Source organism: Toxotes jaculatrix, chromosome 2 (assembly GCF_017976425.1).
Source record: "Toxotes jaculatrix isolate fToxJac2 chromosome 2, fToxJac2.pri, whole genome shotgun sequence".
Taxonomy (NCBI): domain Eukaryota; kingdom Metazoa; phylum Chordata; class Actinopteri; family Toxotidae; genus Toxotes; species Toxotes jaculatrix.
The window spans coordinates 3,856,986-3,974,005 of record NC_054395.1 but is presented as its reverse complement, the minus strand read 5'-3'; the positions used below and the strand labels follow the sequence as shown (position 1 = coordinate 3,974,005).

General features: G+C 42.9%; 8 protein-coding genes across 11 annotated transcripts; 4 read left to right on the top strand and 4 right to left on the bottom strand.

Moving 5' to 3' along the window:
• Positions 1-4,710: 4,710 nt before the first annotated feature.
• gpr173 (G protein-coupled receptor 173) lies at positions 4,711-6,707 on the top strand. Its single transcript, XM_041063541.1, has one exon. The coding sequence runs from the start codon at positions 4,716-4,718 to the stop codon at positions 5,898-5,900; it is 1,185 nt and encodes a 394-aa protein (XP_040919475.1). The 5' UTR covers positions 4,711-4,715; the 3' UTR covers positions 5,901-6,707.
• Positions 6,708-16,743: 10,036 nt separating this feature from the next.
• Positions 16,744-23,257, bottom strand: LOC121199085 (histone-lysine N-methyltransferase SUV39H1-like). Its single transcript, XM_041063555.1, has 6 exons — positions 23,215-23,257; positions 21,863-22,008; positions 20,478-21,137; positions 19,491-19,637; positions 17,974-18,103; positions 16,744-17,119 (listed from the first exon to the last, which is right to left on the bottom strand). Exons 1-6 carry the CDS (start codon positions 23,231-23,233, stop codon positions 16,986-16,988), a joined length of 1,236 nt encoding a protein of 411 aa, XP_040919489.1. The 5' UTR covers positions 23,234-23,257; the 3' UTR covers positions 16,744-16,985.
• Positions 23,258-24,782: 1,525 nt separating this feature from the next.
• On the bottom strand, positions 24,783-31,586 carry si:dkey-16n15.6 (organic solute transporter subunit alpha). The gene is made up of 8 exons (XM_041052166.1): positions 31,573-31,586; positions 29,441-29,508; positions 28,034-28,185; positions 27,866-27,939; positions 27,606-27,761; positions 27,262-27,373; positions 26,207-26,459; positions 24,783-25,222 (listed from the first exon to the last, which is right to left on the bottom strand). The coding sequence occupies exons 1-8, from the start codon at positions 31,584-31,586 to the stop codon at positions 24,783-24,785; spliced, it is 1,269 nt and encodes a 422-aa protein (XP_040908100.1).
• Positions 31,223-37,417, bottom strand: LOC121198450 (protein-serine O-palmitoleoyltransferase porcupine-like). Of its 3 annotated transcripts, none has more exons than XM_041062632.1 (13): positions 37,393-37,417; positions 36,490-36,649; positions 36,004-36,196; positions 35,570-35,613; positions 35,116-35,297; positions 34,894-35,024; positions 34,033-34,158; positions 33,749-33,849; positions 33,220-33,296; positions 32,591-32,654; positions 32,419-32,504; positions 32,005-32,115; positions 31,223-31,909 (listed from the first exon to the last, which is right to left on the bottom strand). In XM_041062632.1, exons 2-13 carry the CDS (start codon positions 36,623-36,625, stop codon positions 31,808-31,810), a joined length of 1,353 nt encoding a protein of 450 aa, XP_040918566.1. In that variant the 5' UTR covers positions 36,626-36,649; positions 37,393-37,417; the 3' UTR covers positions 31,223-31,807. The 3 variants fall into 3 exon arrangements, with proteins under 3 accessions (XP_040918566.1, XP_040918574.1, XP_040918557.1); XM_041062640.1 differs by having other exon boundaries at positions 36,490-36,632; positions 37,393-37,409; XM_041062623.1 differs by lacking the exon at positions 37,393-37,417 and adding an exon at positions 37,144-37,285.
• Positions 37,418-41,449: 4,032 nt separating this feature from the next.
• On the top strand, positions 41,450-56,401 carry myt1a (myelin transcription factor 1a). The gene is made up of 21 exons (XM_041062220.1): positions 41,450-41,504; positions 42,249-42,291; positions 42,388-42,456; positions 43,766-44,028; positions 44,704-45,834; positions 47,111-47,230; positions 47,587-47,677; positions 48,043-48,156; positions 48,239-48,456; positions 48,925-49,127; positions 49,215-49,430; positions 49,546-49,694; positions 49,968-50,030; positions 51,665-51,733; positions 52,610-52,672; positions 52,773-52,856; positions 53,300-53,521; positions 54,733-54,824; positions 54,935-55,038; positions 55,301-55,444; positions 56,258-56,401. Exons 1-21 carry the CDS (start codon positions 41,450-41,452, stop codon positions 56,399-56,401), a joined length of 3,657 nt encoding a protein of 1,218 aa, XP_040918154.1.
• A 1,256-nt stretch (positions 56,402-57,657) lies between these two features.
• On the bottom strand, positions 57,658-79,617 carry asxl1 (ASXL transcriptional regulator 1). Its single transcript, XM_041062164.1, has 11 exons — positions 79,283-79,617; positions 75,770-75,853; positions 73,723-73,842; positions 73,145-73,340; positions 70,649-70,818; positions 70,256-70,340; positions 69,300-69,466; positions 65,634-65,730; positions 65,085-65,190; positions 60,847-61,822; positions 57,658-60,753 (listed from the first exon to the last, which is right to left on the bottom strand). Exons 1-11 carry the CDS (start codon positions 79,337-79,339, stop codon positions 58,126-58,128), a joined length of 4,686 nt encoding a protein of 1,561 aa, XP_040918098.1. The 5' UTR covers positions 79,340-79,617; the 3' UTR covers positions 57,658-58,125.
• A 3,550-nt stretch (positions 79,618-83,167) lies between these two features.
• On the top strand, positions 83,168-89,599 carry LOC121198478 (zinc finger protein PLAGL2-like). Its single transcript, XM_041062663.1, has 2 exons — positions 83,168-83,302; positions 86,321-89,599. Exon 2 carries the CDS (start codon positions 86,768-86,770, stop codon positions 88,061-88,063), a length of 1,296 nt encoding a protein of 431 aa, XP_040918597.1. The 5' UTR covers positions 83,168-83,302; positions 86,321-86,767; the 3' UTR covers positions 88,064-89,599.
• A 4,923-nt stretch (positions 89,600-94,522) lies between these two features.
• On the top strand, positions 94,523-109,763 carry mfn2 (mitofusin 2). Of its 2 annotated transcripts, XR_005896333.1 has the most exons (19): positions 94,523-94,870; positions 97,770-97,951; positions 98,604-98,739; positions 98,863-99,025; positions 99,195-99,319; positions 99,971-100,079; positions 100,287-100,394; positions 100,997-101,150; positions 102,023-102,090; positions 102,898-103,019; positions 103,162-103,288; positions 103,465-103,569; positions 104,625-104,727; positions 105,080-105,300; positions 105,619-105,774; positions 106,117-106,313; positions 106,480-106,614; positions 106,800-109,427; positions 109,504-109,763. XR_005896333.1 is itself a non-coding variant. In XM_041062274.1 (18 exons), the coding sequence occupies exons 2-18, from the start codon at positions 97,774-97,776 to the stop codon at positions 106,867-106,869; spliced, it is 2,277 nt and encodes a 758-aa protein (XP_040918208.1). In that variant the 5' UTR covers positions 94,523-94,870; positions 97,770-97,773; the 3' UTR covers positions 106,870-109,763. The 2 variants fall into 2 exon arrangements, 1 of the variants encoding a protein (XP_040918208.1); XM_041062274.1 differs by having other exon boundaries at positions 106,800-109,763.
• Positions 109,764-117,020: the final 7,257 nt, after the last annotated feature.

Genomic DNA, 117,020 nt, shown 5'->3' with positions numbered 1-117,020 from the left:
ATCTGACATATAGGATATCATATGCGTGTCTGTGTATATATATATATATATATATGTGTGTGTGTGTGTGTGTGTGTGTTGGGGGGGGGGGGGGGGGGGGGTTCTCTGCTGGGGGCAGTGGGGAGGATCTGCCCACATGCCCCTGAAAAGCTTCCGGCCGCGCCTGTCCATGGAACATTCAGACGGGATTAAAATCACTGCTGCCGATACCAGTAGGATTTGCCTGTTTCCGACCGTCGGATGCTGCGTTTACTCCTGAAAACCTGCCCAACATCCAGCTCTCCCTGCCCCTGGATACAGCCGCGCTACCACCCGCCAGCGACACAGCTGCATTTAGGATATTTCCACCCACCATGTTATTCCACATATCTGCCTGTCTGTGAGACGCCTAGCCGCTGACGGGCTGCGGGACAGAATGGGAATTGGCGTCGGTGTCATCCCGCAGCCCAAACCTGCCTGTCTGCCCGGGGCTTTCTGGCCTCGGTGCGTTAGCTAGCTAACAGACTTTATTATTATATTTTTTTAAATGTATTTTTCTGACTAGAAGCCCTTGGGTTGCTTCGGCATGCTAAAGGATTTCACCAACAACAAACATGAGTTTTCTCGCGGCTTGACTGGAACAATGCGAAAGGAAGTGCGGCGGCGGATCGACAGGGTTTCCGAAAACTACAAGCAGGAGATGCTCCACAGGGCGTCTGCTGGCGTCTGTCCGCGCCGAGAAACTATGACTTTTCACACATGCCACCACAGGAGACTACCGCTGGATGTTTATGAGAATTAAAAGACGAACTGACACCAGACACATCACTTAAAAAAAAAAGAAAAAAAAGAAAAACAAAACCCTATGTGAACAGGGAAACAGGGATGAACCCACATTCTGTGCTGTCACCGGGACTCGGGATCTACTGGCACGAGCTTCTGTGGAAAACACGGAGACATGACATGCACAAGAAAAAAGAGGAAACGCAGCTTTGGCTTCTTTAAAGTCCTTGTCTTTTGAACGAAGTCCGCAACAGGCTTTCCCAAACACCTTTTCTTTTCTTTTTTTTTTTTCGGAAGCCGTTAACGCGGTTGTCAATGCACCGCCGCCGCGCGCTGCTGTCTTTCCTATTTACCAGTGGTTTCCGGTTATTCGTTTTTCTGTGGGAACAGCCAGGTGGATCAGAGGACCCTGTTGTGTTTCATGTACACTGCAACAGAGGGCCTGCCCGCCTGCCGTAGTCTGGAGGACGAGCAGCCCACACAGCAGGTAGGCACCACAACGCGACTACCATTTTGTAGAGCCTACAGAACGTCAGGCTGCCTGCCTCTGCATTCCTGCATGCCGTTTATCCCAGTGTGATGCGCCCGTCTAGCATCCTCCCGCAGGCCCAGACTATTGCAGCTCACAGCCACTGTGTGCCTTTTGTCTGCCTGAGCCAATACGCGGGGGGTGGGGAGGAGGGTCATCTAATGAGGGGCCGCATTATGTAGAGCAGATCCTAACATTTGATGCATCATAGCAGCACACGATAAATCTGTTACAGGGTTTCCACCAGCTCCAGGGCCTTGCTCAGCACTGGGACAAGCCAAGTGATTTAATATCATTTGTTGTAATGTTCCCTCTAGAGAACATAGCGCCACCTCTTGCAAGGAGCACAGGCTATGTGGTGTAGGATTAAAAAAAAAAAAAAAAAAAAAAAAAAAAGCCATCCAAGACTGCAGCAGCAGCAGCTGGTGGTGGTGGCTCTCCAGTCCTCAACGGACCTGTATATGCTCCATGTGAGGAGGCCTGATGCTGGGCCCCCACTGTCGGAGACCGTCTCTTGTCTGCATCTCATCCAGTGAGCTTTGTTGCCTCCTCCCACCGACATCAAGCCAGAGGTATTGGGCTGCTGTTGCTACCCAGTTCCTGACAGTGACTCTGCCCTCCACCGCCAACCAACTTCCAGCTTTGCAAAGCCCCTCCTTCGAGACACGCAGCACCCTCAGTTCCCCCACAGCTCCCAGCCTGTGGAGCTGCGAGGGCTGCGGCTCTTAAAATGACCCGATTAAAAAGCATGTGAAGTGGAAACTGATGAAATAATTCGGTGTTTTCACTCGTCCTGTGAAGGAGACTCTCCCTCGTCTTCAAAAACAGCTGATGTGACACTACAACTGTCAACATGAGGATGAATTATTCATTCAGACATTCATTGTCCATTTTACAGTGGTTTCAGTCTTGAAAAGGTAACACCAACATCCACCCCTGTTTGTTTTCATCACTATTCTTGATCTTAGAGGGCTGATTCACCCAAATTACTCCACAGCCCCCACTAGCAGCTGCATGAAGCTGCACTTAGGTACGGTGGCTCTTAGAGCATGCTAATAACATTTTACAGGTAATGTTTAACACATCCACCTTGTTAGTTTAGTGTATTAGCATGCTAACATTTCCTAACTAGTACTAAAACTCAAACCACTGACAAAGTGATAAAAGACTGGGTTTTGAAAGACATTTGTCCAGTGAAAAGCTACCTCTAAATATCTGGGACAGATTCACCAGAGGGAAATGAGGAAATATGTTTTGTAGTTTGGGTGAACTGTTTGGGTCAACCTTTAAGGTTGAACCATTACCTTTAAGTCCCGACTTGCTACCCATATAAGCCCAGCAGTCTCTTCCAAACAAAAAACACTTCTTTATTTAAGGTCCACCCACTCACTTATTTTTCAGCTTTTAAGTGCACCTTCATGAATTTATGAAAATGAGTTCAGTTGTCACTTACAATTCCAGCTGCACTGAAGACAAAAGTTGAACAATCCATATGACGCACAGGTGAAACAGTTTCTCAGGGTTAACAGCAGCCCCAGTGCGGATACCTGCAGCTGAGGTTTTTATTTACAGTTCAGCATCTGATTCTATCCCATTCAAAACACCCCCAAGACGTATGCGTTGTTCTCAATCAGGCCACATTGTTGGTCATTTATACTCCCCCCTGCAGTAAATATGTTTGCGTTTGTTCATTTCCTTTGTGAGAGCGACAGTGAGCTGCGCACTACTGGAGCTATATCCAGTAAGCTCTGTTTCTGCTAAAATTAGGAGGCTGCTGCTGCGTAATGGGATGGTTTGCAGTGGAGGTGTCTTTGTTAGATGTGAGTAGCAGATAACTAAGTCAACATGCTTCATGTTATTCTCGAGCTTGGGTGCTTATCATGGTGTTAAGGTTAACCCCTGTTTGGGAATATTTAGGGCCCAGATCTGCGGATGATCCGGGTGAGCCAGCCAACATGAATGAAGCTGTGGGGAGCATCTGAACAAATAATCAGCACAACAGGAACATAGTCACCCTGCAACACCCCCAATAACTGAGGTGATGTGGTGATCAGGTTCACTAGAGCAAAGGATGACCCATTACTTTTTGTTTGTACTTGTAGACAAAGGATTTCATTATTCTGTTTTTTTTTTATTTATCTTCTCTGTTGTTACTCAGGTCTCACCAGGAAATAACTGAGCATGAGCATTAATAGTCAGGGCTGCAGACAGTCTTCTGCTCTGTTATTACTAGGGGTTAGTTGCTGTGTGACTGCTGCAGTGTCTCTCACTTTGTAATGTGGAAATAAAGCACTCAACTCATCTGCTTTACCTTTACAATGCATCTGGAAAACTAAGTTCATACACTCACTGAGCTCTGTGTTAGGAGCACCTAACCTACTTAAAGTCCTGCAGATACAGGTCAGGAGCTTCAGGTAATGTTCACATCAAACAACAGAATGAGGGGGGAAAAATGGCATCTCAGTGACTTTGACCGTGACAGAGACCACGTCAGGTTTGAATGTTGTCAGCTGAGAACAGAGATCTGAGGCTGCAGTGGACACAGATTCACCAAAAACTGGACAGATGAAGACTGGAAAAATGTAGCCTGGTCTGATGGATCTGGACTTCTGCTGAGGCTACAGATGGTAGGGTCAGAATTTGATGTCAGCAGCATGAACATGTGCAGGTTCCACATAGTAAAAATAAAACTAATAATAATAGTTAATAAGACTAGTAATGGGGGGCAGTAGGTGGTCCACAGCAGCAGATCCAGACTCTACAGCTCTGGAAGCAGATGAACCTGCAGAGAGTGACAGGAGAAGAGAGGAGAGAGACAAGAAAGAACAAAACTACAGGAAAGAGAAGAAGCTGAGTTAGTAACGTATTAATGGGAAATGAATCCAGACCCAAACAGGTAGATGGCTTCACAGGAGAGGAGCCTGAGGGCTGAAGGCTTTGCGTCCTGTTCTACTTTTGGAGACTCTAGAAACCACAAGTAATTTCAAGTAGATTCAGGTCTTGAAGGCCAGGTCAGTCTTGAAAAGGTTTTATAGTCTGCACCAGAGTGCGACTGACAGCTTTCACAATAGACTTGGTTTGGTGTGGTGTGTGTGGCGTAAAAGTCCAAGTTACGGAAGCCATTTCAACAAACGGAGACATTTGAACTTCAAAATAAAAGTCAAGTGTTTCATTGTTGACCTGGTATGGTTTGTCTTATGCTTTGTCTTTTTCTGGATATTTCCAGGCTCCTGGAGAGGATCAGGAGGTGAGACGGCACAATACACCAACAGAGGGACCCTGCTCGAAATGGGGCAATGTGGATTAAGGTGTTCCTGTTCCTTGTGAACTGCAAAAAGGAAGCAACCACGAGGACGAAGGAACAGCTAGCAGACGGAGGAGGCGGTGGGGGGGTGGTGGCTTTGGTGCTTGAAGAAAAGGTGGTATGGGTGGGGGGACATTCAGGATGGCCAATGGAAATGAGAGCAGCGAAGGGCCAGCTGGGCCCATGGCAGCAGTGGTGACTACTGTAGGAGGTATGGTAGCAGAGAGTCCTTCCTCTACTGTCTCTACCTACATCAAACTGGTGCTACTGGGGCTGATCATCTGCATTAGCCTAGTGGGCAACCTGGTGGTGTCTCTGCTTGTACTGCGGGACCGGGCCCTGCACAAGGCACCTTATTACTTCCTGCTGGATCTGTGCCTGGCGGACACCATTCGCTCAGCCATCTGCTTCCCCTTTGTGCTGGTATCTATAAAGAACGGCTCAGCCTGGACCTACAGTGTGCTGAGCTGCAAGGTGGTGGCATTCATGGCAGTGCTCTTCTGCTTCCATGCCGCCTTCATGCTGTTCTGCATCAGTGTAACACGCTACATGGCCATTGCACACCACCGCTTTTACTCAAAGCGCATGACATTCTGGACGTGTGTGGCAGTGGTGTGCATGGTGTGGACACTGTCTGTGGCGATGGCTTTCCCGCCTGTTTTTGATGTGGGCACCTACAAATTCATCCGTGAGGAGGACCAGTGCATCTTTGAGCATCGCTACTTTAAGGCTAACGACACACTAGGCTTCATGTTGATGCTGGCTGTGCTCATTCTAGCCACACACGTTGTATACATGAAGTTACTCCTCTTTGAATACAAGCATCGCAAAATGAAGCCGGTCCAGATGGTGCCTGCCATCAGTCAGAACTGGACCTTCCACGGGCCGGGGGCTACAGGCCAAGCGGCAGCCAACTGGATTGCAGGCTTTGGCAGGGGTCCGATGCCGCCTACTTTGCTGGGTATCCGGCAGAACGTGCACAACCAGAACCGGCGCCTATTGGGCATGGAGGAGTTCAAAGCGGAGAAGCAGCTTGGCAGGATGTTCTATGTGATCACCCTGCTGTTCCTGGTGCTTTGGTCTCCCTACATAGTGGCTTGCTATTGGAGGGTGTTCGTCAAGGCTTGCACAATACCACACCGGTACCTCTCCACCACCGTGTGGATGAGTTTCGCTCAAGCCGGGGTCAACCCCATTGTCTGTTTCTTCCTTAACAAAGACTTAAAGAAAGGGCTCCTTTCCCATCTACCAGCCTGCTGCAGGACTAAACCTCATCTGCCACGAGAGCCTTATTGCGTCATGTAAGCGGAGATGATGATCTGAACGTGGAGAACAAACCAAGGGCCAACCAATAGATGTTGTTGTGGGAGTGTTTGCTTAAGTTATTATGGTGTTTGATTCAATGCAAGCTCAGCCTGGACCTACAGCGTGCTGAGCTGCAAGCAGCTCAGCAGCAGTGGGTGTAAACTAGTGAGCGTAATGGTAAAGCATGTATTTCCATCTACCAAGCCCCTTTTTTCACTCCAAACAGCAGCATACGTGGAGTCAGACGACTCTCAATAACGAGAAAAATACTTAATAACAGCAAAACATGCAAATAATAATGCAGTCGTCATGGAAACCAAGCCAGACAAATAGCCACCAACAAATCCCATAAGCTGCTTCAGAAAGAATGTCAGAAATGACTTGATAAGGATGTTTGAGTTGTTTGGGTGACGTTAAAAAAAAAAAAAAACAAGGGAGACAAAGAAGCTACGTTTCTAGTCTGAATCTAAATTTTCTGAACATGGATCAGTTAAACAAACCAGATAATGTTATTTGTATAGTGACAGCGTAGAGACGAGAACATGATGTTAGAGGGATGCAGGTTTGAAGCTGGGACGCTGGCGGTCATGGGAGGCATCTTAGCATCTTTTATTAAAATTTCATTTTTAGCATTTGACAACATTAATTAAAACCTATAATTCCAACGATCTGTGAGCACTGTACACTATATCCAAAGACAGTCTCATTTTGTTCAGTTATTTACTCATGAAGAGACACAAAGAATCAAGGTTAATCTTTTCTAAGCAGTTACCTCAATGTATGAAGTCAGTTTTAAAGTTAAAGGGAATGGGTTGAAATCATAAAAGAAATGATGTCACATTCTGGCTTTAAAATCAAATCTGTTAAGTCTTTAGAAGGGGTGGGGGGGGGCGCTTGAATGTGGCTGAGCAGCCTCAAAAAGTCAGGTTCCTGAATACCATGCTGGGATCCAGTCCTTTGACTCAAGGACAAGTTAGATGGTTTAAACGTAGGTTTGTAATGAAACAGAATTGCTCCAATGAAAGCCCTTCACTGAACAAGGAACATAATGTTACTGTTTCTTTTGTCTGAAGCAAACACATCAGTGGCAGGACCTCCAACAAAGTTCTGCACACCATCTTTTATAACGATGACAGTGATGATGATGATGATTTCCTCTGATCTCATCTTTGTTGAGCAGTTATCCACATCTGCTGTTTTTCAGTCTGTCATGCGACTGTGGGCTTTTAAGTAAGATGATGATGAAAAGCTTGGTTGAGCTTGGTTCACAGTCAGGTGGAGGTAGGCAGAGGAGTTCTCTCACTAACAGCAGCTTGGTCTTGGCCTATGCTTTGAATCTGAACACAGTGCCCAGTTGCATAAAATATGGCAGGAAGTAAAAACTTTCCTCACCTGACCGGAGCACTCACATGTGATGCAAGACTGAGGATATGTTGGGAATATGTTGGCCACCAACTGCACTTTATTTACTTTATGCTGTCCAGATGTTTAGAATGTATGTACTATAGTTGAAACTGTTGTGGAACAGCTGTAAACAGCTACTTTCAATGGAAAGTAGCTAAAACCTGCTCAAAAACTCATGTGGCCAGATGACATAATACACTGATTAGCATATTTGTGACATCATCACGTCATATTTGCATCCCGCCTGGTTTCAGCTCTTTCTCCGCTTCTCTCCTCCTCTCTGTGCTCACGTATACAGTCATTTAACTCAGCTGAATTCACAGTGAAGCTGTTCTCTCTGACACGTTTCTCTGTTTCTGTGTCAGACAGTGGAACGAGTATGAAACAGAGACTGAAACGTGGCCCATTAAGATCCATGTTAACCAGCAGCCACCTCCAAGTTGCTGCTAAAACCCTGATTTTTCTTTAAACCATGACTTCGTCTGACAGAATCACCACAAACGCCAGTTAAAGACAACAGTTGTGCTGTGATTTCAGATAATATGTAATGATCAGTCAGTGATAAGCACCCCCTGATGACATACAAACTCTTCTCTTCAATGTCTTTACAAAAAAAAAAAAAAAACACTCAGCTGGATGACCAGTGGTGTAACTTCATCACTCAGTCAGTCAGTGACGGACAGTCACATTTAAAGTGTAGTCCAGCCAATAATCCAATCACTGAGTACCCCCACTGTCCACCAGAGGCGGACCCGTTTTGCCAGAGATGATCTTCCATCATCCTTGCATGTGGGGCTGATGTCCACCACCTCCTCCTCTCAGTGAATGTACACACACCATTTCACTCACAGTCATTTCAAAGGGTGCTGCAGTGTATTTGTTACCATGTTAATCATGTGACCTGTAATTCCCACAGAACGCAGGCAGAGTGGTTTAGCAGTTTCAGTTCACATAATTTCCTTTGATTTGGACTCACTGTCTCTTCAAAGGTCAGAGACGTCAAGACAGTTTTCCACTGGTTGGCCAAGCAAATTTGAAGGTCGGAGTTCAAAACACTGAAACTCCAAAATTCAAAAGATTTGTGTGGATCTGCTGATTACAGCACATTCATTGAAATTTCACCCTAAAATGTAGCTGCCTTGGTAAAACAGCCCCCAACTGACAGTGAAATGCATTAATCATGTACTAATAACTAATAATTAACAGTTCCTACTTAAAAAAAAGAAAACATGGCTCTTTGAAACAAGGGGGTAAAGAACTGGGTACCTACAGGAGAGTTTAGGAAAAATGGTGTGAACAGCCTTGTCTCCGAATAATTCAAGTTTACGCTCTTGTTCCTCAGAGCCTTGCTTTCTTCTACTGTACCTACATTTAAGTTCCAGTCAGAGCTGGTCAGTGTTTCAATTACTTATTACGCCAAAGTAAAACACACACCGCAAAGTAAATGTAAGGATTTGAGGACAGAATGTGGCGTGACGTGACTGACAGGAGAACGAGTGCAGGATTTTCTTGTACCGGTCTTCTGGCCACACCGGTGGTGTAGTTTCTGTTGTAGACAAAACCTAATTTGTACTGGATTTTCTTGCCTAAAGGACAAGTTACATCTGTAAAAGAATGTTTACTGAGTAAGTAACTGGGCACTGAGAGTGGGCACAGGCCAGACGCATGAATTTCCTGTCGGCTCTGAGTCAAACTATCTGGATTCTTTTGATATTGGCGTTACTGCTGTAAAATTGGGGGCAGGGGTTGATGTAGAAGCCTTAAATCTGGAGTCAGTACCAACTTGATCGTCAGATCTTTCAGTAGAACCTAAGTGAAGTGAGATCTAAATCGTCATCATCATCATCATCCTCATTTCACCCAGAGGACAGAGGGGATGAAGATGCAGTAGAAGGCACATCTGCCGCTTTGTTTTTGCACAAATCTAGTTAAATCGATCTTTGTCCTTTCTCTCCGAAAATGATCTGTAGCTTGAAATGGAGTTGCGGTGGAAGTAAAAGGACAGGGCGCAGAGATTGTAATTTGTCAGAGAATGTCGAAAAAACATGACGCGGTTTGCTAAGATCGAGGGGAGGTGGTCCCTTTTTTTTTGGGTGGGGGGGCGTTGAGGTGCCCCTTTTGTCTCTGCCGTGGCATATGTGACACACCCAGTAACAGCATGCCGCAGAGTTGCTAATCTTAGTTTTATTTTCCAGAATTATGGCCTTACTTCATCAAAAAGAAAACTAAACTATATTTAAGAAAAAAAAGTCAGACCAATGCAACAAAGGTTGGAGAAGTGTGTCTCTTCTGTTCACTAAGAGGAAACAGGACACTGTGTACACTACTGACATTTGGAAGACTTGTTGATCTTCCCATCAAAACCTGGAGGGACTGTGGGAGGTCATGGACTGTTGATGGGGGGAGGCGGGGGAGGGTGGGGGGGGGGGGGGGGGGGTGCAGTAGAAGGAACTTTTCTACCACAGACTGATGATCTGAGTGAACCTGGCTCTGGATTTTTGTGGAGTAGTTTTGTTTGTTTTGGGGTTTTTTTTGTTGTGTTTTTTTTTTTGTCTTCTCTGAAATCACCTTAGGGAATGAAGGGGGGAAAAAAGAGAGGTCTTTCCGTTTTCATTTCTGAGACAAAGCCAGAGGAAGGTGTGGATTCACAGGTTTGATGCTGGAGAGGCCTGACAGTGCTTGTTCTTTTTGTTTGTTTGTTTTTTTTTTAGTTGCCTCAGGCAGATTCTCTTTTGTAAATTTTACTGTGACCTCTGTACTATTTAGTGTGTATTATACTGACAAGCAAACTAACTTTGAAATGCAACGGAAGAGTTCTTCATTGTATTTTTACTGTGACTGTGTGTGCGTGTGGGTGTGTGTGTGTGTGTACTATAGCGTTGACATGGATGACACAGCAAGGGATGAGAAAGCAAGAAGGAGAACGCTGAACGATACATTTAGCATTTTGACGATACCATTACTGCAGATGCTTCCTCAGTATTTCTCATGTTTGACCCTTTTTCTGATACAATGATCTGAATGTGTTTTCAAACCAATGAAGTTTTACTCTAAATCCCTCTTTAAAAAAAAAAACTCATGCTAAGATTATTATTAATTGGGTTGGAGTTTTTTTGTACATATTTAGGGACAATGAAGGTTTAAAAAAAAAAGAAAAAAGCATCCGGACAGGCCAAACATGACTGCGTACGCTGGCGTCTCTCTGAATGTTTCATTGAAGAATTAACAGATAAAAAATAAAGTGTGTTAAACGACAGTTTTCATGATGATAAATTACAAAAAAAAACAACAAAAAAAAAACCCTGTATATACAACATTTGTACATCAGATCAGCAGAATGAAATGATTCAGCTTGGGTTTCGTCTCCATCGTCCCACCAGCTGGATATCGCAGTCTGAAAGGTCCAAGAGACACGAGGAAATGATTGGACAGGTTGGAAACAAACAGTTTATAGACCCACTTCCTGCATCAGTTTCAACTGCTAGTTGCTAGTTTGTTGTCCTTTTAATGAGGGACTGTAAGTCACATGTAAGGCAGACTTCCTTTCACTTTGACCTCCTTACAAACTAAGAACCTGGATAAACCGTTTCCAACCTTCCTGATCAACCACTCCAGTTTCTCTCTCGTCAGACTTTAGTTGCAGCAATGTTGCTGCGTTCCCAGACCTAAGAAGTAACCAACAGTCATGACTGCTCAAATTACAGGAAAAAAAAGTAATAAAAACCCAAGTTCTAATTAAGTGGAATTATCCTTTAATGTTTGCCTTTTGTCTCAGAGGTTTAGCTCTAAAACAGCCTGCGTCACACCGGAGCATCACCAACAGTGGCCAACTGCCACAAAAACATACTGAATCAAAGTGAAGGTTTTATTCTGACAGAAGAATTTTTGGAAAACTGATCAAGCTGATTTCCCAGAGGAAATCTCATCTTTCAGGACTTCCAAGGCTTTGGAATTATGATGGCCGCCATTATAAACGTGCCTCTTTACAGAAGCCAAACAAAGTTGAATCTAGTAGTTGTAATAATTCCACTGCTTGTTGCCGTGAATGCTGGTGGGCCTCAGCCTTCAGCGGTAAAACAGAGCCAGATACCAGTTTGATGACTGAATGTCCAGATAAGTCTTCAGTGGTCTTGCTGTGTTACTGTGACACAGTAAGTACCCACAGTCACAGTCCATGTCTCAGATGGGGAGGGGGGGTGCCTGGCCTACGAATCCTACGTAAAGGGTTTCATTTTGAAAGTCTTAAAGTAGAACAACGAATGTGGAAGGTAAAAAGAAAATCTCATCTCGTGCATCCTGGAGTCAGACATCACACATCAGAAATTTCCCAAGGTTTGAAGGATGTGAAAGGAATTTGTCCTGACTGCTGAGAATCACGGAGGCAGGTCAGACATTCCAGTTCCCCTTTGTTCTGTATTTCTTTTCTTTCTTTTTTTTAAAGTGGTTGAGCTATTACGCATGTATCTGGCAATTTCTGATTTTTGTTGTCAGTTTTGTAATGAAAATAAATTTCATTTGAAATGATTATTATTAATAATATTATTATGATTATCGTTCTCCCCCAGAATTCCCAGGTGTGGTGTTGTGTCATATGTTTGGGAAAAGGATTAATGATGACAGTGCCATTGTTCTGGTTTATAATTTAAAGGGCCAGTTCACCCAAACAACAAAAAACAGACTTACCTCTTACCTGGAACCAATCCCAGCAAAGGAGGGGGGGCACACACAGGTCTCCAGTCTATCACAGGGCTGACATACAGAGACGAACAACCATTCACACCTATGGACAATTTAGAGTCACCACTGAACCCAGTCTGCATGTCTGTGGACTGTGGGAGGAGGCTGGAGGGAACCCACACAGGCACAGGGAGAACATGCAAACTCCACACAGAAAAGCCCGGGTCAAAGGACTCGCACTCTGGTCAGATACTGAATAGGTGACACTGATCTTTGATCTTAATGCCCCACCTGGAAACTGTGGTGACTGTATTGATCCTCTGAGTTTCTGGGTTGAGGATTTAAGTCGACTATTCAACTTCCTGCGGGACTTAAAAATTGTAGTCCCCATTGTAAGACATCTGAGCCTCTTTTCAAGTGTTTATACCTGCGTTGTCAGGGATACAGAGACCAATTCTACTTTCTTTGTAAAACTGAAACGTCTCTAGATTTTAATCACATCTCAGAACTTGGCCAAGTAAAACCAAAACTACCTGCATGGCTCAAAGTCTGGAACATTCAGACTTTCATAGTTTACAAAAGGGCATGGAAACCAGAGACTTCCTGCATCGTACAGATAAAAACCCATCCAGCCATACACTCGTACAGCCTGTGCAACATGTGGAAACGGTCAGCTACAGCCTGCAAACAGATATGGTTTATAATCAGCTTGTTTCTATGTAAATTTCTCATGCGTTTTCTGCAGAGAACATCAATGCAGGGAGTGGAGGGTGTGTTTTACAGAAGAAGGGCTGTGACGCTGCGACACGTTGAGCCCGTAATGTTGATTTAAATAATTCAGACTGCTGAAGTCTTATATTAGCTTCACTAGAACATCCCCGTCTCTCTTTCATTTGGCATTAGGAAGGAATTTCTTTGCTGCCAGTATAAAGAAAAGGTTCGGGAAAAACTCGAATCTGTCTTTGGAGCTATTCAGTTGGTGTTTCCCATCACTAAGAGGATGCAGACATCAGACAGCACATCACTCAGTCCAGGACTAAGGGCTCCAATCGTTTCCTGAAAACACCGTCAGGCTTCATTTGACCCAGACACCAGCCATCTGGCTGATGTGGCTTATTTACCTTCCAGTGACATCAGCCACCTGTGTCTCTTCACTTGGAGCTCACAAAGTCCTGATCCTCCACAAATCCAAAGCAATCCCTGGCACACAAGCTGAGGTGGATGGCAGCCACTCTCACAGTTAGATGGTTGGCTTTAACTGAGGACGCTCTGAATGCCGCTCTGGCCTACATGCAGCACTGACAGGACCAACCTGATTTACAGAATTAGGCCAGAGTCCAGTGTCATGACCCCCCTCCCTTCTTTCATGCTAATTTGACTTACTCTTATTTTACTTCAAATAACAGTGTTTATCCTGGTTCAACACTTACCAAAAAAAAAAAAAAAAAAACTATGGAGAACCCCCGTTACATATATTGTTTACAGAGACCCAACATTCCCCCATGAGCAGGCAGCAGCAAGGAGAAACTCACAAGGGAATACAACACAGTGCAGGATCCACATAAAGATGTATAATGATAATAATAAAACTATTAATAATAAGAATGAAAATAAGATGAACCAAATCCGTTAATACGGGTAGAAGGACCCGTATTAACGGGTCCTTCTACCCCAAATCCAGGGGACCCAACAAACACAAGAGTCCTTGGATGCGGTGTCCAACAATGCAAGCAGATTTAACTTAAATCTAAAAACCACCTAGACACCACCTAGAGGCCAATATGCAATACATTTTGTACAGAACCTCAGCGTAGATCGGACTCACAGCCAAAAAGGAGTTTTTTAAAAAGTAGGTTTTGGGTGTGGGATTTATTGTAATAATGTGGGCGTTACCTTGATTACAGCACCACCTGCTGGTGGACGTATGTCATTTTTGCTGTCTTGACAGGCTTGGATCAATTGTGGCAGTGGGTGTTGAGCAGGATCATGGGGGGCAGTAGGTGGCCCACATATCCAAACTCTACATCTCTGAAGGCAGATGAACCTGCAGAGAGCGACAGGAGAAGAAAAGAGAGAGAGATGAGAAAGAACAGAACTACAGGGAAGAGAAGAAGCTGAGTTGGTAACGTGTATTAATGGGATATGAATGAGGAAAAGATGGAGAGAAAGAGAGAGGAGGAGAGAGGAGCTTCCCATTTTACTTTTGGAGATTCTAGAGACCAACAATCTGCGTTCTGGGAGGACAACTTTGAAAGCCAGGAGGAGGATTCTGGATTTTTACAGGGAGCCAATGCAGAGAAGCTAACACAGAACAAACATGATCTGTTTTCCTGGTTACTCAGTCAGTGTTCATGCAGCAGCATTTTCATATTTGGTATTTTTCACCTTGGTGGAGGTTTCACTTGGTTTGTTTGTCCGCAGAGTTGTGTAAAAAAGCACTGAACCGATGTGCACCAAACTTGGTGTAGGCATGGGGAATGGGCCGGGGAAGAATCTGTTCAATTTTCAGTGCAGATCAAGGGATTTTTCTTATTACTTTCCTTAACACCTGAGTGCCATTCTAGTTTATTTCTGTAGAACGTAGGTAGTTTTTTTTTTGTCATTGCTGTTGCATTTTATGACTGATATCACAGTTATGAATAAGTTTCAAAAAGTGAGGAGGAGGTTTCTGAAGTTTAGCTGATAGCAACCAACAGAGGTGAGACAGTGATGGTTCGTACAGGTCGAGACATTTCTTTGCTGCAGGCCTGGATTAAAACCTATCGTCTCAGGAGAATTACTTTGTGGCATGTTTAACTAGATCATTAAACTTTGTATGGAAAAAGTCTTATTAGACATAAACATGTTATTGAAATGTAACGTGAAGAACAAAAAGAAATGTGTTCTTGTGTAGGAACAATACCAACATGAATAAGCAATACAGGTAGTAAACACACCTGCTTCAGATTCGTTCATCAGTTACTCTGCACATAGAAATCTAAATGCAAACCATTGTGCTCCTTAATATAACAGGAGGAAGTGAAAGTATTCAGCTATTGTTTTTCAGAAGCACCATCTAGTGGCAACATGTGTGTGCACACTTTGAAAGTGAGGATTGAAAAAAAAAAACAAAACAAAAAAAAAACCACTCAGCTCCATCCTGCACATGTAAAGTTACGTAAAACTGCAAAAATAAAAGCATGAAAGTATCACTGAACTTTATAAGTATTTATTTACATAATTTGTGTTCTCCACATATAGCACACTGATTTAAAAACAAGTACTCATACCTAAAATGTTTAAATATATACACTGTAAAATAATCAGGTATCTGACCACAAACATATTTTACAGAAAGGAAAGCTAACTTAAAAGGTCAGTTTATCCCAATCACCAGAAAAAAAGAAAAAGAAAGAAAAAGAAATCACCTGTCCCTGATGGTGTTTGATAGTTCCACCTGCTGAAAATGGTAAAAAAAAAAAAAAAAAAAGTTTTTCTGTGACTGAAGAACTAAAACATATCCTGAAAATGAATTTCTGTGATGTCCCCAGCCTTCCAAACACAATGAGCAGCAGTGTTGGCTCAGCTGATGCCCCGTTTCCCTGCAGTTGGTCTGCAGGTTCCAGTTCACTTCATAGTAAGTTACATCTCTGGGGAGGTCAAAATGATGTGCTACGTGTTGATTGAGTGCTGAGAGCCAGTTAGAGATTCTACAGACTTGCCTTGAAAAGAGTTGCTGTTGCTTGTTGGATCGGCAGACTGTGGCGAAGGCCATCTGTTTCCAACAACAGACACTCAGCTGATGGAGAGAAGACTGAGAGGCAGTGGGACGCAGCCAGGTGGAGAATGTGACGGTGGATTCTTCACCTTAGCTTCAAGAGTGGACATTAAAAACAGCTGGAAACACAGACATGGAAATGAGGCAGCACCACTGTATGAACCGGTTCTCCGAGCATCAGGAGCATGACGAAACACACGTGACAAGACCGAAGGTGAAAGAAATAAAAAGCACTAGAAGTTACATAACAACTAAATCTCAATTCAGAGAAAATAATTTCCCATTTGATCCTGGACAGCTCGTTCCTGCCCAGAGACAATGAAAGAGTCTCTGCCAAAGGACAACATGGACAACAAACTGGATGACAGTGACTGGGGAGATGTGAATGGTGATGACAGGAACTTTGGCTGCAGTTTTTCAGCTGTATCATTTTATTAAAACATGGCGACTGTTCTGTCCCAGAGCCTTCGGTGACACTGTACAAGCATTCGATTAGACAGATGAGTCTTAACCATCCATCATTTCTTAGAAACTCAACAAGTTGACAAGAAAGATGCAGCCAGACGATCAGACAGATTGGAAACACAGCAACGGCTTATCAAGATTATTTAAAGTCATTTAAAGGTCGACCTGCAAGTGTGAATCCTGCAAGTCATTACTCACTCAAACATTCATTACACGACAGTAAGATAAGTAGGTCCAAGTTGAAGCGGGAAGTGGGTCTGTGACAGTTTGAGTCAGAGTTTTCCTGTTCATCTTCTAAGTTTGTGTTTCTAACCTGTGTGATCGTCTCATATTTCTTGACCTATCAGACTTTTTTTTTTTGTTTTTTTTTTTTAAGCTGTGTTCCTTGATCTTAGGCGTTGTCATGAGTAGAAATAACAGACTTAAAACCCAAGCTTCATGAGAACAGAAAAGGTTTCACTCTGGTACTGCACATTCTGTAGGGACGGAGCAACATATTTTAAATGATTGGAAGCACAGGAATAACGCACTGATGGTGGGTCTTCAGTTTGCTGGAGACCTAGAAGCTCTACATTCTGTTGAGGTAAATCACATATATAAAACTTTTTTCTTTTTTTTTTTGACTTGGGGGAGTTTTTCATGTTCCCACGATGAAGTTGATGGTGGATTTCAGCTTTCATAAAACCAAAAAGAAAGTTAAAAAAATCATTTAAAAAAAAAAATCTGTACAATTTTCCACATCTTTACACAAATAATTGTGCTGCGTTCCCAGCAGTCCCTTATCAGAACAGGTACTTTCGACAAGAGTCTGATCCACACCGACACTCCACTCGAATCCTCTTCTTTGGAGAGCCGGGGAGTCCCGCTAGACTGAAACTGGAGTCCATTTTGGTGCTTTCTGTATCGAACGGATCAACTGGAAGCAAACACAAGCCAGGTCGGTCAGGGTTCAGTTGAAAAGCCAGATCTTATCCGCTGTTAAAAAAGCTTTTAACTGCTGTGCCTGTAACCATCTCCACTGAAACACAGCTGAATTAGTATCAGTGCTGCTATTTCTATGGTTGTCTGTCCCACTTACAGCCTAGAAACAGTGCATCCTGCAAAAGTGATGAGGTGAGTGCTGCTGTTTCCTTTTTAGTGGCCTATATTCAAATGATCTCAGTCAGTAAATACAGCAGAAATAACCTTGTACTTCATCTTCAGCATCACTTTACACTGAAATGTGACACGTTTGCTGAAGTAAAAAAAAGTCTTAAATGAGGGGAACAATGAACTAATGGGCTTGCTGTGTTCAGCTCTAAATTCATCACAAACTTTTATCTATTTTCATTAAGTTTTAATAAAGAGGGTGATGTTCACTCATTGCTTAAACTAAGCAGAAAACACAGCCCATTAACCACAAACATGTCTTACATATTTACCCAGATATTCACTCAGAGGCTTGTAGAGAGAGAGGGGAAGAAATGGGGCAGTAATTAAGATCATTTTAGTTTAATTAGGGATGTCCAGATCAAGTTCCATGCTTGTATTTACCTAAATGTAGATTTAGTATGTATCTGACACAGACGGAGCGGAATAAAACTGACACAGCTCACGTTTCCTAAGCCCAAATCATCAATTTTTCACTCTTTAATTTTCACTCACATATGCAGAGATGTGCTTGCTTTGCAGCACGCAGAAAGACAAAAGTAGGACAGTAGGACTTCATGCCTAAAAGCCTGTTTAAAGCTTCGTGCCTAGGTTCAAATCTGCTGAATCAATGACACTTACTTTGCATCTTGTAGTCAAAGGTGAGCTCCTCTCCTGCCCGAATAGCCCGCGTTGAAAATAAAGCGATTCTTGGGAGCCTCTCGTCAATGTTGTCAATGAACACGTTGAACACCTGCAGGTTGGGGTTACACTGCAAAAAGAGCACAAGACGTGTGTCAGGGGACATGAAGGTCTGCGTGATCGCAATTTCATCAAGTCTGCAAAGGTTCTGCTCGGACATCTGCGGGCAGCCCACAGTCTGAGCAGGGACTGTCTCCACCACGAATCCAACAAACTGCATATGCGACCGTGACGCAGCAAGTGAAGAGTGTGGCTTTGGACTTTGGCTCTGTCCTCTGGAGTGATTTTCACCAAATAGGGACAAAGTTGTGCCCCTGAAAACTGAATATAAATAAAACTGAATTGAACTGGTACGGTTGTGATGACTTTTTCATGTTGTTCTGCCAAATACAAGAAAAGGAGCTCTCGTTCTTGTTGTCAGGAGGTCACCATGTAGTGCGCATGTTTGGAACATGTCTGTGTACACATACCCCACGACTACAGAATGTATAGAAGCGCATGCATGTGCAAGCCCACAGCCATCCACATCGGCCCAGGAGTATGATCAGGGTTTCATATGGAGCTTGTTATGTCAACAACAATTATGATGAGCTACAAACAAATGAAAAATTGTATGTGATGGTGGAGCTTATTTAATAATTTATCTTACACTTAGCAACACCTTCAGTGCTCCACACCCACATTGTGGAAGCGCTTCGAGTCCAACACACAATCACTGCAGTAACACACATAAAACATGGAAAATAGAACTGGAGCATACGAATACGCTTTGTGTTTATGAGCATATAGTGCAAGTACAACACAAGCCATGACATGGCCTGTATAGACAGGTGGATTGATTAAAATAGGAGTGTAAGTATTCTGTCAGACAGCCATGAGGCTGGCAGCTGAAACACTTGCTGTGTAGAAACAACCAGCTAATTTCAACCAGCAGTGGCTGCAGAACAGTGTCTCTCTTCATATGAAGAGCATAGAGCTGTTTGCCAATTTAGTGTAAAAGACTTGCACACTCTCTCAGCAGTGAAGTAACTATTAAAACTATTCATTAGTCCAACAAAAAGAAGTTATCCTAATGGTTTATGTAGCCCATACATGCTTACATATAAGAATCCTTATTATTATTATTATTATTTATTTTCCTCTTCACATTTTTGTATTTGTTTGATTAAGATCACCAGTTATTGTATCAGCCAGAGCAAACAGATAATTATTGGTTATTGTTGTTGGCCCTTATCGCTACATCTCTACTAAATACATTTAACAAACTGAATGTTTTCTCCAATATCATATATAATTTACCCACATATAAACAATATAATACTATAAAAGGCAATAATAAGGAAGAAAAAGCGTTGTTTTAAAGTTTTGCACACCACTAAATAGATCTAAATAGAGCGCATAGTCCTGCTTCAACCAAGCTGCCTGCTGTTTATTCTGTGCAGTTTAAAGACACTCACGCTGTGGTTGACAAAGTGGGAGATGTTGCCTAGATGAGCAGCATCCACTGTGTACACGTCCTCCACATAGTCCAGATCAAACAGGTATGTAGAGCCTTGGCGGTCGTACACCTGACCTCTCCTCTCTGCTTCATCTGTTGTAATGATCTGGAGGAAATAAGACAGGATATCACTGGAACCACAGCGTTAATGTAATGTGTCATTTTCAGAGACAATATGACTAATTTAAAAACTCAAATAGCCCCTCATGATTTTTACTAACAGTTTCAATATCAGTACACACAAGCTTAGCCCCAAACAATGATATCCGTTTTCAAAAGCTGATGCTGAGCACCACTCATATAAAGAATAAGTGGCATCAGCAAATGCCCAAACATTGACACTATGCAACCTAACTGAAAAAGTACTGCATTATACAACTCTGCCATTAACTATGGCCTTGAGCGGGCGCTGTCTGCTGGCTCCCACTGTGTCCTGACTCTACGCTGACAAGAAATTTTCATATTTGATAATGTTTAAAAAGGTGAATTCATCAACCAACAAAACTGGCACTGTAAAACAGCACCCAATAAAGATGTGCCAGGCAAGTTTTTCTGGCCCCAATCCAGATCTGAGCTCTTTAAAACTGGGTTCCAAGTGTAATCAATTGATTACATATATATCTAACACACTGACATGACAGAGGTACACTTTACATGTGGCACACCTTTTTTTCTTGAGCTCTTGGATTCTGATTTTATTGAGTTGATAAGATTAAATTAGTGATAGCATATTAAGCAAAGTTTAACTGGAAGATGTGACTCCTGACACCGTTTGCTTTGAAGCTAAATTGAGCCAGTGGGAACACAAAAGCATAAAAAAATGTAATGACTATTAGCTAATATATCATCATCAGATTTTTCAAATCCTCAATATCACAGCCATCCCCCCCCCCCCCCCCCCCCCCCACCCCGTCCCTGTCACCCTCAAAGGATAAGCAGGTCTCACCTCTCCTACATACTCCATGACGAACGTGTTCCTCTTGATGTGCTGCAGTGTTCGGACGCCCCACCCCCGGCCATTCTCTGTCTTAAAGATGCACAGGTCGAACTGTATGCCTTTCTGCACCACTCTGTTGGGGCAATCATGGCCACAGCTGCATCGGGTGTTACACTCGTATATGGGCTGTCCAGGCCGGATCCGGACCTGCCCCCTGTCGTTGTAGGCCATGCGGTGCAAGGAGGCCCCAGGGCAGCAGCCATTCACCGGCTCCGCTAAACAGTTCTTACACTCACAACCCACAGCCATCTCATCGAGCACGATGCCCTGGCCTACTTTGTAGTTGTTGATGTAGGTGAAGTTTTTTGGGGGGCCCTCAAAGTCTACTTCGTTCACGACAAAAATGCGACCTGGGTGGTTGCGAGTCTGATTCAAATGGACCTCCCAGCGCTGCAGACTCTGACGGAGTTTGGCTTTCTGAATGATGACTGAGGCAACCTCCTTATCCAGCTTTTTAGGAATGCAGCGTCTGTTGTGGCGCCTAAGCTCCTGATCAAGGTCCAGGTGGAACTGCTTAATCAGTTTTGGGCATCTGAGGTTCCTCTTGGGTTCCCAGGTGTTTTCTGACTCAGGGAACCCCCTCCACTTAACCAGGTAGAACTCCTCCTCCTGAAACACACAACTTCAATTAGGAGCAAAGATTTTTGTTTTTCAGTTTCTAATTGATGCAGCCTTTACCCTGTCAACGTAGAGGACAGATGTTCTAAACGTTAGCCCCAAACCAACAAGAGGAACAAAAAATATGATTACATGATTTATGTTTGTATTCAACAAAATCATTGGTCTTCCTCACCTAATAAATTCCAAGTCAGCCCTTTTCAGAGCTCAGTTTGCTTTCTCCAACGAGTTGAGCGTCTAGTCTCTCTCTGGCTGTTACAGTCTTAAACCTCAAAAGCTTAAACCTCCATGCCTGGCAAAAATTTCCAACCTACACATGTAGGTCAGTTCATTTTCTTTCAGAAAACAAGATAAAGCACTGTAAGTCTGCACTGTGTAATAGGACTAAAACCCTGCATCATTTTATAAAAATCCAGTATCATCATAAAGTAGCCCTGCTTCACTCACACACCTTAATATAAGAAGAAATACAAAAGGAACAGATGCCACAGTGTAGTATGGAAAAAATGTAATTGTCTCAATGTATGTCAACTCTAGTATTAATATTATTGGGAAAATGTTAAATTGTTAGACAAACAGTATGTAGTTTTTTCCTATCCTATCTGCTGCACTGACAGTACATTAGATAAAGATCACAAGGCATGAGAATACTTCTTTACTTTTATTATCTATCTAATAACAGTAAATAGCAGTGTGTTATAAGACAGATTACTTACCTTAGTCTTCTTGTAGTCACAGAGGAATTCCACCTCGTACTCATTGGCGTTGGCTCTCTTCACCCCGAGCTGTTTACAGTGGAGCCTCTCTCTGCGACACTGGGCTTCCAGCTCATCAAAGGACATTTTACACGGCACACTGCAATCTGACACAGCAACTCTCTTTAACTCAGTTAATGTCAAACGCACTGAGACAACAGCAAACCCCACTTAAAAGACATTTAATCTGAACTGGCACTGCTTGTTACTGAAGATGCAAATAAGTGTAACATCATTTTTGATAGGTACTACATTGTCTGGACGCATGACCTTAATTCAGCATACATATAATCCAGGGAAGAACATTTTTATGCAAAAAAAAAAAATCTTAGAACGCTGCTTTCCACCACCAAACACAGCACAGGAGGATGATACAGAGACAGACAAAAGCATGATAGAAGCGGAAAGATTACTGAAATATGTAGCTGTTTAAGTTCACAAAAAAAAACTGGGAGGCAGACACCATTATTCATTTTACTATCATCATTATTATTACTGCTGTTATTATTAATACTACTTGGCTTGGTACTGTCATAATTAATAACATTATTACACCCAAGTGTCACTACTGTCATGACCATTTTAACAAACAGTCTGACTGCTTGAATACAACAGTACGTACAGCTACCCCTGCTCTCTCTCTTTCCTCTCTCTCTCTCCACCCCGAGTGCGGTTCTGTCGGAGGTTTCTTCCTGTTAAAGGGAAGTTTTACTCTCCACTGTCTCCACTTGCTCATCACGGTGGGAACTGTACAATAATCCGTAATATTGTCAGGTCTTGACCTCGCTCTGTAAAGTGCCTTGAGATAATGTATGATTTAGCGCTATAGAAATAAAACTGAACTATTAATCAAAAACGCGTCATAAATATAACGCCATTTAAACATTTAAGTGACGCTGCATGGCGCGTGTAGCTTGTCGAGTACAGTTTTGCCCGCTAAACTACAGCAACTGCCCCTGCAATCCAAAATGCTCGACTAACTTCAGAAACTCATTCATTCGTGCTTCCTACATTAGGTAGCACTCTTCTAAGCTTATGTACAGTTACTCCGAATCACAAGCGGAGAACTACCTCCTAAACGAGCCCAGGCTGAACTCCACAAGAAGCTAACGTTACTTAGTGCAACTAACTTGGCTTCCTACAGTCACCATGATACACAACACCACCGTTGTATTAATGTTATGTGAACTCGAGGACAGGAGAGCGTACATATTCGATGTCTTGAAAGGGATTACAACCGCACTAAACGAAATAACAACAGTAAATAAACGCACAATGGGATATTAAAGCCATATATAGTTCTCATGAGTTACCTTTCAAATTTTCCGCCATGTTTTCCGCACAGCCGCCAAAATAGGAGATACTACACTGGTGGGAAGGACCATGCAGCGGAATACACTGTAGCAGCTGCTGATTGGATGAGCGTCATCTGTCAGTCCTCTCATTGGTTCAAATGCAATAAGGGGAGGGTTCGGTCGGAAGACAATAGATGTCTTTACGTAGTTACTCTTATTCACAAAGAAGTTCCGTAGTTCCGCAGTTACAGCAGTTCGCTCGCTGTCGTGCTACGTATTGTAGACGCCACCAACGTACCAGAGGTATATCACAGAAGCAAGTTAGACTGTCGTAGACCCGAATGGGTTGTTGAGATCCTTGATCTTGCTGAAGAAACCCTTTTGAAAAACCACATTATCAGTCCCAAATAACATATAAGGCTATGCTGTTGCACACTGTTGCCCTGCCGTAATACAGACGACTATTGTCTTAATCCGTTTTTGAATGTAACTTAGTCATCAGGCTTCAGACTATAATTGTTTTTGAAATTTGTGCAAAATTTATACTTTTGTGTACAGTTTTAATTTGTGTACTTTAGTTTTAGTTTAATTAAATCCACAATGTAGTTGTTCTCATTTAAATATATTTTTCTGTTTCTGTTGTCAGCCAGCTCAACAAGCACAACATAGTGATTTAATCACAAACAGGTGAAGCACAGTTATCAGAACATTGCTCAAAGAGCTATTTCATGCTTGCACTGCGTCTGAAAAAAATCAGCATCAGTCCATACTAGTGACAGCAGCTGCATTTGTGATCAGCTATATAAATGATCTAAAACACGGGAGCAGGGTCTGTGGATGTGCCTGTTTGACGTGGATGGAGGATAGCATGTGATGTCAGTGCTTTATGCAAATACAATTTGAAATGAAATGATTTTATTGGCTGTATGCAAGGAACTCCTCTATATACAGAGCAATAGAGAGAAGCAACAACCATATTCTGACACACAAATACTGTATATATAATGTCAATTTTCTGTATTGATTTCTGTCAAAAGGAGAGTAGACGACTGGTGGTGTGCACAACAGATATGCATGCTGCAGCACAACATGCCAAGATGCTGTACAGTGAACCTGTACATTGCCTTGCTGCACATACCTGCCAGTTATTTCCTATGAATCACTTTGTGAGATATAAACAACTGCGAAACAAAAAACAATATTCAGAATAAATAAAGAAACAGGCATGTAGGGATTTGACAGAGCTAGAAGCAGAAACATTTTCAGTTACATTCATTTGCACTTATGCAACCAAGTGGTGAACACTTCCTCATTCTGCTGCAGCATGTGGCAGCAGTGTACAGTTCAGAAAGTCCAAACCTTAAAAACATGACTTAAGAAGTATTAGTGAATCTGCACCATGAGGAGGAGGAGGATTAACACCCTAACACAGCTTCCTATGTGTTAGGAAAGTATGTGTGTCTGTTTATGCCCTATTTATCAGAGCACACAGGTATCACCAAGGCCAGTACCAGCTGCAAAGCTGCTGGTACTACTTTGCCAGCTTGGCCTAATTTAGTGTTTTGTTAAAAGTCTCCCATTGTTGGTCAAACCACAGTGACATCCTTACAGTCCTCATAGTTAATATCAGCTCTGACAGTAATGTGGGTCAGCTCTACAGTTGGTTCCTCTCCAGACCCGGGTTCCACTAGTTCTGGTCTGCCCGACTGTTGACCCCTGGCCTGAGGGAAGGGGAAACCATCCAGGGGGGCATGCTCTATCCTGCACAGGCTGTCCTCGCTGTCACTATTGTAACCGGGATTGGAGGCACTGACAAGGCTGCGGGCGGGCCAAGCCTCCTCTGAGAGCAGACCTGGCTTGTGCTGCATCACCTGAACATCGTCCGTCTGAATGGCCTTCTCCGCCTGCCAGACACTGATGGGCACCTCCACGTCCTCCACCACGCTCGGCTCCACCTTGCGGAACGTGCAGCGGGCATACAGGCCAATGCAGAACATCTCCACAATCACACAGTAGTGGTATATCACTGAGGTTGAACAAATAACACAAGATACGGGTCTGAGGGGCAGCACACATGTATCGTTGCCTCATGTTCAAATTTTTTAAGAGAAGTGGCATTTCAGTTTTACAGTGCAACAGAATTAGCTTTGGTTAAATTTCATAGGGCTGATTAAAGAAACCAGTCATCGTTTAGAAAATTAAAACTTTTAGTACTCTAGTGCCATGATTTCCTACATTTCCAAAATTGTTAAGCTCAAATCATATTTTACGTGTGTGTGTAGACATGAAGTCATTGTCTGTCCATTTCTACATTTCTACAAGTGTTCATGTGAAGCAGCGTGCAAATGCAGGTATTGTACATGTCAATAAATGTGTATGAATGTTCACCTCTGCACTCAGTGTAGTGTATGAAGAATACATTTCTTGCTTCCTTAATATTCATTGTTACTTCTGCTATATGTACTTTATTTGAACAAATCCACATCTTTTATTGCACTCAGGTTTAAAATAGTTAATGGATTTGTCTAGATTCTTTCATGTTTGCCTGATATTTTCAAACCCAGGGTCTGAGGAAAAAAATATTTCATTTAAACTGAATGAAACATCTTTTATGTTTTACGTTGCTACGAATTTGTTGGCAGTGAGCCTATTGGCAAAGTCTGGTGAAGTCTGTACCCAAAGGCAAACCTTCCATGAACAACCCTGCAGACTTGAGAACCTGGGTAAGACTGGGCAGCCTTTTGGGCTCTAGGCTTAACTAGAAGACATCCATCATCTGCTTATCTGCAAGTAAAGGGAAGCCTAGATACTTTGATTCAGCCAGTATGCTGGATGGATTCTCTGCCATCCCTGTGGTACCTTCTGATTGTGTTGCTTCGTATGTATTTGTTCTGTGGGGAAAATTTTGCTTCACCTTTGGTCTGAACACACCTTAAGGCAAATAGAACATCTGGTAAAACGCAAGCACTAAGCCAGAGACTGGAAGACACCAGATGTGACTGTGACTTACACTGGGACCTGGTCAGGACAGAGAAGGGTGGTGTGCAGGGGATAACCTCCAGAGCACCCATGGTCTCTAAGATGCCACTCTGCAGTCCACACAGCACCAGCACTACGATGATGCAGATGAACTTGGCTCTCAGTCCATAGCCGTGCAAAGCGCTCTTAGTGGCTTTGTAAAACAGAAGGTGGCCATAGAAGGACACAAAGGTTGACACGCATATGATGCCGTTCACATACAGGTTGGGGTTGACTGAATCCACCTGGAGAACAAGAAGATGGTTTTAGTGGCCGCATTAGTTGTGACAGGAACAAAGGAGGATGTCAGATGATGCAGTATAAAGAGTGACATAGTCCATGTTAGGAAGATGGACGGGTCGATGGGACTTCCGCAGACTTTCATGGGGGACTGTTGTTTGTTTCCCATCTTTGCTGTTTCTTTTATCCATGACCCTAGTTTCAGTAAGTCACTAGCAGGGCATTCGACTTTTAAGGCTTCATGAACTAGTTCATACAAATAACCACATCTGCTGTCAAAGTGGTTCTAGCTGTTGAACCATCCCCTAGTTAAGCTGCTATAAGCCTAGATTACCGGGAGACTTCCCATGATGCACCAAGCTCCTTTCTCCTCCTTTCTCTCTCCATCTTTTCTCATTCATATCCCATTAATACTACTGTTACTAACTCAGCTTCTTCTCTTTCCTGTACTTTTGTTCTTTCTCATCTCTCTCTTCTCTTCTGCTGTCACCCTCTGCAGGTTCATCTGCCTCCAGAGCTGTAGAGTCTGGATTCTGACAATGTACATAATATTTTGTCAGTGTGTGAAAATATTTTCATATTGATTCAGTTGAGAGAAATATATGAAACCACAATAGGACTTGTGGTTAAAGAGCACTTAAAAACAATCTGGTTTAAAAAAACATCCTTTAACAAGTGCATGTAGAAGAAGGGCTGGGTAAAATCCAACCATAGAGTACAATCCATTACACCACCACAGACTACAGCCTGATGATCAATGCTCATTAGGAGAATAAGCTCAGATTGAGGTCTGAAGAAATGACTTACATCACCGTAGTCGTACTGTTCGTCTGTCCACAGGACCAGAGTGACAAAGAACAAGATGCTGCGGACAACAGAGAGCTGTAGCACAGCCGCCATCATCCAGCCGCGGCTGCTGCTAACACACAAGAGAGGGGCTGAAGCCTTAACATGTTAGCAGCATGTCAAGTCACATTGTCTACACACTATGTTTCATACAATCATGCAACTAAGAGGACTTCACACAAATACAATCAAATTAAACCACTGAAAATACATATATGCAGAAAGCCCAGGTTTGTGCAGGTAGATAACTGTGGCACACAGTGGAGCTAACAGTCACCAACACAGATGTCTCACACAGCGTCTACCTGTTGATGGCTACCATTGGGAGACAGCAGCAGCAGCAACATGGGAAAGGATCTGGAGACACCTGCTGTCCAGACAAAGCAGCCAGCATACGAGCTTTCCCTCCAAAGAAGTCGGTGATCAATCCCATGAACTTCAGCAAGGTGATGGAGTGATACCTGCACGGACGCACAAATTCAGACAATGTGCAGGACCAGCATGCAACAGACGTGATGACAGTCTTTAATTACAGTCTCTCATTACAGTTTTTAATTTGACTCACAGTGAAGCGATGAAATTACACAGTGAAGAAGAACGTGGCACGTACAGTGCTATAAGGGAGGTCAAGGCAAATACCTAAATTAAAAAGAAGATTCAAAGACTCAGGCACGATGCATGGGGTGCAGGCTGGACCAAAACACATTCACGATTCTTAAGATTTGGATGTTACCGGGTACATTCCTAATATCCACAGGTAGAGCCGTTTTCGTCTGGCTGAGGAAACATGGCGCAGGAAGAAGCCCACTTCCTCCAGGAACACCCCTAGTAAAATGACAGCCAGGCCAGCCGGGATGAGGAAGAGCCACAGATCATCCTTAATGGCTGAGAAAAGACAGTCACACAGTCTGATCAAGAAAAACACACCGTCACACTGAAGAGTTGGCCATAAGTCAAACATTTAAGTTTACTATGTTCAGAATCATGTCAACAATGCATAGCACTGATTAATGACTGGGCTGAAAGCAACACATGAGGGGTGATCAAAACGTTCTTGGTTCAGCTTTTTGAGTGACTCTGCAGAAAGTTTGAAGTTAATAACTTTTGCGGTTTATCTGTTTTGGGTAGTTGAAAACTGCAAGTCAGCTCTGTCTGAGAAAATGGACACATCGGCCTGCAGTCATCAGCGACCTCAGTCTCCAGGGCTTATCATCCAAGGAGGTCCACCAGGACAAGGTGGCATCACTAGGTGAGGGAGCCCCTGCTTGTAGCATGGTGAACAAATGGGCTACGGAATTCAAACACGGCAGAGAGCATGCAAAGACGACACCCGTCCTGGAGGGCTGGTCTCCGTCACCCTTTCTGGAGGTCAAAGATGTGTTGACTTCTACAAAGAAGTCACTATGCATGTTCCACAACGACTGGACTAAAAGTGTTTGAATGTAGGAGGGAGCTATGCTGAAAAATACATGTGCTAGGTTTTCTAAAATTGTCTCCTCCTACCTTACCAAACTTACCAATCTCCTCTCGCAGACTACACCACTTTTCACCAGAAGTGTCTTGTATTCCTACACACACAAACGTTTACCAAGCCTGATAATAAGACTTTCCCTTTGAACACAGTTTCACTGTGATTTAAAAAAAAATGCTCAGAATATATGGGTCTAATTTTCTCCAATGCTGAGATGATGCAGGTTAAACATTTTTAGTTTATTAAATTTATTTTCCTGGTGTTTGCCCTCTACAGTTTATCCCAAAACAAGTGTTCTCCCATTTGTAAATTACAAAAAATGAATGAATTTGTATTATTTCTAATGGTGTTTAAGAAATGTTTTCTGTGTCCAAAATATTCTTCTTTTTGTACAAATCCTTTCATACAAGCAGTTCAGAAAAACATATACACATCTTTTCAAGTATTTAAGAACAGTGGCGTATTATTCCGCCATTACTGCTCAGTCCTGGTTCCATTCAGCTGCTGTTAGAATACAAATGAAACACCCTCAGCCATCTAAGAAAAACCAACACTTATTTGCTTAAAAATAATAAAATAATATAAAAACCAAAATCAAATAGGGTGAAAGGGAAAACATTTATAATTATTATTTATCGACACCATAAGTAAGAAGAGAACTTTACTCACCACTGAAGATTTGTGAGGACAGAGGGATCTCAGGCCCAATCCAGCTACAGTTGTCCCCTCTTCCCATTCTTATTACAATACAGCTCTACACTGTGCCCTCCGGTCACACATCAAATACATACACAGGGACAAATTTATTACAGCCAGCTACAAACACTTGCTTTTGAATATGGGCCAGCCTGACGGCACAGAACCAAACTAGCCTCGTAACGTTCCTGGATCAGGGATGAGAGGTTGCTCAGAACGATTCCCACAGACTTTAGTCCTCCTGTTGTTTTCCGTGTTGGCCTGAGCAATTCCTGTTTGACTGGAGACATTAATGATTGACTAGATACAGGTAAGAGGACAGGTGTGGGATCCAAGTCCATCCAAGAGGCTAGAAGTTCCTCAGGAATGAACAGCTCATTTAAAAAAAAACACACAAAAATGTATAGGTTAGTTTAAACAAATCAAAAGAAATCAATATTTTTATTATGGACTGTTGACACAAGGCAGGTTGGCTCCATGGATTCATGCTGTCGACCCTACCATCTGCAGCCTCAGCACAAATCCAGATCCACCAGACCAGGCTACGGTTTCCCAGTCTTCAACTGTCCAGTGTTGGTGGTTCTGTGTCCACTGCAGCCTCAGATCCCTGTTCTTGACCAAAAGGACTGGTTAATTCTGAGACACTTCTCTGCTCAGCACAGTTGTACAGAGTGGTTATCTGAATTACCGTGGCCTTTCTGTCAACTCCAACCAGTCTGACCTCTCACATCAACAAGGTGTTTCTGTCCTCAGAGCTGCTGCTTCACTGGATGGTTTTTGTTTTTGGCTCCATTCTGAGTTAAGCTCTAGAGACTGTTGTCTGTGCTGTGTTGACCTGTATCTGCTGGACTTTATTCTTTGCACTGCTGCCATATGATTAGCTGATTGGACAACTGCATGAATATCTGCATGCAGATGTACAGGTGTTTTAGTCACACTGTTTGGCTTTTACAGCACATGTGCTGAAGCTGTTTTCAGAGAAACGGCTGTAAAACATCTCTGTCCACTACCTGCCACAGTTTAGTCCCCCACAGCCCCTGGCTTGTGACCTACTCTACATTTACAGGAGATGATTCTACATGAATTAAAAACTGTTAATAAAGTTTTAATAGAGATACCTCTGAACAAGTGGATCCAGGCTGTCAAACTCTGAGGACAGCACAGAGATCAGAGCCTGGATGCTGCTGCTCGTTGTTGAAGCAGAATTGACACCCTGGCCTTTTTTGTCCTGATGTTAGTGCATGCCTTTCAAGCATCTGGGTCAAGAAGCGCCCTGGACCACAGACACGCACACATACATCATATAAATCACAGTATCAAGAGGTGGAACCAAAATCATGGATGTAACTTGCTCCTGCAATCATTTGCATCACCTGTATTTATGGCCCCGTTCAGACTTGCCATTTAGGCCAAAGACATACAATGTTCACAGCATCATTCGGTCGAAATTTGTGTAGATTTTTTTGAAGATGAAGTCATCCAGTCATCGTGACAGAGAGTCGAAATATTTCCTCAGAATGGATGTTTCAAATTCAAAACAGCCTGCTAGCGCTGATTGCCATACATCGGTTCCATTTGGCCTTCGCAAATGGAACCGATGTAGGTGTTTAAGTTGCATAAAGCACGGAAGTGAGATCTGATCACAAGTTTCACTTAAGACAAATGTGGAGACATGCCCATTAGTACCTTTGTACTTGTCCTTGTAAAAACACATTATAAATAATGTGATGATTATTCACTTTAATGAGTGTTTTTGAGAGATGTTTATTGAGGTAGGTGACTATAATAAATGTGAGAAAAAAAGTACAGTAAAAAAAAAGAAAAACAGATTCAGTTGTAACAGAAGAACATATAAAAATCATGTATGTGTACAAAAACATGCTGAAGTGCTGAAATGTTTTTGGACATGGACGTTGTCCAACACCAACTTTACAACAGTACCATTAAAAGGTCGAGCTGACCCAATACATGTACCTTTCTGCAAACAGCTGTCTGCAGGCCAAAGTAAATGCTGAGTGTTCTGGTCATATTTTCAATACACTGAAATTTGCAGACTGATGCTTTTCTGCAGTTCATCTCAATATGTTCTGAAATGATCCTCTCACCCTGCATTCGGCATCTCTCCTCAGCAGATTGGTCACAGTTCCAAACCGGTCAGAGGACGTTTCTACATTAACTTTGTCCTCACATCCAAAGTGTCCCTGTCTCTGCCTGTGAGAACTTACTTTAGCCTGCCTCTCACAACAAGTCGTTTCCCACTTCAGGTCCTCATGCTTCACTCCCATCTGATAGAAACACCCTGATATCCACCGATACAAACCCGTCCCATCTGCTCCACTGTCACTGAATTAACCGGTAGAAGACCCAGCAGGCAAACACAACCCAGTGGCTCGCCCAGCTCAGTTCAGACCACCTCTGGATGGTGTGGATGGCAGTGTAGCCCTGCAAACAGGAGAGACAAGCACACATGTGGAAGGAAATGCATCACACCAAAGGCTCTCAAAGGTTTTTTTTTCCCATGACCTCATCTGTCTTACCTCTTCTACTTCCTGTTCATCAACTCCAGGATCAAACATGGAGCCCAGGTAGGTGAGGTGGAAGATGGCCAGGAGGCTGAAACCCAGGTTCAGCACCATCACCCAATACCCCTACAGACCAAAACAAAACGAACAGACATCTTTACAGCCCATATAGAGACTTTCCAGTGAGCTGAAACAATTCCTTGACAAACTCCAGTAACTCTATTCCAGCAGGATAATGCTCCATGTCACAAAGCTAAAAGTCGTCTCAGACTGGTTTTATGAACATGAACAGTGAGTTCAGTGAACTTCAGTGGCCTCCCCATGTCTCCAGACCTTTGGGATGAGGTAAAACAGGAGATTGGCAGCTTGAAAGAGGTGATGAATCATGTCAACATGGAGCAGAAGCTCAGGGTGAAGGTAGAGTTGTACCTTCTTGTGTTGATGGCTGCAGCCTGAGTTACAGGGCCTGGACAGGATACAGGCACTGAAGATGGATGCAAGCTTCTTCCTCAGAACTGAGGATGAGAAAGAAAATCATCAACCTCCATCATTCAAGTGTCAGGGGGAACAAATCAGCTGCAAGAGGAAATGTTCTTCATACCGTGTTCAACATATGTGATGAATCCCAAAGAGAGCAGAACAGCTCCCAGGTGAAAACTCAGACCCTGAAGAAAACAAACAGCACAATTAGCTGAAGTAGTAGAACACATGTTCACTGGACACATAAGTCCAGTTTTTGGTTGATGGCCGTTTTTCTCACGATGACAATGAGACTGAAATGAAATAAAAAAGCGTCCTTTTGAGACGAGGACTATGGTGAAATGTTTCATCAACAAATAAAAACAATGTACAAATAAATAAAAGAACATTTTAACGCAAAGTCTTAACTCAATGGCCTGCATGAAATCACACACCGTAGCACCTAAGCAGTAAAACCATACACACCACTACGTCCTGTGGATCTTACCCTCAGTAACATTCAATTATTAGACATGAAGCTGCAACAAAACAGCTGAGACAAACTACGAAAACATGCAGGTAGCACGCTGACATACATACGTAGTTGTAGTGATTAGGATTAAACTGACTAACCACGGCAGCTGTTACACAACAACAACAACAACAACTACGGCAACAGATATTGCCTCCAAATGCTTAGACAGAAAAATACTAACTAAATCCGGTGTCAAAAAGAAGACTGCGGATAAAAGTGTTGGTCGTCATACTAACATGCAGTAAGGCGCTGGCGGTGTATGTCACCAGGATGGCTGGAAAAGTCCCCAGCTTCATGGCATTTTTAAAGACATCTGAAGAACATGGAAGACAGAGGACAGTAAACACTGCTAAACATACAACATCAATAACAACATATAAACACAGCTTTTTCATCATAAATTGTAAACACACGTTTTCAGTGTGTGTCATTTGTCAGCGTGACAAATGAGGTTGGACTTAAACTACATAGTATCAGCCAGATAGTGTAATTGCCAACAGGGCTGCAACTAACAACCATTCTCATTACCAAGTAATATGGCAATTACTTCTCAATTCAATGTTTAGTTCAAATTATTTTACTATTTTGTTAAATAAAAAAAAATATAGCATTAAGAGTTTCTGCTAATGGCAACAGAGGAGTGAAAATATTAGCCCTGATCGTGTTTGAGACCATGAGCAGCAGTTTCAGAGCTAAGTCCTGCATCTAACAGGGTGAATACTCTGTGGGCTGCTCGGTGATCCTGGAGCGGAGGCTGGGACTCACATGTTTTCAGCCATCGGGACATGGGGATGTTCCAAGATGTCACCACCAACACCATGGAGCGAGGCATCTCCACGCTGAGAGGCTTCACCACACTCATGTCCCTGCACCACACACACAGGACGAGGGAATTACAGTATTAGGCATTCACGCATTCAGCGTATGTAGTTGGTGTTTTGAGAAACGTGCTGATGTTCTTTAATGTAAATCTCCATCGCATGGGACCCATTTAGATGTATTACACCCATTCTTGCCCTTCTTCTTCCCTCAGGCCCAGCTGAACTTACCACCTGATGTGATCCTTTTCTTCAGTGAATCCTGCTCCTGCCAGCATGCTGGTGCCTTCACTGAGGTGACCCACAAAGTAGTTGCTGAAGTGGAAGGACACTGCATTCTCATAAGCACGCAGCCACCTGTACAACACACACACACACACATTATGCTTGGTTTTTTTGTTTGTTTTTTTTGCCCCCAACTCCTATTTCAGAAATATTCACAAACACAGGCACTTCAGTCTTCCCGATATCAGCCCGTATACAATCATGTTAGCCTGTGTCCCCTTCATCTCCTTTCACTGTGCTCACCTCAGCACCCTCAAACTGATATGTTACATGACAAGACATGTATGATATTCATATCCGATTATTACTTGTATTTCCTGTTGTACTTCACAGCTTTCCTTTAAAGCTCCATACACTTAGGTTTCAACTAGATATCTGAACCATCTCCATGACAACGGAGCAAACTCCATCCACTGCCTGAGGCCCTTGAGATGCGTGGACTTTTGAGTTCAGAGTGTTTTTGTCAAAGTACCAGGGGGTGGATTCAAGTACAGCTTCGCCCCACTGGTGCTATGATGAAGAACAGTGCCCTTAAACTGGAGAGATGGCCATGTGCTTTCTAGCACTATGAACAGCAGCATTGATGGGAGTAGATTAATCTCCCTTATTCAGGTGTCGTTGTAAACACACTTCAGTAGGCGTATGGCAGCCTTTAAAGAAAGCCTTACCTTTCTCAAATGTATCTTGGAAGCAGGGAAAAAAAGACAGACAATCTGCTCTCAAACCAGTGTGTTGTAAAAGTTGTTCTATTGGCAAAACGACTTCAGCTGCAGGAGGACAACGATTTAAATAAAAATTTTGTCTTACTTCTGCGTGACTGTGTTTCCATGGATGGGGATGAACAAAGGGAAGAGGTAAGGGGCGACGCAGGTGGATACCAGCAAACAGATCTGACTCTTCAGAAGGCAGATGGAGGAGTTCAGCAGCCACGACCAGCTCTGAGGGACAAAACAACTTTGTTACCACTGCAGCGCTTACACAGGAAGAACAGCATGAAGGCAGAGGAAGCGGGAAACGCCAACTGCTTACCAGCTTTCTGCCTTCAATGGCGTTCTTGTAACTGGAGAAGGTGATCCAAGGGCCGAAGACAACGGTGCCCACGAAGAGAACGTAGCCCAGGAACTCGGCGGGGGAGGGCAGGCTGCCAACTGCTCCTCTGTCCAGGTCAAAGGCCAGAGAGATGGCCTTCATGGCCACCACCATCTGAGAGCCTGACACACAGACAGAGAGACACACACACACACACACAAAATCACAGTCAGACAATCTGAGTAAGTTCTTTTCAGTCTATGAACAGCTTCAGACAATGTTATAGTATTTTCACTATTTTTCTGACACCAGTCGTTATTCTGTGTTCGCACTGACAATTCAGGCTCCAAAGTAAAACATCAATGCAGCAAAAGTCAGTTTATTTGTCAGTTTAAAAAAAAAATAAACAAAGCTGCCATGGAAGTATTCTCAGACCAAATGATGGAATATTTACCTCTTATTTTATGCCAGGTCACCATGTCAATTAAATGCAACTCTCTGAAATGAAGAAGTAGGAAAAAATTAATAATATTACATTATATTATAATATTACAAGACTTAAATTGTACAAGAGAGACTAATAGGTTTCCACGACTACGTATGAAATGAATTAATGGGGAATTTGCACAAAATTACTGAGGAAATTGTGAAACTACCTCCAGGAAGTGTAGGTGTTGATACAAACAGACACACACCTGAGCACCAAAAAGAACTGACAGTGCTGTTCTGTATTTATTTATCATCCACATCAGCGCCCACAGCATGTGCGACTCAAAGAACAGGAGGAGGCTGTACATACCATGTGTGAGCACATCAACAGTGACTACAGTCACTGCTGTTTCCAGGAAAAACTCTGTGATTTTTTTTTTTTTTGCAGTATTTTCTCACCCAATGAGGAGGTAGATGAGGATGACAAGTGAGAGGAAGAGGCCTTTGGCGCTGGAGTCTCGACTGAGCAGCAGAACCAGGTAACAGAGCGCACAGAGCAACAGCACCCACAGCATGTGCGACTCAAAGAAGAGGATGAGGCTGTACATACCAGCCAACGCTGACACTACATGCTTCACAGTGGATACGCCCACTGTGGAAGACAAGCAGGAAAACACTTTGAATTACAATCACAAGTCTGACAAATGAACTAGTTTGAAAAGTATTTTTCTCTGTTTCATTGTCACTTGAGGTAACAAGGTGGAAAAGCATCCGAGTACAATCTTACACTGAACTTGTGCTGGAATCAAGGAACATTATCTCAGTATGTCAGTAAAGACAACTTCCAAATTTACTTTCAGCTATGTCAATATCAAAAATAGCAAAGATGAGCTTTCCTGTGAAGGCTCCTGCTCGCTGACATGCAGTGACTTTAGTACAGCTCACCCAGTCTGAAGCAAAGTCTGCAGAAAAGGCAGAGCAGCAGCAGCCTCCAGACCTGCTGCAGACCCTGTTGGACTGTGCTGAGACCACAGCTCTCAGCCAGCTGGTGCCAAACCACGAGCCTGCTGGACATGTCCATCCTGCAGCTGCACACCCAGAGTAACTATTAAGAAATCCATTACAGCTTTCATTAAGGTATGCAACCGATGACAAGAAACAAAGTCAAATGGACAAATAAATTATCATATCTAAAGGACTATCTCGTCTAATACTTAGATTAGATTTAGAGGTAGATTTCAGAAGATTGCAAAAATGCCGAAAACAATTTCCAAGGTGACGTCTCACTTTAAAGACAATTAGTTAAAAAGGAGAAAGGATGTAAAGAACATCCTCATATTTCGTGCTTAAAAATGTTATTACTATTATTGCATGCTAACTTCTTTACACACTCATAATATGTTATTTTAAGGCGTACTACCAAGCTGTGCATTTGAATAAATAATTAAATAAATAATTTCTTACTATCTAGCGCCATTCAAACTAAGCTTTAACTTCAACTTTTCGAACTTTATAAACACTAAAACTCAGCGACAGAGTTGCATAGCGTTAACCAATGTAACCGTAGATGCTTTGAGATATTTGGCTGACTAACTTTACCGGTAACTTAGTTAAGTAGTCGTGGTTAGGCGGATTTTAGCTCGCGTTAGTTGAGCAGAACAAATCAGAGTAGTTCAGTGAAGTCTGGCAGAGCCTATCGTTTCAGCCTCAGTTGTAGTCTGAACAGAGCCGCAGTGAAACAAGGTTACGCTACGCTACTCTGGGTTTAACGAGTTGAGCTAACGTGTGTTTAATTAGTTAAGTTAAGCTAACCTGAGCTGTGGCGGCGGGTCCAGACCTGATACTTACCGACGTATCACCTTCTTCTTTTCTCCTCCTCCTCCTCCTTCTTCTTCTTCTTCTCTGGCAGCTGCTGCTGTTACTTGCGCTTCTTCTTCTTCTTTGTGTACATTAGTGGCTGGGAAACCAACTCTAAAGGTGCATACCGCCACCTACCGCGTCGGAGTGTGTAAAATCATTGATTTAGATCAACTACAAGCACAGTTGATGTGTTATTGTGCAGTTCCAGTCACATATCTGGACAAACTTGATGATGTGTTTGTGACTGGTACCTTCTGCTCATTAGAGCACAGCTGTCTTTGTCTGTCTCTTTATGTTTTATCACGGTTTTTGTATAGAACCATGTAAGAGCCACAGTGGCGCACTAACTTTGCTAAACTTGCTCTACGTAGACCAGCTCTGCAACTTTACACCGAGTATCACGCGACGAATTCATACAATTAGACAAATGACCATAGCACTTTGTATATTGTCCTCCGACCTTGCTCCTCTTCTTCTGCAGGTTTAATGTAAGTTAGGCACCATTTTGGCGCTACCGCCACCTACTGTATTCAAACATTAGAAATAAGCTCTCTCCGACCTTGCTCCACTCTTACTGCTGTTTAAATAAATATGTCACCACGAAAAGATGGCGTGAGAAAAAGGCATTTGTGGCATGACATCGTGAGATCTGTAGAGGTTTATCTCTGGCCTTAAAGAAAAAAAAAAAACTAACCTTCCTACCTCCTACATTTCTATATTTATATTTTTATTTCTTATTCTATTTTATTGCTATTTTCTTGTTGTTGTATTTATAATATTTAGGTGTATCTTACCTTACCTTACCTTACCTCTTACCTGTTCTTGTTGGCTTTACCGGGCCCTCAGTACCCAATTTTGTTTTTATTCACAGCCCCAGCATCTCTAGTGCATGTGCATGCTTGTGTGTGTGTTTAGTTCACTTGGTGTGGGTAAAATGCAGGGAGTAATTTCCCCAGGGGGGATCAATAAAGTAATTTAAAAAAAAAAATAATAGAAATGACAATAAACCCCTTGAATCCTAAACTGAATCCTAAATCCTCCTTTGGTGGAATGCTTTTACTGTATGTTTTGTATCATTCATTGTATTTGTATATTTGTGTAACTGGGGTTTCAGTGTCATCCTCTAAGGGTGGGTTTCCTCCAGGCTTTATCTGCCAACTCTCCCCAAACAACAGCCTAAATACAGAGGCTGTGCTGTCATTGTCATCATCATCGTATGCTGATGTGTGCGTGTGTGTGTGTGTGTGTGTGAGAGAGAGAGAGAGAGAGAGAGAGAGAGAGAGAGAAAGAGAGAGAGAAAGACAGAGAGAGGAGGAGGAGGAGCTATTATCCCTCATCAGCACCATTATCTGAAGTGGTCTCAGGAGCTGAGAGGAGCAACATGTGCTGCCCATCAGTGACCAGGAGGAGAGGGTTTCAACAAACACTGTCTTTCATGGAGACAGGACAAGATCAGTGAAATTCAGTTGATCCTGCTTACTAAGACCAGATGAGATAAGAAAGAACCGTATTCATCCTCAAGATGTTAAGATGCTTACTTATGTGCAATGAATAAAACTACGTTATCATGTGGCACTCTTGTACTGTAAACTGTACACGTGTTGCATCCGTGTTACAGATCTTTTAGTATCAGACAGAGAGTGGATATGGGGAAGATCTAATTCACACTTTTAATTTATTTTGTATGTATTTGATGATAAATGTAGAGTTTGTTTGAGGGTATTGTCACCTGTCATTGGCTGTTATGGGACACAGGAACATGGCTGTGCAGAGGGCAGTGAGGAAGTGAACTGTGACTGACTGATAGATGACTTATAATGTATATTATACAGTACTAATGTATGCTATACAGTACTATACAGTAAAGTTAATTAATACTACTACAACTAGTAGTAATAAACGAGTAGCCTATTGCTGCAACTGTGGCCCACTCAGCTGGTTTTAAGTAACTATGTGTTTTACTTAAGGAGAGAGTTGGGTGAGGTCCTCTTCCTCCACACCGCGTCCTCCAGCTGGTTTGACGACCGGTCCAGCAGTCCACGGACCGGCCTCCATGATTAGGCCGAGGCCGGTTGCAGCTCTCCTGTGCTCCTGCAGGAGGCAGTGCAGTGGGGCTTCTGTCCATGGTGCTGAAAGATTCGGCTGGCCCTGTCCGGGGTGCTGAACAGCTCAAGGGGCGCTGGGCTCAGTAGGAAGCTGCCGTGTCACCGACTCGCTCCCTTCTGCTGTAAGCTGGTGCTGTATCGTCGTTGTAGCCACCGTGGTGTTCCAGCGACCGTCTGTCCGCCAGCCCGGTGATGTCGGAGCGGAGGGGGAGGGGAGGGCAGTAGTCTCAGCGTAAGGTAAGGCTTTATGTCTCCGTGACAAAGAGCGTGAAGCGGAATTACTTGTCGGTATTTTCTTGGGCCCTGGCCGCGGGCCTCACGGTGGGTTTCACACTGAACAAGGGTGGGGGGGGAGGAGGTGGGGACGTGATGAAGCGACATTAAAGATAGCCCATCGCGGATGTCAGTGTGTTTTCTGGCGTTTGTCCTTTGGTGGAGAATAATTGAAGCTCGCTCCGAACGTGCAGACGGTCGGGCTTTTAACCCGATTATTATTGTGGGTCGTTATTTCCGGCCTCCACGATGGCGGCCCGGTGTCGGTACAGGCAGTTTAATGGAAAAAAAAAAAAAAAAACAGAAACCGCTGATGGCCGTTTACGGCGGCTGTTTGTAAGGTTTTGTGTTTTGTCAGTGTGCCAGGTTAGGACAGGAGACAGGCCTGTTCCTCATTAGCAGCTCGGCCTACATCACTGCTGTCAGCAAGAAGCCTGTTACCCTGTACCTGACACTTGCGTTCTATTTTATTATTATTATTATTATTATTATTATTATTATTTATTTTTATTTTTTTTGTGTGTAAAATGTTCCGCATAGTGAAATGTAGTAGCGGTTAATACACATTTAAACCGAGGCCGTTCTGAGTCTTATCGATACCATGGCCTCCCAGCAGCCACAAAGTCAATTTAAACCTCGTCTCTCGTCTGTGACCCTGTTCGAAAATTCCCAAACTGCCATGTCCACAGCTGACTGCTGTCAGCTCAGTCCATTTGGAGGTGTCTCTGTGCTCAGAGACTCCAAATGGAATAAATTAAGATAATATCTCTCTAACGTATGTATGTTTTTTGTAATTATTTTTAATTTGAATAAAATATGATTGTGGAGGTTTTTTTTTTTCATGTAACATTAAATTATATGTTATGCTATAGTCAGATAATGTTACATTAAGACTATGGTACTATAGTACTGTACAGTTATATATATTTATAGTCCCTAGTATGAGTGAAACCCCAAAAATGCACAATCCTACGTTTCCCACAATGCAACCAATAGTATCTTTTCCTTAGACTCTCCCTGTCTGGCAAATGTACCAAAATCTTTCATGTCATACATGCGCCTGTTACAATACATAGTCTGCAAGCCCCTGTTGGTGTAACCCTGATAACTGCACTATGAAATGATCATATTTTCTCAAGACTCGTTCAGTGTTCTCCACAGCTGTTCTTACAGACTGTAGCCATAAAAAGTAAACTATTGTGTATGATATCAGTGGATTTTTTTTTTTTAATTAACTATGTGAAGAAATGTGTTTGTGTTTCATCCAACAGAAAATGAGTTCAAAGGTCAGATACTGAGCCAGCAGTGGACCGGGGAAGAACCAATCAACCAGAAAAGGACAAGCCTCAGCATCAAAGTATTCTATCTTTTTGCCTGCCTGACTGTCTACATACACTGTTGCCCATAAAATTGGAATTATTTTGTTTTCAGACACATCCCTCTTTTTATTCCTATTTATACACATCAGTAATCACACTGGAAGAGACGGATCAGTAACGTTTTGAGAAGATATACACTTTATCTATCAAGAATAAATCACATTGTCACAATCAGGTAAAATCTATTTTATTCCAACTTTATGGGCAGCAGTGTATATATCTGTATATCTATCAGCAGTGCTGTGCCTCATCACTTATGAATCTTGCTCATGTCCCTCTGATACCCAGATGAGCCAAGACGTTACAGAGGCACGAACACGAACCCGCTCCAAAGGCATCCGGGGTCAGTACAGACAGACAGACACACACACACACACACACACACAGATTGGAAAAATGAGCTGTGAGCCTGCACATGATATCTTGTCAAGGATTTCAAAACCAACTAGTTATAGAATACTACCTGGCCCCAAGTTTCAAATTAAAACTATACAAGACCCCTTCACTTTTTTTCACATTTTCTTTTGTTGCAGCTTTTTTGCTAAAATTGTTTAAATTAATTTTTTTCCCCTCATCATTCTATACTCCATCCCCCAGCCAGTGATAATGAGTGGTACTGATGACAGAGCGATAACAGAATTTCACAAATTATAGCAAATTTGTTGAAAAGGAAAATCTGAAACATCACAAGTATCCAGACCCTTTACTGTGACAGTCGAAATCAGCAAGTGTTGCAACCACTTCTGTCAAGTCTGGGGTCCAAACCAGTTGTTCAGTGGTTTGTCGTGTGGTCCTAATGCACCCCCCACACACACAAAGGTGCTTCATCTATGTACTGAATAAAGAGTCTGAATACTTAGGTCAATGTGATGTTTCAGTTTCTCATTTTTTATAAACTAGCAAAAATTAAAATTTGTTAACCCTCTGTCATTATGGGGAATTGAATGTATATTGATCTAAATCTAAATGTTCAATGAGTAAATAATCTTTCCCACAAAATAAAAGCATTATTGCACTTATTACACTTACACTTCTCATTTAACTTTTATTTTTGCATCTAATGACTATCCTTCTGCTTGACTCTCAGTGCAATCAGAAGTTGTGGGACAAGAGATGAAGCAGGAGTTGAGGTAAGTAATTAATCTTATGCTTCAACAGAAGACTGTCAGTACGTATAAAGCCTGTCTTGCGTGTATGAAGTGTGTGTTTGTCTCGCTGCATGTCAGTAGCAGCTGTCCCACCCCTGGATGTGACGGCAAAGGCCACGTCAGCGGAAGATACTCGCGACATAGAAGGTAGGATTCATATATTTCATCAAACATTTTCTGCACAACAGCTTAGCTAGCTAGTTAGCTTCATGCTGTGTCACCAATACTCAGCCAGAGAAAAGGCAGTTGAACAAACATGCAAATTCAGACGACTGTTGTATGTTTCCTAATGTGTAATCATTTTACAGAAAACCATATATGATAGTTGAAAGGGTCTCTAGCACTCTACTGTAAAAAATACCATTGTATGGTGGGACATTGAGCTTCCCCTAAGGATGGAGGCTGCTGCATGTTGTACACACTATAAAGCACCACAGTATGTGGACTGATGTGTCCACATACATTTGGGCGTATAGTGTAATGACGTTATATCAAGATGCCAGATCAAGCATGTAGCCAATATGCAGATGTACTAGCATTATAATTTTCCATATTATGTCACATTATTTATTATTTACAGTTTGCAAACTGAGTCAACAATCAGAATGTCTGTAAATGCAATATCTCACATGGGCTTTAATGACAGAAAGGGAGCAGCAATGGTGCAGAGATATACTTGCACATTAATTCAAACATATATAAAAGACTAGTTAACTAGTTAAGACTAGGTAACTAGTTAAATCCCTGTCGCCAAACAGGAGAGATCATGTATTAATAATTACACACTGCCTACAGTTACACCATAATCCCACTGTGTCTTTGATTAATTCAGGGTTTTGTATGTTTTTCTTGTCACTCTTTTTTCATTGATGTAAGACAAAAAGACTTTAGATATTCATCAGTCCATAGTCAGAAAAATAGGTCTGTCTCTAAATGGACATGGTTCAGTTCTGTGGCTACTCTCCTAGAAGTGGGCATCCAGCTAAGATGATGTCAAAGGTACAGTACAGAAGCCTCAGCAATGTCCAACAAAAGCCAGCTAAAGGCTTAAAGCCATCAGTGGAGCTGGTTAGCATCTATAAGTCTACCATACACCAATAATGGTTCATGGTCCAAGCTTATCCAGGTATCTTGCGGGATGATGAGAGGGTGGCTGACCACCAGCTGAAGCTCAGCAGAAGTTGGGTGATGCAGCAGGACAGTGGTCTGAGCCCAGACCTTAATCCAGCAGAGATGCTGGATGAAGCATGTTCACAGCACCTGTTCACAGCAGACATGCTAAGAACATGGCTGACCTGAAGCAGCTCTGTGAGGAAGAATGATCCAGAATTCCTCCAGAAGCTGCATTTGTTACATCTCACAATGTAAAACTGCAAAACAAACAAACAGTTGTGCTGTTTTGTGTTAGTATGTTGGATGTTAGCATTCACTTACATAGCCGTCCTGCTCTCCTTAGTGTTCTGGGATGCCCGATTGTGAAGAAAAGGAAACTCGAGGAGGCTGAGGCTGAGGAGAGCCAGTCCGCTCCCAAGAGAAGGAACCAGCCGGCCAAACAGGCAGCCGACGATGGCTTCACCGCAGACAGTGATGCAGCAGAAGAGGAGGAGGAGCAGAAGGAAGAGGAAGAGGAGGAGGAGGAAGACCTCAAAGAGAAAAGAAAGAACAAAACAAAAACCAGGCCAGAGTCAATACAAAGTGAGCAAAACCAAACCAGAAACAGTACCGTGAAATATTGTCATTACAGTACAGTACTTGACGTTGTTTCATTTAAATGTACTGGTAGATAATCTGAGAACTGAATCAATCGAATCATTCACTAAAAAGATAAGATTATAGAAATGTCAGAAAAAAAAATCAAATACATTTATGTAGCAGAAGTGACAATGTTAACATGCTCATGTAAAGCAGGTTATGTTTATCTTGGTTACCACTATAGGGTAGGTATTATAGTTTATCATGTGAGCACGCTGTTGTTAGCCAGTTAGCACTTAACCGCACAGATGACACTGAGTTTTGCAGGTAAGCAAGTATGAATAATATGTGGAGTATAAACAAGTATGCTTATGCCTTTCACATGTCTGTCCAACTTCATATAACTCACAGTGTTAATGGCAATCTTGAGTCACGTCAGCCAACCCAACATGGGATGGATTATAAAGTGAATATAAAAATATGTAGAGCTGTGGTATTTGGCGTCTGGTCTCTGACCTAGAGTGAGTGTAAGCAGTTGATTTGAGTTAGCTGCCTGAACTAGCTTACTCCCCTTCGTTAAGGCTAAATGAGACACAGTCACAATGCATGTTACCATATGGAAATGACAAAGATAAGCCATTTGTGATTATGACTTTCATTTGTACTTTGAATCCACCGCAGACTGCTCACTGGTGACAAAAGAGGACACAGAGACGGCAGAGACAGCGGTTTGTCGTCCGCCTGAGGACGACAAGAATCAAAGTGTCTTGTCAGAGGCTGGGAATACAACTGACAGTGAGAAAACTAGTGAGGAAGTGAAGCCGGTAACACTCACTGATGATCATCAGCAGGAGGAAACAGAGACAAAGGAGAAAGAGGAAGGTCAACTGCTGACTAAGGACCAGGCATCAGACCAACCTGAAGAAGGGATGGGGGTTACTGAGCTTACACAGACAAAAGAAGAGGAGGACGAGGAAGCAGCAGCAGAAGAACAAGGACAAAAGGAAGAGCAGCGAGAACAACAAGAGAGGCAAGAGAATATTGCAGAGGAGAGGGAGGTAGAAAGACAGATGATAAGCCAGGAAAACTCTGATCACCAATACTCCAGTGGCGACTACACCCATCAGGTCAAAGAATCAACAGCGGAGCAGAATAAGAGGGAGGAACAAGAGGAGGAGGAGGAGGAAGAGGAGGAGGAAGGAGAGGAAGAGGAAGAAGGGGAGGAAGAAGACGAGGGAGAAGAAAGGGAGGTCCACCACGAGGCTGACACTCCCTACACTTTGAGTCCACACACTCAGGGATCTGAAGCCGAGGTGTCACTCAGGGAAGAGAAGGTCTGCACCCCCATGACTGAGGAAGGGGAGGAGGATGAAGAGCAGGAGGAGGACAGAGAGGAAGAGGAGGACGAGCGGCACGGGAAGGAAGCAGGCGAGGTGGTAGAGGAGGAAGAGGAAGACCCAGACTCCAGCAAAGCCTCTCCGACTACAGTGGTCATAGAAGTCCACTCTGAGGAGGATGACGAGGAGGATGAGGAGGAGGAGGTGGAGGAGGAGGATGAGGAGGAGGAGGAAGAGGAGGAGGAGGAGGAGGAGGAGGAAGAGGGAGAAGAGCAGGACCGTGCTTCAGAAGGCTCAGGAATCACGGACGACTCCGAGAACTGGGACATGACTCGAGGGAACCTGGGGCTGCTAGAGCAGGCCATCGCCCTGAAAGCAGAAGAGGTGAAGGGGGGTAACGAGGCCCGGAGCTCCCCAGAATATCAACCATACAGCACCTCCAGCAAGGGCTCTGAGCCTGCCAATCTGGCCCGCCGCACTGCTCACTACAGCAAAGGTACACTCACTGTTACCACAACCAGACACAACAACCGCTCACAACTGATTCTATTTTGATACAACTCTTAAGACCAATAAGACTTTACCTGGCACCCAGAAAAATAGGACTCGTACTGTTCGCCTGTAAACACTGTTTCCCAGCATGCCTCACTATCTAAATGGTTCAGTGGATATATGAGGCCTTAGAGGTAGAAGTATTTCTTTGCCACAAACAAAGCAGACCAAAAAAACAATGATACAATAATATACCATAAGATGAGAAGCACCAGATCATTCATGACCACATAACTGATCTGCCTTTAAACACTGTGTCAGTTTGAGGGTGAAATGATCTCATGATGCATTATGGGTTGTGTTGGTAAAGACGTCCATGTGTTGACCCCCCCCCCCCCCGGAAACAGAAAAAGCTGTTTGTCCAAAGGAGGATTTACAAAAGGACGCTCCTCTCATTTAATACACAATACGGTGTGCCTTCAATTCAATCACCGTACAGTTAGACCAAGTTTAATGACAACAGTTTACGCAGAACACTTGTGTTATAAGGGATTTCTTGATGGGGATTTGGCTCCAAGAAACTGATTTCAGTAGCGTTCTGGTCCCATGGCAGGTTTTTTTTCAGTGTCTTTATGGCAGTGGGTGGAGGTGAGCGCTCATGTCATGTTGGTTGAGCTGTTTAGAACATTATCATCCTGCAGATAACTCACAGACAGTCTTGGTCTCGTCACAGGAAAGCTAAAATACCGTCACATCCATCACTTCCTGCATCTGTATGACTAGCATAACCTCCGTCTGCTGCCATCTTTAATGAGTGCAGGTCTCAGGACACTGTTTTGCATAATGAAAGTGGCTGCTCCCTCTGCAGTGCACACTATGAAACAGATGAGTAAAAACATGGATGCTTGACTGCAGCTAGCCACTGACTTCTGTTCTCTTTATGACAAAAATAAAAAGTAGCCAGTGAAACAAGACGATACAGGACTCAGTGTCCTGAGAATACGTCCTGTATCAAATTCAGTTTTTGTTATCTGTTGTTTTATTGTTTATGTGATAACTGTCTTGTGTTGCAAGGCTGCATTAGATGACATCATTAACAGAGAAGAGTGAAAATGTTTGGCAAATCCCTCAGCGCTAATGAAAATGTATTCAGAAGTCCATTAATAATGCTTCAAACTCATTAAACATCACAGCCAATTAGTCACCTTTAACCATGAAAAATATTACTACTAATGACTGATGTGCTTTAATTCATTATCGCCTCTCGCGTCTCTATTCAGAGAAAAAGGAAGTGAAGTGTCCTACCCCAGGGTGTGATGGGACAGGTCACGTGACCGGGCTGTACCCTCACCATCGCAGTCTGTCTGGATGTCCTCACAAAGACCGAATCCCTCCAGAGAGTGAGTGCACGTTGATATTACACCGTGTAGACCAGCGGTAGACAGATCTGACACTGACGCATCTTCTGTCTCTGTCCTAGTTAAAGCAGATGATGTTAATCAGCTAAAGACTGCTCTAGTTTAACATAGACCATTTTTATTCAGACATTTAACAGCTTAGGGGCTTTGAGAGTAACTATTATTACTACTATTACTAAGAAAAAAGTACTAATACTACTACTTTTATTGCCATTACTGCTTTTTCAGTCATTGTGTGTGTTGCACAGCTAATCTTTTTACTACTGCTGGTGATGTGAGACCATCTACAGCAAACTAAACAGAGCTGACCTGAGTTTATGTCTGCTGTGTGTCTGTAGTCCTGGCCATGCATGAGAACGTCTTGAAGTGTCCGACCCCTGGCTGCACAGGCCAAGGTCATGTCAACAGTAACCGCAACACACACCGCAGGTTAATAAAACACCCGTGGACACACACACACACACACGTCCTAATTACAGATTTATTTTTTATACATTTTTTTTTTGAGTTTTGAGATTATTATGAGGATTTTTCAGATTTCAGAAATCCTGATATCATAGTGTCAGTGGTCTAAATATGGAATTGGCCTTTGGAGTCAAATTCAGCAATAACTGGACCGTGGAAATGATAAATATTGAATGAAACCCTGAGAAGAATCAGTCTCATCTAATACTACTAACACATACTCACACTGTCTTTAGAGGGCTTATCAATAATTCAAACATCCTGCCTGGGTTTTAAAGTTTGACCTGTTTGTGAAAGTTTAATTCCTTTAAATGTCTCCCCCCTGTCAGTCTGTCCGGCTGCCCCATCGCAGCAGCAGCTAAACTGAACAAGAACCAGGACAAGCAGGTCCATTTACAGGCCTCAGCCAGTGAACCCTCTTCCAACTCAGACAGAGTGCTCAGGTGAGACATGATTTTCATGATTTTATTTTCAGTCCATGTCACTGCGTGGATAAAAACCTAACTGAAGGACTTTTTCCTCCAGGCCCATGTGTTTTGTGAAACAGCTGGAGATCCCTCAGTACGGCAGCTACCGGCCCAACACGGTGACCACCACGCCTCGAGCTAACCTGGCTAAGGAGCTGGAGAAGTACTCCAAGGTGTCTTTTGACTATGCAAGCTTTGATGTCCAGGTGTTTGGAAAACGTATGCTCGTTCCAAAGACACCTAGCACTGCTGAAACATCACCCAAAGCCTTCAAATGTAAGACCTGCACACGTTCACCTCAATGCTCCACTTCTCCATTTGATTTGGATATTTCATGTGTTAAAATGCAAAAACAAGCCCATAGATTTTGAATCGCACTGGATTTGTTAGCTTTTCAACAAAAAAAGATTGACCTGAAACAAAGAGACGATGTTCTCAGTGGATCTCCTGTAGGTTTGTCTCCTGTCTGTTCGTGTGTAAACAACACTGAACCTCAAATAGATTTCAGAATGTCAACAATACATTTCATGCTATGTTGTATTCATTTGTATTCGCACACCACTATAATTCCAGAGAACAACTTAGTTCATTCAGTCTAGTCATGCTACTGTAACTACCAGCAGCAGCTAGGCTAACTACATTTAGCTTTACATTTAGCATTGCACACACATGGTGTTAGGCTCCTCAGTAGTCTGCTCTCTTGTTCTTGTTCTGGTAAATTCATTCTGCTCCTCTCCCACACAGCTAAATCATTCCCTAAGGCCTCCTCCCCCAGTCACAGTGTGTCTGGAGGATTTTCTAAGAGCACCTCGTCCTCCAGTGGTTATGACTATAGCCAAGATGCAGAGGCAGCCCACATGGCGGCAACAGCCATCCTCAACCTGTCCACCCGCTGCTGGGAGAGACCCGAGACTCTCAGCACGAAGCCCAGGGAGCCCTGCACCAAGGTACGCCGAGCTTTCGTTCAGACAGGTTGTTCTTGGGACTTGTTTAGACCAGCTGAACGGCGCACTAATGGATCTGAACTCTTCTAGGAGTCAGACATTGAAGTGGATGAAAACGGCACTTTGGACCTCAGCATGAAGAAGACCAAGAGGGAGGGCATGCAGTCTCCAGAACCTTCATCCTCCTCATCTTCATCCTCTCAACACATCAGAGTCACCTTGCCTCAGGGCCACACTCAGCCAGAATGGGAGGGGCCGCTGGACTTCACCAAACCAAGTGGAGTCAAAGAGGAAGACCACGAAGAGGTACTGTGCACACCCTGTACCTATGCACCCTGTAGAGTGAATGAGAATGCTGTACCAGAGTCATACGTGGTGTCGCTCACCTGTGGGTGACTTTGTGTGGGTTACCTCTCTTCAGGTGGAGTATACGGCTCCCTCGTACACCTCATCTGATGGTGAGGAAGAGGACCAGGAGAACCTGGAGGACAGGAAGTACCCCGGTGAGGTCACCACCAGCAGCTTCAAGGTCAAGTTTCAGCCCAAAGACAGCAAAAAAGACATTCTTGTGTAAGTCACGACTTTTACCATACCTCCGTTCACGACTATTTTCATAAAACATAGGAATCTTTCCCAGCTCTGCCATCCATGTCACATGACCTGAGCACAGCATTCGGTTCAGAATCACCACTCTGACACACTGGAACAAATCCAATTCAAAACTTAAGAGCTTGAAAAAGAAGTCTAAGACAATACAATAGCATTTTTTTCCTGACACGTCAGTGTAAGCACCATCTCCAGAGGCAGTGGGTTGATCTGTGAGTGTGTGTCTTGGATGTCTAGATGTCCCACCCCAGGCTGTGATGGCAGTGGACACATTACTGGCAACTACGCATCACATCGAAGGTAAGACCAGCACTCTGAGGTGGAAATGATGAGCTAAGTTTTTTTTTTTTTTTTTTTTTGCTTTACTAATCTCTGGTGCGACTGCAGTTTGAAGAATGATTTCATTCTGACTCTGCTCCTAACACTGATCCCGACACCTGGTGGCTGTGACTCAGGAGGTAGAGCAGGTCGTCCAGTAATCCCTGGCTCCTCCAGAACACATGCCAAAGTGTCCCTGGGCAACATACTGAAACCCAAATAGCCCCCAATCTGTTATCAGTGTGTGAGTGAGTAGTAAAAGCACTGTGTGAATGAATGGGTGAATGTGACTTGTAGCATGAAGTGCTTTCAGTGGTCCTAAAGTGCTATATCAGTACAGTCTATTTACCATTTCACATTAGGTTTCTGTTCACTTCCTGTCATTTAGTGTCCCAACTTTCTGGTGAATGCAGGTACAACAGTTATTTCAGTATAGTTACTGTGAATATTGGATCCAAATTAGTCCATTGTCTGTAATATTTTAGATGACAGCCCATAAGTTACTGGATAATTATTTTCTGCATACTGCTTATCAGTAAAAGCGGGTTCCTTCATAGTTATAACTATGACATAATTTATAGTTTATAAGTCTATAAGTGCCACAGGCTTAATCTGCTAGTAACCTGCAATACTCTGTAATGATTGAATAGGTACTGGACAGAAGGTGCTATTTAATTTTAGGTTCCCACCTAAACTCTGACTTGTTACCTCCTTGTTTCCTTGCTCTTTCCTTCCTCATCTTCTCTTTACCAATACACAGTAAATATTTCCTTTATAAACCACATATTCATAATATTCACACAGTAACTGGTGGGCTGTGATCTGAAGCAAGTGTTTCCCAGCTGTGTTAGGTAGAGTATGTCGGAAGCTGGAAAGCTGGTGGATAAGAGCTCTGTCTAAACATGGCCTGAGCTGTGGCTTGTGGGCATCAGAGATGCGTTTTTAATATAATGCTGCACACGATTCATGCCAGTTTAAGCACTACACAAGGAGCACTACGCTTTCCAAGATCTTCTACACGCAAAGGTTTCATTTCTTATAGTGGAAGACATTCACTAAAATCAGAATATATTTGGCTTCATTGATGTGACTGGTTTTCACTGGTCAGAGTAGCTGCGGATGTTTCCCCTTCACACAGATGGCCTCCTCAGTTCTGACGACAGGGCTCCTGTACCTTCTCTGTTTCTCTCAGAGTTTCTCCACCATGGAGAAGGAGGGAGAAGGAGCATGAGATGCCTCTGTCAGTGAATGGCTTGTCATGACTGAGACACATGCTGAGGATTTCCCATCTGTCATTAGAGCTGTAGAGGCCTGTCAGACCAACTCTTCATTTCCACCTGATATTAGTCTGTTTAAATGACTGAGATGACACCACACACACATACACACATTCATTCTTCCACTATTACACTTCTGTAAAGATCGGATAATCAAATAAATCCTGTCCTACCTGTGTGTGTGTGTGTGTGTGTGTGTGTGTGTGTGTGTGTCCCTGCCCAGTCCTGTCCTGGCTCTGTAGTCCAGTTCAGGATCCTGGTTCTCTTTCCTTCACTCATACTCAGACATCCTGTTCACAGTCTGGTTTTCTGACGCTCTCTCTCTAATGTATCTTCCAGTCTGTCAGGCTGTCCTCTTGCTGATAAATCACTTCGGACCCTCATGGCTGCCCACACAGCTGAACTAAAGTATGTGTGCTTTCTCCTGTCTCCCACCTCCAACATGTTCACTGAGCACTCTGTCTGCAGCTACAGCTCTGTCCCTGCTCTCCTTTAAACACTGATATACACCAGGTGTAACTCGCTGGGTTTCCAACCCGTTTTCCAGCAGTTTGATTTGTTACAAACACCAGACATCTAATTATATACAGGATGCTTAGTATCATTAAACATACAAAAATGCTTTTTAGATAGTAACAGTGATATTTCTTTCATGTGACAACTAAAATAAAATTAGGATATTAGTAGTATAGTATGTTCTTTTTTTTGCTTCTGCATCATAAAATGGTTGCCATGATACAATTTTCTTTAAAATTCTGGGGGAAAAAATAGTTAATTCACAACAAGATGTAATTACAAGCAGTGAAATTAAAAGATTATTCTAATTATTCAGTTTCTGTATTTAATAGATATCTAAAATTATACAATATATTGATATATTTTTCATATTTTGCTCTTATATGTGTCTAATATTCGATGGATCAGGACGGTCATGTTTTGGTCCATTAGTTCTTATGATAAATAAAATTCAACACATTTGTGATAGTAAAATATTGTAAAATAACTTTTCTAACCTATGAAAGGTTACGTCCTGTTACTTTGGCTTTGGCATTTCTGTCGTTAGAACATCCAAAGGCAGAACTTCTTCTGCTCGAAGTGGTCAGAACCCTGCTGCAGTATGGCAGCGGTGGCGGTGGCGGCGGCAGAGATGCATGCCACAAGCTGGACGTGGCATCTTACACGTTCAGCATATACAGTGTTAAGTGAGGAAAGATTTGTTTCTGCCTGCACTCTGCTGTTAATGCCAGCCTGTAACATGAGAGGGCGTCTGTGTGTGTGCCTCAGGTGTCCAACTCCAGGTTGTGATGGATCAGGCCACATCACCGGAAACTATGCTTCACACAGAAGGTAGGAGCTCCTCTCCCATTCTGCCTGGTGCACCATCGGTCACTCTGTACTCTGACAGATGCTGTGATTCAGCCTCTCTCTCTCTCTTCCTCTCTTCCAGTCTGTCTGGATGCCCCAGAGCCAAGAAGAGCGGGGTCAAATCAACCCCCACCAAGGATGACAAGGAAGACTCTGAGCTGCTGAGGTGATCAACAGTAGCTAAAAGACACTAAATATACATCAAAGATCCCTTCCTCTAGTGTAACCTTACATCTTAGAAATATGGGTCCAAAGATAAAAGAATCTAAAACACAGACATGGGCGTGCTCTGTGAATTTGTATTCAGGCTGTAAATTTCATATAGTATATGGATATGGAAAATGGAAAATAGACCAACTACTAAACTGAAAAACAAAGAGTCAGTCAGTAAATGAGTGAGTAAAACAGGCTTATTTTTAATTAACTAAAAGATCTAATTGAAGGTTAATAGCTGCAGAAGAGGATTAGGGCCATGTGTGATCATCTCTATAATTCTAAACCTAAAAGAGCAGATTTGGATTCATGTGTCCATCCTTTGTTCGCTGCTGCTCCACCGCTGCTCTCCAAGAGAAAGTGAGAGTTGAACCAGTGTCTTCTGCCTGTCTCCAGGTGTCCTGTTCCTGGCTGTGACAGTCTGGGCCACATCAGCGGGAAGTACGCCACTCACCGCAGTGCCTACGGCTGTCCACTGGCAGCGCGCCGCCAGAAGGAAGGTCTCCTCAACGGCACCCCCTTCTCCTGGAAGGCCTTCAAGACTGAAGGCCCGACCTGCCCAACGCCCGGCTGCGATGGCTCTGGCCACGCTAACGGCAGTTTCCTGACACACCGCAGGTATCCAGAACATATGAGTGCAGACAGAGAGCGGTGTTATCTCAAACTCAGCTCACAGTTTCATCTCAGAGGACACTGATCAAAATTCACTAAAAGGCATTTTCAGGTAGATTACAAAGGAGGCACACCCGAAAAATGAACCAGTGGGCACCCACACATAATCCCACCCACCCTACCCAAGTTTGTCTTGAGGCCCTGATAGACTTTACTGTGGCATTTGTGCTTTAGTAGAACATAACCTGATACAAAGCTGGAGTTACATGACCACAAATCAAAGTAGGTCCAGGTCTCATTTAACAGCTTGCCTGGGAAGACGCCCAGCAACAACACTGATTCATGCTTTGTTACCAGTTAATTGGTGAAACTACCTAACCACAAGTTCAACCAGCTGCAAGCCCAGATTGGAAAAGTGGGCAACTGATCTGGGAATCCAGATGTTGAGGGGCCCCAGGGGCCCTGGACCTTGAAGTTCAACATATGTGAGATGCTTTAATGGCCTCTCTAAGACAGTAGAAGCACTGTGAGGAAAAACAGGGCTTAAACAGTCCTCCCATTCATTTTGAATGAGACCAGTCTGGCAGCACAAAAGGGTTTGCTGGGTATTCCGGGCACCAGGGTTGCGACCTAAATGCAGATCAGTTAGGAAATAGGAACCACTTAATCACAGAGCCAAAAAATGATGAGGGTCTTAATGTGGCAATTGTTAGGTAATCTTAAGGACCTGTGCTGCAGAGAAGCCTCGTGCCAAACATAGTTTCAAGACTTTTCACTGTTGCTGTTGATGTTGCGTTTACATGTTGGACATTTCAAAGTAACTTTGTGTTTGATCACATTACCACAAATTCATTTCACACATTGCAAACCTGGAAACAGTTACTGCGAGGTAACTGGTTCCCAGTGAGGGTTCAAAGGGGTCTGGAGCTCATGTACAGTCTGGGGTCCCTCAGCTGGGTTAATTCAGTCCATGCATAATCACCAATCCTTCGTTTCTTGATAAATAAAATAAAAGACTCAGTCCCTGTTTGTCCTCCACATCTTTGTACATCAGGACAAAATTGCTGTGTCCATGATTTTCTATCTCTGTAGATAAGCATAGCTGAAATCTAACTGTGTCGTGTGAAGGGTTCTATTCCTCATTAGCCTGATCCACATAGAAAGAAGAATGGATGTAAGAGCTCTTGATCTTGATCTTGATCAGCTGCTCCTCTCAGTCTGTCAGGTTGTCCCAGAGCGTCGGCCAACAAGAAGAAAGCCAAGTTCCCTGGAGACGAGTATATCACTGCAAAGTTCAGAGCCAGTGATGGTAAGAGACAACGCCTTCCCCTCTGCCTAACAGTCTGTCCCACATGCCTCCCACTGTATTAGTGCGGTTAGAAAGTTGTTGTTACTAAATGCAGCTGTGTTTTTTCTCAGTTTTGGACAACGATGAGGACATCAAGCAGCTCAACAAGGAGATCAACGAGCTGAACGAGTCCAACTCCGAGATGGAGAGCGACATGATGAACCTGCACACTCAGGTGAGCTCGACTGCAGAGACCAGCTTCATGGATTTATCAGTAAAGCTGGATACAGTGTAGTGAGTCAGCACTGTATTTTAGTTCCAGTGTGTTCCCACAGTGGAACTAAAATACACTGTGTCCCCACAGTGGAACTAAAATAAAAAAAATCCACTACACCCCAAAAATCATTTCCCCTATGGACAGCTGCCGTTAAGATGTCCATCTGACAAGAAGTCTGAAGAGGGTCTGAAGTGTTGTTCTGTGTCTGTTTCTGCTTCAGATCTCTTCAATGGAGAAGAACCTGAAGAGCATGGAGGAGGAGAATAAGCAGATTGAGGAAAGGAACGAGGCCTTGTTCCTGGAACTATCTGGACTGAGTCAGGCCCTGATCCGCAGCCTGGCCAATATCCGCCTGCCCACCATGGTGAGCACGCACGCACGCACGCACACACACACACACACACACACACACACACACACACACACACACACAGAGGAACCATTTCCCTCTCATCCCGCAGTTTACAGCCCTGGAGTATCTCAAGTGGTCTAATAAGATGGATAATCATTTAATCTGAATAGAATCAATCAGATCACATTCTGTCTGTCCTGAGAGCTAAAACACCAGAAGAAGAAATTACGGACAGTGGACTGGATACAAGATGACTGATGCAGGCCAGGATGACTTGTTAGTGTTCATGAGGATGAAGCTTATTCTCTTTTTCTCTGGCGCATCCATGTTTACTGTTACTGACAGTCTGTAGTACAGAGTGAAACCTGTAACAGGACTAGGGTGTTAATCGTGCCCGCCCACATAAAGACACAGAGCCATGAGTGGTACCTTTAATTTGTGCCAGTTTCTCTTTGACTGACCTCATTAGTGTCCCAGAAGGGACTCAGAAAAAGGACTCTGCTTTGACTTTGAATGTAAAAACACTGAGGCTTGTCCTGAGTGGAAGGTGACTTTAAGCTGTCTAACAGTCAGCAGAGTCTAACATTAACTGTCTGATGCTGATGCTGGGCAGTGGCAGCTGATGTTACTGCTGTCTGTTGTTCCCAAAAACCTGACCTGAGACTGACCTGTCTTCACTTGGAATTTACTCTGTACCATAAGACATAAGTGTAACTGCTACACATTCACTAAAATAAGGTTAAGACATTAAGCCGTGATAGTTAATATTTCGACAAGTGTACCCCAAGGGGATAGTGAAACAAGTCTGTGTGTGTGTTGTTGTAGCAGGAGCCGCTGTCAGAGCAGAACTTCGACAGCTACGTGGAAACCCTGACCCACATGTTTACCAACAAAGACTGCTACCAGAACCCTGAGAACCGGGCTCTGCTCGAGTCCATCAATCAGGCTGTGAAGGGCATCGAGGTGTGATAAGGATGGGAGGGAGGGAGAGAGGACGGACGGACGGACGGAGAGGGAGAGCACGGATGGATGGGGGGAGGGTGGGAGTGGGCCATCACCGTGACAACACCGCTCTTTCTTTCCATACCCTTTAGATACTGTATGTAATATTAATTCTTCTCATTTGGAAATTTGTCATCTGTTCTTTGCATTTGTTTCCTGTTTGCATGTTGCTTTGCGATGGTACGAGTGTGAGCAGACTAAGAGCGAGGATGTGAAGTGTGTGTGTGTGTGTGTGTGTGGTGACACACTTGAATCAAACTGTTACTGTAAGCAAGGGCGTCTGGGGGGACAGGCAGACAGAGAGCAGTGTACGGCCTGAGCTGAGCAGAGTCTCTTAGTTAGTGAACATATCCCATCTCCACACAGTAATGTTGATAGTATTCTATATGAGCATAGTGATGTTGCACCTCCAGGACTAGTTTTTAGATTCATTCTTACAATAGCTGTGTAACTATTTAAGTCCTTTTTGCAAATGTTGGTTTAATAACTTATTTACTCATGTCTGCTGTATTATTTTTTTATGTTGGCTTATTTATTATACATTTATTATCTATTTATTAAGTTTTGTTTAATTTATTTCAAAATGCTACCTGAGAAGATTTTAAACGGTAACCAAGAGAAGGTAATCATTTCCTCTGCATTGTTGAACAAAGAGGAAATATTTTAAGATATCAACTATGAATTGTTTTATATATCTTATTATTTATTCCAAATACAGGGATCTTTTTAAGTGCAAATATTTTGTAACGGAAAGTTTTTAATAATTTTCTAAATATTTTTGTTGGTGCTTATGTTTATATGATTTTTTTTTCCCTTTTTATTTCGACAAACTATTTTCAGTACATTGCAATACACTGTGAATATTGAGCTGCACATATTTGGTATTTATTTGGTGATGAAGAACAAAGTGATGGTGAATATTTATTTTGTATTGTCTACGTGTTAATGATGGCTGTGTATGGATTAGTCTTTAAGTTGCTCTTGAAATAAAGGTTAACCCACAGTGCATGTGGACTGGACTCATACATAACTTGACTCATACAGCTCAGCGCAGGGTAGTATCAGTATTACCTACAAGAAAGGTGTCAAAGATCTGAAAACCCTTTCATCGCTCAGTGCTCCCTTTTATTTTGCTTTTGTACTGTGCTGTCGGTACAGACTGGAGTTTAAGGGAAACCATAAAGTGAGTCAAAACACAAACCAAACAGATTCATTTACTCATTTTAATGGTTAAAAAAATACTTCTTTGCGCAAAGAGACAACAATAAGTCCCCGTTTGCTGAGGAAACGAGGGACCGAAACAATTATGGCCACCAAATGATGACAGGTGGAGCAAGATAAGATGAGGTAAATGTTTTTTGAGGAGAAAACAAAAAAAGGCACAATTTACAATCAATCATGCCCCAAATTCACAATAATAACAATAATAATAATAATACTAATAATAATAATAACAACAATAATAATAATAATAATATATCAGTACAACTAAAAAAAAATCTGCAAATCTGCAACAACAAAAAATTACAGACCAGTCATATTATACAAGGCAAGTTTTGCCTGTCAGGCTCCTTCTGTGTGCTCTACCATAATCAGGCTTCTGTACACTGTGGAGCCCCTCACCCCCCAAGTCCTGCTGCTGATACTGTACACAGATAGCAGTTCTACAGTGAACAGGGACTTCCAGCATGCTATCTCACCACCAGACACGACACGCAGAGTTTGGAGGGCCCGATGCAATCGTCATGGCAGAAGGCACCGCAGCCTTGGCACATGATCATGGCTTTGAGGCGGCACGAGCACTTGAGCGCCACCTCCTCCGTCGTGCCATCGGTAAAGGCCTGGATGCTGAGGGTGGCCTGGCTGGAGGCCAAACGGGGCCGCAGTTGGAGCACGCCGTCCGCCACGCTCCGGGAGAAGCCGCCGTTGTCCATCACGGACACGTTGGCCGTGTAGCTCACCGCACCAACGCTGCTGCCTTGCTTGGGGAGCTTCCCGTACAGCTGGAAAGGGAGGGAGGAGGAGGAGGAGGGCGAGGGAGAAGAGGAGGTGGAGGGTGAACCGGAGGAGTAGGCGGCTTTGCTGTGCTCCTTCTTTGCCATCCGGGCTAAAGTCATCTCCATGTTGAGGAGTCCCTCCATTGCTCCCCCACTCAGGTAGCTGTCCATGGAGCTCACAGGCTCCTTTTTGGTAACACTCATGGGTATAATGGGGGAGGATTTGGCGAGAGCCTGGCAAGAGGGCCGCGCAGCCACTTCGTTCTTTATGGTAGGTGCAGGAGACAGCTGTTGTTGGTGAGGGTGGGGGAGCTGAGACTGTGGGGGACGCCAGTTGATCTTAATGGTGGGCAACACCTCAGTGGGACAGGTGTCTGCATGGGGAGGAGATGGGCCGTTGGGCATGGTCCGATGGGCTGGCTGAGGCCTGTCTGGAGTGGCCCCTGGTGAGGGCTGGGGACCGCGAGACTCTTTGATGACTGCAGACTCCATGGCGGTCTGAGAGCTAAGGTCTGACTTATTTCTGGAGGACAAAGAGCTGGAGGAGGATGATGAGGGTGGCAGAGAGGTGATGACCGGGACAGCCCCGGGGGCCTGTTGGGACTGATACTGTGATGTGGCTGGGGCCTCCACCAGGCACGCAACTGGGCGGCCTGTTGGAGACTTTTTGTGGCTCTGAGAGACTGCATTCAGTTCTGGACTAGGAGACTGGGCTGAGGCCTCAGGCCTGTGGCGAGGCCCTGGGGTCCTTGCCAGTGGTGGTCTGGGTTGGGGTCCTGGCAATCTGCTGATCTCCAGCCTGTTGGCAGAATGTGAGGGTAGAACTTTCTCCAGGGGTAGGCTTCCCTGCAGTAGCTGAGTGACTAAAGGGTTGTTGGCCTCCACACTAGACACCGGTCTGGCTGAGCCAGTCAGTCTCTTGGAGGCAGCTGCAGCAGCAGGATGAGTGGCAGAAGACTTTAAACCTCCACGACACTCTTCCTCAGCAGAACTCTGTCTGGAAGCTCTACAGTCATCCACAGGTTCCATTTTGACCACAACGTTGGTGTCCCTGAGCCCCTGTGGGTGGGCTGCAGGTACAGACTGGTGGTCCTGTGAATGAGAACGGCTCTGCTGAGGATGAGGCAAGCTGTTGGGGAAGCAAGGCTGAATGACAGTCTGGCCTTGGCGGCTGGACACGTGGGCCTGGATGACTGGTTGCTGGCTCTGAGGAGAAAGGCTGCAGATGACCGGCTGGCTGATTCTCTGGTTGCTCGGTGTGGGACACCAGTCCTGGTCAGGATGCTGCTGCTCATCCTCCTGGCTCTCATTCTCGCAGTCTGATGCGGTTTCCGTAGAGTCGCTATGTGTTCCAGCTTCATCATCTTTCTCAGAGGAGGAGTCCAAATGCTGGGGGGAGGACACGTCTGTTTGCTTTCTCTCAGTAGCTGATTGAGAAAGTAGCTCTGTGTGGTGGGAACTGTGATGGATTACACCACCCAGTCCAGCCTCCTTCCCTTGCTCCTTGTCTCTGGGCTGACAGGAACTGGCCAGCGTCTGAATAACGTCCACACCCTGAGCCCCAAACCTGGGAAGGGAATCTGGGATTGAGGTTGGGGCCAGTGAGGGTTTTTCACAATCCTGGTCTGGCCTCTCTGAAGGTGCAGTAGCAGACTCAGGCACCTTGCTTTGCCTGGTTGGCTGGGTGGCCAAAGACTCAGCTATCGTGTCAGGGTCTGGAGAGGGCGAGTCAGATCCCTTGTCTGTGAGCCCGTTGGAGGGGCTCTGGACACTGGCTGATGTTGCTTCTATTTCATCTACAGCCTCTGGCCCCCCAGCTGCCTCCTCTCGAGGAGGGCTTGGGGTCTGTGGGGGCTCCAAGGACATGGAAGTTGAGGTAGTGGACAGGGATGGGGAGGGTTGGGGTGTGGGATCTACACTGAGAAGCAGTAGTTGTGTTCCAGACGAATTAGAGCTTGAAGACGATCCCTGCTCCTCCATCCCACTATCTCCTCTGCTTCCGCTTCCACCTCCTCCTCCTCCTCCGGGCTCGATAGGTCCTGGATGCTCTCGCGCTCTTCGTCCATTGCTGCTATCCGGTAGCCCAGCAGCAGACCGCAGCCTGACCCCGGCCGGCCCTGTCCCGTCGCCAGAGGCTGCAACAGCAGCAGCGGCCTCGCGCTGGGCCCGGGCTTGCTGGGCGCGGGCTTTGATGTCTGCCAAGGTGCGTGCGCCCCCCGTCCCCGACCGCCGCGAGCCCTCGCCGGGGGGCACGATCCGGGGACAGATCTGGTAGGTGGGGTGCCCTTTGACCCAGGGAGGTTTGATTCTGGACAGTTGAATCTGGGGACAGAAACAAAGTGGACGGGGACAGTGAGAAAGATTTTACCACAACAACAACTTTTTTCTGATCAGGTTAATTATTTTTAGTCTTACCCGGATAGGCGGCACCTTGGGCTCTTCTGTTGTCGGCTGCGGCTTCTCCGAACGGACGCTGTCAATTGTGGTACGAAAGGACTGACGGTCATCAAGCCGTGGCCTCTTTTCGGGGAAGCTGGAGAAGGCCTGAGTCTCATCTGGCCTTCTCTTCTGCTCCTTGAGCTGGGCGATGGGTACAGGGGTGCTGGCTGGGCTGGCTGAGGGGCTGCTCTCGCGGCTGCTGGTGGCTGTACCCCCTGTGATGGATGTGACCACAGAGGCAGTGTCATCCAGGGGATCGGCGGCAACTGCAGCACTGGAGGATGCCGAGGAGGACGAAGATGAGTCCAGGCCTGTGGCAAAAGCCCCCTGTCTATCAGAGGGTGAGGAGGGCGAGGAGGCGGGTGAAGAGGCGGATGAAACCGAAGAGGAGGAGGAAGAAGGGGAGGAGGTGGAAGCCAGTACGGGTGCAACCTCTTCTGGGAGCAGGTGTGCTGTAACTTCGGGTTCGTCGTTTGCACTGGTGGAAGCTGGGCTGGGGCTGGGGCTGGGAGTGGGAGTGGGTGTGGGAGTGGGGGCTGGCAATGTGACTGGCTCCGGATTGGGTGAGGGCTTTGGCTCCATGGAGACACTCTCAGCTGGGAGCTCCACACCGCACTCCGCCTGCAACACCACTTCACCTTGAACAACGGTATTGTCAGACATGGGAGAGCCAATTGAGACAGCTGAGATGTCCACTGCAGTGCTGGCCTCGGCTGCTTCTGCAGACTGCAGGGCGGGAGTAGAGGCCTTGCAGAGGGTCCTGCGGGCCCTGCGGCGCAGGTCAGCCCGCGTGCGCCGCCTCATCCTGCCATCTCTCCTCCGCCGTCCCACGCTGCGTCGCTTTGGGGCGCCAGTTGCCACCACGGCCACATCACTGTCAAGCATGCTGGCTCCAACTTCGCTGGCTTCATTCATGGTAAGCTTTAGGGACTCCTCTCGTGTTAGGCCAGACCTACAAATACAAAACACAACAGATTAGCACATTGTGGAAACACAGTGTTTCAACTAATAAATATTAGCAGTAGCCTGACATTAAAAACCCAACCCAAATACGACTAAAACCCAACATGTTTGTTGCGAATTCAGACTTGAATGAAATGGGGCACAGGCAGAGGAGGAGGAGTGGCAGCAATCTACCCCTCAAGTTTATTAATTAATCTGAGACCTAAGCCTAGTTATAGCACATTTGAAAGCCTTATCCTCAGCCTCTCACATCCAAACTCAAAGACAGAAAAACAAGTACTATTTGCTGTGGTGTATCGTCACCACCTGCTGCTTACTCAGAGATTTTGTCTGAATTCACAGAATTTTTATCGGTTTTAGTGCTTAGTACAGATAAAGTAATTATAGTGGGCGACTTTAATATTCATGTAGATACTGACAATGACAACCTTAAGACTGCTTTCCAATTGAGTCAGTATTAGACTCATTTGGCTTCTTTCAAAATGTTAACAAACCAGCTCACTCTTTTAATCACACCCATGGTCTCATACTGACATATGGCATTGAAGCTGAATATTTGACAGTATTCCCTCAGAACCCTCTTTTATCCCATCATTCTTTAATAACATTTGAATTTACAATTATGAACTGCACAGCATTTCAATTCAAATTAGCTAGTGTAGATATTTGTCTAATAATGCTGTTACCAATATAAGGAAGGAAGGAAATATAAGGAAGTTATTCCATCTTTATTCACTCCAATACCATGTGCCAGTTTTACAGAGGGCAATGACCTAAACTTTACTCCAGCAGATATAGACTATCTAGTTGATAGTACTGCTGCTTCATTACGTATGTAAAGCAGATATCACAAAAACTGGAAAGAAGGTATCCATATCATCCTGCCTACAACTGTTAATGATGTACGTGTGTCAAGAATAGCAACTTTAGAAACATCTGCCAGTCCTGATTTGTCATTAGACTGTTTCTCTCCCATAGATCTTGCTGAGTTGACTTCAATAGTTACTAAATCTAAACCATCAACATGTCTTTGGATCCTATCCCAACCAGACTTCTCAAAGATGTTTTACCTTTGATTGGCATTTCCATATTAGATCAGATAAATCTCTCTTTGGTAACAGGTTATGTTCCACAGGCTTTTAAGGTTGCAGTTATCAAACCTCTACTTAAAAAGCCTTCTCTTGACCCTGGTGTTTTATCAAACTATAGACCTATATCCAATCTCCCCTTTGCTTCTAAAATTCTTGAAAAGGCTGTTGCAACTCAGTTGTGTGACCATCTTCATAGGAACGGTTTGCTTGAAGTTCTTCAGTCAGGATTTAGAGTTCATCATAGCACAGAAACAGCACTGGTGAAAGTTACCAACAACCTTCTCATAGCATCAGACAATGGATACGTCTCTATACTTGTCCTACTAGATCTTAGTGCTGCATTTGACACTAGTGACCATAGTATCCTATTGGAAAGACTGGAACATGTCATTGGGATTAAAGTAACAGCACTAGGTTGGTTTAAATCATCAGATAGTTAGGGTTAGGGTAGACCAGTTTGTTCATGTTAATGACGATTCCTCCATTTATACCAGAGTTAATCATGGAGTTCTACAGGGTTCTGTGCTTGGACCGATATTGTTCATCTTATACATGCTTCCCCTAGGCAATATTATCAGGAAGCATGGAATAAATTTTCATTGCTATGCAGATGATGCCCAGCTATATTTACTTATGAAACCAGATGAAACAGACCAGTTAGCCATACTTCAGGCATGTCTTAAAGACATAAAGGCCTGGATGACCTGTAACTTTCTTCTTCTGAATTCAGACAAAGCCGAAGTTATTGTGTTTGGTCCTAAACACCTCAGAAACAGATTACCTAATCTTATAGTTACTCTGGATGGCAATTTAGCCTCCAGCACGACTGTGAGGAACCTTGGAGTTATTTTTGATCAGGATTTGTCCTTTAACTCGCATATAAAACAAGTCTCCAGGACCGCCTTCTTTCACCTGTGCAATATCGTTAAGATAAGGCTGAAAAATGCTGAAAAACCAGTCCATGCATTTGTTACTCCTAGGCTGGGCTACTGTAATTCCCTATTATCAGGATGTCCTGTTAACGCTTTAAAAAGCCAAGCTGATCCAAAATGCTGCAGCGAGAGTACTGACTGGAATTAGCAAGAGAGATCATCCAGAATTGATTTTAAAATCCTTCTCCTCACATATTAAGTCCTCAATGGTCAGGCTCCTTCATATCTCAAAGATATCTATCCCAACAGATTGCTTCGTTCCCAGAATGCAGGTTTGCTTATGATTCCCAAAATCTCTAAAAGTAGAATGGGAGGCAGAGCCTTTAGCTATCAGGCTCCTCTCCTGTGGAACCAACTGCCAGTTTGGGTTCGGGAAGCAGACACCCTCTCGAATTTTAAAATTAGGCTTAAAACCTTTTGTCTGACAAAGCTTATAATTGGTTGTGTTACACAATTACACAATTATTTCTATAGACGCTGTTACAGTTAAGGATAAAGCCCATAGTAGGACTGGCTCAGGCAACTGAACCATCCCTTAGCTATGCTGCTATAGGCCTAGGCTGCTGGGGGACTTCCCATGATCCTCTGCACACCTCTTCTCTTCTCTCTTTCTCTCCTCAGACCCACTCTCACATTTATTAACCTTTATTACATGTCATTAACTCTGTGTCCTCTCTCCCCCGTAGTCCTGTGCTTTTTTCTCTCTGGTCTTTCTTTCTCTGTACCTGTCTGCAGGTGTCTCTGGCTCCAGAGATGCATGTTCTCTGTCTGTGGTCCTGGCTCCACCCACCTGCTACTGTTTATTGTCTACAATTATCAATTTCTAACACATTACTATGCTTAATGTTCCACTCTGCTATAGATAGCTTGGATTAATATTCTATGCAGACTGTAATGTAGATAATTACCAATCATTTTGCTTCGGTGCTCTGTTTCCTATCATAACTGTAATCTGCTGAGCACACAGTATCCACTAACTGATCTGTAATCCGAACAGTTAGGATTACCCTCTAACGTTGTCCACTTCCAACCTTGTTTGTATCATGTTTTATATGTTGCATGTCCTTTCTTCCTGTTAAAAGGGAGTTTTTTCTTGCCACTGTCGCCTTAAGTGCTTGCTCTTTGGTCAGGCTCTGGGTCTCTGTAAAGCGCTTTGAGACAATTTTGATTGTGGAAGGAGCTATATAAATAAAAAATTGAATTGAACTGAAAATGGGTCGATACTTACTTTTGTCCGTGGTACTCCTCGAAAAACTTTTCCTTCCACGCCTCTACCTTCTTCTCCTTCTCCATTTCCTGTCGGAAACGCACCTGCATCTCGTGGGTGAACTCACCTGAACAGGTCAAACACATGTGAGGGTTTCAAAGGGCGGCTTTGCAACCGAACTTCAATCAACCAAGTAGAATATTGAGCAGAAAACTAACTTAGATGCCTTTCACTTGTTACAACAGACAGCTGTTGTTCACTTGTAGTACTGTAACATCATAAGTATGTAAGGTAGGACACATTCTGAACCGGGTCTGGGAATGGGACTGATTCACCAAGGTCATGTAGAAGTGTTTGTTTTGTAGTTCTACACTTTATGGCCTCTTTTCATTCACACCACGGGAAAACTGCTTGAGTACATTGTTACCTTATCCTCACCTTCTTTATGGTAACCTACTTTTGGCTTCTGTTGTCAGCAGTTCATTCCCTTCACATTCCTATCAGGTCTTTTTTCTGTTCGAGCTCCTAGTAAAAATGTGGTAGCTTGTCCATGACAGAACAATCATTTACCCTCAGCCAGCCTTTCTTTCCAGCTCTGGGAGGCATGGGTGAAGAACTCATTGTTGAGAGCTGAACTGCTGAGTCTGGCCATACCATCAGGTCCAATCTGCAAAAGGAGAAAGAGGACAGAGTACAAACAGCAGGAATCAGTAAAGAACTGAGTGGCCTACACTTCACATGCATTAAACTGACACTAAACATTTCATTTCTTTCATTGCTGCTGTGTTGAATTTGATGATTCACACATTTTTTGTCGCTGCTTCCTTTTAAGTTGTATCGTGTGCAATGTTAAACCATTAACACCAAAAAGCCTGAACATGTTACACCAACAGTCTTAAGAACAGTCTAAAGAGCTGCTCTGTTATTCCCTTCTTTTACTGCTCATTTACACCATTTGTTTGTTAGACACTTTTTTTTTCAAAACTCACTTCATCCATTCTGATACCAGATACAGAATTTACAATCCTCTTGTTGTTGATCACAACATTGCCTGAAGGAGACCTGAGGTAACACGGAACTTACATAAAAAGCTGACCAAAAACAAAGTGAGGGGCTCGGATTGCACTACTAGCCAAGCATCCAAGCACGTGGCCAAGCAGCAGTTTGAATAATAACTGTTGCCCATATGATCATGCTGCTTTGTGATATCTGGTAACACGTACAGGTTTTTCATGTTGTGTTTGCATAGCCCAGAGATTGCAGGATGGCATTCTGTTAACATCACCCATCAGAGGTGATGCCCAGGTAGAGCAGTGACAGATTACATTTATAAGAGCTGATGGCAAGCCTACCAGCACAATTATTGACCATTTACTAAATCCATTATTCTGATTGTATTCACCAGTTGAAAAAGATGCAGTGCATCTATGATGTTGACTCCAAAATGTTCTTAGTCTTTTTTATTCTTAATGATTTTATTACACCGCTTACTAAAGCACATGAGAGGATACCACCGGAGATTGTTCGACCATGGGGATAAGCGTGGAGTGTAATCCCGCTGAGACGGCGGCGGCGAAAGAGGAAGCAAAAGCGGGGGAAACAAGTTGGGTGTGTAAGCTAAGCTAAAGGCTATTCCGTATAAACTGCCTCTTCCGACGATCCTCCTCGTGAATGTCTGGTCAGTTTCTAACACGCTGGACGAGCTCAGATTGATGATACTATCCCATAGCAACATCAGGGAGTGCTGTGTGCTGATTTTCAACGTGACATGGCTGAATTGTAACACTCCGGACGAAGCAGCGGAGCTAGCAGGCAGCACGCTCCACCGTGCTGAAGAGGCCGGTAAGAAAACGGGCGGTGGCGCATGGACACTAAAATTACATAGAGACTCTGCACTCCCGACCTGTGAATATACAACTGTGAAATGCAGACCCTTCCACTCACCGAGGGAATTCTCCTTTCACATCACTGGCATGTACATACCACCACAGCCTAAAGCAAAGGTAGCCTTGGAGCTACTGCACACAGCTATCAGCAAACAACAGGACTCCCACCCCAAAGGTGTCTTTATTGTTGCAGGGGATTTCAATGAGGCAAACCTCGGGTTAGTTCTTCCCAATTTCTACCAGAATGTCAAATGCCCAACCAGGGGAGAGAAGACCCTGGACCATGTGTATACCAATGTGGATAATGCCTACAAGGCTGTGGCGTGACCCCACCTTGGACAATCTGACCATCTCTCTCTGCTAATGTTGCTATCTTATAGACCACTCATTAGCAGGACTAAATCATCCAGCAGAGAGATCACAGTCTGGCCTGAGACTGCAAAATCACAGCTGAAAGGCTGCTTTGAGAGCACAGCCAAGGCTGTCTTTGACGAGGACAGCTCAGATCTGGACCACTACACAGCCTTGGTATTGTCCTACATTAGTTGTTGCACAGAGACTGTTACATCCACAAAGACAATCCAGGTGTTCCCACCCAGAAACCCTGGTTTAACAACGAAGATCAGGAATGCCACGTACATAGCCAAAGACAGTGCAGCTTACAGCCTCGCGAGAGCCAACCTGAAGCGTGGCATCAAGGCAGCTAAGAACAAATACAGGCTCAAGATCGAAGGGAACTTCAACAACAACGATCCCAGATGCATGTGGCAGGGCTTACAGTCAATCAGAAAACAAGCTGCACTCTGCCTGCTAAAGGTGACCCCCTGCTTGCTGAGGAACCTGTTCTTTGCCCGCTTTGAAAATGGCAGCAGCATTGGATATGCAAACAGTAGCAGGTGGGGATGGACACAAAGAAGGTAAGGAATGTACAGCTGCGTGTCAAAGTCAGGAAAGAGACAGGACCTGATGGCGTCCCGGGACGTGTTCTACAGGCATGCGCAGACCAGCTTGCTGAGGTGTTCACAGACATCTTTAACCTCAGCTGGAACAGAGCAGTTGTCCCAGCATGCCTCAAATTGTGAGCAGCCTGAATGACTACAGGCCGATCGCACTCACAACAGTGACTGCGAAATGCTTTGAAAGATTAATCGTGGCTCAGATTAAACGCACCATCCCTGGCAAACTGGACATCTACATCGGGCTACTCTTCCTGGACTTCAGCTCGGCCTTCAATATGGTCGTCTGCACACACTTCCCATGTCATCGGCAGAGCACAACAATGCCTCTACTTCCTGAGGAAGCTGAAGAAGGCTGGACTGCCTCGGAAGCTCCTCAAGAACTTCAACCAATGCACAGTGGAGAGCACTCTGAGAGCACCCTGACGTACTGGGTCACGGCGTGGTACCCAGGATGCAACAGGAGGGAGCAGAAAGCACGGCAGAGGGTCACCAAGGCAGCACAGAAGATCATCGGGTCTGATCTACCTGCCATGAGCCACATCTCCGAGACCCCATGTCACAGCAGGGCTAGGACCATGACCTGAGACCCGACCCACCCTGCCCACCACCTCTTCAGGCCCCTAACCTCTGGCAGGAGACTCAGGACTATTCAGGTCCGCACCACAAGACTGAAAAACAGCTTCTTTCCCAGAGCTGTCAAACTGCTAAACGGGCTGTAGGATTCTGATTTTGTGCATGCATACAGTGCTTAACAAATATATTAGACCACCTGTCATAAAAATCAAGAAAACATTTAATATTTTTTAGAAATCTTTCAAAAACTTGTTTAAAACTAAAAATGTTATTGTTATTTATTTGGCAAATAAACAGAAACAACTAAATAGTCCTTTTTCCACACATAATAACACAATAAAATCAAGAATGACATAAAACTAATGGTTCAGGAATGCAAGTAAATCACTATAATTTGACATGTTAATCAAGAAATAATATTGTGCTTTACTATTTTTTCAGTTTTTTTTGTAAAACTAAATCTGAAAATTCATGGATAAAAATAATAATTATATTTTTGCATTAAAAATATAATTTTGGGTTAAAGAGCTTCTACAAACTGGTGTATTAACCATTACAGAAAGATAAAAAATTATTTTGGTCATTCATTTAGGGCAGCTGTGGCATAAACCTTACATTGGGTGGTGGTCTAATAAATTTGTTAAGCACTGTATATATATTTTATTTTATTTTATTTTATTTTATTTAGACTTGTTGAATACCAACCCAACTCTGTTGTAATGCTGGCAACAGTCAGCAATGACAATAAAACCTGTCTTTAAAAAAATGCGAAGGTATAAAAGCTAGGGGTAAACTGCTAGGACAGATAAACAACATACCTGTCGGTCCACCTCTGGCAGCAGCTGCAGCAACTGTTGCTGTGAGTGTGTGGGAAAGGCTGAGAAGGTCCGCACATTGATGAGGGCTCTGATGTTGGTGTTGACCAGGATGGAGCCTGGTGTTTCAAAATCTACATCCACCCCACCTCGACTCCTCTTCATGGGCCCTGCCGCAGCAAGAAACCACATTTGACTCAGCCACTTAGCTTAATACTAAAACATATATGAAGATCAAACACACAATCTCACTCAACAGCGTTTTTCCTATGATGTTATTATGGAAGTGAAGTTTTTATCATGTGTGTAAGATTTTTTTTTTTTTGTGTGCTTGCAAACATGTCCTGCCGGGAGGTTTCTATGTATCTGCATGTAATGTGCACAATAATGAGCAGGGTACACATCTGTGTAACTTATATATGAGGCGTCTCATACATTTAAACATTTAGAAAATTACACTTAAGCATAATAAAAGTATAGTCTGTACAATTGTTGACATTTACTGAACCAGCCATATACAGTTAAAAATAACATAATACAAATACTACATCAACCCAAAAGGTCTATGCCTCCAACCAACTCCCTCCACTCTCCCCATCACAATCCTTCCCTCCATCAATCATTCACACCGCCGGCCCCCACAAACTTTCTACCATTTCTTTAAGCTCCTCACCCTAACCTCGTCCCCAAATCCTAAAGGTTCAAAGTGGGTCTAAAACAAAGTCTTAGTGGTGGCACAGTTGTGTCTTCAGATAACTGGTGAAAGGATTCACTCAAACCCCTTTTGTTTGTTGTAATAGTTTGCTTTCCATCTTTCCACATTCTGCCGTTCGTCTTTATTAATTAGGCTAATGTTAATGATGTCTGACTTGTCCAGCTGATCAGCATTCTGGACTCTGACTTTCATTACTGCTGTGCTGTTACTGCAGCTGTCCTCATCACAAAAGAGTGGTCCTTACCTGAGGGGACGTGCTCTCCATTCACTTTAAGAGGAGTGAGGACAACACGGGGCATCATGACTGCTTTCTTCCTCTGCCTCCCTGACTGTAAGATAAGATACACCTTTATTAGATAAGATACAAGTAGCAACACAAATGGTGAGATGGACAGGTTGAGACAGAGTATATTACAGTATATTATAGTGAGTATATTAAGTAGCACAGTCCGTCTACAGATCGAGTCCAAACATATGTCATGAGTGTGATACATAGGTCATTACATCTTAAGATATTTCTTCAGGAGTTACACAACGCATTCAACTGTAAAATAACCTAATGACTAATGAGCACATGTTATAATTTCCACTGTGAACAGGAAGCAGGAAATAGCTTGGCTCCATGCAGGGGACTGACCTGTCTTGAGCGGCTCAGTCTGGTCTGGGCGTGTTGAGTGTGTTGGGTCTGCTGTGTGTCTGTGCGTCCCTGCTGTCCCGTAGCCCTGCTGAGGCGAGTCTGAGGCTGGCTGCTGGGGGCCTGCAGCTCCGTGGAGCAGGAGGCACTGGACGAGCTCTCATCCACTGAGGCTTCAGGTCGGGCGAAAAATACACTTAGAGGTTCGCTCTCTCACACATGTTGTGAGGGAGCTGCTAAATGCTGCTGACAGCATTTAACAAGCAAGCAAAATATACATTTACAAAGAAAAGACATATGCTCTTGCTGAAACACATCTTCCCTTGTGTTTCGGGTAATTTTAAAACAGGGCAACATGCATTGGTCTCTAGCTGAATCTGTATTTAATGGCACCATTATTGCACCATGCCTTCAGCCAAGCTCAGCGTTTACATGGCAACTACGGAAAGAACAAGTGACATGATCCAAAACACCAGTCTAACAGTGAAACCCTACTGTTTTGCTGGGGTTGTCTCAACAACCTGGGGAATGATTAAACTCAGTGTTTCAAAGGCTTTGAAAGGCCATTTTTAGATGAATGAATGTTTACAGTGGTACAGGAATATTACTTGCTGTTTTAATCCCTACAGGCTACTTGTATGCACATATGACACATGATGATACAGTTTGAAATCGCCAAAACATTCAGTGCCACTTCTACCCACAGAGACAATACAATACTAGAGACATACTGAACAGTGGCACCACTGTGAATGCAAACAAATCAGGCCGAGGCTCAAGGGCAAGCTCTCAGTTTATGTTCCAACCCTCAGCTATGATCACGAGCTCTGAGTACTAACAGAAAGGTCGTGGAATGGAGGTGGCCCACCCCATCTGAAACAAAGACCACCTCGCCAATTATTAAAAAAAAAGGTAACAGAACTCAAAACCATTTTTAGGGGAATCAAACAGTGACACTGTTTCATGTAGTATAGCAGATATTTAATGCACTACTGGGCCCTTATCCACAGTGGCATGCAAAAGTGTGACCACCCCAAATGATCTGAGTTCTCAGATAACGTTTACCACTTTAATTAGCTTCTCACAATGATGGCTTGTTTGTAATCACTGCAAGGAAAGGCCAGGTGATACTAAATAGTGACAGGCCGCTGCTTAGGAGGCTATAAGACGATAGCTAAGCATTTTCAGGCAGATATTCCCTCACTTAATAATGTAAATAAGAAGTAACAGGAATGATGGAGGTCAAGCTGAGGACTGGAAAAGCAAGAAGACTTTCTGGGAGAACTGCTTATAGGATTGCTAGAAAGGCAAATCAGAACTCGAGCTGGGCCACAAAAAAGCACTAGGAAGGTTTAGCAGACCCTGCAGTGGCAGAGCACTGCACACTTTTGATGTACTGTGCAGCGAGACCTGCACAAACACAACTTTCATGGAGGAATCAGGAGTTAGAAGTCTGCGAAGGAACATGTAAACAAAGCCTGACACATTTTGGAATCAAGTCCTTCAGACTGACTAAGTCTGGAGAAAAAGGGTGCAGATTTCATGAAAAGAACACCTCTTTTAAGCTTTGGGCCTTGCATTGTAGCCAGCGGCACATGGTGGGAAACATTTCAGTGAATTCAACTAAACTGAAGAAAAGAGGATGCCTCAAGACGTGTAAGCTGAGGGTTTTGTCATGGCCCTCACAGTTCCTTCACCTAAACATAATCAGAAATCTGTGGATAGACCTCAAAAGAGCAGCTCATGGAAGACAGCCCAAGAATCTCACAGAACTAGAAGCCTTTTGCAAGTAAGAATGTTTTGAAACTGCAAAATATCGAAATGCTTAAATCTTCTTTAAAATATGAATGAAATCTGGAACAGTAACTATAACAAGTTTCCTTTGCTGGGTGTCTGGACCTCCCACTGTTAGGGACAGTGTGTGGTGCTCGAACATCCAGGAGTATGGAGCTACACGTTCTAAAAGGCAACCAGCACTGAGAGTGAGGAAGGCTTCTGTTCATATTCCATGCTGCCCCATCAGGATGTTGGAAACGGTAGGAAATCAAGTCTCATCACTTGCAAGAATTATAGTGGGCTTGTGGCTGGAATGATACCTGTTCTATCCCCGGACTTTTAAGAACTTGGCCCTGCCTAATTACTGCCACTCAGGTACCCTTCATACTAATGAAAGTTTGCACATTCGCTGCCAGGGAGAGCACTGTGCTGGTGTTAGGATTCCCTGTAACAAAATCTGATCAATCTATCTAAAGCAACCTTTTCTTCCTGGGAAACCGCATTTACTTTTATACAACGTCACTTATGGGTCTTTACAAGCAACCCAGCTTTGCAGCGAACTGCATGGGGTCTATGGTCACATGTAGGCTGCCCTGCACTGAGTTGCTTTGGTTACTGTGGTTTACACCAGTGCTAAGGACAAATGTTGCTGTCTGATTACATTGATGGCTAGAAACCTGGTGGATGTAATGAGAGGTTACTAGTACATGGTGTGGGTGTTACCATCATTGTCTCCACTGGCAGCAGCGGTCTCGGTGGAGTCGCAGCTCTCCTGCTCGGTGGCTTCAGTGGGGCCGACTGGAACCACAGCCGAGCCCGCTGCGGCGCTGCTGCTGGAAGCTGGGTGGGATGTGCTGCCAGCTGGCTCAGTGGGCGTCTCCGACTCTGAAGTTGTCTTTGTCCACTGAAGGGCGTTCTTCTACAGCGTGTGAACAGTACAGAGTTAGCAGGTCCGTCTTTGTCTGGAGAAAAACTGTTCTCTGCATGTGTGCTACACATCATAAAGTTGTTTTTTTCCTTGTCGCTTGATCTTGTGGTCATGGATCAAATCCACTGCCACACAGAAGTACAATAATATAGGAATGAACATGTTTTACCCTACAGCCTTGCATAAATACCTTTGACGCCCTTTCTGATATCACTTCCTAATATGATAATGTAAACAATGTTAACATTAAACAATTCAAATGCAACTTTTTGGTGCAGTTTTCTTCTTCTGACACCAGTTATGATGGTAACATAAACTCACATAAATGACTTTCACAGGCAGTCAAGTGTAGAGGGTCAAGAGGATCATATACCTTCAGGGTAAACAGACTCATACGTCCAGGCAGTTTGAAGAAGATGCTGTTCTTGACTCGGTCTCCCCTCACCTGGGAGTGCAGCATGGTGACCAGGCAGGCCAAAGGTGCTGTACCACTGTGCCAACACAAACACACACAGTTACACCTCATGCGATTGGACTCAGAGGGTCAGGCTAAAGACATCAAGCCAAATTCAGGTGGTTCAACTAATGGAAGCTAAGGTGGGGTGATATGACAATGTATACATAAATGTCAACTGGAAGATGTTTTGCTACACAATTAATCCTTTAGTATCCATCCCTGATTCAGTACTTTGTTTTTGACTAACCAGTGAATTGTAATTGTTAAATCCCTGACAAATCAGATGTTCACATCTGGTTATTTTATCAATAAATGGTTTACTAGATTAACGATATGTCTTATTAGCAACGACGTGCTGCAATTACACCTGACATCAAACAGCTGAGACTAAGCATTAATGTGACAGTCCAGTCACAGAATAAAACATCTGATACTCCATGTAGTGTTACAAGTGTGTAGTGTAGTGTTTTTTAGTAGGTTCTCTGTTATCAGGCTACTCTTTATTAATGTATTATATCATTTAATGTACTTGGTGCAGGTTTACTATACAGCAGAGTAACATTTTACTAGCAATTTTAGTGTATGTATTTCCTGACAGCAGATGTTTTCCACTTTTTCAGTTTTATTTTGACGCATTTTCCACCCATACAACTATTAACAGTAGAGGATTAAATGCTTTTAATCAATATTGTGTTGTAGCACTATGAATAAAGTTTAGTGCCGTTAACAGTACAAAATGACCAGACTGTCGATCATTTCTACCTCCAAATAATTCTTCTGTTGGCTCAGTTCCTGTTCCACTTTTGTTTATCCATCTTTACAAGAATATTGAATATTGAAAACAAGCGGAATAAGCTTTACTTGGGGGTGTTGCAAGGTGACTGTGTTCCTGTTGTGCTGAATATTTGTTCAGATACTGCCCACAGCTTCATTCATGTTGGCTGGCTCACCCGGATCATCCTCAGATCTGGGCCCTAAATATTCCCAAACAGGGGTAGGGGCCTTTTTCTTTTTTAGGACTCCACCTGCTCTCACTGTCTTTCTCAGCCTGTATCACGACTGACCTCTGGTAGCGCCTGCTGTGCACTACAATACAGGATGTTTGAAAAAGTGTCTCTGTGCCAGATGAAGAGAAAAAGGGCCGCATGTTTTTGACATGCTGAAAATCAAACCTTGGAGATTTCTGAATATGGTGGTGAACCTTAACACCATGATAAGCACCCAAGCCTTGTATCATTGATTGACTTATAAACAGGCATTACTTTGCCTTGACAGGGGATGCTAATGCTTCCTGCCATCTTCTTGCCAGCTGACAAAATCAATCTAATCAATTCAAAGATACACTCACTGTTTTTTTTCACTCGTTTTCCCCCAAATCTTTTGATATCGTGAATTATTGTCACGAATTCCATAAAATTCACACCTCAATCATTATTTCAAAACATCAGTGCAGTGCACCTGGGATCTAAGACAAAATCACTGAGTGTGTGCTTTGGGTGAAAGGGTCTCTGTCATGTTTTCAAATGCACCAACAGTAAACATTGGCTTTATAGAATATGAATGAAAGGAGAGCCGTTTGGTTACAGAAGAGAAATAATTAATGAATGCAATAAAGGGTTATGGTCGTCCAACCTACCTCCTGTTTGGTCAGCAGCAGGCCAAGAAGTGCATGCAGAAGGAAATTAAAAAAAAAAAACACCTGAGTTATAACCATGTTGACTGACATGTTCAGATCATCTGTTTACTGTGTGATAAGTTCACTGACTACTAAAAATACTAGACAAGCACAAGAGAATCAATTATGGGATCAGCCATAATACAAAAAAAGAACCTTCTCCTACATGGCTAAGCTGTTACTTATAGTTTACTGGTGATTTGCCTCTGAGGCATTCGGGTCAGGCACTTCTACGAAAAACTGTGTGTACATATGTAAGAGTGTGCGTGTGTGAGTGAGCGTCTCTGACCGCATTTCCTTCAGCCCCTTGGTCTGGATGACATGGAGGATTTGTTTGGGAGTCATGGGTGCATCAGAGAAGTTCTCCAGAACCTGGAAAACATTCATATTGTTTTCAATTCACAAACCAACAAACACTGTAGGTAAAAAAAACCCCACTAAAAATACTAAATACAGTATCAGGATCAATCGAGACTCAAGAGTGGGTACCTCAAAGGCTGAGGCATCTAGATTTCTCCTGATGGTTGGACATAATGGACTATCTTTAAAATGACAATATATTTTTTTCTTTTTGAGTGAGAGAGAAAGAAAGAGAGAGCAGCAGTGGTCTGACAATCTCAACACTCACAGCAGTTATAAGTACATTTTAAACTAGCAAACCAGAAATTAAATTAGAATCAGAAAACAACACAAACACATAATTATACCTAGTTAATGTAAATTAAGAGTCTATTATATGAAAACATGTGCTATCCTTTATTTACCACTCATTTGTTTCAGTTTCCATTAATGCTAAGCTGCCATTTTTCAAACAAAGAAACCTTTTTAAACAAAGTCAAGAATTTCTTCATGAATCAGAATATTGAGCAGTTCAATATTAAAAAACAAACAAACAGCAACCTTTTGTCCATTTCTGTCCCAATCTTTGATATGAGCTGCTGAGCGAATGTCAGGATTTTCACTGTTCTTTGTCAGACATGAAATATCTAATACCACTGTCTTTATTAGGTACACCAGTAAAATAAAATACAATCCAACAGCTCAGCCATATATTCTACCTCTATGAAGATAATTAGTTACACTGACAGAGAGGTATTCATTGACTTGAGCAGTTGTTACTAAGGTTGTTATTTGCACTGGGGTTGAAGTAGGGTGTTTGTAATGTTTTCACTTTTTGCTCACTTTATTGTCCAAGAAGTGTTGAATCTGGGGCAACTGGACTTTGATGTCCAGGTCCAAACAAGTCCAGTTGACCTCAATTCAATCCTTCTTGGATAATGATGACTTAGAGGACTGAAAAGCTTCACAAGACATCCCACTTTGTGGTGGAGGTTTAATTCTAAATGGATAAATCTGCGATTTGTGCCCAACAATCTATACGCAATAATTCACAATGACAGAAAGAAAATGTTTTTAGAATTTTTTTGAAAATTTATGAAAAATAAGTGGCTAAAATCTCTCATTTACAAAACTATTGAGACAGTAAATTCAGTACTTTGTAGAAGCTCCTCTGACACCACTTACAACTTCAATTCTTCTTGGGAAAGTTTCTAAAAGCTTTGCACACCTGGATTTGTGCAGTTTATTCCATTCTTCCTGTCAGATCCTCTGTGTCAGATTAGATGGGCAGCATCCACAATCTTGAGGTTTCTCGACAAATGTTCTATGGTGTTTAAGTCTGGGCTTTGACTGGACCACTTAAGGACAGTAAGAGACTTGCAATTACAGTCACATCCACTCTGGAGCAGGTTTTCTTCAAAGACCTCTCTGTATTTGTCTGCATTCCTCCTCCTCCCAATTCGGACAGGTGTCCTTGTCACTGATGCTGAGAAGTACCCCGAAGGCACGGTGCTGCTACCAGCATGCTTCACCACAGAGATGGTATAAGCCAGGTAATGAGCAATGTTTGATGTGCTACCCAAACAGTTACATTTTTGTATGATTACACCAGAGAATCTTTTTCCCTACGCTCTCAGAGTCCTAGTCGTTCTACCATAAAGGCCTGACTGATGGAGTTCTGCCAAGACGTAGGGCCCTATGATTTCCGCGAGCACAGAATCGCGGAATCTGCCTACCAAAACGGAATCCACTCTTTAACGCGGAACATCACAGAGCCCGACACAACTTGACAAATTATGTCAAATTCTGCAATATTCCGCATTAAAAAATAGACTCCGCTCTAGTCGGCCAATTCCGCGATTCAGTGATCATGGAAATCATAGGGCCCTAAAGACGGTCGTCCTTCTGGCAGCTGCTTCCACTTCTGCAAAGGGTTTCTGAAACTCTGCTAGACTGCTGGACCCTGTGATCACCTCCCTGACCAAGGCCCTTCTTGCTTGGTCACTCTGCTTGGATGGCCAACTCTAGGAAGAGTCCTGGTAGTTCCAGACTTCTTCCATTTCACAGTTATTGACCACTGTGCTCCTGGGAACACTCAATGCTTTAGGAATAGTTTCATATCCTTGGCCTAATCTATGCCACAGAATTCCTTGGACTTCATGGCTTGGTTTTTTGTCCGAACATGCAATGTGAATTGTGAGGCCTTGCAGACACAGGTATATCCACCCAATTTGCCACTGGTGGACTCCAGTCAAATTCTAGGAACATCTCAAGGATAATTAATGCAAAGAGGAAGCACCTGACCACAATCTGGAGTGCCACAGTGAAGGGTCTTAGTACTTTTGCAAATGAGAGATTTCAGTTATTTTTCACCACTGATTATTGATTAACATGGCAATTTATCCATTTAAAAATTAATCTGTGTAAAAGTGTGCAAACATGGGCCCAAATACATTATGAAGCCACAGTATATTTTGGATCAAAATCTGGTAATTCAGAATTTTCTCTGCAATTGTTTATATCATATATTAGCTATATGAGTAGCAAGCATGGGCCTAAACCCAAGTATCTAGTAAGTCCCACTGCCCTCACACTGAGGATAAACACTAAACACTGTGGTAAACTGCACAGTCGTGAACTTATATGACATGTAGTGAACTCCTCAATCAAGTGGCAGTTTAAGTAATTAAAGGAGAGATGATTTCCAACTCTTATTTTGGCTAAGGTATAACGTTTACCTACCAACAGTTTGATGTGACAACACTTCTTTCTTAGCAATTAAAACTGGTCGATTTTCCGACAGAGACAGGGTGGTTTAACGGAAGTTAGCTAGATTTCGTTCACCTTCTTGCACCATTCAGAGCCAAAGAGGATTCTCCAGACAGCTGAGTTAGTAGTTAACGTTAGCTTGGAGCTTTGCTAACGCTAGCGTGCATTATGGTCTACAACATTAGCTAGTTACAATTACAAGTTAGGCGTTATGTGTAACGCTACGAGTTTAACAACGTCACGTTTTACTGACATGTTTGTTTGCATAAAGCGCATAAACTTGTCGTAGCGCTTTTGTGTTTATTGGGTTACTCGGGTTGCTCAGATGATAATTAGCGTAGGACTAGCTAGTTTGCTGCCTAGCAAACAAAGAGCTCAAAACAGTAGAGGTAGATGTTAGCGTGCTAACCACCGCTAGCATGTTGTGTTGCGTAGCTTCTTATGTTAGCAGCCTAAAATACATCCAGCAAATGTAAAAATGTACCCTCCCAGTAACATTTAAACATAGCGTGCCTGCTGGCTAGGTTAGCACTGCTATGTTAGTGGCTAGCTGTTACTAACGTTACAGAAGAACACAGGCTGTGGTCGTGAGGAGAATGTTCAAACACAACAACACATCTGGATCCATCAGTTCACGTTAATTCATCCATAACTTACATGCAGCTAGTTAAATGCGCAAAATAGACTGTTTACCATGCGAGCCGCCTCAGCCCAGGTCCGCTCCTTCTTTCTCTTTTGTTTGTCCTTCATTTCCTCTGCGCTGGTGTCTGCGGCTAGCCTGCTGTGTGTCTACAAAGCAACCTCAATACGATGGCGGTTTAGCTGTTTAGCAAAAATGGCTAACTACGTTCTAGGTTAACTATGTAGACCCAAGACAAGATGTTCCTTTTAGCTCGGGGCGATGCTGCGGTACCTGCTCGTCTGTGATAATTGTCACTACTGTATCCACTGTTTTGTCTAAACGAGCTCGACACACATCGTCTCTCTGTGGCACAGAAGCAGTGTGAGCGCAGTGCTGGCCGTGGTGCTGCTGCAGGACAAGCCTCTCTGGAATGCAACAACCAGGTCAAAGGTCAAACGCTCCGCAGGAATGCAACAAAACAACGTCCAGCCCACCGCATGCAAACAGCGCATCATTTAAAAATAAATAAATAAATATTTTTTAAATATATACACACACACACACACACACACACACACACACACACTATTTTTTCCTGACTTTTTAAACAAATGATTAATGGATTCATCAACAAAATAACTTGTCATTAATTTATAAATAAATAATAATTATTCTTACTTTCACTCCTAGAATTTACCCACAATGCTACAGAGAAAAACTTTATGTGTACAGAGCTGATTGTACACTGTGATAGCTGACTTATACGGTACAGTTAGATGGATCTAAGAACAGGAAAACATGGCATGTAAATTCAAATTGTAGTACTTTGCTTGCAGAACAAATAGAATGAACATGAAATAGAAATCTGCTCTTGTGTAAACTCAAACTTTCAAATTCAAGAAGTCTGCAAGAATGGTTTTTTTTTTTCCAGGATTGTATTTATTTATTTACCTTGATATGTACTCAGCCAATACTAGCTTCACCCAATTCCAAAACGTGTTCCACTGACCAAACACCTGAGTCATTCTGCCAGACACATACTGTAGGTATTATGTTTGAGTTCTGCCTCAATTTTGAATTTTATTCAGCCTTGTTTACGCCACCTCAGGAATATCACCACAATCCTTTGAATTCAGCAGGAAGTATCAAACAGCAGCTTTACGTTGCCTGAAATGTCTGTAGGACTATCAATGCCACAAATAACATCACCCACAGTCCTTCAGGTACTCCTGGATGAATGCTTCTTCAAATCCACTTGTACAAATACCCAGCATTATTTTTTAACTGAACATGGAACAACAGAACACAACAACTGCATATTATAGAGAAACACTATTTCACTCTCATGCCAAATATAATAAAAAAAATAATTAGAAAAAAAAGTTTTCAATAGATTACATAGACTGGATTGGAAATCTAAACACCTAAGGTCAGTTAAAGACAAATAGCTTAATAGGTAAATTAGCTTTAAGGATTTGGGGCTTTTTGTTTATGAATTAAAAAGCTGGCAAATTATGTGAAGTTTATCACTAATTCAACTTTTTTTGTATTTTTTTTAATAGTAGCATTAAGTGTCACAAATTTAGAAGACAACTACACTACCAATAATTTGATCATAAACAAAGTGACTTAAATCATTCAAAGAACATTTTTACAGTGTTACATTCCCATAAAAGGATGAAATGACTAATTGTTTATTTTTCTTTAAAGCATAATGCACACATCATCAGAAAATTACTGGAGTTGCAAGGATGTAGGGTATCAACCAAACTTTTTTCCACTCTAAAGACAAAAGAAGATTTTCCTGAAGGATTAAGTCTATTCTGAAGATGAATTGTATCTCTTCTACAGCTTGTTGCATATCCACTTCCCACAACTCCACAGTTTTCTCTTTTAAAGCAATATTATGCAACTATTTTATATTTTTTATTTATATTTTATCTTAAAAATAACAGCAAAATAATTTTGATGGTACACTGATTGTCTGCACTAAGCTGCACTTTATCACCGCACTAAGCTGCACTTTATTACTTTACTTACTTTACTTACTTTGTGTTTATATTTTCATAAGTGTTCTTTTTTAAGTATTTATGTTATTATTCACATGTGTGTCTTTAAGCCGAGATTCTCTGAAAAATTTTGTTATGCTCGCATAATGACAATAAAGACTCTTGAATCTTGAATCTTGAATCTTGAATCTAGAGAGAATGGTGCCCATATCATTCCAACTCCACGCCCCAGACGGTTGTTCTTGGACTATGTGACTCAGTTTCAGCTGGTCCAATCTCCTGCGAGAAGTTTGTAACATTTTACAGCACAGTGTCACACACCACCAACGAGGGGTCTTCAGCAAGCTACAAGGAGAAGCTAGCTATGTATTCTCAGTATGGACATCTTGCCAGAGGAGAAGAGACTATAGCTCAGCGACGTACTAGCCATGGGGCAATCTGGGACAAATCCCAGAGGGCCACTGGTGGGCCGGTGAACCGTCAAAAAATCCATAAAGTCTGTACCGGCCCTGTCTGTCTCTGCTTTAGCTCTCTCTGCCTGTCATTTGAGGTGCGCTTGTTCCGGGAACTGGGCTTGGATAGATTATAAAACTATGGGCCCCTGGGCACAAAGATGTAAAAGGTCCCCCATCCCTCCTAAATAAGATTGAAATAGACTCTTTTGCCATTTTGCATCTATTTTTACTTGTTTTGTCTCTTTGTGTGGTCATTTTGCATCTCTGCAGTCATGTTGTTGTCCAGTCGTATGTGTTTTGTGTCTGTTTTTGCACATTCTATATCTGTTTTTACTTGATTGGTATCCTATTTAGTAATACATGTTTTGCTTGCCTTATACATGCAAAACATACGTTCCCTTAAAGTATCCCAAAAGAGTTTGTAAATTATTGGACATGCTCCTGTTGGACAACTAACTAAAAGAACGTTTACACTTTTCTCATTGGGTGGCTTGTTTGGATCTGAGAGACGACTGGACAACAGAGACAGTCAGCTTCCTGAAGCTCCTGTGAGGTGACATTCAGTGCATCACAACTTATTCTTTTCTCCCATGGGGTTGTGGGTGAAGGAGTTGCATCTTTGATGTTAGCCCCTCAGTAAAATAAAGAGTTGACATTGAGGAGGCCTTTTTTTTCTTAATGTAAGCATTTCTTTCCCACTGGCGTTACCGTGCACATTACCCTGGGTTGTTCTTATGTATAAGTAACAATGCAGATTTAACAGAAATTTTACAGAAAATGCATTCTTGCAGTGCAGATTCAAAATGCTGGAAGAAGCCACTGGATGATGCAGGATCATTAATTATTCAGTGCCAAAACTGGAAATCCTAATGAAGGAAGAACATCTGAGGAAAGCTCAGGCAGAAACCTGACAATTTTTTTCTGCAGGTATTTTTTTTAATACAAACTGAATTTGCATTGATACATAGTACCTCCATAACTGTATGCCTAAGATTTCACCTTCTCCTGCCTACTCACCTACTACATGTTACCAAACAAACTGCCAGCCATATAAATAAAAGCATTAAAACCTTCAACAGCTGCTGGTACCAGCTCTTGTACTAACACACTGAACATTATTCCTGTGGACTTTAAGTGATACAACTTTTCATGTCTGTATGTGTCAATAATTGTTTTACATTTTTATATAAATACTTCTGTTGTCTCAATTTGTTCCTTTAATTTCTGCTTCTGTCATGATTCGTGACTGTTTATTTACTGTAAACGTAACATCAAGTTTTTTCTTATCACAATTAAGTAAAAATTATTTGGGGTAGATATTGTATAGTTCAGGTTTGCCTGAAAGGTGAACAACACTGGAAAACTCAAAATTCTCGAAATGCCCGATGGGTATATGAATCCGCGGCCGGCGTGTACCGAGGATAAATAGCACTCCAACATCCCGACACTACTGCTGGAGTTCCTCTGAGCCCGGGGCGTGACGTCACTCTCCCAGAATGCATGGCTTCCAGCGCGGCGCCCAGCCGTCCAGGCCCGGACTCTAATAAACATCTTTAAAACTTGTTCCAAAATGTCGATGTGGAGACGGAATGGAGGCTGGACGAAGAGCTGGACCGAGGCCCACTCGGTAGGTAGCATTTTATCCGTGCGTACTGACCCTGGGGGCCGGAGTCTTAACCCCGTTCGGTAAAACATAGAGGAGTTAGCTCCAGCAAGACAAACTCCGATACAACTTAGTGAACCGCTGATCTTTTGTTTTTTACCCAGCATGCTGGCTCGACTAACTGTCTAACTTCACCCACAGTCACACTAACGATACTCGGTGGATTTCCTAGATATGAAAAAAAAACAGTGTTAATACACGCAAACCTCCAACCGCTAAACCCAATTTCAACTCCGCTGCCGAATTTTGTGGACGCAGCCAAGCTAGCAATCAAATTTAGCCCCGGTCCGGCAATGACCCTGTCCCACCAGTTTATACCAGTTAAAACTTCGGCATTTCAGTAAAGCTTCCGCTAGCCTGGGTGTAAGTTTCCCCCACCTGTTTTCTGTCCCTTCCAAACAAGCGTTTGAGTAGTTCGCTTAACATAATGTGGAGAATAGGAGCAGAGTAAGAGTGGGGATTAAACCTTAATGGCAGCTCCACGCTGAGGACCCACAAGATGGCACTACCAGCTCCCATCACCGTACTCCTGACTCAGGAGTAATTAAATTAAGTCGTTTTATCAAGATATCTTTGCCTCTTGTATAATGATATGAAAACATTCAGTGGTAGTATATGTAAATTTGTACTTGATTGAAATAAGTGACAGAACAAACAAAAGTCTTAAATGCAAATATTATAGGTAAAATTAAGGTATTTACAATAACTGTTGTAAATAAAGGCCTGTTGTAAATAAAGTAAAGGTCCTCATTCTGATGCATTGTCCTGTTTAGTCCAGTTACATTATTGATGGGAGCAGTGGCCCAGCTCCTTGCAGGTCTAAATACTTGATGTACACTCTTCAGCAGTTGCAAATAGGCACCATGTTCATTTTACGAGTTTGTACTTTAAAATCAGTTTCGTTTTCATATTCTCAAATCACAAGTTTGTCACTAAGGGAATTACAGTACTTAATCAGTGGGCTTGGTGCTGAGTGTCAGACAGGGTAGGGAAAGTCAGGATATTGAGAGTCAAGCTAACACGGTGTTGCTAGAAACACACAGTATGTTTAGAAAAACATGAATTATTAACAAGAAAGGAAGTGAATTACTGAATAATACTTTCTGTCAGAAGGTTTTGTTTAGTTTTGGCAGTTACTAAGGGTTAATATTTTTTTTTACACTAGCGGCATTGAAAGTTGATCTGGTGAATCTGGGAGCATTATTTTTACCCTATTTGGATCAAAGTGTACAACTCAACAGTGTTTCATACATATGGAGGTAAATAAACCCCCCAAAGGGTGGCATCATCACAAACATTCAAAATACAAACTTTTAATACAGAGACTTATGTATCATTAGTGATTTTAAAGGATTTGAAGCACTAACATTTTCTTATGTAAAATCCAATGTAATTCAAAACTTTTTATGAATACATAAAACTAGAAGAATCATATCGGATCTATAATCAGTTTTTACGGGGCGGCCGTGGTGCAGCAAGTAAAGTACGCGGCTATGTGTGGGTGGTGGTGAAGGAGACATGCCCCTTCTCCCTCTGTGGCCATGGCTGGGCAAGGCACCGATCCACCCCAGCTTCCCGGGCGCCTTAGTTGGCAGCCCTCTGCCCCAGCGTATCTAGTATATGCTTGTGTGTATGTGTTTCGTTCACTTGCTGTGGGTAAAATGCAGAGGATAATCAGTCTCCCCAGTTTGAGGGATAATAAAAATAATAAAACTTAAAAAACTTACTGTGTGAAAAGCCAGACAGTTTTTGGCGTGAGGCAGGTTATTTTTTACAACCTGCAGCTGTAACCTGAGAATGTACTATATAATATAAAACTGACATTTGACTGATTTACAGCAGTGTTTACTGATGTGCACTGTCTCTCTTAAATAAATCAATATGCAAAGAAGACATGACATGTTAATTACGTGTGTAGCAGACTTGTAAGGGATAATACCTGACAAGTTGTGTCTTCCATGATTGTAATCATTGTAATCCTTTACAATCAAAGAATATACTATTCATATGGGGAGTGTTATCCTGCTTATACCATGGCCACATGCCAGCAATGTGCCGTAATTAAACAAGAAACATCAGTCCTAAATGTACACACATAACTGATTTCGGTTGGATGTTTAGTAAACATCGAAAATCATAGTTCCTGAGCCTCAGAATCTGTTATTTGCCTCATGTCACTAAACTGGAGGGGGTACGCAAGGCTTAGTCAAGGTTTTTATAATCCTGAAGTTTTAAAACCAGGAAAGGGGGATTTCATTAATTGCTGTCAGTCTCAGGAACAGAGAATATTGATGCTATATGATTATTAAAACTGTTTGTACTGTGGAGGTAACGTTACATAGCATGCTCTCTCCCCTCCTGTCACACACTCACTCACTCACTCACTCACTCTTACCAGTGACTTCTCCACATCTCTTTGTTTTCTGGGTGCTTTTGGTCACATTTCCTCAGCTATATTACTCATTTCCTCTGGGCCTGTCCCTCAGACTCATTGCTCTTTAGTTTTAAATTGCTATGGAGGTTAACAGGTTTAATAAGAGATATCATTGGAGCTAAACACATTTGGATGTTTTGTCAAACAGGAACCAGATCCAAAAAAGAAGTGGCTGTCAGAATCCGATAATAATGATAATGATAATGATAAATAGTTAATTAGACATATGTTCTTCTGTGGTAGAAACAGAGTTGTTATAAAGTGGTGATAATACTGATAACACTGATAAAGCAGCAAAAATAGATTAAGGCCCAAAAGTTTTTATGTTTTGTTAAACATTACATTTAATGTTTTGAAAAACATTGAAGTGAGTCAAAATTGCCAATAGTCAAAAGATATACAGAAAGTCAGTATGTATTGCCTTTACTACATGGACTTGCAGAGTAAAATGCATGAATTACATTTTGTTCTCACACAGTTACTGCCATATTAGCTATACCATTAATAGGTAGCATTTGCACAAAGTGACACTGTTTTCTGGTTTGCAGGTCTGCAAGGATGTTGAGCTGCTTCTGTGATTCAGCTGCTATATCTGTGGCATTCAGGGCTGCTGAATACTAAAATAGACTGCGGGCCGACACAAGAGCTCTTCAGAGGAAACACACAGATCCAGTCAGGGCTTGCAAAGCTCCTCATCACCGCAGCCCTTTTGGGGTTGCTATGGCAGCTGCTGTCACAGAAACCAAGTGCTGGACACAGGCTTGCCCCAGCAAGGCAGGACAGACCACTAATCATTGTCGGAAGAAACCATCACACAGTCAACAAACAGCACTTAGCATTGATTCTAGCACTCTAAGTTAACAAAACGACCAGAGGTCTGTAGGCTGATGGTCAGTGATCTGGAGAATCCTCATGAGTCTTGTCTGTGTCTGCTCCGGCTCTTGGCCAGAGTCCCTGTGCATCAACAGAGCCGTTACTGTTCCTTCTGTTAGACCATGTTCCACCAGCAGGACCATCTGAAGAGCCAGCTGCAGGAGAGCCACCCAGCCAGCAGGCAGCTCTTTCACTGCCAGGAGTGTGGGAAACAGTACAACACCCAGTTGGGTTATAGACGCCACCTGGTGGCAGCCCACAGCACTGCGGCGGGCCTGCCCTGCCCGGAGGGGGCACCGTCCCTGCTGGAGCACCTGGGCGGCCATACAGACAGGCCTCCGCCATCAGAGGGCAACACAAATGCTGCTGTGCCTGTGAGGGAGAGGAAGTATTCGTGTGAGCGATGCGATCGCCGCTTTTACACGCGTAAGGATGTACGGCGTCACGCTGTGGTTCACACTGGACGCCGTGATTTCCTGTGCCCGCGCTGTGCTCAGCGCTTTGGCCGTAGAGACCACCTGACCCGCCACTTGAAGAAGAGCCATGCCCAGGAGTCAGGGTTGATGCCCCCCTGTGCTCCCAGTACTCCTGTGGCGACGCCGACCCCTGCCACCCAGTGCCCAGTGAAGGAGGAGCCCAGCCCTGTGACCTCTGACATGGGCTCCATCTCCAAGGAGCCCATGGAGACTTTCCCCAGGGACATGTACAACTCCTACCCCATGGCCAATCCCGTTCATGGGATGGGCCACCCTCATGGCCTTATGCAGGGCTCCCTGTCCTCAAGCATGGGTGTGGGTCGCCACATGCCCCCCCAGTCTCCTCACCCTCACCACCATCACTTACAGCCTTCAGCAGCTCCACAGCAGCAGCCCTACAGCAACATGGCCAGGTACCAGCATGGATCTACCTCATATCCTCGTGCAGACGTGGACAGTTTCCTGCTGGACCTACAGAGTGCCCCCCCACCTCACCTGAGTGCAGTCAACTCCTCTACCTCTACTTCTGCCTCCCCCCAAAGGGAGGTGCTGGGTGAAGGGGTGGGTTCCGGTGGCGACTCCCACCTGCTGTGTCGGAGCCCTGCTGTCTCCTCAGCCGAGCTGTCCTGCACCACCAACATGGACCTCGGGCCCCTGCTGGGTTTCTTGCCTTTCAGCCTGCCACCCTACAGCCCTCACATGGGGATGGGAGGGTTAGTGATGAGCTATCCACCCACCACCACAACCACTTCCTCTCCAACCTCTTCCACTGGGCTGTCCTCCCAGGGTCCAGGGCCTTTCACCTTCTTCCAGCCTCCCCAGGCTCACGTACCCCAGGGCCCTGGAGCCCACAACCACAGCCAACTACCTCAGGCATACAGCAGTCCTGCTATGAGCACTTCCAGCTCCCTACCTCATTACTATCAGACCTTTCAGCAGTAAGCAGCCTTTTCCCCACAAACATTGCCTTTTGTTGGTGCTCATGGATTTTTTTTCTTGGAAAAGGGTAAAACATGAGAATGGCATCTTTATTGTAAAACAAATGTGTAACTTTAGCCTGTCGGTGCTTATGATGCTAATCTTAGTATTTTGTTTTTGAACACAACAGATCACCTCATCAGTATTACCTCAGTTCGTTTTTTTTTTATAGAAGCTTGAAAGTTTGAGGAAATGTGATGGTCTCACTGCAACCAAAACAGAGTATCTCTTTTCATCAGACCTATTACCACGTTAGGGAATATTTTATCTAGTTTTGTGTCATGTTTAAGAAAATGTCACCCTCCTTACTGAAGCTGACTTAAGGTTTTTACATTTTTTTTACAATACTGGAACACAAACATCTTTACAGGGGGAGAAATTTGCTGTAAGATGTACTCAGTTTCAGTTAGTGAGTACATGCAAAAGAAGAAAGAAACTGTAAGCTCAGCAGCACCGTTTGTATATGATATCTGGTGCTTAACGCTTAATATGTAATAAAGAGCTTCCCAGCCAGTCATCCAGAAACTGATGGGCCCAAGTGCATCAACAGATGGGAATATGAAAGAACCAAATTTATCATCAGCCACTTCAAGTGGTGGTAAAATTGAACCCTTAAGTTAGAATTAGGCTTTGTTAGAATTTGGCATATTTTAAATGTCAGTACAGTCAGTAACAGATAGTTAACTGTAAAGCTTGACTGCACTTACTACATCTTGAGAATACTGTAAACCTATCTATGTAATCTATTATTAGAACAACTAGTAAATCAAAAATGTCACATGTTGCTGGAATTGAACAGCGAGAGCATTTGAGTAATGTCAGGAGTCTCAAACTCTGATGTTCTAAATTGGGTAAAATATAATGGAGAGGTTCTCTGAGCTGGAATTCCATGTCGGAAGCCCTGAGATGTTTTAGGTGGAGTTATCTGAGGTCACACCAGCATGGTAACACAAACTCGTAATGCTACTACGCAGCTACTTTTCTTTTTGTTCAGCTACATTATGTAGCATCACTAGATTAAAATGCACTTAAGTTAAGGTCATTAAAAGTCAAAGTTATGCGAAGTCACAGAAGGCAGAAAGCTGCCGCTCCAACTGCTGTCTATGGGTAGATGTGTTTTAATACCTTTTTTTTTTTTTTTTTTTATAAAGTGTTCTGACCCTTTGACCCAGAGCATTTGACACAACAGATACCTTTCAGACAGAGAACAGTACAGGTCACCTGTTAACTGCCACTGGCAACCAACAGCTTCCTAACTGTTGTCAGTCACAGCTCATCTGTTTCCTCCTTCCTGCGATGTTCTCAGCATCCTTAGCATGTCTTGCTCCTCTGCACCTCTGATTGGGGCCTCAGAGAGCAGATCATTTGCCGTACGGTCCTTAAAGCCCTTGAATCTGCCATGTTAAAAGATGAGAACTCTGGAAATGTTCAGTTGCTGACACTCTGTGCCAACCATGTCATTGATCTCAGGGTTGCTATCTGTCCTTTATAAAATACATTTAAAAAAAATTTTCCCCCTAGATATGATAGAAGTTAGCTCTGATAGCCATCTCACAGAACACACACTCAGGTGAAAATTAGGAACTTTCCTGGTTGTAGGCAGTCTTTTTAGTGACTTTTAAGTTGGGGGGCTAGGAAAACACTTATGGTATCCTGCTTCTCAGAAGATAGGTCTTATGGGTAACCGTAGGCCGGGAACGCATGTGCACGCCTCCCAAATCTCAACAGTGCAGTTCTTGTCAGGATGCAGGTTCCAAACAGACATGAAAGCAAACAAACAACTGTATAAAAGAAGCGCACCCACGGGTGTCACCCAAGCACGTTCAATTATGTGCAGCCTAGAGAAGCCTAATTCTGGCATTAGCACAATATTCCTGGATCAGAACTAGATAAATGTGTGAAATGAAAAACTTTCATTGTGGCACGTGTAGCTGAGTTTTAACAGTCCTGACAACACATTTCATTTCCATTGTCTCAGAAAAGAGTTGTGTAGCATAAACTGCAGCTCTGAGTCTGCACACAGCTGGGTCTTTTGATCCGTGTGTGCCTGGCTTTTGGTGCTCTGTGTGTGTCTGTATGTGAATGTCTTAAAAGTGCCTACTACATGCAGTGCAGATGGAAAAATAACTCCTGTAACTATTTCTCAACCCATGAGAAACTGAAGATCAAAAGCGGTAACTGTCATTCTCAGGCCCACCTGTACCTTGTGTTATAGTAAGAAACATAAAAGCACTTTGCAATATGTTAATCTATGTATTTGTGTATGTAGCACAGGTCTTCCAGCCCCTCACCCCCATTTCCATATTTTCCATAGTGGAAGGTGGCAACCCTAGTTAGATGACATGACCTAAGGCACTTGGGAATAGCTTTGTGATCTAGACGTGCTCTCTGTTACCCGTTTTATTCTTTTCGAACTGTACCACTGGATCTGAGCAGGCTGTAACTGTGACCTGCTTAGTCTGAATTTCCAGCTTTTATTTTTTAATAGAATGCAGCAGAAATTCTTCAAAAGGCCCTCCAGAGCACTTGTATTTCTCACCTTTTTTTGACGTCACTGTTGGTATTTACACCAATTTCCCCAAGGCTGTGATGGATCGCAAGAGTTTCTGATATCCTTAGGACTAAAAGATGACCCCCCCACCCCCCACCGAACCCGTCATCCTGGCCTTGTCTTTGCTGCGGAGGTTCAGGAAAGCTCACTCAAGGTTCATTTAACCGAGTCACACTGCAGCGTGAAAGTGGGAATAATGGATCCTAAACAGAAGCCTCCCAATAATTGACGCTCCACTCATGAAAATTGATCATGTGTAAAGGAGATGCAGGGGCACCTCCAGCTGGATGTTGTGAGTGATTGATGTGATATGGGAAAGAAGATATTTAGGGTTTCGAGCGTCGGATGATGCTGTCTTTTCTGTCTGTCTCTTCTGCCTTAATTCAACAAACCGTATATTGAAGGACTCCTCTCACTAGAACTGTAACGAACCTCAAAGTGTTGCACCAATGTCTTAAAACGCTACTGTTGTGCCTCTCTAAGAGTGTCTAATCTCTTGACTGGGTTTAAGCACTTACAACATTTAAAAAAAAAAAAAAAAAGAAAGAAATGTTGGATGAATTTGATCTGTACCTCAAACATGCAGAACTGTGGGTTTCTGTTGTTCTTTTTATTTGCTTTTAGTTATGTTGGCTCTTACTTGTGCCATTAGATTGAAACTATAAAAGGTAGATTTTATGAATCTAAACTCTTTTTATCTAGCGGCAGACATTGATATTATAATTCAGTCAAACTTTCTACCTCTACCTTGTCATGTATCTTTCTGCAAAAAAAAAAAAAAAAAAAAATCATTAGAAATAGTTTTAACACGTAACAGTTAGGCAGTTTTTTTTTCTTTGTTTTTTTTGTTACCACTGTTGAAGATGGGGATATGTTCAGAATTCAACTTTGAAGGACTGGGTACATGCTGCAACTCTTAGTGGTGTATCCCAGAGTCAAGCATAGTTCTCTGTATTTGCCTTTAATGATATTTCTACTTATTTACTACCTCAGAGAGGAGACAGGCGACTGTCCGTATAACTGCAGAGAAAATGACTGTATATAGTTTATTTTTGTCAGAACAAGCACATGTACTTTGTAGCCTCCATAGTTTTTACTGAGGTTAGCTTACAGCAGAATGATGTCTAGTTTAACAAGTACCACATAATCTGTCAGTTCACTCTACATCACATTTGTTGTGTCTCTGCCTCTTCAGTCTGGAATGTTTTTCTATGTGTAAAAATCTGGGCCTCAGTTTAAAAGTCATTCCACAGCTGCCTGCTGGAATGTACACACAATGCTGTGATACTGTAATACCAACTTCTTCATCTGAAAGAAGTGTCTGCATTTACAATTCCAAATTCATGGTTCTGCTCTGAATTATGTTTTTTTTATTTTGTTTTTTTAAATATCAAAAACAGTCCTGAGACACGCACTGGTTCCAGCTTCTCCAGCGTTTAGTGTTTGCTACGTTACCATACCAGACTTCTGGTCCCCCAACCCACCCTGAAGGCCTCATATTCACGGTGTGTTATTGTAAGCTTGTGAGCTGTGGTTTTGGGAATATGCACCACCCAACCAGAAGTATGAACACAGTCTGATCACATCTGGGGGTAAAAAGCCTGCCTGTATCTCTCTGCTTCCATGGTCCTGGAGGCATTTGTTGTGTCTGATACTCCTACAAATGTACACCTTCATGCTGTTGTGATCTGTTGATGTGGAGAATGAAAAAACCTCCACATCTCCACAGGAGTCGCTGTGGACGGTGGGTCAACAAATCATGTGATGTTTCTATTCTGTTTCTCACCAACAGAAAATGTTGGTGTCTTTTAACCACACCCATCATCTTCTTTTAGCCTCGCCTCATTTGTTTTTAGTTGTATATTCAGCCAAACTTTAGAGGTGGTGGATGAAAATAAATCAGCAAAATATATCATGTTCCTGATGATCACTTGTATAGGCACCTATGACTCGGGCTGCCTTGAGTCATTACCATCACTAAATTGTTATGTCTGTTGTTGCTGTGTAAATTATGACATGTTAGTTGATGGGATGTTGTGTTTGCTCAGCAATGTCAAACACTTAAGCTGAATTATTCCAGACTGAAGCGGTGCGGGGCAGAGGACACAGGATTCTGGGATTTATTTCACTAAATACTCATTTAGTGAGCATGTGGCTTGTGTTGTGGTCGGCTCTGAGAACCCCCACAATGCAGGTTTCATCAACTTTGCAACTTAGACATGTTTTGCTTAGGTGTTTGTATTATCACTTAATAGACTAGAATACAGTGAAAAGAAAAGGAGCTGTCATTTTCTAATTAATCTGAACATAAAGTAATACAAAATAAACAAATCTTTAGATTTCCACTGTGTCTGTGTTTTTTTTTTTTTTACTGAAGTGGTGTTGGAAGTTTGGTGACACCTGCAGGAACTGTGAAAAATGATGGAAGAAACTGGTGAATCCAGACTTAATAATTCTTCTAACAGCTCAGAAAGTCACCACCTGATGATTGATAGATTGGGCCAAGCCAGCACCAAGGAAGCTTAACATAACGTATGTATTAACAAGCATTTAGGCTAAACATCCATCCGTCCATTATCTGTACTGCTTATCCTCATAAGGGTCATGGTGGGGGGGCTGGAGCCTTTCCCCGTTGTCTCTGAAGAACAGACAGTTGTCAAAGCCACAATCAATTCAATTCAATTTTATTTATATAGCTCCTTCCAACATCAAAACTGTCTCAAAGTGCAATCACAGTAACACAGATCATGTGTCCATGTGTCCTCTCACTTCACCCATTTCCTAACCATTTCTCTCTGTTTCTGTTGTGTTCACATCACACTCGGGGCAGCAGAGATGACTATCTTCACCCTTTTTCGGCACTGCCCGCCAGTGCAGCACTTGTGGCTTCACAGTGGTAACACAGAAGCTGTCCTCAGTCCTGGGTTGCGGCACTCCTCTTTCTCCCCTGTGTTCTGCTCAGTTGAACCTCCACCAAAACACACAGAAGACACACTCACCCTTGTTGCAGAGAGCAAAAACAAACACATGCTACAGTAAAAAGGAAAGACTCAGGATGGTGTGTCCTGTCACATTACAGTATTGTTTTCTTAAAACTGAGTAAGTGACCATCTCCATCCTTATCACTCGTGCCATCTTTATCTCAGGGTTCAGAGTTGTTACTTTTGTTGTTTTCTTCATCTTTGTCATTCTCAGTGTCATCAGAATCTCCAGTGCCATGGTTCCCACTGTCACCACAGTCTATGTAATCACGCTGATCATCTCTAGCTTTTTCCTTGTCTTGCTCTTACAAATGATGTAAAACGTAGAAACAGTCAGAAGTCCATACATAAAAAATAGGACGGAAAATAGATAACCAACTGCGTTATTTGGATAGATGTTCTTGGATTATGTACATTCAAAGACAAATACAATCAATTTGCTTGCGTATGTGAACGCAGTTCTACATGAAATGTATGGACAATGAATAAATGTATATTTATTAATGGATCTAAAAACTAAAAAAAAAAACGATTGTGCATTTTATATTCTGGAGTTGAGGGTCTGAGTGACAAATGAAAACTGTGTCACCTGCAATCAAACAGGTGTGGAGAATGTTTTTTTTTTTTCCCAGACTATGTAAATGAGATACACTTAATAAATAATCACTTGCAACAAAAAAAGGATTAAACGCGTGGTTCTTAAAATAATCTTAAATAATAATCCAAAAATTTGGGATTGATTATTTCAAATGTATCTTCACTTATCTTCAAAGATAGAAGACCAATGGCAAGCAAATGAGAACTGTTTGACACAGCAGTAGGTGGCGATGGTGCTCCAACCAGTTGCAATTCGCCATTAAAACGAAGAAGAAGAAGAAGGAGGAAGAGGAGGAGGTGGCGGCTGTGATGTGACAGCAGCGGCAGTGTATTGTGCTGTGGGGACGACATGCTGTTTGGTAACCAGCGAAAACAACCAATCTGGAATACATTTCTTAACAGCTGCTGGGATTTCTGTCAAACTCACTCTGTCCAAATCATTGGCAGCGCTGCTAAATAAGAAGAGAAAACAGCTCTAGCTTGAAACATTCCAGTGACGCCCCCTCCATTTAGCACAGATAACGCTAATTACCAACGTTTAGTCACGCAGAAACGTTTAGTAGCTAGTTAGCTTGTGGATATTTGAAAAGCCTCGGGGCCAGGATGCAAGAGGAGTATTTGTGAAGAACGACCCCATCCGCGGTGAGTCACTAAACTGAATTTATATATTTAACAGTCTGTTACTCGCTAAGCTAGCTGTAGTTCCTAACGTTTGCTGGGAACCTAAAGTGAACTTCACTAAGGCTAGGTAGCTTGTAATTTTAGCATGGGTTTGTCCCCACTTCACGCGCTGTCACGTCAGGTCGCTCTAAGTAAGTTACACCAAAATTGCCTAATCAGACAAGGACAAAGACTGGTGGACATTTGACTGATTTAAGAGACTTAAGTTAGTAAATATGTAACGTAAGGGGCGTAACGTTAGGCAGCATAATGACATGTAGCTTAGCAAAGACTGTCTTACGCTGCTCTGCTCTTTATCTAGCTTAATAGATATTAGCTGCATGTTTCTGAGTCGGAGTTTGTGTTGTTATATGTAGTGCATTATCCGGTTTTTAAAAGGGTAAAATAAGACATGTACACCATGGCTACAGTGTTACCTTCAAACTGTGTGAAAGGTCACAGCGTAGTAATGGCCTTCACCAGACAGGCGGCGGTGGACATGGTCGAACACACGTACACTTAATAATGTTACTGCTTTAGAAAAGATTTCCTTACGAAGTTAAGTTTTTATGTTGACACCGAGTTGGGAAACTGATGATGTGATAATTAGAATTTCCGAGCCCGCAGTTTGTAGTGTTCTTTGTGTTGGACTATAATGTAAGGCGTTCCTATTATTTTGTCCATTCAGTGTTTGTGTCTGTTCACAATGAATTCCCAAAGAACCTGCAGGACTCATTTCATGCAGATTCCTGAGGAGGAAGCCAAGACGAAAAGCTAACAAAATACTAAAATATATGTCATGTTACCACACAAACAGCTGGTAAAGTTATAACATTATTATTATTAAGCTGTTGTTTCAGGTCATATTGTGTCTTTGAATCCTGTTAGCCAGGGTTTGTGCATGAACAGTTTAGGCTGGTTTGTCATTTATCATCTTTCATCTGTGCTTCTTTTGGTTTCTGTTTCTACACATTGCATTGATTTTATGGAGAAGTGAAGCCAGGGGAACCTTTCACACTGGGGGCCACATTTAGATATAAGCTATTTAGTCCTGGGCTGTGAGCCTTTTCATTTCAGTGAGTTAATTTTTTTTTTTTTTTTTTTTTACAGTAAGATGACTTTATTCATTAAATTTTAGTCTGCAGTAAATATCAACAGAGCAGATGTTTGCTCACATGTTGTAAATAAAACAAATAAAACTGAGCATTATTTTTGGCTTGGTACCTCACTAGGTCTTTTCCAGGCCCCTGTAGAACCCTGGCAGTCTTGAGAGGGTATCATAACTTTGAATTTCAATAAGTTCCAACTGCATGTGCTTTTGTACTTCTTCCACATCAACATAGAAAGACTTTGGGATCAGGTTCATGGCCTTCTCAATGACAGCCAAATCTTTTCAGAACATGCGAGCACAGCTACATACAACATTTCTCTGTTTTCACAGAAATGTTGGCATTTGGGAAACTGGAAATAATTTCCTTCAGAGTTTGAAATGTGTGCAGAGTTCCTGCCACACATTTGCCAAAAAAAGTCAATGCTAAATGTATATTAACAGAAACTAAAAAAGTGATTCTTGCAACTACTCAGGTCTAACAAGGCTCTTACATTTTGTACAAAAAACTTTTACATCTCAGAGAATAGAACTACTCCAGAGCAGACCCATGGTTGAAACAGTGCATGTTTATTCTGAAGTTTATCTGAAACCAACATGGGACTTCAGCAGTCTGAGGTAAACAAATTGAGTCAGACTGCTGAAGCCTCATATTAGCTCCAGACAACAGTGTTTCCCACTGACTGAGGTGGGTGGCCCACCTAAGTTGAAACAGAGTGAAATTATCTACCTGTTTGTACCAAAACTCTTTGAATAATTTATGATCAGATGATCTGTGCAGATTTTGCATGCAAATCACATTTACGGCCTATTATGGGAAAACTATTATAAAATATTTTGTGATTTTGTAAAAAAAAAAAAAAATTTAATTAAATAAAAAATAAAGACAGTGTCAGTTAGTAGCTGATTGGTGCCAAATTGTGCACAGAGCCTCAGTGGAACATGGGAAACTACTGAGCCAAGTTTCATGTTAATGGGAGCTGGTGTTGGGAAGATATGTAACACTTCCTGTTTTGACTGTAACCTACAGGAAGTTGTTCCTTTATAACTTAAAACAGTTTTAATATGTTTGGTGAGTTTGGTCATGAGAGTCCATAGGTTCTATGTGTAACGTTTCGTGCAGACTCACAGCCTCGAAGGACCTTGAAAAAAGCTGAAATGAGCCTGGCCTATATCGCAAGATTCAGCTCAATGCACGGAACACGTGCATGTAAGGATTTTGAATGTTTGATGTGAAATGTGGGAGTCACTGGCCAAAACAGCCTTACCTTGGTTATAGCAGCACCTGCTGGTGGACACATGTCATTTTTGGTGTCTGACGTGTGTGCACCATTCTATACCTCCCCTGAAAATTTCACTTGCGGAAGTTTTACGGTTCACGCTGCAGTACCACTGTTAGCACTGGATCCCAAAAATAATAGTAAGAATAAAAACCAGACAAAAACACACACACACACACACAATATGAGCAGTTACAGTAGGTTTCCCAGCACGTTGCTTTGCATGTGTACCCCCAGCCCCCTTTGGGCTTGGACTGAGTAGTAAGTCAGAAGCCATTTAAATGAGGGGATTGGGCTGCACATGGGCTGTGGGCTATAGTTTGTCAATCCATTTCTACAGTGACAAGGTGAAGGTATTTAAGATTTGTACTACCCCTGCCACAAGTATCTGTGTCCCATTTTGTGTCTCATTTTCTACAGGTGGATTTCAGTGAATCTTTTGCCAGACGTGCTTATAAAGAGTGTTTCTGGTGTTTTTTTTTTCTCTGTCCAGTGCCATGTCTCTGGTTTTCCCACGACCCAACACCAACGCAGTCCACGGCAAGAAGGATAAGAGACTGATGGCGGAAGTGAACGCATCGCCGCTCAAGCACTTTGTCACAGCAAAGAAGAAGATCAACGGGATCTTTGAACAGCTGGGGGCCTACATCAAGGAGAGCGCCTCTTTTCTGGAAGGTACCAACCCACCTGCTTTTTGCTCCGTAGCCCTTTCAGACATGTGCCCCTTCAACACATTCTTTTGACCACTAGTGGCTCTATGGAGTAATGTTCTCTTGAGCGGTTCCCTGTTTTGTTTGTTTTGCACAAGAATGTTCTTGCGCACCAGTGTACTTTGGGTAATGCAATGTATTTTCTTGCTGGTGGTTTTAGCTTATTTTTTTCAACTTGGTTTTCACGTCTGTTGCCATTTTACTTCATTGAAGCACTTTCACACAACTTATTCCGCTTATCAACAGTCTGTGGCGGTGACATGGACCAGAAACAAGTCAGTGCACCAACAATGGCAGGGAGGAAGAACAATTATCGTGTGCGAACTTGGATATAAACAGTGAAGCTTTCAAATTATTAAAAAAAAATGTCTTTGGAAATGTTTTCTGAGGAAGGAAATACATGCAGCACTTTGGCATCTGACATAGATGGTATTATACAGACAGCCCTTGGTATTGAGAATAATGCTACACCTAGCACCAACCCATAGGTCTTAAAGCATGCCATATATGATGTAGTCTGTATCATACAACCAGGATAATAAAGCGGCTGTTAATAGAAACTTCAAGTGTGACAGGATTGATTGACTACTACTGTCTTGATGACCTCCACATTTTAGATACTTACAAAAATGATGAGCTGGACCCGGTCACCACAGAGGAACAGGTCCAGGAGGTGCGGGGTTACCTTGCCAAGGTGGCAGGGATCGGAGAAGTGCTCGCCCGCAGGCATATGAAGGTTGTCTTCTTTGGGAGGTACATATATCTGTTTCTCACTCTCTCTCTCTCTCTCTAGTTTTAAAGCTTCTTTTATTTAAATCCAGTTCTGTGTAGCCAGAACAAAATCTGTTGCTGACAGGCTCTTTGTTTGTTCAACAGGACCAGTAATGGGAAGAGCTCAGTGATCAATGCAATGCTATGCGATAAGGTGCTGCCATCTGGAATAGGACACACCACAAACTGCTTCCTGAGGGTGGAGGGCACCGATGGTAATGAGGCTTTCCTCCTCACTGAAGGCTCTGAGGAGAGGAAGAGCATCAAGGTAAGCAGAACTTAATGAGAGCCTTTACGTGCACCAAGACATGCTGGGAGAACTGTTCCCATTTCAAAACACCTTGTCTCCACTCTCCATAACCTCAGTCTGTGGAAGTGGAGTGCTGTTTTTGCCATGTGTGTAAACTCAGCTGATGCTGATGCACGTGTGTTTCCAGACGGTGAACCAGCTGGCCCACGCTCTTCACCAGGATGAGGACCTAGACGCTGGCAGCTTGGTTTGCGTCATGTGGCCCAAAGCCAAGTGTGCTCTGCTCAGGGACGATCTGGTGTTGGTGGACAGGTCAGACACAAGTTAATACTAATTAATCAACAAATTCAATTACAATCACCCGTTTGAAACGTGAACTGTGCTTGTGGCAAAAGGTAGAATGTTGCATGTAAAACAAATGACTACTGCTAAGCTGGTATGTGTATGCTGTTGCTGCACTATGCTTATAATTGTATGATAAAAGTTGCAAAACTGTATTATACTATAATATTACTACAGTATTATCGGTATCGCGGTTATGGACATTGATCTCTTTACATTTAACATGTATCTTCTTCATTGCATTCCTCTTCTTTTGGTCTGTGTGTAGTGGTATCCATGGTTAAAGTGTCATGTTGTGTTGAATTTTTTTGTGTTCCTCGTGTGAATACAGCTGCTCGACTGTTTTTTGGAGTATTTCACAATCTGCAAATTTTCACCCTTAACAGCCAATGTGAGCACTCCTTTTGGAAAAGGAAAGAGGGGCTTGCCTCCATAGATGCCACATACCTTAGCAACTTTTATTTCCTCCACCAACATTTTTGGTCGGAACACACCTTTAAACTGACTTGGAAAAACACAGATACTCCTGTGTTTGTAAATATTTCTCACCTAAAAGCCGACATGATCATTTAGCAGAGGACTGACCGTCTCACTCGTTCTGCTACCTGTTTCTCCCTCCAGCCCAGGGATCGACGTCACCACAGAGCTGGACAGCTGGATTGACAAGTTCTGCCTGGATGCTGATGTGTTTGTTCTGGTGGCGAACTCTGAGTCCACACTGATGCAGACGGTGAGACTTGACAGCTGTGCTTTTCATCCTGAGAGGGTTGTGTAAAGTGTTTAAAGAGAGCAGATGATCTGTGAAGAATCTGTAGTTAGAGTCAGACAACTTTAGAAGTGAGTGGATGGTTTTATGATGATACAGTCTGCAGGATTGTTTTTTAAAAATGTGCAATGCTGATGTTGTAATGGTATGTTCCACTATGTCTTTCTACAGGAGAAGTCCTTTTTTCACAAGGTCAATGAGCGGCTCTCTAGTCCCAACGTTTTCATCCTCAACAACCGCTGGGATGCCTCAGCCTCAGAACCTGAATACATGGAGGAGGTCAGTACGTCTGTGAAATTGTTCAATATTAACAAGGCAAATAAATCTGACTGACACTGTTTACACAAAAAGAGTGCACTCAGAGTACTCTGACTATATAAACAGGTGTCTGGGCCAAAATGATGAGGAGAGCAGCATGACGTTATTTTTACGCCTAAAATGGCACCAATCTGAAAAGTAATGAGTGCAAACTGTTCGCTCTCCCAAGAGGGATATCGCAAGTAAGTCAGCTCACGGTGTTACTGTGTGTTCATGGCTGTTGACTGAATATTTCTAATATTTGCCAGGCTCTGTGTCTGATGTGTGTTTTCAGTTTTGGTTTGGGAATCAGCTGATAGAGCAGACTGTCTTGTCTTGTTGAGCATTTTCCAGAGAAAATTCTAAATTCTAAGCATAATTTTCTCTAAAAAAAAAAAAGAAACTTGCGGTCAGCTAAAGTACTCCTGATCTAAGCTACAGTGTGCTTCTTTGCGCTGCTTCTTCTGCTGTTGTCCAGAAAAGAGGCTCACAGCACTGTCAGTAAAGAAGCTCTGTCCCTTTGTGGTTAGTCCCCCACCCCTCCATTACTTTCATGTTCAATAAGTGTGCTGTTGCTGTGTTAGGTTCGTAGGCAGCATATGGACCGCTGCACCAATTTCCTGGTGGATGAGCTGGCTGTGGTGGACCGTACCCAGGCCAGTGACCGGATCTTCTTCGTCTCTGCCAAGGAAGTGCTCCAGGCTCGAGTGCAGAAGGCTCAGGGAATGCCTGAAGCAGGTGGGAATGGTTGTCAGTGTGGAATTTGACAGGATTCGTAGGGTCATGAAAAAACCTGGAAAAGCCATGTAATCTGGACTGGGTGATATGGTTGGAAAACAATATCACAAAAATGAATAACAATATCTTTCCAACATCTGTATTGCAAATGCACTCATCTTATGTAAAATAACTGATTTTCAATGCAGTGCTGCACTCATATGCCTTACATGAGATGAAACTACTGAACTACACTAAACAAAACTTTCCATTCCAAAAACTATACATTTTAGAATTGTTTTAAAACATGAACAGCAGATGTTTTATAAAATGATACAATTATATGATCAAATCCTCAGAATTTTCGTCCACTGACTAGTTCATTTATTTGTGTATACACAGAAATCACAGAATGTGGAATCAGGAAAATTGGCTGATAGAGTTAGAAATAATTCAGGTTCATATTCCCACTGATGAGTCAGTTTTATTTTATGAAGCTGTGGTTAATTATGAACTAGAGTAACACTAGAGGTGAACAGGCGTTACTGGTTGATACAGTATTATATTTAATTAAAGACCGGTACCCACCAAAATGCCAGAACAAAATTGATGTGCAGAGAACTGATGTCAGATGTTTGGTTAGATTTGACCTTGTTTACATATTATTGATAAAATTGTTCCTGAATTAACAAAATGTTCCCCATTTTTGGCTTTTTTTTATTTACACAATCAGTAATTGTACAGCTGCCTGTGTTTACATGTAAAGGGTTTTTTTGGAGAAACATTTATTTCTCACAGATATCTAAAAGATTTTTGGTCTCAGTATTTAAATTCCTGTAATCTTGGCATTTTGAAAAATTTGGTTTTGTTGTACATTTGCTCATCTCTTTCAGGTGGAGCTCTTGCAGAGGGATTTCAAGCCAGAATGTTTGAGTTTCAGAACTTTGAGAGGCGATTCGAGGTAAGATCCTCATTTCTGCTACTACTAGAAAAAACATTTTTGAATTTGAAGCCATAAATGTGTAGTTAGAGCATGTAGTTCTGTCAGCTTATGTCAGGGGTGTCCAAACTGTTCCACAAAGGGCCGGTGTGGCTGCAGGTTTTTGTTCCAACCAAGCAGCAGCACACCAGACTTGACTCATTTAATCAACTGATCTCAGTCTTCAGACAGTTGATTGGTCAAACTGTGTGCTCTTCATTGGTTGGAACAAAAACCTGCAGCCACACCGGCCCTTTGTGGAACAGTTTGGACACCCCTGGCTTATGTGAAGGAGTGTCGCTACCAGGTGGTGTAGCTAGTAACTGCACCTCACATTCATGGGTTTTTTTCTCGGAAACAGCTGCAGTACAAACTGGACAAAAATGTGCAAACAAATAGAAGGGAAGTCACAAAGACACATGGCCGACAAATTAACAGGAAGCAATCAACAACTGTGCAAAACCTGTTTCACATGTACGATTGGATCCATAACTGCATAAATATCTCTTTACTTTTTATGTGAAATTAAAATACATTAATAATTAAAACAGAGTTTAACACAGATTTTTTTTTTTTTAAATACATTTGGGGATAGAGAAATATTGGTGCCGCTTGATATACATTTGTGAATTGTCTTCTGTGGATTACAAATAATAAACTCCAATAAAAACTTCCATACAGCTACACTTGGAGTAGTGACGTATCCGGTAATTCATGCCTTGTTCCAGCTATTGTTCTTGGGTTGTCTGGTTTGTTGGCCTGTGTGCTGATGTGATCTGCTGTGTGTAGGAGTGCATCTCACAGTCAGCGGTGAAGACCAAGTTTGAGCAGCACACAGTGAGGGCCAAGCAGATCTCTGAAGCCCTGCGCCACATTATGGATTCTGTACACATTTCTGCTCAAGAGCAGAGGTGAGTCCAGTATTCCATGGATGAGACTGTATGTGAACCAAAAACTGGAGACTGAGTTACCTTTGTTACATTGTTGTATACCATCTGGACTGCAGGAGTGTCAGTTAATTGTGTGTGTGTGTGTGGGTTTGGTGGTGTTTAGGGTCTACTGCCTTGAGACCAAAGAGGACCGTCAGGACCGATTGGAGTTTATAGATAAGCAGCTGGACCTGTTGACCATGGACTGTAAGGCCAAGATCAAGAAGATCACTGAGGAGGTGGAGAGACAGGTGAACCCCAACATGACATCATAGCATACCTGCTTTCTGCTTCTATCAGTTCAACATGTGTCACGAAAGAAGCAGGCGCAGATTTCCCTGCGTCAGTTTGCGTCCTAACAGAGGGGGAAACTGAAGCGAGCGTTTCAAACAAGAAGTAGTTTTCACCCCGCTCTCTGCTCGTCCAGGTGTCTAATGCCATGGCAGAGGAGATCAGAAAGCTTCACGTGCTGGTGGATGACTTCCACATGGACTTCCACCCTTCATCGGTGGTGCTCAAAGTCTACAAGAATGTGAGTTTAACACACAGATATAACAGAATTCGTTGTCTCTCTTAATGTGGTGAACTTCACTGGGCAGGCCAGGATGAAGCCTAACACCACTGATCACACCTCAGACAAATGTGCACAACCATAAACACCGAAATATTTCCTACGCAGATCTGCCCACTAATTGTCTGGACCTGATGTTGTCTCCTCTCTCAGTCTCTTAGGCCTGGTCTGTCCCGCTCAGAGCATTTAGCTGTTGATAGTCTTTTCTTCTTGTGTTTTGACCACCTCCTAAATGGGTCACATTTTTATAGCAGTGCAAAATACGACAATGTGAGACAAAACGGGATAAAACTGTAATCCTGAATGTGAATGTGACGACTCTGCTGTGCGTGCATCCTGAAAGGTTCCTGCTTCCGACAGGATCACTCAGAAATCTCTTCCACTCTTCTGCATCTCTGTCAGTGTGGTATCTACACGCAGCACTGAGTAACGCTCATCCCTGGCCTCCCGCTGGCTCACTGAAACCTGCATAAAGCCCATGTAATCCGTGTTATGTAAGAGCAGTCCAGACTGTGTCATGATGTACTCGTTTCAAATCTGCAATCTTATTTGATGAGCACAGAGGCCAAATAAAACCTGAACCCGACAGAAGGATGTTTAGTATGTTTGATACAAAGAACCTGGCGATTATTAAATACATTATATCCATTGTTATTAGGCTAATAAAGGCATGTGATGTCATTCAAATTTGTCATATAGTACTGGGCAAAAGTTTTAGGCACTTGTTTAGACTCTTGTCCATCACATAACTTGACTTTTAGAACATTTGCACAGTCAATAACGTCTGTCAGGTTTGAGTGACGAGGCATCAGTGAACAGAAATGTTGATTTCATGTAGTCTGTGATTTTAGTGTCTTCTGGCTCAGTGATCCAGCAGTTCTGACTCAGCAGTAGAGTAGATGTACACATATATGAGGAAACTAAACAGCAGCAGTTGTGTGTGTGTTGTTTTTTCTTTTTTTTTTTTTTTTACTCTTTCATGTTGGGGTTGTTTTTTTGTTTTCTTTTGTCTCTAGGAGCTTCATCGGCACATAGAAGAGGGTTTAGGCAAGAACATGTCAGAGAGGTGCTCCACGTCCATCACCAGTGCCCTGCAGGCAACACAGACTGACATGATCGGTAACACTCCTTCTCTTTACACCTGAGCACAAACATTCTGTCTATTGTTGTCACTTCACAGGTTCTAACGTGCTTTAATGAGCTTAAATGTACTGCGAGTGTAATGCTCCTGGCCACATGCATGCTATGCATGGAGTGTTTACTGTGACTGCATGCGTAGATGTGTAGAATTTATGAATGACTTTTGCATGTACACACAGCCTGTGACCTAACATCTGATGATTGAAACATGCATTCATTTGTATTTTTTTTATTTTTTTTTTTTGAGAATTGCCTAAAATGTAAATATGACTGAATATATAATATTCGCTGGACACACCCTGAGCTGTTTGCTGTCCGTGTGTATTTGCAGAGGGTCTGAAGCCTCTGCTGCCCAGCCTGGTCCGAGAGCAAGTAGATAAGCTGGTTCCTCGTCAGTGCTTCAGCCTCAGTTACGACCTGGCCTGTGACAAGCTTTGTAGTGACTTTCAGGAGGACATCAGCTTCCACTTCTCTCTGGGCTGGACCATGCTGGTCAACCGGTTCCTAGGGCCCAAGAACACCCGGCGGGCCCTCATGGGCTACAACGACCAGGTAACACGTTCAAGGACATACCCGCGCTCTCCCAGACCAGTGTTCATAAAGCACATGAATTTTTCAACTGCTTACCTGGCAGATGGTGTCCATAATGGACTCAAAACACAGTGGGCCTCAAATAAGAACATTTTGTATTTGTCTCCTAGAGCACTGGCTGTTTTCAGTGAGGGTTTATCATTGCTGCAGATTCAGCAGTTCCTTTTAACACAAATTTTTCAGAAATCATTTTTTAAATCATTTCAAATTTTTTTTTTTTTTTTAAAGAAACATTGTACCATGGTCCCCCTGTGACGTTCTGTCTTACTCTCCCTGTAGGTCCCTCGGCCCATGGCCCTGACTCCGGTCAGCACTAGCATGCCTCCATTCCCACAAAGCTCCATGACCCAAGAGGAGCTGATGGTCTCCATGGTGACAGGTCTGGCTTCCCTTACCTCTCGTACTTCAATGGGCGTCCTCGTGGTTGGTGGTGTGGTGAGGACACGCACACACACACACACACACACACACACACACACACACACACACACACACACACACACACACACACACACACACATTATACCTACATCTTTGTGAGGACATGCATTGACATAATGTATTCCCTGGCCCCTTACCCTAACCTAAACCCAATTCTAACCTGAACCCTAAAACCAAATCTTAACTCTCAGACATCCCTTTAAAGTTGTGAGAACTCACCAAAATGTCCTGTGTATAGTCATACAAGTACAGAGACACACACACACACGCACCCATGTTATTTCTGCATTCGCACTATGTTTAGGTATTGGACCTAAAGCTGTGTTGTATGTGCAGATCTGGAAGGCGGTAGGTTGGCGTCTAATTGCCCTGTCAGTGGGTCTCTACGGGCTTCTCTACATCTACGAGCGGCTCACCTGGACCACCAGGGCCAAGGAGAGAGCCTTTAAGAGGCAGTTTGTGGACTACGCCACTGAGAAGCTGCAGCTCATTGTCAGCTACACCGGATCCAACTGCAGCCACCAAGTCCAGCAGTGAGCACATTAAATGAGCACACACACACACACTACAACTTTGCATCTAATCGGTGCAATCGTACTTTGATTTTGTGAGCTCAGGCTCATTAAATGCGAACCAGGGAGCTCTTTGTTGTTTGTAATGTTTTCTAAACCCTGTTTGTGTCACCGCTGCGGTTGTCAGGGAGTTGGCCGGCGTGTTCGCTCAGCTCTGCCAGCAGGTGGATGTCACCCGCCAGAACCTCGAGGATGAAATCACCGACATGAACAGGAAGATCGAGCTGCTGGACGGCCTGCAGAGCAAGGCCAAGCTGCTGAGGTAAGAACCCCCTCCACACACTCAGCTTACCTGTTCAAGGCAAGATTATTTCTATCGCACTTTTAAAAACGCAGAGGCAGCTCAGAATGCAATGTGAATCACTGTAAGCGAAGAGAGGTTTTGAAAACAGTGATATCGCATCGATGTGTACATCGTTTGTGTTTGTCTGTGCTTTGCTGTGTTAGGAACAAGGCTGGGTGGCTGGACAGCGAGCTCAACATGTTCACCCAGCAGTACCTGCACCACAGCAAGTAAACCAGACAAGAGCATCCACCTGAGAGACTGAGCAATACCACGGGAACATGTGGTACACCTGCTGAAAGTTTGCCCCCTCTAGTTGACACACGTCTGCATTTTTTTTTTTTTTTTTTCCAAGAAAATAGAAAGAAATGATCAACAATGTTCTCAACAGTAGAGTAGAAATAAGAAGGGATAGTTCAGAATGTGAGCTGTGAGTGGAAGGTGTCACTGAGTGGTTGCCAAATGGAGGCGTGGACATGAGGTTCAGGATGAGGTCTCTGTGTTCACATGGTGACTCATCGGGTCCCCACACATCCCCTCGGTGCATCTCCTGAGGCTCTCATCTTATGAGCACGTTCCTGATCCTGAGGTCTCCACGTGGCTGACAGATCTGACCCCAGAACAGAAGCGTTCTTATCGGCATTAAGTGACTCATACCAGCTTCTGTTTTTCTTTAAATTCCAGTTAATGCTGCCATATTGAACTTATCATTGTATTGTGTAGAATTTTTTTTTTTTTTTTTTTTTTTTTTTTTTTTAAATCTACAGCAGTTTCCAAAGGTCAGACTTTAGGAACCTGCTGTACCTTTTGAACACTGGACACAAGTGCCATGCTGAAGTATAACAGGCAGACCACATGAGGGAATGAAAAAGAAAGTGTCTTATGTTGGTAGGTTGGTTTATGCAATGAGCTGAAGACATGCAAAATAATTTATTCTTCCAGCTGTTGAAGTTTGGAAATTGTAGCCTTGTTTTTTTTTTTTTTTTTTTTTTTTTTTTTTTTGTCAATCAGAAATGATCTCAGTTCAGTCGGTGGTTATTTATGATGCATCGTAATGACATGTTCACACTTTCTCTTATGGTATCAGTTATTGTTCACTCTTAAAGCTTAATTCCATGAGCACTTGTTAGAGCAGTTCAGTCACTACACATACTGGCGGCTGCTTATTCAAGCACTTCAGTCTGATTGCATCTAAACTTCACGCTGTATGCAGAATAGCTCTGAGCTCATGTCTATCCTTTAATATTCCTCAGAGGAGGAAACATGCATCTTGTTTTTTGCGAGGATACATTTGTTTAGGCTGTGAAGTAAGTGAGCAGATTTTAGCAGGTTTAACACTGAAGCAAGAAAAATATTAGAGAACTTAAAACACTTAAAGCATCAGGCTGGTTTTATTCTATTTTTCTTCTTGCCAACAAATTCCACGTGCAAAGCCAAATCAACGATGTGTTAATCCATCTCTCAGCACTTTCTGACCTCCCTACTTTCTCTGTGACTTCCAGCTTCAAGCCCACTGGTTCCTACTGAAGACATCAATCTTTAAAAACTTATATCAGGCTTTGGATACACACAGATTGTTAGTAGGAGACATTCTTCGTTGGCTTGGGTCTTTTCATGGCATTTGTCAACAAGAAGAAAACATATAAAATATCACAGAACTCATTATTTAAATGTTTAGTCTGCATGGCTGCAAAAGAAAGTCGGAACCATAAGCAAAACCATTAAATCATTCAGGCGAGGCTGCCAGCTGAAATCTGATGATCCGACTTTATCTCCAAGTCAGAATTCTGAGATCGGATTCAGAGTTGTAGCTTCTTCTCTGGATTCTCACTTTTAGGGACACCCTCCAGATTTTGTGACAGCGTTGGGCATCAACATATAGGTCATCTGTGAGGTACAGAAATGACAAAGATATGTTGGAGAGGTCATTTAGAAACAGCACTGAAATGAATTTTTAAACACTGTGAAATGCTTCATATCCTGCTCACTGTCCTTTAATAACCAGACTTAAGGGACTCTTTATCAGAAATATTAACACACATCATTAAATATCAATATGAGTAATCTGCTCTGACGCCTTCCAGCGGATGTTCTCAGCAGCGAAAAGCTTTGATTTTTAAAAAAAAAAATCGCTGTGGAGCTCAAAGGAACTTAGTTATGTCAGGTACGATCAAACGGAATCAGGATGTGGATCTGTGGATCTCTGGTTAATCTCAGAATCCTGACTTCGCTCAACATTTGTGTCTTGCACTGAATGCATGTGTGGCTTTGTTACCGCAGAGCTGACTCTGCTTTCTGCCTCTTCCAACGCCACACATGGTTGTACTTAAAAAAGGGAGAGGGTGGAATCTCATCTACATCTGATGTGTATTTAAAGTGGCCAAACCCAGCAACAAACCCATTTTTTCAAATAAAATTATTCTCTTGGTTTTTTTTATTTTTTTCCCTCAAATCTGTATATAATGTAATTTATTAATTCTGATTGGAAACAAGAGGGAAAATTCTGAGAGTGAAGGAAACCACATCAGAGTGGACAGTGTACAGACAGGTGACAATGTTGTGAAGCATATGCTGTGACCTTCACAGTCACCACATCTAAAACCAGGTTTAACACCTCTGGGGGATTTTGGAGTGACATGTTGAGACAGTTCTGTCCACTACCCTCATCCAAACACCAGATGAGGGACTACCTTGTGATGTTCATCACTCATAGAATCAACAGCAGTGAAGCACTGAAGCTGCTCTGGTCTGTCTCATAGTGGCCCAGCACCTCACTAAGACCCGTTATGTTGGTTTTTCCTTGAAGTTGTCACCTGTCTGTAAGTCCTGTTTGCTGTAGCATAAAGCCGTAGACTGCGTGTTGCTAAGTGAGCAGGAGAGCTGCCGTTCAACACTTCATTCAGTGTAAAGACATGCACTTTACCAAGCTGCTCCCCCCCCCCCCCCCCCCCCCCCCCCCCTTCTTCTACATAAAAGTAGTTTTTCCCTAAAATGTAAAAACCACACTGTCAAATTGTGTTTGGCTTCAGGAAGGTGAAAATACCTGCATGCAGTGATTGTTGTAGTTTGTTGACCTGTTAAAACATATGTATGTATGTAAATTAAATAAATCAATCAAATAAAGGTGCAGATGCAGTGTTAGACGTTTATTTACAGCGTATTGAACATCAGTTATGTTAAGTTACAGCAGCAATTTCTCAGCAATGTCTCAGTCACTCTCAGATATCAGAGTCTCTAGCACGTCTGGGCTCATGGCAGTAATTCTCATAGCTGCCTGCCCGGATTTTTCATTCCTTTAGTGTACCAGTGCAAAATGTGGCTCCTTGTCAGCAGTGGAGGAAAAGATCAGAGGTCTCAAAAAACATGAATAGTCATTGTAGCAATCGGGCGATTCGTTTTTTGAACTGACATCCGAAAAGAGCTTGAACACACCAACCTACTTAGCAAGTTCAAGCAGGAAGACGACGATTTATACTGAGGCTCCACCTCTCAGCTGTGATCCAATGATCACCTCAGCTGAAGAATATTAAACCACCAGCACCACCAGTGTCTGCAGCTCGCTGCTATTTATAGGGCTCTAGTCCTATACATGTGTCTAATTAAAGGGTCAAAGCCGAAGTCTTTCTCAAATAAAGCCCCTGATTTAAGGCTAACTAGTGTCATCCCTGATTAAACTATATAGAGGGAAGCTCCACGAGGCCTGATAACAGCGCTATATTAAAAGAGCCTGACCATCAGATCTGTAACATCCCTCAACCATATTGTCCACAGACCTCACTATTAACAGTTTCTATTTGAAGCATTTGGAACAGTGAGGTCTGTGAGTTGTTGTTGTTGTTGACTCAGACTTTATTGATCCACAGGGGAAATTGTCACAGTAGCTCAGTTGCACATGAAGAAAAATAAGATAGTTATAAGCAAATAATAATAAGCAAAATATAAAATACAATAGTATAAGCATAAAAAAAAGAATACCAGATTGCAAATGAGCAAATCTACAAGAAATAGAAATAGAAGTAAACATAAATAAATATAAATATACACTATATACTGCAGGTGTGATTGGTCATTTCCTGCTTGACTATAACCTTTAAATAATATCACATTTGATAGCATCAAATTTGCAGCTAAGGCTGAAATTAAAATCAGGACAAAGACAAGGCAATTGGCTGAGGGGACAAAGGCTAAAGGGGGAGGGAAGAATCAAGACTCATTCCTGATGTGACAGCTTTCTAACAAGAAGAGGAGCTGTTCATTGGTCCCACGTGTCCACATAGGCTGCTAAATGAATATGAAATATGAAATAAATACATGTTCATTCAGTGTAATTTCCAAATCTGAACACTGAACCCTACAGTACAAAATTCCCCTCAGCAGAGTATAATTACTTCCATAAATGAACTTAAACTTACATTACATCCCACCACTATCTGTGACCTTACACAGAACATTTTATTAACCATTACACAGTTTCCTGAGAGGTGTGCATCACTGGATCGTGTGTCCAGCAGAGGGCAGAGTAATTTCACTCACTACTGAACATATTCCCCTTCAGTCAAATCCAGGTAGACGGTTCATAGTTTTCTTAAACTCACAAAAGCTGATGATGTTTCATGGCCCCTTTGTTTGTGATTATTGTAGATTTTAAGGAGGCTTCATGCGAAGAACCATGTAATTCTGTCCCCATAATAATAATAATGGAACACCAGAAGGCACCAGTGGTAAAGTCCATCCTCAGTCCATCCTCATTTCTAGCTAAAAAAATAACCCATGTTTTTTTCATTTTCAGTCACAAGGGAAGCAGAAAACGTGTACATTTATTTTCTCTCTAACTCTCTTCCACATGATGAGGACAAAATTTGTTTGCTTTGACATCTTAGAAGAAGTTCCCTTGAATAATAGGGCGCTCTTATTTTGAAATACAGACAACACAAGCATTCATGCCATTGGCTGAGTGCTGATCATGTGACTGTACTGAAGCCTGAGTGACATGGACTGTGGTTACATGCAACTCATTTTTAACTGCGGCTGCAGGAGGAGCTCATTTAATGATCAGGGAGAACTTTAAACACATTACAACTGTAAAATTAGCAGATTCAGATTTAGTGATTATGTTAAAAATGCTCAACAGAGTTAATCCAACTGCATAAAATAAAATTCAAGCTCATTATACATCATAAATCATAAAACGCCCATTTTAATAATATGTAATTGCTACTTTTTAAATTTCCTGAGCTTAATTTATGTAGCCTTTTTAAGAAAATGTACAGATTTTTTTATTCTTCATTGTGAAAATTGGGTTAAAAAGAAGATTTCTCTGTAACTTTAATTTTAATGTTCTCGTGAAAAATAGTTCATGTTCGGCTTTCATCTTGGTCACAATTCACAGAAGTAGGAATTGGAAAAAAAAGCTTGTCTCCAATCAATATTCAAATTAAACTTAGCTTAACTCAAAGTTAGCCATAGCCAAAGAGCAGGCCCCAGGGCTCTTTAGCTGGCTCCAAACTAAGCTACACTCAAAAGTGACAGAAGAGGCACCAAGAAAAACTGACCTATGACACAATGGATGAAACCATTTTCATTTTCTTAACCTTCTGGGATTTAAAACTCATTTTATTGTGTTGAGTTTAGTTGTTGTTGCTGAGTTGAGTCCTCACCTTTCTGTGTTAGCCGTTAGCCTCGCTTCTACTCTAAACACAGTATCATGTTCGAATCATTAATTCATATAATGCAAACATTGTCCCAGATGTTCCCAAATGAATCTCGTGCAGACTGGAGATATTATTCAACCTCTTGGCATCACCGTCATCATCATCATCATCATCACGCTCTCCGCTTTTACTCCTGTGAAAAATTGCCCGATGAATGGGCGCCTCAGACAGCCATTTAGCAAACGAAATGCATCTTGCATGGTAGATCTGCGTTGCTTGATCTACAAAATGGCAACATTGATCCTGGAGGTGGCTCATAGCCTCATGAAGGTCCCATGCTCTGCTCGGCCTGAGAGCTCGTCTTGTTCTGGCTGTAATCGCCTGTGAAAAAACAAGTTAGCGATGCTTTTCGACAGAGCTGTAACACGCCAGCTAAACAGTAGAAAATACCCGACCGTAAGAAATTGGCTGTTTCCAGTGCTGGCTTTGACTTTTTTCAGATCTTTGACTTGAGTTTTGTTTTTCTCTCTGGGCTCAGTGTGACTGAGTTGTGTCTTTTCTCTTCAGTGATGCTAAAAGGCACAATGAAATGAGGTGCAGCTACTTTAAGGTCGGAACATGATCTCTGTTGACCGCCAGTCTCCTTCAGTCCTCGTACCCTCAGCGTTTAGCCAGGTGCTGTTGTTTGTGTGTGTTCATGTTGTTGGGGCCTTCAGTGCCTGGTGAGATGTCGACTTGTGGACTTGGAGCCTGATTCCTGACCCACACACAGACACAACGTGAACTCGGATCAGTTGACGTTTGAACCGAGATGTAGCCACACATCTGGTTTTGTTCGGCTTGCTGAGGAAAAACTGGCAGCTTATACACCGTGTCTGTGTATCAAATGTCTGCTCATAATCTTGATTACTGAGGTTTGGCTATGGTGGCCAAAACAGTCAGTGCCCCCCACCTCCACCCCACAACTGAAAAATGGATGTTGAAATTGTATGGAAATGATTCCCTCCATTTGAAATTGAATTAGCGTTTGCGCTAACGTTTGTGTTTCACTTGTTTAGTGAGACTTTCATGCTTCCTGATACTCAAGCAAAACAGCATCTTTTTGTCGAAGCAAGGAACCTGTCAAATACATGAAGGAAGAGAAGGAGGAGAGGAGAGAGGAGAGGTGGAGAGAAGAGAGGAGAGGAGAGGATGGAGGAGAGGTGAGGAGAGGAGGAGAGTGGAGAGGTGAGGAGAGGAGAGGGGGAGAGAGGAGGAGAGAGGAGAGGTGAGGAGAGGAGGAGAGAGGAGAGGTGAGGAGAGGAGAGGGGGAGAGGAGAGGAGGAGAGAAGAGAGGAAAAAAGGAGATGGAGGAGAGAGGAGAAGAGAGGAGAAGAAGCTGAGGCCTTGGTTTAACACAGAGGTGTCAAACCTTTTCCAACCAAGCAGCAGCACACCGGACTTGACTTTAATTAGCTGATCTCAGTATTCAGACAGTTGATTGGTCAAACCATGTGCTCTTCATTGGTTGGAACAAAAACCTGCAGCCACATCGGCCCTTTGTGGAACAGGTTTGACACCTCTGGTATAACAGGTAAGAGTTATGTTTCCCATAAACTCTGTACAGACAGGTATGAATACAGAGTCAATACAGAGTCATTTTTCAGATCAGAACAATTGTTGTTTTTCAGTCATTCAAATTCTGCAACATTTGGTCAGAAAATATGAAAAGTAAAGGTTTTATTTAGTTTTTAATGTTAAAGATGCAGCAGCAGCTTCAGGTCCCACAGGTCTCCTGACCCTGAGCGATGGAGTGGTGCTGTGTACATACACACAGCAGTGTACCGATGTGTTCTCCTCTACACAACATGCTAGTTAATTTGTATTTGTTATTGTGAAAGTCATGTTGCTTTGGAGCAGAGGGGCCTTGGGACTTTTCCCTGTCGGGTGAACGGGGGTCATTGTGGGGCATCGGGCGCGTCTCTTTTCATGGCTTGCTCACCAAGATCGATTAAGTGAAACCAATGGACGCGCTGCGTGCTGAATGGGGGCTGCTACTTTCAGGCCCCTGACACAGGCTCTTTTCTTTTTTGGCATTTGTGAGGCCGAACCTTCTCTAACTGATTAATACAAAAACAAGCAGCGGGCCTATCACATGATACAGAGGCTGCAGGACATGTTGGACAGATGGAACTCTGCTGTTGGCTTAAGAGCCTTGAATGATGTTGTACTTCACTGAAAACTAAATTTTACTGCATTGTAGAGTCTGGATCTTTGGCTGTGGGCCATCTACTGCTCCCATTATTAGCCTCATTAACTATAATTATTATTAGTCCTATCATTGATCTTGCTGTTATTATCATGTGGAACCTGCACTGTGCTATGTTCTTTTTCCTCCTGCTCTCTCTTGTCCCCCCAGGCCCAAGCCAGGTTCTGACATACGTTCTGACAACCACTGACATGTCAGTGGTTCTCAAACTTTCTGGCCTGTGACCCCTTAAACTGAAACACAGACTCATTGTCAGCTGTTACACAATACTATTAGTTCTGTTATTTGTCTTAATATCATTAGTTTTCCTAAAGTTATTGTTAATATTTCCCTCTTCTCCCTTATTTTTAATAACATTATTATTACGTGGAACCTGTGGATGTGGTGGTGCTGTGGTCAACACTGTTGCCTCACAGCAAAAAGGTTCCAGAGTATGTTTTCCCTGTGCTAGTTCAATTCAATTCAATTCAATTCAGTTTTATTCATATAGCACCTTCCACAATCAAAATTGTCTCAAAGTGCTTTACAGAGACCCAGAGCCTGACCCCAGATCAGCACTTGAGGCGACAGTGGCAAGAAAAAAACTCCCTTTTAACAGGAAGAAACCTTGAGCAGAACCTGGCTCAGATGGGGGACCCTCCTGCTGATGGCCGGGCTGGGTGAAAGGAGGAAAAGGAGGAAAAGAGGAGGAGAAGGACATGCAGCATATAAAACATGGTACAAACAGGGTTGGAAGTGGACAATATTAGACGGCCAGCATTCCGATTACAGAACAGTTACAGTTATGATAGGAAACAGAGCACAGAAGCAAAAAAATGTGTGGGTTCCCTAATAGTCCATAGGTGTGAATGTGAGTGTGAATGGTTGGTTGTTTCTATATCAGCTCTGTGATAGACTGGAGACCTGTTCAGGGTGTACCCCGCTTCCCGCCCAAGGTTGACTGTGACCTGTGAGACCCTTGAGAGGATAAGCAGTATGAATAATGGATGGATGGTCAGTCAGTCAACCAGGAAACAATTATCAGCAGCTTTTTAGCTGCCTGAAGAAATAATGCAAACATTAGAGGAACATCACACAACAATAAATATAATTCAACAAAAGCGATCTGTGTATGTGTCAGGTGATTCCTCCTGTGCACTTTATCTGTGAACTGATCACTTGGTCTATATGGGACAGAATCCTCAGAACTCATTCTGTGTAAAAAAAAAAAAAAAAAAAAATCATTCTAACATTCTAAGGTGAGTTAAACAAGTCAGATCAGTTGACGACAGAATTAGCAACAAAGCTGCTGTGGACAGTGTGCACACACCTTTTGACCTGCAGCAGTCATTTGCAGTCAGCTCTGCCATTTCAAGACCTGTAAAGCACCCGAACGCAACCTGAGCCGCTCCAGCGGCAGCTTGTGTGAAGCTTCCGCAGGCTGCAGGAGATATTTTCAAATATGTAATTAGCTTGGTTTGCTCAGAAAAATGGTTTAAAAGAAAAAAGAAGTGAAAAACTGAAAACAGATGCCTGTTCTGAGGTTTTTGGGGGTTTTTTTTAACACGGGAATGAGCTCTTGATGTGAAAATTCTGCCAGTTTTTTTTTCAGGGAACTGACCCACAACAGGACAAATGAGTCAATTATAAATTAGAAATGCATATCTTAAGTACATGTCTTAAAGTGGGAAAAGTGGTTTTACAACTACACTGAATTTACTTCTTGTTAGTTGTGTCACTGTGTAGGCCTTTCTCCCTCTCTCTCTCTCTCTCTCTCTCTCTCTCTCTCTCTCTCTCTCTCTCTCTCTCTCTCTCTCTCTCTCACTCTGTGTGCTTGTGTGTGTTCTTGCACTTCTATCTTTGTGAGGGTCAGTGCGAGTTACAGACCTAATGAACTGAGGGCATTTTGGGAAAGTGAGGACGTTTTATCACAAAGGTTTAAGACCTAGTTCCAGGGTTCAGGTTTTGGCACTGATGATGACTCTGTGCTGTCCCAGAGGCAGACAGAGCAGGGCTCCCCTGAGCCCTGCAGCCTCAGAGCAGAACCAGTCGGCCTTGTAAAGGAGCAGAGGCCACTCTACTGCTTGTCGGCCTCAGAGCGGCCTCCACCACAGCTTGGTTTCGGAGTTGTAGAGCAAATATACAATGGAAGAAGGGACTAAATGAGGCAGTTCAAAACTATTTCAGGATATTTTGAGCCTGATTATGTGTTTTGCCAGATGTCTTATTTATGATAGTGTCTGCTATTTTATTAAACATGAAAAAGTTCTGGTCGCTTACCTGGTGTGTACCAAAAGGGCTGGATCCTTACCACAGTCACCTGGGTGTATCCAGCCTGGACCCTTTGTTGCATGTCATCCCCTTCTCTCTCTCCCACACTTCCTGTCTATATATAAAGGTCACTTCACTCTTCTCTTACTTCTGTTACAGTTGAAGAAAAGTCTGCTCTGTAGAAAGGGGACAGCTTGGTGACTTCAGATATCCAGGGAGGAGTTTGGGTTAGAACA

Coding starts and splice junctions, on each gene's coding strand:
- gpr173 (XM_041063541.1), top strand. CDS start 4,716: ATGGGTGGGGGGACATTCAGGATGGCCAATGGAAATGAGAGCAGCGAA.
- LOC121199085 (XM_041063555.1), bottom strand. Junction 21,138..21,862: donor GTGACTACAAGAAGACTAAG/GTAAGTAATCTG, acceptor TGTGTGTTTCAG/GAGGAGGAGTTCTACCTGGT. Junction 19,638..20,477: donor TCATGGAGTATGTAGGAGAG/GTGAGACCTGCT, acceptor TATTTCCTCCAG/ATCATTACAACAGATGAAGC.
- si:dkey-16n15.6 (XM_041052166.1), bottom strand. Junction 28,186..29,440: donor GTCCTCACAAATCTTCAGTG/GTGAGTAAAGTT, acceptor GTCTTTTCTCAG/CCATTAAGGATGATCTGTGG. Junction 25,223..26,206: donor TGTCCTGACCAGGTCCCAGT/GTAAGTCACAGT, acceptor GTTCAACCTCAG/TGATATACCACTACTGTGTG.
- LOC121198450 (XM_041062632.1), bottom strand. CDS start 36,625: ATGGACATGTCCAGCAGGCTCGTGGTTTGGCACCAGCTGGCTGAGAGC. Junction 36,197..36,489: donor CAGACTTTGCTTCAGACTGG/GTGAGCTGTACT, acceptor TGTCTTCCACAG/TGGGCGTATCCACTGTGAAG. Junction 32,505..32,590: donor CATCACATATGTTGAACACG/GTATGAAGAACA, acceptor TCTCATCCTCAG/TTCTGAGGAAGAAGCTTGCA.
- myt1a (XM_041062220.1), top strand. CDS start 41,450: ATGAGCCAAGACGTTACAGAGGCACGAACACGAACCCGCTCCAAAGGC. Junction 41,505..42,248: donor CCGCTCCAAAGGCATCCGGG/GTCAGTACAGAC, acceptor CTTGACTCTCAG/TGCAATCAGAAGTTGTGGGA. Junction 42,292..42,387: donor GAGATGAAGCAGGAGTTGAG/GTAAGTAATTAA, acceptor GCTGCATGTCAG/TAGCAGCTGTCCCACCCCTG.
- asxl1 (XM_041062164.1), bottom strand. CDS start 79,339: ATGAAGGACAAACAAAAGAGAAAGAAGGAGCGGACCTGGGCTGAGGCG. Junction 70,341..70,648: donor GACTGAGCCGCTCAAGACAG/GTCAGTCCCCTG, acceptor CTTATCTTACAG/TCAGGGAGGCAGAGGAAGAA. Junction 61,823..65,084: donor GAGGAGTACCACGGACAAAA/GTAAGTATCGAC, acceptor TTGTATTTGTAG/GTCTGGCCTAACACGAGAGG.
- LOC121198478 (XM_041062663.1), top strand. CDS start 86,768: ATGTTCCACCAGCAGGACCATCTGAAGAGCCAGCTGCAGGAGAGCCAC.
- mfn2 (XM_041062274.1), top strand. CDS start 97,774: ATGTCTCTGGTTTTCCCACGACCCAACACCAACGCAGTCCACGGCAAG. Junction 99,320..99,970: donor GATCTGGTGTTGGTGGACAG/GTCAGACACAAG, acceptor TTCTCCCTCCAG/CCCAGGGATCGACGTCACCA. Junction 104,728..105,079: donor AACACAGACTGACATGATCG/GTAACACTCCTT, acceptor GTGTATTTGCAG/AGGGTCTGAAGCCTCTGCTG.